This window comes from Micromys minutus (assembly GCF_963924665.1).
Source record: "Micromys minutus genome assembly, chromosome: 16".
Lineage (NCBI taxonomy): Eukaryota > Metazoa > Chordata > Mammalia > Rodentia > Muridae > Micromys > Micromys minutus.
Window position 1 is genome coordinate 5,073,311 of NC_137985.1, and position 144,179 is coordinate 5,217,489.

The following is a 144,179-nucleotide window of genomic DNA, read 5'->3' on the forward strand; positions in this document are numbered from 1 at the left end:
GCAAACAACAAACCACAGAAATCTCATCTCCAGTGAGATTTCTACCCCAGGGACAGAGCACAAGCCTCACAGTGATTTCACCCTTCAACAGCTGGCCTAGTTTAAGTGCTTCAAATTTGAAAGACAAAAATAAAAATAACATACGGACCCATGTTTGTTGCTTGCTTGTTTGCTCACTAAGAAAGTATCTCATTGTGTACCCCAGGATAGCCTAGAACCTACCTCAGCCTTCAACTGTGGTGATTAAAAGCATGAACCAGACTAGTTACATATTCACTAAGTAGTTCTGAAGAAAAACACCTTGAAGGCCCCTCTGAGCACTGTAACCATCCCAACGAATTCCTCCAAGCTTACTACACATGTGTGCATGGGCTTTCCTGCTGCCATTGAATACAAAGAAAAAAATAACATAATTTAGAGGTGTGTGTTTGTAAAAACCAGAAACAGACAAAAAGGGTTTTGTTTTTTTTTTTTTTTTGTCTTTCCTTCTGAAACCTTTCCTTCTGAAGGTTCAATAATTGGCTATGACATCACCCAGTGACAAAGTGAACGCTTAGTGAGCCTGCCATGCATGTCGCAAGCACAGAGTCTGGACATAAGCCCTGGTGTACTCAGCTCCCCATCCTACCTCACTCCCCACCTAAAACAAAAACCTACATTGAATCTGTTAAAATAAATTAGCAGTAGACTTGCAGGACAAAAGATAAAGAGATTTATCAAGATTTACCAAGGGCCTATGAGTATTAACCTGAAGCTTCCCAGGAAGGAATGGGGTTTGAAGGTCCCAGAGGGTGGTGGTCACACTCTGCTGGAGCATGAGGAAGGAAAGGAAATGTGCTCCTGTAGGAGTTGAGCCTCTCAGATAATGTAGATTAGAACTTATGGCATCAGGATGATCTTCAAACAAAGTCTAGGTACTCTCTTTTTAGACCTCAGTAAGACAGATATAGGACCTGGAGAAAGCCTGTTTGTACTGCTTTGATCTCCACTGAGGCAGATATCCTCTGAGATATGGGTCTCACCCACAGAATCACAGCTTTTCAAAGCAACTCCAGGTCTTCAACCATCTTAAAATATTCTAGAGAAGCACAAACTGTGGTTGTTATTTTGCCCCTCCCCACATTCCTTTGCAATTACTTTTTGGTAGAAAAATGGAGTACTAAAAGAAGGTTGGGGGAATGGCTCAGTGCTCAAGAACAATGGTCGCTCTTGCAAAAGACCCCAGTTGAGTTCCTAGCAACAAACATGGCAACTCACAGGGATCCTAACAGCCTCTTCTGGCCTCCATGGACACTTGCATGAACATGGTGCATGTACAAACATACATGTCTTTCTGGAGAACAAAACCATTAGGAAAGCTTAGGCATATATTTCTCTAAGACTGATTGTTATTTTAATTTAAAAATTAATTGCTCTTTGTTAAGAATGCACTCAGAAATGTTTTGCTGCATGGTGTAGTCCTGTCAAAAAGAGGTATTCTACTGGGGTGGTGTATTCTGCTATCTCAGCATTCAAGGAGTAGAGGCAGGACTGCCACAAAAAACAGCCTGTCTAGGTAGCAACCGCTACATAGTGAGACCCTAAAAAACAAAAAAAAAAGAAACTGAAGGGAAACAGGGGTTAAACTTCATGCAATACCTCCTTACTACATTTTTTAAAATATATCTTTGCAGTGCCAGGGATCAAACCTGGGGTCTTGCATATACTAGGCAAAAAGACCAATACTGAATTATATTTTAATCTTTTGATTTTTTTTTTTAAATCTTTTGAGTCTTGTTTTGTAATCCAGAGAGCCTCAAGTTCATATAGTCCTCCTGCCTTGGCCTCTCAAGCCCTGGATTGCAAGCACGCACCACCACATTTGGCCAGTGTGGTTTGGATTGTGATTTTGTGTTTTGCTATACTGGTTGTTGTTGGCATTTAGTCTATGTTTCATCCCACAATTATCTAGTAGCAGCCAGTGTGCCTGACTCACTATAAAAGGGCTGCTAGCCCCATCCTCTCTTCTGCTCTTGCTCCTTACCCCCTCTCTCTCTCCATTCCCCGGCCACCGGCCTCTACCCCTCCATTCTCTCTCTCTCTGCCTTTCTCCATCTCTACTCCCTCTACTCCCTTCCCCATGCTCTGAACAAACTCTACTGTAGATTATACAGTCCTGTCGAAGAGATGTCTCAGCATAAACCCACAGTCACCTCCTTCCCCCGCACCTGCACATCCACCAAACATATTTCTTCTCTCCTTTATTTTTATAAAACACAACAGTGGTAGTTGTGGTTAGGTTGGCTGTTTTGGTCCTGATGGGTCTAGGCTCGCTTCAGTCATCCGGCCTTTACTCTTCCTAAAGCAACTCTTTCTCTCCCCCTCTTCTGCCAAGACCTCCGGACATTAATGTTCCTTATGTTCAGAATAAATAGGGTCTCATTCTAGCTGTGATGGAGCTGTAATACTGAGCAGGGAGTTCTTTACTGCTCTATGGTTTGCATTTGAACAGCCTGTAATCCTGGCTCTGAACTGAGGAGGCTGGCTTTGAGTTCAAGTACAGCCAGGTCTATCTGGTAAGCCTGTTTCAAAAATCAAATAATTAATCTTTTTAATGTGAAGTTTTATCTGAGATGCAGGATGTAGCAGATGACTAAAGCATTTCTTTCTAAAGTTTCAGGAAAACTTTCACTCCAGAAAGACATTCTCCCCCTCCCCCACCCCTACCCCACCCTCAGAAAGTCACCTCCTTCTTGTAAGAGGAAAAACAGGCAGGCTCCTGTCCCCAGGTGGAAAGGTCTCAGCTTGCCTGTGGTGGAATTCAGAGCTCTCAGCCAGAAACTCCAGCCAAACCTGTCCTCTAACCCAGATTTGGGCAGGTTGAAACAGTGTTCTCTAAGAAAGGTGAAGTAAAACAGGATTGTCTGCACCTTGAAAGCAGCCAAGTCTGCCGTCTGTGGTGAAGAGAGGCCACTGCAAAGCAGTGCCTAGAGAAAAGGTTTCAAACTGAGTTTGTTACGATTCCCATTATTTTGCTTTTTTTAGAAACTGGCTCACGATTTAGTTCAGGATGTCCTGGAACTCTACCCTCCTGCCTCAGCCTCCTGAATGCTGGCCTCACAAGGCGAGCAAGCGTGGCCTGGCTTGAACGCCACTATAGAAAGCTGAAAGGTGGGGGTGCTTGAGTAGCAACAAGTCTACAGAAATTGCTTTTCATATCAGAGCATTATTGTCCTTATCAAGCAACAGAATGCTCTAGAACACAACACCATGGTGTTTTGCGTGTATGTCTGTCTGTGTAAGAGTGTCAGAGCTCTGGAACTGGAGTTACAGACATGTGAGCTATCATATAGGTGCTGGGAATTGAATTTGGCCCTCTGGAAGAGCTGCTAGTGCTCTTAACTATTAAGCCATCTGTCCAGTTCATGTGTAAAATTCTCATCCAAGGACAACTCAAAGTGTTCCTTTCGTTCAGAGTAAATAGTGTCTCACTTATCAATTGTCATTTAGCACATGCAAGCAAAGTGGGAAAGTAATTTCTGGAGATTGCCTAGTGATTAGAACTCCATCTTCTCTTGTAGAGAGCCTGGGTTCAGTCCCAAACATTCATACTGTGGCACATAACCACGAATATGCACCAATACACGAAAGCAAACATTTACACACACAAAATCAAAATAAAATTAATTAAGTCTTTTAAAACCAGGGAAATCACCGAATTTCTCCCCTTCTGTTTTGTTCACTCCCTCCAGGGCTACATGTGGTGCTCTGGTGTGGAGGGCAGGCAGTAAGAACTGACCCACCGGCCTGACCTTGGGGCCAGTGCTTCTCACATTACACTTCCCAGTCCTTTGAAGTCAGCACCTCCCAGTGCCTAGTTTTTGGCAAACTTGAAAGCTTCCATCTGTGAAGCCCTGGGCTCCCCCTTCTGCTCACGGTTACCTTTCACCTACTTTAAAAGAAACCACTCATTGTCTGAGAGGGGAATCCAATGTGTTCTCTCAAAAGTCACCTAGGAATCAGTGCAATGCTGCCTCAAAATGAACTAATTAATGGCCTGGGCAGAGACTGGGGGAACCATTTGCTAAGCATCAGCACATTTTCTCATGTATCTCCATTTGTGTATTAAAATAATGGCAGAAAGTGTACAGAGATATAAGAAGTTGCCCTGTAGCTTTTTAAAAACAGACTTAGCTTTCAGGCTTATGGACATTTCCCAGGCTTTCTGGATTGGAGAAGGCAAGAACTGTTTTAAATATCTCTTAAGGGCTTGAATTGTTGCTCAGTGAGACAGCTCTTGCTAATCATCACACACAAGACCCAGAGCCTGACTACCTCAGCACCACAAAAAAAAAAAAAAAAAAAAAAAAAAAAAAAAAAAAAAAAAATATATATATATATATATATATATATATATATATATATATATATATATATCAAATTATTTAAAATAATAACATGGAAATCCTGTTTTGTGCCAATCAGGAATACCATAGGTGATATGAGGAACACAGAAATCAGTGTGTTTTGCTTGAGAGACATACATCTCAGAGGGAGGATGATCCTAAATTTCCTGTCTTGAATAATTCCCATTCCTCCATCACTGAAGTCTGAGGACCATGGGTATGTATCACCATGCCTGGAGCTTTGCTCAATAAGAAGTGGAAATTGTATGCCTATGGCTGAAGTTCAAAGTGTCCACCCACATCTTGCGTGTTCGAGGACTCAGTCTAGATGGGATGGTGCTATTTTCTGAGGCTCTGGAACCTTCAGCAGTCAGAAGCAGACCCCTGGATTCCTGGCTTTGATGTTTATAGCTAAGTCCCACTTCCTGCTTGATCTTGATCTGCCCAGATGTGAGCAAGTGGCTTTGTCTCCTTGTTACCACAGCTCAGAGCCTCTTTCAACACTGCCTTCCTGGCAGTGACAGCCTGTGCGGTCAAACCACGAGGCCAGACACACCCTTCCTCCCATAAGTTGCTCATTGGCTTCTCTGCTGGACACACTTTCTGTAGCTGTGTCCTGCACACCTCTCCCTGGAGCCCCTGCCACTGAGGTTTTGCTCTCTGCCTGCAGTGCCTCTTTCCTTGAGAACATTCCATGAGGTTCCTGTTGCTCCTCATGAGTGAACTCAAATACCACCTCCTCATTTAGTAATTCCAGGTCTCCTAGTTAAATCAGCTTAGCTACTCCTTTGTCCTTGGGACTATAGACCCCTAAACATGCCTACAAATGGGTCCCTCACTGTAATTATAAATTCTCTGTAATTATCAATTTCTGTTTCTGTCTAGACTCTAGAGTGAGCTGCAAAGAATAGGAGAGGGAACTGTAATTGTTGTTGAAATTATTTTAAGAGAGGGTCTCACATATCCAGGCTGGCTTTTAATTCACTGTGTAGCTGAGGATTATCCTGAGGATATACCTCTGTTGTTCCAGCTTCCACCTCCCAAATGCTAGGCCTAGGCCACCAGACAGGACAGGGCAGGACAGGGTGTGAGTTTCTCATATAGATAATCCCAGAGATTAGTCGGCACTCCCAGCCACATTGAAAGTGCTTAGAAGGCCAAGGAACAAGTCTCTCTCTCTCTCTCTCTCTCCCTCTCTCTCTCTCTCTCTCTCTCTCTCTCTCTCTCTCTCTCTCTCTCTCTCTCTCTCTCTCTCTCTCTCTCTGGCTGTAGAAAGACTTCCAAAACAGTTCACACTTGGTTTTGGTCAGGAATCTCTCAGGAAATTCCACGTAAGGAATAAAGAAAATACTATGTGGAAGTATTTGAGTCAGTATGAAAACAAAACAGATCTTAAGTGAGTTGTGGATCAATGAGAGAGTGCTTAGAGGATGCTTGCTACCCAGACAGACAACCAGAGTTCAATACTTGGAAGGAACCCACATGGTGGAAGGCAAGAACTGAGTTCCTCAAGTTGCCCTCTGACCCCCACATGCTTGCCATGACACATGTCCCCACACACATATATGTGCACAAAATAAAAAGACACAATGTAATAAAAATAAAACCTTTTAAAAGACAAAAAACAAAACCAAACATAAAACTTGGGTCACAACCAAAACTGAGCTTCTAGCTGAAGGTAGAAGACAATTTCCCAAAAGGATGGAGAGACAACAGACTAACCTCATTAGATCAGTCTCAGGAAGAATGCTTTTTCAAACTTGTGGTTCCTAGATCATATGCTGTCACATAAAATCATCCAGACATGTGTGGGTTAGGTTTGAGAGCAGACATGATGCCATCAGCAGGAAGGTATGGGACAAAGAACTGACAGAGGTGGGCAAGACCTGTTCCCTGTGTATATCTCCAACAAGAAAACAGATAGGAATGTTTAAAGAATAAAGAAAGACATGGGTATTCTCCAGTAGGGTTTCAGGTACTAAGATGTACAGTGAGGATTTTGTTTTATGTGTCACTGGCCACTGCAGAGAGCAGATAAGATTAAGGTACAGGAAGGAGACAGAGGGCATGCCAAACAGCCCTACTGCCAGACAGACTTCCGGCATGCCCACATGCTGGGGCACATAGTGGGAGGAAGTCAGGTCCGATTGACCCTCACTTATTGTTTCTGTGAAAACACTGTTCAGGGCTCAAAGGCAATTTTCAATGAGATTTTTGGAGAATTGCCCATCTGTGCTTTGGGACAGGCTGTTCTGGGAGCTGGAGCCTGAAGCCTCTCAAATGCCAGTTTTAGTGAACGTCACTATGAAGATAAGCATATATTTTATTACCATATTATGTGTACAAGTGTGTTGCCTGAATATATGTCTGTGCACTACATGTATGCCTGGTGCTCAGGTAGGCCAGAAGAGGGCATCATGGTCTTGGAATTGGAATCACAGAGAGTTGTGAGCCACTATATGAGTGCTGGTAATCAAACCTAGGCTCTCTGGAGGAGCATTTCACTTTCCTGGACCAAATCTGCTATGTACGGCTACCAATTTGCTGCTCAGTAGGAAGGGAGACCGACTCTCATACTTTCTGCACTTGTCAACAGGTACAAAGCTCTCTCTGTTAGTAAATAACAAAAGGCTGGCTTAGGGGCTGAGTATGTGTTGGTAGAGTGCTTGCCAAGCATGCATGAAGTGCTGGGCTTGAGCCCCAACACTGAATAAACAGCATGGTGTCACACATGTGTAAGTTAAGTCTTACAATGGAGGACAAGAAGATGTCTAAGGTCATCCTTGCTTGGACAAAGCTGACTGAGGATATGTCAGTTGGTAGAGTATTTGTGTAGCACAAAACCCCACTGAGGCAGCATAAAACAGGCCTGGTGGTTCATGCTTAAAAGCCCAGCACTAAGGAGGTCGAGGCAGGAGGATTAGATGTTTGATGATATACTGGTGTGGTGGTTTAACTAAGTATGCCCCTCCCTCAAAAAAAAAAAAAAAAAAAAAAAAAAAACTCCCATAGGTTTGAATGCTTGGCCCACAGGGAGTGGCACTTTTCAGAAGTGAGGCCTTGTTAGAGGAAGTGTGTCACTGTAGGGCAGGCTTTGAGGTCTTCTATGCTCAAGTTATATGCAGTGTGGTCCACAATCTCCTTTCTCCAGCACCATGGCTGCCTGGATGCTGCCATGCTTCCCACCATGATGATAGTGGACTGAACCTCTGAAACTATAAGCCAGCCCCTATTAAAGAGTTGCCTTGGTCATGGTTTGCCTTTACAGCGGTAAAACTGAAACTGAGACAACTGGGCCACACGAGACTCTGTTATAAACACCAGCAGATGATAAATCACAGTGTTCTTGTATCTTTGGTCATCTCTCAGCCCAGTCACCGAATTCTTAAGGTTCAGACAAGTGGAAGTGGGTATGGAATTGGCAATCAGGTGTAAACCGGTACAAACCTGAAGGAAATGGATTTTACTGCCTTTGGGCTTTAAAAAAGTCATCATTGCACAAACAGTTTCAGAAGGAATATAATTATATCCAGTGCCTACAGTCAAAGGCTTCAGTGTTCTCTGGAAGCTAGATTTTGGCTTAACCTTAATGTAATTTACATTTACGAGGTTTTATCTACTGCTCTGTCCCAGGATCAGTCCCCACAGACATTTGACCTCAAGGCTAATGAGAGGGTTAAGTCACAGTACAACTGGACTGCACTGGCTTGGATAAGGACATGAATCACGGCACAGCAGCAGCCGGCCTAGCCAGGAGGTGTAGCAGATACCACTTGTGTGGTTAAGTAAAGTGAGAAACAGTAGGAAATCAATCCACACACTTCCATGAAAGTCACTTTGTTGGAAAAAGCACTTATTTGTGTCCACCTCCTTAAGCTCCAGTGGCGCCACAGGCAGGGGAATCAGCCTTCACTCAACGAGGGGATCGTCAGGGGGCTTTCAAGAGCCAAACATGACAGAGTGAAAACAAGGCACAATGAGGTGAAGCAGAAGGTGCTGGGAGAAGCTTAGAAAAGTGGGCTCTAAGGAGACTGCTGCCAAAGCTGACTGGGACAGTATGTCCAGGAAGGCCGTTAGCAATGGCACACTATTTACCAAAGCTATATAAGAAATGCACTAGTGAGAGGGGACCAGCCTCATGCCTATGGTTTGAATACGTCCCCTTCCAAAGTCAGGTGTTGCCAAAGTAGTAACAAAAGAAGTGGGACCTTTAAAGTCATGAGATCATTACAGCTCTCTCCTTGAGTGTGGGACTTCAGAAAAGGTTTCATGCCATTTTCAACTAGCTTGCCCTTTATCTTCCCTACAAGCGAGCCATGGCCTTGATTCCCCTCAGGAGGGTCACAGAATTGAACCGGCCTGCACTGCCTTGATTTTCTTTTCCACAGCCCTGAGAATCAGCGTCTGTTGTGGCCTGTGACTACATGTCCACTGTGGAAGCACTGAATGACAAGCTCCAGGGAGTTCAGTGATGGCTCTGATGCGGAGATGCCATTACAGAACAAGGGGTCTTCAAGGACTTGGGAGGTTAGACCCGGAAGCAACATGGTGGAGACGCCTGCCTAATAAGAAACTGAACTATGCTATTATTGTAATGACTGACAAGATCAGAAGGAACAGCCAGGGACACCCAAGCTGGGGACAGAAATACAGTCTCCCCAGGGGTAAAATATATGGACAGGCTAGAATAAACTACTAGAATAAACCCTGGCCCTGCAGTCCAAACAATCAATGTGAACAGAAAGAAAGTTGAAGATGATCATGGTGACAGTCCCAACTCCTTTTTAGAGTTTTGGATGAGTCAACTTTTAATCTTTCTTTCTTTCTTTTTAAAGATCAATTTATTGTATGTATATGAGTACACTGTCACTGTCTTCAGACACACCAGAAGAGGACATCGGATCCCATTACAGATGGTTGTGAGCCACCATGTGGTTGCTAAGAATTGAACTCAGGACCTCTGGAAGAGCAGTCAGTGCTCCTAACTGATGAGCCATCTCTCCAGTCCATTTTCCTTCCCTTTAGTGGTGTTTTGTCTAGATGTAAATCTGTCTACCACATAAGGGCATCCATACCCCTAGAACTAGAGTTACAGATTTTTTATAAGCCACCACTGTGGTGCTGGAAATCAAACCTGAGTCTAGCAGCCAGTGCTCTTAACCACTGAGCTATCTCTTCAGCCCTTGCATCAATTTTTCAACTTGGAGAACCCTGACTGATAGAGAGGATGAGTCCTCAAGAGGACTAGCCTTGACTAATACACATTAATGGCAGAGTAGTTGCCTTCATAGCAAGTTCTAGGCCAGCCTGGGCTACATGGAATTCTGTCTCTCAAAAGGGGTAAGGGGAAGGGAAAAGAAGAGATAACATGGGGGCAAGAGGGGACATTGACAGTGGCTGAGAGTACAAGATGTAAGTACACAGTGGAGGTGTTGGTCTCCAGAATGTGAACAATTCATGGTGAGGTTCCCCAGGAAAAAATGCAGGTATTAGGTGATTTTCGGTCAAGAGATTCTGCATTTTCTGTTCTGGTGGCTTCTGTTTATTAGTGAAAAAGGAATAAAAGTGACTAGCTAAGCACTCTTTGTTCTATGCTCTGAGGGTTACAGTGCCCCTGAGGCACTTGGAACAGAGCCATAACTTACTCCAGCATGACCCAGAGACCAAGACCCAAGATAACAACGGAGGTGAGAGAGCTGGAATGTGGGAAACTTAGTGAAGTTGAGCAGATCTGAGTCCCAGCACCTGGGCACCCCCTTGAGACAGATCCCTGGCCTGGAACATGTGTCACATGCCTCATGTTAGTCATGTAGTCCAAAAGAGAGGTCTCCATGTTAACAAGGTAGCTAGAGGCCCTGAGAGTTTAGCCAATGAGCTTCCCTTCCCAGACACTCCTCCCTGCAAAAGGTATTTAATCTCTGATTCACCCTGAGAAGTTAGCTTTCATTTTTCACAATGAACATTCAATGAACAATATAGATAGACATGGACTGCCTCTTTCATCCAGAACTGCAGTGGGGAGCACAGAGAAGGCCTTCACATACAAAGCCACAGTCCAAGTCTGCCACCAAGCTAAGGACAATCGCCAAAGAGCTAAACTGAAGCTCCAATCTCCCCCCCCTTGCCCTGGGCTAGATGCTGTCATCAGCATAGCCTCCCTCCCCACCCCCACCCTGACTCTGCAGGCAACTCAGCAATGCCCCATCAAGGGCCCATGACCTCCCTCCCCCGCAACACACACTTCATTCCCAACTTCTCTGTGCAGTTTTCTAATGGTGACTAGATGGCTGGGGGTCAGAGAATGCCAGCTTAAGCCTGCCCACTTGTTAGACTATGTGTATACACACACACACACACACCACTGGTGTTGGGCGCTTCCCTGAAGCCCAGCACCCAGCAGTGGTGGCTATGATAAAAGCAGTCAACCTCCCAGCTTTGCCTCTGCAGTGACTGGGCCTAGCACCTCAGCAGTGGGAGGAGGAGGGGGAGGGGAGGGGGGAGGAGAGAGGGGGGAAGGAGAAGGAGAGAGGGGGTGGGGGTCCCACATTAGTATTGTTCAGATTGGGATGAATTGTCTTAGTAATGTCAGCAGAATGGTAGGATACGGAGAGACCACCATATAAAAAAGGAAGAAGGTGTACAAAATATATGTTAAAAATATATGTGTATGTTATATATATAGATACATATCTATCTGTCTCTCTATATATGATTAGATATGAAGAGCAAGGCAATAAAGATAAGAATCAGTGTTTGGGCTTGGTAAATAGCATTGAGGAATAGCGGCAAGGGCCAACAAGATGGCTTGGTGGGTAAAGGGGTTTAGGGCCAACCCTGTCAACCTCAGTTCAACTCCTCTGTCCTCTGTGCAGTCCAATCTGTCCTCTGTGCAGAATAAATGTGTTTGTGCATGAACACACACATTCACACACACACACACACACACACACACACACCATATACACACACAGTTTTGTTTTGTTCTTGATACAGGGTCTTTCTATACAGCCCTGCCTATTTTCACTCTGTAGTGCAGGCTGTCCTTGAACTCACAGAGATCCACCTGCCCTTGCCTCCAAAGTGCTGGAGATTAAAATTTTGCACTTCCACACCCAGCCACACAGTTAAAAAAGAATAATATTACATTTATTGATTGGATTATGCATGGGTGCTTTCTCTGCATGTTTGTATGTACATTACCTGCATGCTTGGCACCTACAGTGGTTCTGATCCCCTGGAATTGGGGATACAGATGCTGTTAGACATTATGTGAATGCTGGAAATTGAACCTGAGTCTCTGTAAAAGGAAAAGAGCTCTTAACCCACTGAGCCATCTCTCCAGCCCCCCACAAAAAATATATAATGTAATTTAAAACTTAAAAAGTAAAAATGGTGGTATATAGGCACCACAGCAAATTCTAAAATTATTTTAGGCACTTTGAAATTGGAAACAGAACTCAGAACTGAGTCCCGGCAGGCCTGCATCCCTTGCTGTCCCTAGAACTCCAGTCCCTGCTGTCTACGTCATATACTTCTCAGATGAGAGCTGCGAGCCTATCTAGGTGATGGGATTGTGCGTAGCACACTGCGGACAATATTCCTAGGGACCTATACTGGTCCAGTAACCTATGGAGTTCTTCAGGGAGCAAAGAACTCTTCTTTACAAATGAAAAACCGTCCTCAGAGACCTGGGGATTAAATGGTGAGAGGTGATTTAAGTCAATTGTAATTTAAGCTGCTAACCCTCCTGTGAGCAACTTTAACCTATCTCCAAAATTAAATTCAACTCATTTCTACTGTATTGTCTTCTGCTAAGCAATTACTCTCAAATTGTAGCCTGTCCCCAAACCACCCTAATTATCTCAAATGGCCTAGCTGTTTTATTTTGCCTTTAAGTCTTTCTGAAGTTACATTCAGATACAAGTGGTATCTGGACTAGGGTCAGATGAAAGCTTGCCAGTGATGAAGGATCTGCTTCCAAACCATCCTATTTTTATACCTGCTGTGTCTATGCTCAAAGCTAGCCAAAGACCCCAGTTCCCTGCCACCTAGAACTCAGCATGGAACAGCTTCAAGCATCCACAGAGTACAGTCACTGACTTCCTCCAAGGCGGGTGAGGCAGAAGTTCTGCCTCCAAAGATCCAGTTCAGTTCTGAAATATCCTATGGGTCACATAGGTCAGCCCTGTTTACTTTAATTTAGGAGAAAATTATAGAAAGGCACGGGCACTGGAGGTGAGACTCCCTTGGAGGCCAGTCTAGGAATCTGCACCTACCTCACTCTGAAACTACTCTGTCTTCCTCCTTGTCTGTTTTAGAGCACTCCTTAAACCTACTGAGTCCTGAGGCTGGAGAGATGAGTCAGCTGTTAGGAACGCTTGCTGTTCTGTGGAGGACCTTGTCTGATTATACCCACACCATGGGGTACAGTGTTTGTATCTGGAGTCCCAGAGGGTCAAGCTTGCATACAGTACATGAATAGATACAATTTTAAAACAACTATTTGTCTCCACAATTCACATGTATTTTTGAATCTGAATGGCATTCTAAGTTCATATGTGATACTCAATCTCATATGCTGAAACTGTGGGAGTTAACTCCATGGTTTGAATCTAAATTGTCTTCAAGGGATCTCACAAGGAATCTCTTGGTGCCTGGTCCAGCTCAGGGAGGCTGTTTAGTCATGAGGACTCTAACCTCATCAATGTATCTAATCTTATCAAGTGATAATGGGGACTTTGGAAGGTCACTGGGGTGTGCACATCCTCTCAAATAACACAACCATATCTTCACAGAAAAATTTCTTTAAAAGGAAGAATGCAAGCTGCGTGGGATCCATGAGCAAAACAGAGGGCTGATCATATCCAGGGTATGGGGAAGTGTGAACTTGCTTAGTTTGCACTTTCACGGTGAGACTTTAGAGGGACTGCTGGCCTTTCCTGTCATCTATCAAGTCTCTACCAAGACCAGCCAAGTGATTTCCAAAAGTGTGACACAGTTACCAACTTCTTGGTTTCCAGATGTTTGGTTCTGCCTTTGACAACTGGGCTAATGTTAAAACTGATTCTGGCAACTACACCACTCTTTCTTTGAAAAACTTTCATTTCAATCCCTGGTACATCGGCCACATATTCAGTTAGCATAAGTGAGCTAAGCAGTTTGATCACTTGTGAGTAAATTAGTGAAATTATTATTTTTCCCCTTCATTCCACGACAAGATGTGCTTAGAAACCCAACAAAGTGAGCCAGCAAGATGACTGGAAATATCACAACTGCATGAGCATGTCAGTCTGGTTCTCAACAACCGTGTAAAAAGCTGGAGTTAACGGCATGTATCTGAAACGTCAGTGCTCAGGGGTGGGACAAAGGCTCATTAGCCAGGCAGCCTAGCCAAATCTGAGCTTCCGGCTCAGTGTGCACGCCTGTGCCATTGACCAATGGGTTTCAATGGGAACAAAAGTGTCATTAGTTATTACCTCATCCTGCAAACTGCTGTTTCAAAAGCATCATGTCAGGGTGCATCATTGAGACAAGAGCATGCTCACCTCACTTCTCACCTAACAGAACTCCAAGGGGAGTCATAACCCTAAGCTCACTTAGGGGCTTCTAGTCTCCCAAACCAGCCTGCAAGCCCAGGCCTGCAGCACTTCCTTCTGCAAGTCTGTTAACACTTTCCACAGCCTCCTAGCTTCCTGAGCCTAGGAACAGGACAAGCTGAATCGAGCAAGAAACAAGTCTACAGATGGGGCAGTTGAGGGAAGACAGCATAAAGATTTTTTTTTTTTATGTTGAGACTAAGGTTTGCTTTTGAATTTAACATCTTAAATTTAGAGAAGCCATTAAAGCCGAACTTAGTCCTCATTCTGGGGAAAAACTGACCATTGCATCAGTATCTGAGAATTTAAAATTATGTAGTCTCACCTCAAATTTTTCTATTTGTTATTGAGATGCTAGAGGAAGTCATGTGACCCTTAGGTGGCATGCTAATGGCTCACTGTTTTATTTAGTGTGGGAAAAAACATCACATTAAAAATGCCAGATTCTGGGCTATGCTTTTGTGATTTTATAAAGTAGGTGGTAGTCTTAGCAGCTGGATCAGGCCTTGCATTAAAAAAAAGCCTTCCTTAAAACCAGACTCTCTAAGACCCTCAGTACCCTCTTTCTTCAAGATAACAATCCATGAGCTGTAAGTATAGCCTGTGGTAAAGGATGCTTACCATGCTTATGTGCAAGGAGACTCACACACACACACACACACACACACACACACACACACACACACACACACAGAGTGGGTGGCTCCCGTTTGCATTCCCAGCAGGAACTGAAATTGTTATGTGTCTGATACAATGTGAGACCCTGTCCTAACAAAATCAAGCAAGCAAACCAAGATAAAGCTCTACTGCCCACAGGTTATCATTTACGTAGGCATTCGCTAACAATCAGGCCTTTTCCAATTTTACTGTCTTCTTGATTATTCATGGAAGGGCTTCTGTGCCAATCTGAGAGCAGATAAGGGCAGTTTGAGGCGCTCCCAAGAGTTCTCCCGACCCCAGCAATCCTGCATTTACTGTATTTCCCTTAGGTGCTTGTCTGCCTCCTCACAGACAGTAAGCCTGTGTAGTTATCTGGACCTTCGATCGTCATTTTTGGAAACAAACGGGCCCTTTGAGCTAGTAGTTGATTCTGGCAGTGTGGAGAGAAAAGAAACTAGCACTGGTAAGTGCCTGACAGGGCTATGCATAAAGACAAACTATTTCAGTCATCAGATTAGCCTCCTTCTATACGTGGGAAACGCAGTACTTTGCGCAAGGGACGCAAAAGCAGGATTAGAGAAGTCTTGGTCATTATTGTGCCTTTCCCACAGCCAGGAGGAGCCCTAACCTGCTGGCCAGACCGTTGGGCTCAGAGCGCGTGCAAATCCTTGCGCATGCGTAGTACACAAGATCCCTCCCTCGGTACTTAAGGATGCCCCGCCCATTTAGCGCTGAGCCGGAGAGCAGAGCCTCCAGCAGGAAAGATTGACACACAAGTCTGGCCCAGGCATACCGGAAATGCTATAGAAAACCAGGAAACTAGTCACAGTAACCAGGAGGCGTGGCAAACAGTCGCCCATAAATCCGAGCCTCACTGTTTCCTCTACAGATGCCAAGCTGGTAGGCTTAGGTGTTGGAAACGTCTCGAACTCTAGCTTCTCACTTATGGCAGAGAGAGAGAGGATGATTGTGTAACTCCAACCATCCACAGCAAGATATTTTTTTATTTTTATTTTTTGCTGGAATATTCCAGCTCCACAAGGCTCCACACAGCGATTCTGACTTAGAAGGTGCAGTGGGATTGAGAGACCGTGAGAGAGGGTGGAAAGGCCACGTCCCAGCTTCTGTAGCTCCTCAGTTCACTGCACCCAACTGCATGTTCTCCTTAAGGTTTCGGCAATCTGGTGCTACGGTCTGAGAATGCCTTCCTCCTGTGTAAATTGCAGTCCACCTGCCTTGTTCTTTCCATGGTCGGAAATGGACTACTATTCAGGGTTGGGAAATGCCTATCCTGTAGAGCAACCCCACAGCTAGCTAGAACTAGACCGTCCACTTGTTCATTCTGGACCCCAGGTCCTGGATACTTACTGCCTGCTCTGACAGAAGATACTGCACCTCCACCTCGGATAATCAGCTTACCACAGTTCAGCCTAACTTTTACACCATACACCACCCCTCACTCCCCCAAGCCCACTTCTAAGTTTGTAATATACATCTCATGCTAAAAACAAAAGAGTATATACTAAACAGCCACACAATCTACAATTGTCAGTTTGCCAACACAGAAATAATCACTGTAGAACAAGCTTACAAGTCTAATGAGTATAGTTATACAACAACGAGGCCACCAGGTCTTTTGGGTTTGTTTGTTGGTTGGTTGGTTGGTTGGTTTTTAAAGAATTATGTATATGAGTACACTGTAGCTGTCTTCAGACACACCAGAAAAGGGCATCAGATCCCATTACAAATGGTTGTGAGCCACCATGTGGTTGCTGGGAATTGAACTCAGAAGCTCTGGAAGAGCAGCAAGTGCTCTTAATCACTGGGCCACCTCTCCAATCCCCACCAGGTCTTTTATAAATGGGCTGTATGGGACTGGAGAGCACTTGCTGCTTTCATAGAGGTCTTGGGTCCCTTTCAGGTCCCAGCACTCACAGGGTGGCTCACAAACATCTGTAACCGAAGTTCCATGGGATCTGACCCCTGCAGGCACCACGGATACAAGATGTACACCTTCATACATACAGACAAAGCACTTTTATACATAAGTACATATTTTGGTTATGAATGGGTGGTACAAAGCAGTATATTAACATATATTAACAATTGGCCTCTCAGGCCTTTGTTTTTAGTTAAGCTAAACTGACCTTAAAATAGATTGTTTTGGGAGAAATGTAACACTTCCTCAAATAGAGTACAATTTATCTGTTGTCTATTCTAAATTGAGGCGTCTTGACCTTTCCTACCTCCAACCCCATTTGGCTGTGAAATTTTACCAAACACAGGTATTTGGTGTATAGATTAGGTATGCAAACCAAACATTTGCCAATTATAAATCAAAAAGATATTTACTTCCAGCAATGCTTTGGTATACATAGACTTTGCCACTAATTACAGATGAAACAAGTAGGTGCCCTTATAATGTGTTGGCTTATTTTTCCATAAAGAATCCACTTATAGAATGCAAATAGATCCATTATTATTGCCCTGTGCACAGCTCAAGTCCAAGTGGATAAAGGACCTCTACAGAAAACCAGATACACTCAAACTAAGAGAAGAGAAAGTGGGGAAGAGCTTTGAACACATCGGCACTGGGGAAACTTTTCTGAACAGAGCACCAATGGCTTATGCTCTAAGATCAAGAACCGACAAATGGGACCTCATGAAATTGCAAAGGACACTGTCAAAATGACAAAACGGCAACCAATAAAATGGGAAAAGATCTTTGCCAATCCTACATCCGATAGAGGGTTAATATCCAATATATACAAAGAACTCAAGAAGTTAAGACTCCAGAGAATTAGATAACCCTATTAAAAATGGGGTACAGAGCTAAATAAAGAATTCTCAACTGAGGAATACCAAATGGCTGAGAAGCACCTCAAGAAATGTTCAACATCCTTAGTCATCAGGGAAATGCAAATCAGAACATATCTGATATGTCACCTCACACCAGTCAGATTGGCCAAAATCAAAAACTGGGGTGACAGAAGATGCTGGCAAGGATGTGGAGAAAGAGGAACACTCCTCCATTGTTGGTGGGATGTAAGTTGGTACAACCACTCTTGAGATCAGTCTTGCAGTTCCTCAGAAAATTGGATATAGTACTACCTAAAGACCCAGCTATATCACTCCTGCCTATATACCCAAAAGATGCTCTAACATACAACAAGGGCACATGCTCCACTATATTCGTAGCAACCTTGTTTGTAATAGCCAGAAGCTGGAAAGAACCCAGATGTCCTTCAACAGAGGAATGGATACAGAAAATGTGGTACATTTACACAATGGAGTACTATTCAACTATTAAAAACAATGACTTTATGAAATACTTAGACAAATGGATGGGTCTAGAAAATATCACCCTGAGTGATATTTTCCAATCACAAAAAACACCCATGATATGCACTCACTGATAAATGGATATTAGGTCAAAAGCTCTGATTACCCATGATACAATTCACGGGCCACATGAAGCTCAAGAAGAAGGATGACCAAAGTGTGTGGATGCTTCAGTCCTTCTTAGAAGTGGGAACAAAAATATTCTCAGTAGGAAATATGAAGACAAAGTTTGGAGCAGAGACTGAAGGAAGGTCATCCAGAGACAGCTCCACCTGGGGATCTAGACCTTATGCAGCCACCAAACCCAGACACTATTGTGAATGCCAAAAGATACATGCTGACAGGAGCCTGATACAGCTGTCTCCTGAGAGGCTCTGCCAGAACATGACAAAAACAGAGGCTTGAAGACAACCATTCAACTGAGAACAGGGTCCTTAATGGAGGAGTTAGAGAAAGGACTGAAGGAACTGAAGGGGTTTGCTACCCCATAAGAACAACAATACCAACCAGCCAGAACTCTCAGGGATTAAACCACTATCCAAAGAGCACAAATGAACGAACCCACGGCTCCAGATGTACATGTAGCAGAGGATGGCCTTGTTGGGCATCCATGGGAGAAGAAGCCCCTGGTCTTGCCAAGGCTCGATGCCCCAGTGTAGGGGAATGTCAGGGAGGGGAGGGGGATGAGGTGGGTGGGTGAATACCCTCATAGAAGCAGGGGGTGGTGCTATGGGATAAGGAGTATGGAGGGGAATTCGGGAAAGGGGACAACATTTGAAATGTAAATAAAATATTTCCAATAAAAAAATAATCCACTTATAGAGAGCACTGCTAACATTTTTCTAAGTTGATCATATTTTAATTTTGTAGCTGTTAATCCTGAGAATGTTGTTTTGCAACAATACATAGTATAAAATGTTAGCAGTAAATTTAGGTCTATTTCAGAAATTGTTGGAAAATATGTCCTAGTCCCCAACAACAATTCATTGAATGGTTTTAAGGAACTCAAGTCAGCAGCTCAAACAGAAGGTTTTAAGATCAAATATTTAAACACTACAGAAGCTAAAAATATAATAACGTGATGATTAAATTCTGAAAAATGATGGTAAAAAAATATCCAAAGCCTCTGCAGTCTGTAGGAAACTAATGGTTCTGTAAAAGCAGATAAGTTTGTATGTACAGTAGAAATACTGCAGTTCAATTCATAGCCTGTGTTCATCTCCAGTCTAAGCCATCGTGTTTCAGGCCCATCACTAGAGGTTGTGACTGCCTCCCACAGTGCAAAGTGCTCTGCTTGCACACACACAAACACGACCACAGATAGAGCACAGGCAAACAACAGAAACACCTTGGGTTCATTACACATTTGATTTTGAATCTTTGGACCAAGAGAGTTTAGACAACTTTTACTGCTGTAAAGTTTTGGGCTGCTCTCATGTTCAGTCATGTAGGGAGCCTACACTTTAAATCTAACATTGAGTTCACTGTAGCTGTCTTCAGACACCAGAAGAGGGCATCGGATCCCATTACAGGTGTTTATGAGCCACCATGTGGTTGCTGGAAATTGAACTCAGGACCTTTGGAAGAGCAGCCCTAAGTTCATAACTGCTGAGCTATCTCTCCAGCCCAAACCTGCACTTTAAGGAGCTACATCTCTTTGGTGATCTGCTCCCTGGGTAGAGACAGTCCCTTTCTGATTAAGCCAGGTATGTGAAGTAGCTAATAGCAGGGAAACCACCTTCCCACCATGGGAGTTGTATTGTGGGTCATGGAGAACCACTTTAGAATGCAGTACAGACGTCAGCCTGAGAACAAGCAGGTTGCACTGTATTCGTCTGGTTTTCATCTAGATTGTGAGACAACAATCCTACTGCATTTCTGTCACCTCTCACTTTTTCCACAAATATGGAGACAGACCTGACTCAGAAAATAATCTGGTTAAGTGTTTGCATTCAATACAGAGGATAGTATTAATCATATGCCTTTATCTTTACCAGTGGGAGACTGAGGAGGGAATGAAACTTCAGCTTAACCTGGGCTACAGAGCAGGGCCCTCTCTGAAAAACAAACAAAAAGAGGAGGAAGAGGGAGCCGAAGAGGAGGCTCAAGGTTAAGAGCCCTTGGTGCTCTTGCAGAATACCGTGGTTCATTCCCACCCCAACCCCCCTCCAGAGAAAGAGATTGATTTTATCTTTATCAACTCTTTCCATGTTTCCTAAGCAAAGGAACTTGGAAACAGTTTTAACCGTCTGTTTTAACTGCTGTGAGTATGATTTTTCCTTTAAAAAAATTGTTCATGCTTAACATCATTTCTGATGTTAACTCAATTACAGGAACTTTACATTTTTTAACTTAAATACTCAAATTAGCGTGATGATACATGTCTGTAAATGCAGCACTTGGTAGAGCTGCGGTGGTGGAAGGATCTCTCTGAGTTTTAGAAGTTCCAGGCCAGCTAGGACTACATAATTAGACCCTGCCCACTCCTCCTTCAGAAAGGAAGGAAGGAAGGAAGGAAGGAAGGAAGGAAGGAAGGAAGGAAGGAAGGAAGGAAGGAAGGAAGGAAAAAGAAAACCTCAGATGAGTGCTGTCTCATTTCACCAAATACTTAGTTGGTTCTCCAAATAGCTAGTTCTCAGCTATCCGTATATCCAGCAATGGCTAGAGCAGGATTTCTGTTCGAAAGAGCCCAGTGTTTCTCAGAGATTTGTGAAACTGGTTCCTATCTGCCAGAAAGACTCCTGTTCCTTACCACTGACAGAGGGACATAGGCATAGCAAAGCCCATGCTGGTCCCCAGACTCCCTCCCAAGTACTTGTTATACTTTCAAAGTCTCAGCCATCTCAACCCTTCTCACTTCAGCTCCCTCTCTTTATCACAGGCCTTTCCCAGCCAGCACACAGCTGTGCTCAGGACCCCTCACCACTTCCTCTCTCATGGTCAGCCCATTCCTCCCCTCTGCACCAGGTCTATGCGTGCTGGTGCCTGACATGGCTAGAAGACAAGGTCAGATCTCTTGTAATTGGAGATAGAAATGGTTTTGAACCACCATGGGTGCCAGGAGCCTGGGTTGTCTTTGAGAGCAGTCCATTTTCTTAACCATGGAGCCACTTCTCCAGCCTCATACTTTGTCTGAAATATTATTTAAAGTTAGTTTAAGACACTGTACCTGATTGTATCAAAATTAGTCAACAACTGACTAAATAACCTTGAAGATAGCTAGCCAACATCTCTCTGACCTCCTCCTAAACCTACTATCCAAACTTCTAACTAAGCTTTCATCACCTTTTAAAGCTTACCTCCAGGAAGTGGAGAGATAGCTCAGCAGTTACCCACTTGACAATTCTTAAGTCCTTGTTAACACATTCTCAGGGGCTTCAGCGCCCTCTTTTGGCCTCTGTGGGCATTGCACACACATGGTATGGAGACATGTGCAGGGCAACCGTACAGATAGAAATGAAATAAAATTATTTATATGTGTGTATATACTCATACATGTGTGTGTAAATGTGTGGTGTGTGTGTATTTATATCAAACATATATATGCACTCACACACACACACCTCTCCAAAGACTGGCTCCTAGTGTAGGCTACACTTGAAGATCGACACAGGCATCAAACGCTCGTGAGTTCTTTACTCTTTCATAATTTGTCTACAATACCTAAGCGTTGTTTCAGAGACCCTTGGTTTTAGGTCACAGAGGTTTTCCTCTGAGTTCAGTTCCCAGCACCTACATCATGGGGCACAACTGTCTGTAACTTCAGGTGCAGGGGACACTCCAGCAGCTGCATGTAAACACCTCATACCAACATGCACCTACACACAATTTAAAAATAAAAATAAATCTTTAAAAATCAAAATACAGGTAGAAGATGAGGGGAAGGAGGAGAAAAAACCAGAAAGGAAGTGAAGGACTCCATCTGGAAAGCAGAGGTTGTGCTTCCCTCTTGGCCTGAACTAATGCTGGGTACAAGGTGCTGGTTTCTGAACCCCACAGACCACCAGCTGAGCAGAGACCTTACACGTCCTAGTGGGGAGCAGGAGGTGAGTGAGAGAAGCCTTGTGAAGTCAGCCATTCTCACTGATATACAAAGGTGGGGCAGCCTCCTTGTCCTGCCCCCATCACCTCTGCTAATTGAAGCTGAAATGCCAGGAATTCCTTGGGATAGTGTAAAAGAAATAACTCAAAGCTAGGGGTTGGGGGTAAGAATGTTGGAGGGTGGGAGAGCCTCAGTCCCTGGATTTTATTATCAGCTCTGTGGAGATGAGGCTTGGGAGCCCTGCCACCCCTCTGGCCTTGGATCTGGGAAGACTCTGGGTCATTAGATCACTTCCCTAGCCCAGCACAGAGTGAAGCTTATGTAAATAAAAATATGTGTCATGAGTGGAAAAAAAAATTTTGGAGTGGACTTTGAACTGACACCAAGATCTTGAGAAAGACTGGGAAGAACAACCCAGCTTCTACCCCAGTTCATTCTCAGGTGGGACGGAGCCCAAGATGCAGCGCTGGCAGAGGTCAGGCTGGAGGCAAGATGGGCATCACAAGGGATGGGCACCCAGTGTGGTCTAACCCACGGGACTGGCAGTACTTATTGTCTACCAGTTCCCTCCAAGCGACGTGAATTGTAGTGCTTCTGACTATTTGTCCTGTGAAACAAACAGCTCAGTGTGATGGCACTCAAAAGCCAAAGTCAGGATTGGGCATTCAAAGCCATCCTAGGCTATACAAAGATATATAAGACCACTTTTCAAACTCAAACCAACCACCACAACCACAAAAGATCCCAAACCACTATTATTTTAAACCAAGGCCTACATATAACTTCAGCTGTTGCCCAAAGTCCCCAGCTTGCCCAGACCTCCATCAAGTTCCCATTGTAAAGATTTACATTATGGGTGGAGGAGCTTGGTCTGACCAGGAGAGAAAGGGCCAACTGTCCCTTTGTGGAGACAGTGTGTCTGGAATGGGAAGCCTCATGGCAACCATGTTAAATCACATGACAATCTTGACATCTGCAGGCCAGAAGGTGGAAGATGAATGCTGTTTAACTTTTTTTTTTCTCTTTCTTTTTATGTACTCAAGATCCTTAAGCCCATAGGATGCCCCCCAACCCCTTCCTCCAAACACACATTCAGGGTGGCTCATCTCTGCTCCGGTGAAATTTTCTGGAAATGCCCTCAGAGATACACCTAAGCTGTATTTCTGTGGAGATGTGAAATCTCTTTAATCTGATAATTCCAATTCAACAGCTCAAGACTGCCAATATGAAAACTAACAGGGTAAGCCCTTTTCAGAGGACAAGGAGAGGAGTGTTAGTCTGGACTGACTCATTGCTGTTGTTCTTGTTGTCAAGATCTCTCTCAAAGCTTTTCCTTTGAAGAATATTTATAATGTATCCTTTCAGAATTTCATACAGGTATACAATGTATTTTGATAGTACCTATGTATTATCCCCCTTAGGCTTCCAGCAGACTCTAGCCATTGAGTCCTGGACTTTATGTCCATTTCTTGCACAAGATGTATCAGTGTGGAGCCATCCACTCCAGCAGTCAACCTACCAGTGGCCACACTGTCAAAGAGAAGAGGCTCTCCTGCACCCAGCAGCCAGCAGCTGCTAATAGCAGCTAGGTAATAGCTAGCTAAAGGCCTCAGGGCTGCTTTCTCATTTCATCTGCAGTTTTACTGGCTCCATCTTGTTCTGGTGTGTGTTCATGAGCACAACAGATGCATCACTTCCAAAGGACAGCATTTCGTGTCATTCCTTGCTGTCCACCCCACGTAGGTTCCTTCTGTCCCCACTTCCTGATGCTCCCTGAGCCTTGATGGGGTTATAATCGATGTTCCAGTTAGGACTCAGCAGTTAACAATACTTATTCACACCCTTTCCTAGTGTGACTCTGAACTACCCACCGCCAACCGTACTTACTATTATTATTATTTGCTTGGGTTCCCCCCTCCCCCCAGACAGGGTTTCTGTGTAGCTTTAGCAGTCCTGGAACTCACTTTGCAGATTAGGCTGGCCTTGAACCTCCAGAGATACCCCTGCCTCTGCCTCCCAAGAGCTGGAATTAAAGTCATATACCACCAAACCGGTCATTGCCAACTGTAAACAAGAAGCCTCTGACCATGGCTGAGTTAAATGAACATTTATAAACATAAACTTTTGAAGGTCATTTGGCAAGACCATTTAGCAAAATCCTAACCATAGGCTCTCCTGCCCAACACTTTGACCAGGTTACAGTATCAGACATGAATTCCTTCTGTGAAACTTGCCTCAAATCCTACCAGGAAGCAGTGAGTTACCTCCATAAGAACTGGGCTATTATCGTACCAGGAGGCAGGCACACATTACCTAGCAGACTGTCCCTGTAGCATGTATGTACAGGACTGAGTAAGGCCACTGAGAGTTTTCTCCCCCTCTAGCCTGCAGAGCACCTTCTGGCTCTGTGAAAACTAGCCACTAGAAAGGAAGTTGCCTGAACAGCTTGGATGATTTCTCTTTATGTCCTGAACAAAATGTGTGTGTGGTGTGTTCAGCACTGGGTCTTATCATCTAGTTATAGTGGGAAGCTAATAGCAATGGCCTGTGTCCTAGCAACTCCTGGGGTTCCCTGACCAATAACTGGTAGGAAGTATCCCATATGGCACTGAACTTTTAATAATCCGTGTCTTCTGGGACAGTACTGTCTTCACCTTTACCTCCATTCAAACCTTTAAAGAGATATGCTGTAATTAGTCTCCATAGGGCTCTCACACATCCTTAGTTTTGGTCAGCATCCCCCCCCACCCCAACCACCCCCTGCCACCCTTCTCCCTGCTTAAACCTTCAATCCTCAGCATTCCCTACTTCCTTCATGTTACATGTTTTCTAGTATTCCTTCCTTCCTATTGCATTTTTAAATTGAGTTACAACGTAAGTTTCCCAGCACCTGGGTACAATGGAGCACACTTAGAATTCTAGTGCTTGGAAGATGGAGGCACAAAGCACCAGTCATCCTTGGCTACACAAAGAACTCAGTACCAGCCTGCGCTACCTCAGACTGTCTCAAAATAAAAAGTTGTTAATTAATATCTTAAGATCTCTTTTCTTAAAATTACAGGCTGTGTCTGTGTGGATAGCATCAGGCCTGGGGACTGTTTTCATGGCTTTGGGAAACAGAAGTCTGGTCAGTAATTTTTAGCTCATCCCTCACCCCAGATTTGTCCAACACTGGCATCTCCACTCCAGGCCAAGATGTGGCCTCCCTCAGGAGCTTGTGGCTTGTTGATAACCCTCATGCTCCAATGGAGCCAGGACATAGAACTACATTACTCAACGGCGTGGATCACATCCTCTGTATACTTCAACTAGACCTGCATAGGGTGTGAGCAATTTATCGGAGTTCAAGATTAGGAAGGTGACTTGGGTAGTGACTTCAGGTTAGTCATCTGGCTGCTCCTGAACATATATTTACATCTCTCAAATCCAAGACAAGACTTAGTAAGGGCCTACTCTGGCATTGACACTCAGCATCTATACCAAGCAGCTCACTACAATTTTAGTTGTTGGGAATACCTTGTCCTCTTCTGGCCTCCACAGGCACCTTCATTTAGGTATATATAATATTATTAATAGTTTTAATTAAAAATAAGAAATTCCTAAGGCCTGCTGGGCATTGGTAGCATAGGCCTTTAACCCCAGCATTTGAGGCAGAGAGGCAGAGCCAGGTGGATTTATGAGTTCAAGGGCAGCCTAGTCTACACTCAAGCTCCAGGACAGTCTATGCTACACATAGAAAATCTGTGTCTCAATAGACAAACAGCAAAGCTCCAAAACCCGAATGTCCTGACTTATAGCCAGTGACCAGCTGTGGCTCTGAGTGAAGGTGTTTGTGGTCAGGCCCAAGGATTTAAGTTAGCCCCAGGACCCACATGATAGAAGAGGAATCAAAGTTGTCCTCCAGTGGCCACATATGCGCACACTCACATAGAACATATGTGTAAGATGAAAAGCTGGTCACCTACACATCACTGAGGCCCTCCTAGGAAGCAGCCTACTTTGGGTATCTATTGAAACTCTGCCCCAGGAGCTCAACTTTGTATGTATATACCTATGTAAAACAGAATGGGTGTGTATCAGGTGTCCTGTCCTGCTCTTCCTTCCTCCCTCTCTTTATGTAGCTCTTGAGGTAGTCTCTTACTGACCCAGGAAGCCCCAGTCCTCCCAGCCCTGTCCCCAAAGGCACTGGAGCTGTAATGTGTATGTATGTGGGTGCTCAGATTTGAACTGAGGTCTGAGCAAGTGCTGTAACCTGCTCAGCCCCTTCCTCAGCCCAAGTTTACATCAGTAGTAAGAATACTTAAATGCAAGTTGCTGAAGGAGAAATTATTTCAGTCAGGATTCCTAGGGGTGAGATCACTGGCTTTGCACAGCTGGTCTAAACAGCTCGTGCAGGTAGCAGTGAATGTCTGAGTGCTTGTTCTAGGGTCTGGCATGCTTCAGAAAGGAAATTCTCTTTCAGGTGGTCAGGTAGCCAGGCCGCCATTGTAATTCTGTGTAGGAAAGAGGTCTCAGTGGGTACAAGTTTGAGGGCCTGGCTTCAGATCCTCCTCACTCATGTAAGAGTTGAAGGTAAACGGATGTCTTTTGAGGAGGTAAAAGGCTGAGGGCTAAGCTCACCTCAAGTATGCATGGGCGTGGGGGCTATCTCTAGCACTAGTAAAAAAGAGCCGATATATGATCTGTGTTTTGGAGATAAGTCTCAATGTTGTCCGATGTGTTGCAGTTGTGAACTCTGGCAATCCCCCTGCCTCTGCCTCCTCCATAGCTGAGATTACAGGGCAGCACCAATGTGCTCCATTCTAATTCTCAACTCTGGAAACAGCTAAGCTCTTAAAATGCAAAACAGACATTGTCAAACATTTAAGGTGCATTCATTGTAACCTGATGGGAGGACGCCCTCTTCTGGCCTCTGTAGGCAACAGCACATAATCATGCAACATACATAAGGACACTGCCTGTGTCACATGACTCTAGTCAGCATGATGGTGCCAACTCTGGAGCCAGAGGAGAGTAGCTTCCATATTTACTCAGTGCCCAGTTTAGGACTTAGTAACAGTTGCTAGGGGTTCAGGAGGAGAGGCTGGCTGCCCTGGGAGATATGACCTAGTACCCGGGCCTGCTTTTCCCACATAGCCTCAGCTCTGAAGAAATGGAAGTGAGAAGGGTTGGTAAAGCACTTTTCACCCCCAGGGGCAGCAGTAGCGACTGTCAGGGCTGCCTTCTCCTGTGAGCCATTCCTGTCAACACAGCCAAAGTGCCCAGCCCCTGGCACTGCCGACAAGGGGCAGGGTATAAGAACAGGCTCATCTTTTGGTGCTGATTCTGAGATACAGAATCCCTATCCCTGTATTTTGTGCTAAAGGAGTGAATGTTATCTTCCTAAGTTGCTGTTGAGCAATGTGAAAAGCCTACTTTGCAATGTCTAAAAGGCCCGCATATCTGCCTGACCAACATACATACAAGAAAAAAATCAATCAAATCTATTTCTTACTCAAAGTATATCCAGGCTATACTTTTTTGTATTTATAAAAACAAGACTTTTAGAAATATAATTGTTTTGGAGATCATGTGACAGTGCTTTGGAAAAACTAAAGGGCGTGGCGAGACAGAGAGGGACAGAGTGCTTGAATAGTGTGCAGAAGCCTCAGCTCCATCTGCAGCACCATGGAAACAGTATGGTACCACACCTTGGTCATCCAACAGTATAAAAGACAGTGCCTTGGCCACCTGCTTCCCATGTGATGCTATATGGAGTCTTTAGGATAAGAACAAAGCAGACAGGGTTCTACATAGATGGTCACACTGACAGGATGAATGTGGACCGAGTGTACAGGACTTGACAAGAAGAGCATCTGCACTGGGATAGCTGGGAACACCATGCCTCTTATAAGTAAGTCTGCCAGTGACTACTACAAACTGCCTTGCGTTAAAGACACGGAGAAGCTGGGTGGTGGTGGCGCACACCTTTAACTAGCACTGCAGAGGCGGAGGCCAGCCTGGTCTACTGTTGGCAGAGTCAAAAGAATGGTACACAATGAACAATGTCTTGGAAACTGTGAGAGACCCCAGGGAAATAAGCAGCCTTTGGCCTCAGAGGAATTTTGTTCCCTGGATTGTTCTTGGGCACGATGTAATACCTCCAGTGACATTTATATTCAATTCATAAGACATGTTTAATCTTGTTGTCAGATCATAGCTAAAGAACTCAAATGGTCCGTGTACCCTGGATCTGATATGGCCTTCTGCCCTGCTTGCTCGCCTTCCTAGACATAGTTTATGGTATATGCCCGGCAACTGTGTTTTAATCAGTCAGTCCTAAGAAAGGACTGCTCTGTTAATAGTTAGTATGTGCTTACAGACACTCATGGTTTCCTGAACTCAAATGACCCTCCTTGGAGCATTGCTTTCTTTGTTTCATTTGTGTATAAAATTACACTGAAACGGAAGTAAAGTCATCTACACCATTAGACTGTAGTCTGCCCATTTTTTAAGGTCCTCAAATCCCAGATCTCAAAGACACCTATCTTCTGCACAGTCAGCAAAAGTTGATGGACTACAGCATGAGTTCCAGGACAGCCAGTGCTACAGACAGAAGCCAACCAAACCAAACCAACTTGGAGAATATTTTCTCAAAGAAGGAAGACCTCCTTATATCCATAATCTTTATAAAAAGAGTTGCCAAGATAAAATTCATCCCGCCCCCAGGTGCTCAAGCACCTCGAAGTTGTCACAGATACTGCCTTACCTTTTAAGTTTCAACACCGCATGGTACAGCTTCTGAAGTACTTGTGTTTGTACTGCACAATTTCATCATGAGCTTACAAAGCTACACCACACATGCCACAGTTGCCTCCTCATGACCTTTACTCCCCTTCTTTTTTAAGTCTCTTATGACACAGAACATTGCTTGTCTGGAGACCCCAACCTTTTCCCTTGTTCCCCCAGGGACTTAGAAGTCCTAACTGACAAGAACACAAATGTAAAAAAGTTGATACATTTTAAGATTATAAAAATTGGTTTATTGTAAAAGAAATTCAAGAATAACCAGTTAAATTCTTATCTGCATGCTACCCACTACAGCTAGGAAGCATTAAACACTGTTGGACACAAGAAAGACAACATGAGGCCGTGATTCAAATTCAGTGGGAGGAAAGGTGCTCAGGTCTCCCACAGTCAGCACGGAAGGTTTGATAAGGTTAGAGAGCACTGTCGGGCACCAGGGCTGCTGGACACTGAGGTATAACCAGGCACTTATGCCAAGGGAGAAGGAAGACGACACATCTTTGTAGGGAGGTTAGGCAGCTGGAAATTTGGGAACAATTTTGTTACTGAGAGCAAGGTGAGAGATAAAGTCTTTACGGAAGAGAAACAAGTTCATAAAAGCTGTTCTATCTTGGCCCTGCTCCCTCTCACCAGCCCATGCCTAGGTGCCTTCTCCCTCCCCACACTAAAGCTAGTCTGCCCACAGAAGATTCGGTTCTTTGTTCTGCAGCTTACTGGCAAATCACAGGCACTCAGCGTGCCTGTCATCTGCACACTCCCCACACTGTTGTGGATCATCCACCTGCTCAATTTTTAATTACAGTAGAATCTCATCTCTGTTCTAAAGTCAATGCATCCTCCGGTGGTCATTTCCCCAGACTTAATTCAAGGGTGAATCTTCAACTTGTTTCTAATTAAAAGCCTTAGAGTCAATGGCCTCAAATGACTGACCTATGAATCATATATAATACACTGATTGCATTTTTTGAGCACTGAATAAACCTTTCTACATCATACTTGTGCTGTACTAATCAAAGGGCCAAAATACTTAAGATTTCTATCTTCCTAAGCTGAGGGTTGTTTTTTTAATAGTAGCAGCTTTCGCTAGGGAAAATATTTGCTGTTGTTGTTCATCATGAACCCTTGAAAATAAGGGATTCTTCTAGAAGCACTCAAAGACCCTTAAATGATAGAGGTGCTAGCTGGTGCTACTACAATTCATAACCAACTATTACTTCATAGCTTATATGCAGAGTTAATTCATGTCTATTTTGTTCCTTTAAAAAATACTCTTTGGAAGCCATCATTACTCCTGGAGACACACACTCTAGTAATCTTTCTTCTTGTAAAAATAAAGCCATAATCATGCTTAGCACTAGCTCTTTGCTAAGTTCAACTACCCCCACACACTTACTAGTCTGATCACTTTACCAGCCAACCCATGACCTCACAGCATTCTACACACTACCCCAGGGTTCATTCAGCACAAACACGTGAGCAGGTTTCCTAAGAATGATCTTGTAGATGACAGCCAATCTAGCCTCAAAGTATCTGAGTGCATATCCAAAGCCGAGGCGGAGGCACAAGGAAGGCCTGCCTCTCCAAAGCTTAAAGCCCAGAGACTGTGCAACTGTTGGCTCCTGTCCTTGTCACCACAGTGCACAGAGGGCCATGGAGCTCCTCTTGGCTTTACCCACCAGAGCCCTTTCTACAGCACTGCCCTCCCACCCTCAAACACCTGCGGATTGCCACAACCAGAATTTAAACTGTGTGAAACATAAACTACTATGTTTACATGCCTATGCTCAAGGCTACCACTTAAAGAATAAACTGGAAAGAAAGGGAACGTCTATAAAATACATTCTGCTATCACACTACCACAGGAAGGGAACATCTATAAAGATACATTCTGCTATCACACTACCACAGACACTATAAGAGTGTGTACATATGTAGAGAGAAGAGAGCCAAGATTTAAATAGGATGTTAAAAAGCCAAGAAATAGATTCCCCCCTTCAAAAGAATGGTATTGTCTACCCCAAGCTACAGCTATAAACGACTTCGTTAATTTGCCTACATTCCACCAAAACCAACCACAAAGGGGGGGGGGGGGGGGGACCAACCAAAATACCCATAGGAAATATCCATTCAAGCCTAACCTAGAGTATGTGGTAATAATTAAAATATTTCTATGGAAACTGTCTCATGCCTCATAAGCTTCTAAGATAAAATCCAGGTCACTATGTGCCTAATGGTGTCACTAAAAGAAGAAACGGAAAGTCCGTCAGTCTTCGGCACGGGTCTTCTCCACCTCCGTGAGATCAGACAAAATGCTTCTGGCTTGTTGGACCCAGGGGCCAAAGGCAGCTGAAGAAACCACCTCTTGAACAAATGCTCTGAAGCATCCGAGTTCCCAGTTTGCATGTTCAGTTAAAAGGATGGGTGAGAAAACTACTGGACAAAAGGCACAGCATCCATTATCCAGCAGGCTACCCCACCCCCTACCCCCAGAGAACGTAGTTACTATAGCTAAGGAAACAACGGTTCTTGTTGTTTGTGGTTCTGGTTCTTTAGGGCCGACCGTGAAGAGGTCAGCAACCTAAGAGCAGCGATGGTGGAGAAGAGCGAATGAGGGATGATCCGTGCTGGGCACTGTTCATCTGTTTTCTGTGTCAGCCAGAGAATCACTCACTGGCTTATCTCAATTTCAGGCGGGCACATCTTAGGCTCTGTGGATCCTTCACAGACTCGGAGGGTGGCTCCCTGCAGCTCATAACCATGTGAGAAAGCTCTCTTTATCTAGCTTGGTGGCAGCCAGCACAGACTCCACATCCAAGATTTCGGAGCTCAGTGCTTCCTGCAGACTGGGCATCAGCTCCTCCCCTTCCATGCTCATCGCGTCTCCTTCCAGTGTGCCAAGGTCCACATTTGTCCCAGGGAGGGCTTCCAGGTAATCGGGGAAGCGGCTCTGCTGTGACGGCAGGGTGCTTTGGCTGATGGTGTCTCCTAGTTTTGGGGAGGGATGGACAAAATGATTTTTGAGAAGCATCAGAGCTGCCCCTGTGAGCCACGGGAAAGAGAAGTGTCTACACCATGTCTCACTTCCTCACCTCTTCACAGACATGCAATACAGACACAGACCTGTCTGCTCACTACCAAGTGCTAACGGACTGAAGGACTGGAATTCTACGCAGAGTGAGCAATGACAGCTACACCTTCTTTCTTTCTCTGAGAAATGCACCATTTCTAGGTCATTCCCATGTTAAGATGAAGCATCTTTTGTCTTAAGCTGTATCCTGGGACACTAACATTACCCACTGCAGACACGGTACTCTGAGTCATACATGCAATGGAGGAACAGCATTCCCAGGAGTCCTTGAAGACATGTGACCTCCCCAGACTTACCTGCCTAGAGAACTTTTACTTTATCTAATTAGCGATATTAGCACTCCTCTTAGGAGCTTGGCCAGAACTCAATTCAGAAAAACAAATAGCCTTTCTAAGTGCTACAAGGGAGCTGGAGAGGTGAGACATGAGAGTTGGTGAGAGGGACCAGGATGGGGCTAGGCATGAGGTGAGCCCAAGTGGCTCCTAAATGGGATTTCTGATCTAGGTGAGCTCAGAGGACGCAGGGAACAAGTTTTCACCTTCGTGTGTCAGATAAAGGCAGGCATGAAAGACTTCTGACACTCTGGAGAAAATGGGTCACTGTCCTGTGCTCTCCTCAGCCCCAAGGCAGAGAGGTTTTAGCTCCTCAATACTTGTTTAACTATTTCAACTATAAAGTCAGTGGGTTTTACTCTAAGCCCCCTCCTCCAAATATGGCTTCCTAGCCCTGTACCTTAAACAACTCAGCTGAACCTAAGGTATTCAGAGAAAAGATCAAAAGTGGGTCACAAAAAATATTCAAAATTAAAACAAGAGACTTCTGATAGGCCCAATTAACATTTTAAAACGAAAGACTCAAAAGATGGGCATGGTGGTGAATTTCTGAAATCTCAGCACGTGGAAGCCGGGCAGGAGTGTCATGAGGTCAGTGTGGGCTACACAGCAAAACCTTATCTCAAAAAGAAAGGAAAAACCAGTGTGTTAGGTTGTGCCTGAATCTCAGTACTCAAGAGCCTCTAAAGTTCCAGGCTAGCCTGTGCTAGCTACCATGTGACCCTGTTTAAGGAAGGACGAACACAGCTGATGACCTGCAGATGAACGAGGACCACTACTTGCCTGTGTCCATCTCATCCACACTGTTCAGGAAGTCATCCGGGGTCCGAGGGATGCTGTAGCTGCTCATGCTGAGGCCGCTGTCTGTGCTCTCGTCTCTGGAGTGATAGGTGCCACTGTAAAAACAAAGACACAGAAAAATTCAATCCATTTAGGGCAAAACTAAAAACGTGTTAAGCATGACCATGAGTCTAGAGAATCAGTGAACAGTCCTGGCCTTGCAGGGCCTCTTCAGAGCTCAACAGCCCCTGTCGTAGAATGGGACAGACACACTAATCCTAACTAAAGTGACAGCTGCTTAAGTCAGAGCTATCTGAAGGCTCTGAGCTTGGTAGCAACTGAGAGAAAAAAAGTGACAAGTCCAGGTAACTATTTTGAAGCGTGGGTTTGCCAAGGTCTCAAGTCCCCAGGCCGAGGGGTCAAAACTGCATTAGGCAAACCTGCATTAATTAGGCTTACTCAATTCTCAGCTGCTGAGGCACAAAATTTAAGCCACGGAAAGCCAAGCACAAATAAAGAGCCAGAATGACTTTTTGCCAAAGTCACTGAAAATAAAATTCCCACAACGAGCTCTTCTTGCTTCTGTTCAGGGAGGGGACGTACACACAGCAGAGAAGAGGCCCAGGACAGACGTGAAGGGAGCCAAGCAGAGAGCCTTCAGGAGAAACAGAAGCCAACATGCATTTTTATTTAAGGGTGAATGGGAAGTCTCAAGATTGATCCAAGAGCAGTACAAACAGCCTTGAAGCTTCCTAACGAGAATACCTTTCTATGGCTGACAACAATAGCTGCTATCAACTGGAAACCTGAATTCTACTAACACTAAAACAAACCAGCAAACCAGTAACCCCTGAGGGCAACTGCTACTCTTACTGGTTTCTGACCACAAATGTAGACTGATTCTCTCACATGATGGACATTTAAAGTGTTTGTCTAATGTGAGTACAACCTTCTCCCTAATGAACTGCCTGATGCGTTCAGCCCACCTGCTCTTTCAGCACTCTTACACGACAACTGCTCTTTTATGCCAATAAATCTGCAAAAGCCTCATACAAACCCAAGAGACACACACTTGCCTGAGATTGTTGGTATACAACACAGCCATGTATATTAGCTTAGGGTGTGTGTAAGCTTCTACCATGAATGGCAGGGACACTGTCCTACATAGGGGCACACAACAGACATCTGAGTCTGCTAAACAACTTTAGACCCCCAAAGAGTCCCAGAGAAGGCACAGAGGAACCCAGTGTGATACGGGGAGAGTTCTTACTGTTTTCTTGGGTAGGACTGCTCTCTACTAAATCCCAACTCATTAGTGCTGGCCCCTTATCCCTGAGCATCTAAGGACAACCCAACAGGCACCAAAGCAGCTTAGCGAACAAGGGGTTAAGAGATTTAAAAACTATAAACAGATATTCCATGGAACCTCACTCCCTCAGCAGCTGAGGGAGTGAAGAAGGGCTTTGAAGATGAAGAGGAAAGTCAGTAGCAAAGCTTCTTTGAGTGAGGCAGAGACAGGTGGGACATGGACCTCTAGGCAGTGCTGAGCTTAAAGCACAGGTGTGACTCAGTATCGAGCCACAGAGAAGACACCAAGAATCCTTTTAAAGAAAGAAAAACTGTCATCCAGGTGCATTTGGAATCTGGGTCCCAGGGGAATGTCAGGCTTCAGGAAGGTGAAGTAAGGACTTGCGTCTAAGGAGAGTCTGGATTGTAGGGCAAGGGACTGCTTGAAACAGAAAAGAACCTGGGAGCAGAGATGACAGCACAGGTGAGCAGAGGGTCTGTAATCTCTACTCCGCCATTTCAGAGATCCTTGGGCTTTAGCACAGAGCATGTCAGAGGTGTGAAGGGCCATCACCAGTTCCTGCCTACTGCTTCCCTGCTTTGGAGAACCCTGATTTTATCCTCAGATAAGCCTGCAACAAAACAGGAACTTGAGCAGCTCTGGAATTCTTCTGGGGGATTCTGGTGTGACCCTCAATTATCCATCCCCAGCTACAGCTAAGAGCTACAAGCTTGGTAAGTATACTTGACTTTAGATAGAAATTCAGTTGTTTCTTTCTCTCAGTGTATGTATTAAAGAAGACTTAATACCTTTTACTTTGATTTCAAGCAGGGCCTTAAGACACAGCAGGTTGTCTTGAACTTGCTACTTGGCAGCTGAACTGGAACTTGTGTGTCCGCCTCCCAAGTGCTGGGATCACAGTGTGAGTTAGCACCCAGGTCAGACCCAACCAGCCTTTCGTGCCCTTCGAAAACAAACCTACCTTACAGGCCAACTCTGAGTTTAACTTCTTTTGACAAAATCTCACTATGTAGCCCTGGCTTTCCTCAGACTCAGGATCAGCCCTGCTTCTCAGGCTCCTCGGTGCCGGGACTGAGGTGTGCCTGGCACAAGGAGATGATGGAAAATTCAACTGTTCAAAATGTTCTAATAAGATCAAATACGTTTTTGTTAAAATTAAAACATTTTCTAATTTAACTTCCAAGAATTGAAAACAGTCTTCCTAAGCCATGTTCTGAGCGTGAGGGTGGTGCTTTGTCTTTTGAGACAGGGTTTCTCCAGATGTCCTGAGCTCACCCCGTAGACCAGGCTGGCCTTCAGTTCACAGCTGCCTGTGTCTGCATCTGCCTCCTTCTGAGATTAAAAGCATGTGCCACTATCACCTAGCTTCCTAATCCTGTTTTAAAGTATGTTATAAATTAGGCATGATGGCTCATCCGAGTAATGCTAGCACCTTGAAGGCTAAGGCAGGAGGACCACTGATCCTGAGGCCAGCTTGGGCTAACAGAGAGACCCTAACTCAAAACAAGAACAAAAACCAAATAAATGAATGCAACAAGCAAAGGAACAAAGGGATGTTGCTTAAAAGCATCTTGGGGAGGAGGGACTCCATCACAGAGGATTCGATCTTTTTAAAAAGCAAAGTTCAGCAGATGCTTCATAACACAGCAGGGTAGGTTTAGTATTAATCATAAATGGTTGAAACCCAAGCTCTGTAAATTCACCGTGAAGAACCTGGAACTTACTGTTTAAAATAATGCCACTAACACTGTGTTTTAAAATTTGGGTGGAACACGGCACTCCCCTCTCTTCACTAACATCTTTAGGGGTAAGATGCTGTTTGCTTGCTTTTACAGAAAGGCATTCAGTCGATCCTTCAAGACTCTAATTTTTAGCATAGAGTTTGTGCAGGAGTGAGCATGCTGGGGCTTTGACCCAGATCCCTGCACAAGCCTCAACAGCTAGTCCTCTCCTACTGATGCAGCCCTTTAATCCTCAGCTTTGACTGTGCTTGGCATCTGTGGAGAGATAATTGACAGCTATGGGTTTTGGCCCACACAGATGTTCTACACAGCCATAAATCTCAAAGCGGAACAAAGCATGGGTTCTTTCCCTTGCTAGCATTCTCACCAACCTGTTAAGAAAGGGATCTGAACTATTGGTTGTCATTGTCCTCAATTCCTGAGACATCCCGGGAGAAGACACTGTGTTCGGAGTCCCTCCATCCTGCTCCAGTGTGGGCAACTGGCTTCTGAGAGCTAATTCCTTAAACAAACAAATGTAAAGAGAGTCAGTCTGCTGATTAACAAATTCATTGTTATATTTGAAAGAGATATAATGCCACCAAAGGGGTAAAGGGACACAAAAAGGTAAAACATTAACATTTATTTTAATACTTCCTAATTAGAATAACCAAATTCTTCTATGTATTTCAAGTGATTAGAAAGAAAGAAAACTGCAGATACTAACCCCAAACATGCATAATAACTATTCCATTTACTTTTCTTTACTTGCAAAGACCCCCAAATCTTCCCTTGGGACAGTCCGGGCTTTAAATGGTAATTCTTAGATTTCGTCATTACTCACCTGCTCTGAGGGTTTGGGCCAGCAGTGCAAACAGAATAGAAAGAACATGTGTGATTTGTTGTTAGATACCAACCCTCCAGCCCCAACCACTCATACCAAGCCTCACCATCTTAGGGACTTCCTCGCAGAACTAAATAGAGCTGTGTTCTCTCCTCGGGGGACGATGAGTCCAGGTTAACACTTCTTCAGGGATCAAACAGTGCTCAACAAAACCCTACCTGGAAATCTGCCACAGGCTGACAGGCCTTGGAGCTGCTTCAGACAGATGGACCGGGGTCCCTCACAAGCCTGTAAGTCATGGTCTTATCTCCTGAGCATTTGTCCCCCTCTTCCACTTACAACTCCTCTCTAAAGCATGCTGTCAGGCCTCTGCCATTCCGCAGACCCAAGTCACAGCTCCCTCCAGCCCCGAGCCAGTGACACCTCTTACTCTACACAGGCGCTGCTATGGCGGCTCCTCTCTAAACGCTTCTGATCCAGGCTTATTTATACTCTCTGGCTAACATCCTTTGCACTGGAGCTCCTTACTTACAGGTATACTGAGTATTCAGGTTTGTGAACTTGTGTGGGATGTTGGAGGGAAAGATCGCCTTAAATTTACGGTAAATTTGAACTAAAATTCAAAATTTTCTTCAATTAGGAATGGACAATAACAGTATTCATTGTAGCTGATCTTTTAAATCAGTATTTCCACAACACTCCTCAGCCATTAGCAGGATCAGACTAGTCCAAATTATTATCAAGAAAACCAATAACATATACTGTAAGGACCGAGAGAATGAAGAAAGGAAAGTTTGTGTGCTGCTAGGGTCCATCAGCACAAAACAAAGGAACACGAGAACTTGTTCAGAACAAGGTCAGAACAGAGAAGCTCCTGGGGAACACCCTGAGACACTGCATTCACAAGGTTCTGAGGCCCAGCAATGTGTAGATAAAGAAGTATACACACTCACAAAGGCACGGAAAGGAAAGGCAGGGGGAGACCAAGGAGAGAGCAAGAGGATGTTGTGTGGGAGGTACATATGAGGAAAGCACATGATGATAAACATGTATGAAATAATTATTAAACATTTCATCCTTAAATTTATTCTGTAGATGAGGCTGGCCTCGAACTCAGGGATTCGCCTGCTTCTGCCTCTCAAGTGCTGGGATTAAAGGCGTGCACTGCGCTGCCGCCACAAGAAATTATTGTGCACTCTGTACTTTCTCAGAAACCAGTTCTTGGATGACCTCACTTCCTATTTAACCCTTCACACTCCAGGCCCTTCCTGCTCTAGACTTTCCTGGTGGTGTGCTTGTGTGTGTGTGTGTGTGTGTGTGTGTGTGTGTGAGAGAGAGAGAGAGAGAGAGAGAGAGAGAGAGAGAGAGAGAGAGAGAGAGAGAGAGAGAGAGAGAAGTCTGCATCCATTGTTTTTTCATTTCAACAAGAAAACTGAGACTATCAGGCCCAGTCTTAATCTTAGATCTTCCAGCTATTTCTGTGGTCTCCTCCTGTTCTGCTCCAAGGCCAGCACTCCCTGCAGTGGTTCCACGGACACCCCCTTTCTGTCTGACAGAATTCTCTCGCTGACTACATCACCCTGAAAGGTGAGAACTGACTCTAATGGTAGGACATTCCTGCAGTTTCTCAGAAATATTTCCCATGGGGCTTCTTGCTAAAACATCTTTTTTCCTATTATCTAGGGCTCAAGGAAGGCAATGCTTTTCCCATGTAACTCCTACAACAATCCCAGGATTTTGCAGGCCATGACTTTAAAATCCTGAGCACATAGCAAGCTGGTGGTGCTGAGCACACTATATTAACCTATGTCCTATAAGGACAGAGTGAAGAAACTGTTTTATCGAATAAAATCATAGCAACACTGAATAATCCATAGCATTCTGAAACTGAACATGCCCAGGGTTCTGTGATGTGCTACAGAGGCATGCTAGGAAGGGGCCATTACCGCCTATATCCCAGCACCTCAAATTATCAAAGAGGCATATTTCTGTCTGCCTGGTTTTGAATTGTATTCAGTCAACAGCAGAGCCATAGCTGACAAACAGTTAATAGAAAAACTGCAGTGTGCTGAATTTTCTTAACAGTTCAACAATCTTTTGTCTTGGCTCTTAAGATTGTACTTTTCCAAGATTACTGCATGGGTTAAAACAGCCTCCTGTTGGTTATGGCAAACACTTTTAATTCAGCAGAGGCAGAGGGGAGCAGGCAGATCTTTGAGTTCCAGGACAGTCAGAGTTATACAGAGAAACTGTCTCAAAGTCTGTGTTTTTGCTGTTTTGAATTCTGTTGCTCTTCTGCTTTTATTGGTATTTCTTTTTATTTATTTTTATTTCATATGCACTGATGTTTTGCCGGTATGTTTGAGGATGTAGAACCCTCTAGAATTTAAGTTATAGACAGGGAAATCCGGGTTCTCTGTAGTTGCAGCCTGTGCTCCTAACTGCTGGGCCCCACCCCCCAGCAGATGCTGCAGACCCAGCAGTCTAGATTTACCATTGCTACCTGGCCTTGAGAGGATCAATAAAAACAGGTACAGTACCGTGGGCTAAGAGGCTGGCAAAGATTTGCAGGAAACCAGGACCCTGCACAGGTGATAAGCATTACACTCAAGGCAAAATTATCTGGCTGAATTCTGAGACTTGTATAAGAGAACTGAGTGCTGCCTTAGTTTTGAGAGTTCAAATTGAGACATCTGCTTCTTGTCCATTGATGCTTTGCTTTGACTGAGGCAGGGCCGTAACTTCTTGTTTTTCAGCCCCTGTGCACTCCCACCCCGACTTGTCTAGGAACTCACTCTGGAGACCAGGCTAGCCTAAAACTCTCCTGCCTCTTGAGTACTGGTATTAAAGGCATGTTCCAGCAACACCCGGGAGGTTGTACCTTAACAGCATGCACAGTTCTGTAGTGTGTTCTAGACACAGAACCAGCAGTTTTCTCCTGCTGCTGCTTTCACCCGTCCTCAGAAAGGAAGGCTCTGCCCTTCCCACCCTTCCCTTAACACAATCTAGTTAAGACAAGTTTTATGTGAACGAACAAACATGGTGTGTACCCTTTTATTTAGTGTACACAATCCCACAGCCGCATGTAGACCTAAGCCAGGTAGGGTGATGGTGCAGCACCTGGAAGGTTTAGGCAGAAGGATTTCCAGTCCTAAAGCCGGCCTGGGCTGTAAGAGCCTTGTTTCAACAAAAAGACACAAACCCTAGAACTAGTCTAAATTCCCTCCTCTCCTATGTCTGACTGTTGCCACTGTGTTTGTCTTTAATTTTTAAAAGATGACATCATTATTTAATATGGACAGACCAACTGCCTTCCTTTCTTTCCAGGCTGTACCAACGATTGAATCCAGTACCTCACACTTGCGGGCCAAGTACTCTGGGAAATGACATGGAAACCAGGCAAACACATTTTCCTTATGAACCACCATGGAATCCCTCTTGATCAGGCTGGGACCACTGACTTTACTCACAGGGCAGGACTCTAAACATGTCCCAGATTAGCTGAGATTTATAGGCTCACTGGGAAAAGCTACTGCATGTTTGAATTATTACAGAAGAAAATGCGCTAAAAATACTTGATTTAGAAAAAGTCAAATACTCTAGTAGAAGAACTATTTGACCTCTGACACAGGGCAGAAGACTGAACTAGCTTTGGCCAAACTTCTGACTTGCTTGCTTCCCCATTTTTGAATGACTTTCAAACTTTTCCAACTACCTTTGGGAAAAGAGAAGTTTGACCATCTTGTATTTTTAGCTCACTAGTCTAATTTTAGGCACTGTGTTCAAGATGAAATAATCCCAAGCTCCTTGGAGACAGCAATTTGCAACATCCAATGCTTCGGGTAAAATCGCTCCTGTAGACTGTCCAATTATGTTCCAGGCTTAAGTTGTGACAGCTATTCCTCACTGACCCAGTTACAGGACCATTACTGTGTTTCTGTGTCAGGGACCAAACTGGTGAGAAGCCACTGAAGCTACAGCCCAGCAACACTGGTTTCGATAGGACAGCTTACAGGGGATCCTTTGCAAGTCAGCTCTCAGTTCATGTTCATTCGTTTTCAATATCAGACTAGATACAGCATGGAGTGGATGTACCTCCAACCTTCCTTTCAGGTTCTGAGAGCTATCTAAAGCCTTCTCAAAGGAGCTGACAACATGTAGAATGTTTTCTGCTTATTAAGTGTGACTGTCACATGCCATTTATCTAAGTGCTTGCAATTTCACATAGTTGTTTACTGAAAGCACATGCACATAGATTAAGAGACAGGAAACTCTGCAGCAACCTTGGCTCCAAGAAGTTACCTCTGACACAAGGGACGGGGTGCATGTAACAGCTCTCACATCACACAGGTTGATTTATATAGGAAGAGAAACGGTTTTTAGATTCAATGAATGCCCAAGACATGATTAAGAGGTGAGTGGGGAGGAAGCCAGCTGTGCTCCAGGTCTGTAATCAGTAGTGGGGGGCTGAGGCAGAAGGACTGCTTCTAGTTCAAGGTCAGACTTAACCACAGAAAACATCAAAAAAAAAAAAAAAAAAAAAAAGTCAGGGAGACTGCATTATTTATGCAAAAACTCAGAGAAAGTGACCCCCTTACCCACATCATTTATGTGGAAAACATTCATAGAACAATCACTACTCCACCTTTTGACAATTTCTTAAAGCCAGCAACATGTTTAATTTACTGAATCCTATTTGCTGCATATGAAGATGCTGAGGGCAGTCAACCAAGGGCACAACCAAGTCAGTCTGTACTGTGTTTGGCAGTGCTGAGATATGCTACGAAACGAGTGCTTTTGGATACTGCATGGCACACAGGCACTGACAAGTTGACAATCCTGCTTAAGGAGGGTTACCTCTGAACTGGAAATCTAAGTGTAGGAAATGAATAAGCTGTCATTGCTCACGTTAGGAGTCTTAGCCAGAAGTGGTGGTGCAGTTTGTGACCCAAGTTCAAGCCAGTCTATTCTACACAGTGAGTTCAAGACCAACCCTGATTCAAAAACCAAACCAAGACAGACAGACCAGGGTCTTCTCAGCCTCATTTCCAACTCACCTCCAAGTCATAAAGTCTTCATCATTTCTAAAATAAGCACATTAAGTTGTGCTGTGTCTGACAGATTTCTAGAGTTTGGTCTTTTGAAACTCAGGACTCAGAGCAAAAACCAAACAAGAAAAAACCAGAAAGCTCTTTATGGTATCTTCCTCAGGAGGCAATTATAGCTAATAAAACAAAGCAGCCAACTGTTGGTGGTCTACAGGATATAAGGCTAACTTTGCAATACCTCTGTCTCACTATGGCGCTCTGGATGGCTTAGAACTCACTGTGTAGACTAGGCTGGCCCTAAACTACTGAGATTCAAGGCAAACCATCAGTTAAATAAATCTAGTGCTTCCAAGAGAAAAGAGATAATGTTGAAAAAAAGTATTAAAAGAATTGTAAATTATGATTTTTGGTTATCTGTCAACTTTATGAGTTGGGGGAAGTCAAGTTCTTTGCTATTACTAAATTTGTAAGAAAGAAATGTCTTTGGCAATCTTTTAAACATGGTTCTGAGCAGTGGTTTGATTTTGCTGGGCTTGATCAAAAATACAGAGCAGCTGAGCCTTTTTCTATCAAGTGTTAATATGTAGCTAGCCTGATTCTCCAACATGATCACTCAACCACAGAGTACCCCGAGGCACACTGAGCTGTGCTAGGAACGGGGAGACCTGTGACACAGCTGTGAAACGAGAACACTGTCACCTCTAGGAAGATTGAAACTGACTTTTGACCACTTAACTCTGAGCTAAGACATTTATATGATTGTCTTTTTCCAGGTATTTCAGCCATTCTGATGAGGACACTTTTAGGTGAGACCAGGCCTTAGAGCAAGCAGAAAGCCCTAACTGGTAGGAGAAAGGGACCAGCAAGGACCTCACCAGTGAAGAACCGTTTATCAAACAGAGGGGTTACTGACCACGAGGCATGAGCCAGGGAACCTTTTGGGCAGAAGAGGCCCCAGACACTCAAAACCCCATTTTTAGCAGAGAAAGAGAATAAAGTGTACCCAGAAAGTTAATTTCTTCAAAATGTGTCTTCTGGAAGACCTGTGACAGGGCTAAAGTGTGCAGGGCCTTGTGAGAGCCCTGTACTGGGTGGATGTTCACACACTCAGAGCAGGAACTTTGACACAGCTCTGGTTTCTTTTGGATTGTAAGCTCTTTATCAGGACAATTTCCCTGAATCCTATAAACACACTATATACATTATGATGACAAATTCCATATCTAGCTATGAAGATCTAAAACGCCTTGAAAAGTCTTTCTTCTGTCGATATGATTCACACCAAATGCCTGAGGTTTTTCATTAACCCATAGGGACATAAGTACATACATGCTACAGGATCCCAGAATAGAGATGGTTTGTTAGCATCATTAAAAGTGCTAAAAACATTTTTTGACTGTAGTTATTTAAAAATGCTGACAGTGCTTATCCAGCAACTCAGGAGAGAGATCTTGAAGCCTGCTAGGATCAAGGCCAGCCTGGTATAAGCAGCTACTTCCAAAACAGCCAAGCCTCTGTCTAAGTAGATAAGATCAATTCACACTGGTGAATATGTGGTGCCACAGCTATGAATGACACTCATATTTCTACTGGAGAAGTGAAAAACCAACAGTTATGACATTTGCACGAAATCTGCACAAAGTCTGCACACCTTAGGCCTTCCCATGTCTGCTTAGCTATGTGTGGCTGACTTGATTCTCTTGTGCCTTGTGGGAAGCCCCCTCAACCATCTTCCCTGAGGGTGTGATGCTTTAACTCCAGCACTTAGAAGTCAGAGACAAGGGAAGTTCTAGGACAGCCAGGGGTACCCAGAAAAACCCTGATAAACCAACGCACTCTGCCCCACCCCCAAACTAAACCCTTCTACACTGTGGCAAGGTGCTTCAGCAAGCTGAGTGATTGGACGCAGAGGACAGTCATGTCTCTTTGTGACCCTCTCCTGCCTGTCTTCCTCATGCACTCTCCCTCCACAAAGGAAGGCCAGATTGAGAATTCCTTTTCTCCAAGTTGAGTCAGAGCAAATAAAATCACTCTTCTTCAGAACAAACCATGAGATCCAGCAACATTACCTCTCCTCTTGCTCCATGCCCCATTGCCCAGAAGGGTGAGCTCACCCAGCCCTGCTGGGGTTCCCCTAGATTTGAGTCAACACTGTCTACTACTCGCTGAACTGCAGTGTCAAACTGCTACCATGTTTGAAGGTTTCTGGGTGACACAAAACACAAATTGGGAACTCTAGTGATCCGGCTTTTACAGAAGTAACAGCTGCACCCTCTATGATATGAGAAACGTCACTTTTCTCTCCAAATATAATGTCATGGAGAATATATGTAGGATGAGAGAGAAACACCCTGAGGCTTCACTGTCAGAATCCACCACAGTCAAATATACAGACTGATGCATATGGCTGATCACTGACTTGGGTGGGCCCTTGGCCAAGGGTCGTGAGACTGCAAGGCCATCCTGGCCTATATATGTGGTGAAAGGAATGGAAAATGTTTAATACCTCTGAACTCCTGATGCCTTTACTACACAAAGATTTTCTATTCAAGTGTGAAATGAAGACCTGAAGGCATCTATAGTCACTAGATTTCAGTTTCAGATATAATCAAGAAGAAGAGCTTCTGCATTTATTTCTGACTTACAGGACTTATGATCCAAATGCACATCTAGGGAGTTACCTTCATGGTGAGAATCACCAACAGAAACCACTACTTCAGAGAAACAGAAGGCTGTCGTCGTCTGTAAGATCCAGTGCTGCACAGGTTTACAGCCAGAGGTGGACAGTGTCCCTCACCTTGAGAATGACTGTGCTGTGCTCTAGTGTTTGCCCTCCCTTACTTGGCATTTCGGTTAAATGAAGGCCTTATGAGATAAAAAAAAGAGACTTCAGGCCAGGTGTAGTAGTGGACGACTTTAATCCCAGGACGTGGAAGCAGAGGCAGGCAGATCTGTGGGTTCAAGGCCGGCCTAATCCAAAAATTGGAAAAATAAAAGTTTATTTTCTTAATAAGGATGGTATCTGACTTTATCAGCAAGTAATTTCATTGGCCAACCTAACACAGCATGTGCTCCCTCTACTTAGCCCAGAGGAGCTACAAAAATTTTGGCTGCAGCAATAGGCAGGACAGCCATAGAGAAAACTGAAGCCAGCCTGGGTTGTAATATAGTGACATCCAAAAGAAAGAGAGGTGCTGGGGTGGGGCAAGGGAAGGAAGGGAGAAAGCTTTATGGCTACTTCTGCTCATCTAAGAGAGGCACACAGACTCTATTTAACTTCTAATTTCTTTAAGTCTAGAGGAGAAACAGCCTGGATCCACACTGGCACCTAGACTGTGGCTGCGCAGAGCTCGGACAGGAACAGCCACAGCAGTATCTGGTGCTTTTGTAGCCCGTGTGTCACCATGCCAAGCGGTTGAGTGGAAGCAGTTTTGACAATTATAATGCCCAACTTCAGAAGGGCTACTGAGAATAATATATTCATTAGGATTGCCAAAATCAGCCAGCAAGTATATAACCTACTTTCTTTGCTATGGCTCAATTTACTGATTTTTAAAAAACTTTTTAAAGAGAGTGAGAAAAGAAAATCTATTTACTTTAAGCTGCTTGAACATACATATTTGGAGGCTGGCAAAATGACCACTGAGACACACTGTGCATGAAGCAGAAAGTTCTGAGTCTCAAATGCCACACACGGAGATTCAGCACGGCAGTCAGTCGTCAGTCCCTGGAAAGTAACGCCAAGTGTCTTGGGAGAAAGATGACTCAAACATACCCATCCTGGCTCATCTCCAATGAGCACAGGGTCAGGAACACGGTGTCTCTCTTTCCTAATTTAGTTATCTTTTTCCCCAATGCTAAAACATCATGTAAGAGCCTACCTGACATTTTGGAGCATTTGGTGTGCTGGGACTGATATTCCGTATTGCCTAAGAGTAAAAAATAAGACGGGTAAAAATTACTTTAAGCCACATATTTTGGCTGTGTAGGCTGACTTATAAATTGTATCCAGACATCTCACCATAGCACAGAATTCCCAAGCTACCCAAGAAACAGCAGGCTAAGAAGGACAGGAGCCAGTGATGTCACCACAGGAACAGACTGCCCCTCACAGTCCAGCAGCACTGAGAATAGACAGCAAGACTTGGGCCAAGACAAAGGCAAATTTAGTAACAGTCAGGTAGGCTCTTTGTTTCTGTGTTAGATGTAGCAGGTAGAAATGATTTTCAATGTTTCAGTGATAAGACACAGCTGTGGATGGAAGACATTCACAGGAAGCCAGAGACCTTAGGATGTACTCAATTTATAGATTGCTAAACAAACAATTCTAAAATAAAATGCAGCCCATTAGCATCAGAACAGAGGAGGTCTGACCCTTCAACACTGGGCCAGACGACACAGAAGGCAGCAGAGAAAACAGGTCACCTCCAAAGGAGCAAGGCCACTCTGTCCAGGACCCACCACCCAAGAACAGCCAGAACACTTCTTTGGAAGGAAGAATCTTACAAGTAGCAGAATTGGCCCAAGAAACCCTGGATAAATGATGTAACAGAGTAACAGAGGTGCATGTCTAAAAATGAGCAGACAACATAAACTGAGTGAGTTTCTTATTAGGTAACAATCTTGATTTTGGCAGCCCACATGCATATGAAATTGCAATGTGATTGTACACCCACCAACCAGTCACATGGTGACAAGAGAATGAAGGCAATGAACCAGGCTTCACTACTGATCTCCTGTCAGTGCCACCTGTCCTTAGAGCTTTATAACTGGGAAGTGCCCTTCCTTCTGCACAGCGAGATGGAGCGAGAGGAGGAAACCAAGTTAGTGTGCTTTCCCTGTGCATCTTTTATAAATGTCTTTCAAAACGATTTTCTCACCGTCTGCTGGCACTAAGCTTGCCAGCGCACCTGGATCACAGGGACAAATTATTAACAAGCGCCAACAGGTTAAGTCAGAGTCTGTTTGAGGTTCCATGGCTGAAGTCAATCTATATTTACAGTCAATATTCTAGGAACAGAATTGTAATGTAAAACTAATTTTAAATATTCACAACAGCTCTGATTTTATAAAAAGGCAATTTAGGAAGTACAGAAACTATTTTTTGTTGGTAAACATCTTGGGGTGGGGTGAGGATAAAAAAGAAACTATTTTATAAGCAAAACTAAACTAGAGTCTCTGGGGAAAGGAGACTGTTTCCTGCGGCCTCTCCTTTTGTACACTCTTGACCACTGTACTACGGTTCCATTCATTCAAACACCTTTATACAAATTTGAAAAGATCTACTGTTTAACCAAAGACCAACTGTCTACTATCCTAATATCTTAAATAGTTGAAATAAGATAAAATAATTGGGTGGATGCTATCACCAAACTACATTTCAGACCCAAACTTGAGATCATTTCTTCTTCCTCAGCCTGATGACCAACAGTGTTTTCTGAAGAAACTGGTCTCAAATTCCTCACTGTCAGGACCTCCTGCCCCTCAATGTGAGAAAACACACCAGACACATCTAAGATATGGGATCTTATAAGCTTGGGGATAATCTGTATTATGTTTTAAATGAGATCCTTTGAATAACTGAAGCATTATTATTAAAGAAAATGTCACCTAGTATACTCTACAAATAATTCATTTAAGATAGAAGCTGTTTTTCTCCAAGGGCTGGTCCAGAGTTCTTCCACTTGTAAGGCTCTCAGAAACAATGTCTGCAGTCCACCTGCACCTGGGAAGAAGCATTTCTGCTCAACTGCAGTGACAACCACAGGTTCTTTCCTTTTGAAACAGGGTCTCATGTAGCTCCTGCTACTCTTCCCATTACAATGTAGCTCAGGCTGGTCTTGAGCTCCTGATCATTTTTCAATGGCCTCCCGAGTTCTGGACGAGAGGGAGAGGTGCGCACTCTGACAAATATAGCTCTTTATGATGTAGGACCATGAATTACAGAGCATGTGAACCAAGGCCAGCCGAGGAACTGGACAAAGGCAGGCAGACAGCCTACTTTCACCAAACCAGCAGCTGGCTGAAGCTAAAGTGAAGAAAACAGACTTGTGGAAGAGAAAGCCCAGAAGACAAAGGCTGCACTCTAACCTGTGGTCTCACCTGCCGAAATAATTCCTGCTGTTTCAACCGCAGTCTCTCCTTCTCCATCTGTAGCTGCTGCAGCTGAATCTGTTGCTGCTGGTTGGAACTGCCTCCACCCAGGACGCCTCCCTGTGGGCTCTGGGGAGCCAAGGGTGGGGGTTGCTTCACTGGAGCACTCTGAGTAATCCTCTGGTTCATGGCTAAAATGAAACAAAGACTGTCCTGAAAAATCTAGAAAGAGATAACTCAATCATGCAAGGGAATAGAGGGCCAGCTAGAAATCCTTAAGAAACTACTACAAATATGATGGCTGTGACCCATGGCTGCCATCACAACTGTTACAGAGCTCTAAGGCAAATGGAACTTGGGTAGCATCAGAGAACAACATTCAAAGTAGATGCCACCAAAGTGGCAAACTGTACAAATAGTGTTAAAGGGACTTGCCACCTAAGCCCTAACATGAGTTTAATCCGTGGAGGCCACATATAACAGAGAATTTGATAGCACACATCTGAAATCCCAGCAAAGACAGAAGCAGGAGAATCTCCCAGAGGCTGGCGGGTTGTACAATCCAGAATTCAGAGATCTTTCACACAGAACCTGCAGGGAGGCACATACAGCCAAGCCACAGTCATTAAAACAAAACTGGACAGACTTGCTACAAAAAATATGAATTGAACCATCAGCTCATCAAAGATCACTTTCTGAGGAAAACTCTAAATAACCAACCCTGACTACCAATGTATTTCCATAAAGGGAACATGCCACAGTGATAAGGAGCGTGCCCCTTCCAAGTGAACCTGTAAACAGTTTTGTTACTGTTCAGTTTGCTGTAGTTTCCTTGGCCTGGTTCTGTTCTGTTTGGTTTGAGGCAGAGTCACATCTTATAGCACAGGCTGGCCTGTCTCTCACTGAACTCCAGCTTACTCCCAGTCTGTGGTGAGCCTCCTGCCTCAGTTTCCCCAGTGCTGGGACTGCAGAAACAAAACACCACTCCCAGCCCTACTTGTTTTCACCAACTATGTTTTATAGTACCTTACTTAATCTATTATTACTGACAACAACAAAAATCTAGTGCAAAAACTTGGTCATTTTCTATATTTTTAATACATAAAATGCTTATGAGACATAGGTTCTGCTTTGATGCCTGTCAAATTTCATAATCCCAGAACTTCTCAAATAAAAGGTCATTTTTCTAGCATTATTCATCTATTATTTATTGAGTAGTTTTTAAGATTATTTTGTTTTGTGTTGTCTGCATGTATCAGTGTGCGACATGTTTCTTGTGCCTGTGGAGGCCAGGAAAGGGAACTGACCCCCTGGAACTGGAACTGCAGATGGTCCCGAGGCACAGTGTGGTTGCTAGGCATCACCCTTGGTCCTCTGGAGGAGCGACGGGCGCTCTTCCCCAAAGTCATCTATCTGGGCACTTGTACTCTTTCAGTTAATGACAACTAAAGACACTTTTCTTCCCCGTGAGTGTTTGCTCTTAGCCTCCACTCTTAAAAATAGTTTTTAAGGGCTGGAGAGTTGGCTCAGTGGTTAAGAGCATTGACTGCTCTTCCAGAGGTCCTAAGTTCAATTCCCAGCAACCACATGGTGGCTCACAACCATCTGTAATGAGATTTGATGCCCTCTTCTGGTGTCTGAAGATAGGCAAGCACCTTTGCCCACTTGGCATCTTGCTGTCCAAGGCCTGGGTTTTGACTATATACAGTACTTCTCAGACCAGTCCTCAGGTCATGCCCAGCTTCTGCTGTGGTATTTGACATAGTGGTACTCATGAAATGTAGAAATGTACTCCATGATCTCTTGGAGTGCCTGGAACATGCCATGCCTCAAAGGAGGAGGGATCCACAGGTTAACTTTGCCATCCATCTTTGTGCATCACAGAAAACCCTAGAAACGGTGAACAAACCTCTTGATCAAGTGGGAAAATGGGAGGAGAAGGAGCCTGTTTATAAAGGAGCCAGTGCTTACAAAGCACTCTTCCGAGGAGGGCAAGGGTGTGGCTTCTTCTATACAGCACATGGAGACAAACTGAAGACTCAGTGAGTTCAGCTGCTGTGCCCATCTGTCTTCTCCACTGATTCTAAGGCGGGAGGGGGGGAGGCGTACAAGCAACACAGAACCTGTCTGTCACCTGTTTACTGGAGCTTGTCAAATCTTCATTCAAGCTATTAGCTTCTTTCCTGTCCATGCCAAGAAAACACTTAACTTATAACAATTTAAATAATCGATTCTGTTTTTAAGGATTTTAAAAAAGATATCTATTTTGTCTCTATGTGCATACACCTGGCTGTAGGTGTGTACACCATGTGTTTACAGGGTATAAGAAGAATTATAATTCCTGGGACTGGAGTTAAAAAATTATGAGCCATCACAGTAAGTACTGGGAACTGAACTCCGTTTCTCTGGAAAGAGAAGTAAGTGCTTTTAACTGCTGAGCCAGTTCTGGAGGCCCCACATAGCCTTTTAAGAAGCGTTTTATAAGTCTAGAGTGATTTTGTTGTATGGGAGGTGAACAGGCTTTGAGGAAGGTTGGGGTAGTTGAATGTGCTTTGAGCCTCCTTCTCTGCTCCTGAGACAATATAGTAAACAAGACAACCAAGAACACATCACTGGGACACATCCCCACTGGATGGGAGATAAAGGGACCAAAAAAAAAAAAAAAAAAAAACCAAAAACAAAACAAAACAAAACAAAAAAACAACTTCAAAAACCAAAAAACCTAAACCAAGTGAAAACAGTGCTGGAGCCTAGGTGGGGACAGGGAAGACGGCCTGAGGTAGAAGCAGCAGGACAAGCCCAGACTTGTGTGACACTGAACAGTTAAATAACAGCATGTGAAGGCTCCAAGAAATCACAAATACCACAAGGCCTGCAGAGACAGCTCAGGGTTAAAAGCACTAGTTGTTCTTGCAGAGTGCCCAGGGTTTTTTCCCCACCATCCACAAGGTGGCCTAAAATCATCTATAATTCCAGTTCCAAGGGATACAAAACCTCTTTTTGACCTTAGGACACCAGGCACACAAGTAGTGCACACATATATTTGCAGGCAAAACAAGTACACACACATAAAATGAAAATGTCTTTTAATAAGGATGGCACACCCTGTTCTTCTACCAACAATCAGTTACATTAAAACCTACAAACTGGAAGTTAACTTTTAAAATATGACCTCCTTTATTAGTTCCTCAGTCGTGGAGTTTCTTGATGTTTGACTGCTCCACATTGAAAGGTAGACCTGTGGTCTATTAGACTACCCAACAAAATATAAAATTCAGAGATAAAAAGAAAGAACTAGTGTAGGTGATAAAGATTATTAAGTGAAAGCTATAACCCACATAGAAAATATAAGGGAAGTTTAAAAGATGGCTGAAAAGCTGAAAAAACCTTATACCTGAGACTAAAGGAGCAAAGGTAACGGCTACCTGGCAATGCCTAGAATCCCAACACTTGGGAGACAGAGACAAGAGGGTTGAACAATTGAGTCCTCTCTGTGATACACAGGGATGAGAACAAGATAACCAGATAAAAATCAGTTATCACTTAGAAAAAGACACAAGCACGGCTAATGTAGGAGATTATAGTCTGTGCTGCTCTTGAAGCCTTTTCCACAACAGTGAAAAAGGAAAATGGAAAATTGTTTTTCACACTTTAGAATAGGCTTAGCAAAATGAAGAAACACTGGGATGGATATATCACATCTCACCCTCAAGGGAGGAGCACTGAGGGTGCGGCTGGGGCCTGTGCCTCTGGTGGGGCCGACTTGGCAATCCCTGAAGATGCTGTTTATGTACTCCCGGGTGACCTGACTTAGCAAGAGTGAGAGCCAGACTAGAAAGTGATTATGAACCCCTCCCTCTGTGTGTGTGTGTGTGTGTGTGTGCGCGCGCGCGTGCATGTGCGTTTCTTGCTTCTAAGTGATGTCATGCTTTGCCTCCATACATCTTCAGGGCTACATATATATATGTAGATGGGGGCAGGGATCTTTTGTGTTGAGAAGGTGGGTAGTGAAGTGGTTTCTGAACTACAAAGCCCTTGCATTGACATGTGGCCTGGAGAGAAAATATTAGAAGTCTTGAGTTGTGAATACCACAACTCATTTTGAGTGGGGGACTTTAACAATGACATAGGACTATTCTCTGATTGGGTGACACTGAACTATTTTGTTTTAGTTTTTCTGTATGTTTACCAATGGAGTAACATAAGAAAAAAAAATAGAAAAGAAATCTGAAATCATTTTGTGGTTGGGAGAGCATGGCAAGGGTTTGGGGCGGGATCTAGGGTAGTCTACGCTATCCTCAATTCGATGTGCTCCCAAGGATGACCTTGAACTCCTGATTCTCCTGCACTGTCTCCCAAGTGCTGAAATTACAGGTGTGTAAACACCTGGTAGCCTGAGTTTGTAGTATGATTGTAATTGCCATGTCTTTCACGTGGTTGCATATGTAGCCCTTATGTAAGAAATTTTAAAAATTATCCTACTCTTTGAGAGTTAGAAAGATGGCTCAAAGTTGTAGGAGCACTTGGTGCTCTTGCAGAGACTCAGAGTGCCTGTCCAGGGAAATACAAATGCCATGTCCCCATTCAGCTTATGAGAGCATCTGTAGGCACATGGTGTACCAGTCAAGCATGCAGACACATATTAAAATGTTTAATTAAAAATACAGGCTGGAGAGATGGTTCAGTGGTTAAGAGCTCTTCCAGGTCCTGAGTTCAAATCCCAGCAACCACATGGTGACTCACAATCATATGTAATGAGATCTAATGCCCTCTTCTGGTGTGTCTGAAGACAGCTACAGTGTACTTATATATAATAAATAAATAAATAAATCTTTAAAAATATACTTTTCAACTCTTTCAGCATAAATGATAAATTTATTTTTTAAAAGACTTATTTTTGTTTTATGTGTGTATACATGTTATACTTGCAAGTGTATGTGTGTCCTACCTGTGTGTCTGGTACCCTCACAGATCAGAAGAGGTTGTTAGATTCCCTGGAACTGGAGTTATAGATGATTTCAGGCCACCTTGTGGATGCTGTTTTGTAAGAACAACCAGTGCTTTTATAAAATAAACAAGCTACATAAAACCTTGAGCTGTAAATGGGAGTCAGAAATTCACCCTCTGAACCGGCAACTCTGAAAGCAAGGACAAGTGGGAGGGCAGAGCTGCACTGCCAGCACTGTCCCCATTAGTTGGGGACATCGTTTCCAAGGTACCTTGACATGGGCTTGTCTGGAATCTGGTGCATAAACAAGGTGAGTCGGAACACTCTTTCATCATTAAAGGGGCTGCTCAGGGCCCTGTCATTATAACACTGTGACAAAGCTCAGAGGCTTCCACCAGCCAAAAGAGAACTTGAACATTCAAGTCAGGACTTACTGCAGGTCTGAAGATGTGGAGCCAGCTCACTATAAGCAATATATTCAAGATGTGTGTCAGACCAAAGAACCATTTTATTAAAACATTAGAGCCTATGTCTCATAAGCATTTCATGTATTAAAAAATATAGAGAATGACCAAGGTTTTGCACTAGATTTTTGTTGTTGGCAGTAATAATAGATTAAGTAAGGTACTATAAAACATAGTTGGTGAAAACAAGTAGGGCTGGGAGTGGTGTTTTGTTTCTGCAATCCCAGTACTGGGGAAACTGAGGCAGGAGGCTCACCACAGACTGGGAGTAAGCTGGAGTTCAGTGAGAGACAGGCCAGCCTGTGCTATAAGATGTGACTCTGCCTCAAACCAAACAGAATAGAACCAGGCCAAGGAAACTACAGCAAACTGAACAGTAACAAAACTGCATAGAAAAGCTAAAAATAAATACCCTTTGGTTCTTTACCACCAGCTTCTAGAACACCACCCTAGGCAGAAACCCTACTACAACAGTAATCTTCACTACTGATTGCTGCAGGCAAACTGAAACTGGATTGGTTAGTATGGGTCTTCAGAATTAAGCTACCGGATTCTTCAAAGACACCAGAAGAGGAAGAGATAGGACATCAAAAGCCCGGGCAGGATCAGCCCATGAGACTGAGGGGGAGTGTGCTCACTAGCAAGAGCTCACCTCACCCTTGCTGTCTGGACACAATGGACCCCAGTGCACTCACATGGCGTGCAGCAGGGACCTCACAAGCAGCAAAGAAGACACAATACACTTTGTTCCTGGGACACAGGGTGGAGCTGTGAGAAGCAGGCAAAGAAGCTCTCCAAATTTCTTCCCACCCATTCCCACCTCTAGTTTTAATCAACTCAAAAAAGGCAAAGAGAAAATGTCAAAAACAAAAAAATGTAAACAACCCCCCCACACACACACACCCTGCTAAAATCTTGTCTGAGCTACTGGCATGGCAAAGAGTAATTGCCCCAAACTGCACTTTAATCTTTCTTGTCAAACCAAACTACCCATGACTGTTGATAAGAGGGAGCCAGGGCTCTCCACAAGTCTCCTCAGATCTTGAGTTTTCAGACTTAAGGTAACTTTTAAGGAGCAAGAGGAGGACCACATGGTGGAAGAACTTGCTCCCCAAAGCTGTCCTCTGATCCAGTGTATAGGTCATACACAAGCATTCACTGGATAAAAATGTGATACAAGTTTAACTTTTAGGTTTATAAAATTTTAAAATCATAGACTATTATAAAGAATTACAGAGGTAGGAGTCAAGATCACTAATTTCTAGTAACTTCATCAAGTATAAATTTAAAGTCTGAATCTTTAGACAAACCATTACTTTACATTAAATCTTTTGGAAAAAAGTTTTTGTCTAATGCCTGTGGAAGAAATGACCTTCTAAAACTATGGAAGAAACAAATGTGTTTTTGTTAATTTTAAAGTCCAAAATTCCTATTATTATTATAACATCCCATGACATGATGTAAGGGGCTGAATTAGCTACAAAAATTGTAGTAAGTTGGCACAGTAATTAATTTGCCCATACTGGTGTTTCTCACCATGAAAACCTGTGGCACAGAACGGAACAGGACCCACATCAGGTGTAGATTGTGGTATATGCCTGAAAGTTCAGTTTTTTGAGGCCAGTCTGGGCTACACAGTGAGATCCTGCATCAAAGGCCTGGAGAGTGAAAAGGTAAATCAGGCCTTTAACTAATGCTATCAACACAGAGCTTGGTTGCCAACACTTAATACGCCACTCATCTAAGTGATGTAGTGATTTAGAAAAAAGAAAAAGAAGATAATTAAAGCAGCAACATCCCCAACATTGAGAGTCTCACTCCGTATTGATGTGGACCATGCTGCCGACTTACCTGCCTACCACCACTATATCCAACCAGGTTTTCCCATCCTTAAGTGACTGAAATACAGACAGCAAGTAACTCAATCCATTCTCCCCTCCAACCTTCAACCCCCCTCAACAACACAATTTGGAGGGAACAAAAATGAAAAAGAAGTCAACAAAGCAGAGTCTGTGTGATCCAAGTACACAGGAGGCTGAGGCAGAGGTAGTGTTCTGAGAATAAGAACATAGACAGACAAAGTCTAAAGACAAATTCTCTTAGCACCTTCTGCACTCTGGAGGAGATGGGCAGCAAACTGAGGTGGGATGGAGAGTGTGTTCTAACTGGCTGTCAGTTTTCTGTCCTCACCGTCACACTTCTTCCTTTGGAAATGATGTTGAGTCTAATTTGGGAGAAAGGGTCAGACAGTGGCAGGCACTCAGTGGGAAGGAGAGCACACGTAGCACTCATTAGCCTCACACTGGATTCCCCACTTGGGCTTGTCTCTGATTTCCCAGGAAGCACCGCTACAGTGCTTTCACCCACTGGGAACACACCCTGTCCTGTTTTTCACCTTATTATCCTTCACTGTGGGACACAGTTAATAACTAGTCCTGTCCTGAGCTGTTGACATGCTGTTGGTGACTTGGGACAGACTGGAGCACAAGTGCAGACATTCGAGGGGACCTGGAGTGGGGGGTCACAAAGGAAAATGACAAGCAGTAAATCTAAAGCCTGGGACCATCCTAGTCTGACCCAAATCTGCCACCCCTTTCCCTTTTCTTTCAGTCTACACCTATAAGCAACAACCAGCCCATCTTTAGCACAGTTTAACATTGATACAAATAGAACCCAAAACTTAAAAGGTTTGTGTACATGTGTGCACATGATAGGAACAGCTTCGAATCACAAACTACTAAGCTACAGTTACAGTGCTCTTAAGTCTTTGGGTCTTAAAACCACCAGCTTAGTGGTTGTTCATGTGCGCAGTCCTGGTACTGAGAGAGCTGAGCAGTCAGAGTGCCAGTGTTAGAGGCTGAATTGGATTAGTACATTGAGAGTTATGGTGAGCAATAGAGAAACCGCTCACCACAACTGATAACCTGCTTATGTACTAAGTAAAATGCCAAGCTCAGGTACTAAGCTGTTTGTATCTTTGAAACAATAAAATGGGGGTGTGGTGGCAATGTAACCAAACTGTGCCTGTCAACTTGAAAGAAGTCAGTTCCCTCCTACCATGTGGGTCCTGGGGACTCAACTCAGGTTACCAGGCAGATAGGCACCTTTAACAATGACAATCTTGCTGGCCCCTGAATTATTTGGATATTTATTTAATAATCTTGTGTATCAAAAAACTCATGTCAAGAAATGCTTAAGCTGAAGAACTGCTGGGAGATCACAGCAACTATTGTGCCATGGTGGTCTCACGTAGGCTGTAAACGTAGAAAGGCAGGTCTGGGACAGGCAACCCTCGCTAAAGATGCCAGTGTAGTCTGCTCTGTTCACCAGGCATTTGCCAGGACTGCCTCTGGAGATAGGGCTTATCTTTAGACGAAAGATTAACAGAGCCTGGCTCTTCTTCAAAGTAAATCCCAGCTGTGCCCAGACCAAAGCAGGTCACGTGGCCTCTGAAAGCCAGAGCTCTCTGCATACAGTTGCTGAGAATTAACTGCACACAAGGGTCCAGATACAAATATTTCTTTCCCTTTTCCTATACATAATATATCACACAGTGCACATTCATACATGTAAAAATAAAAAATTTAAAAATAATCAATTCATAAAAAATGACAAAAAATTAAGGGAAATGGTTAAATGCAAAGTAGGTATGAAGGTGCATACTTCTAACCCCAGCATTCAGGAGGCAAAATCAGAGATCCCTTTCAGAACAGCCTAGTCTACATAATCATTTCCAGGCAAGACCTTTCTGACACAAAACAAAAACACAAACACAGATTCCTCATGTCTGAACTAAAAGTACTATCTTTTTAGCCTAAAATAATAATTTAACATCAGCACAAAATACTATGAGACTTGTGTTCTCTAATGCAATTAGAAAGCAGGCAGCCTCTAAGTTCAACAACCAGCAGTAATACTGACAGAGACTCATCTTCCGCAAGCATATGCTAACCACACATAAAATATAAAGCTATAAGAAATATACACATATAACACAGGAGGCTGATGTCTGAAGCGGGTAATGAGTTACAGCTTATCCTCTATCCTAAAGACTGAAAGACAGCTTTCTGCCCTTTTGTGAGGTAGCTAAGACTAAGTTGTTGTCTCACTGTGGATCTGGAGAACAGAGAAACAAGCAAACGGCCCTGCATGGAAGCAACAGCGGACACCATGTGCTTGTGTTTGCATGGGCCCCGGTCAGAAACCAGAGGGACCAGCTTACATTTCTTTGGCAGAGATAAAACATAACCCACTAGAGCAACTGGGTTTCAAGGCAAGAGTGAACTCCAGCAGCTAACAGCTTGCTTCTCTCTGTTGTTACATCAGAGAAGCCACGCAGTTCCCCCTCCCCCCAGCTACACTCCAGCTCTGACTGCAAAGGTCTGGAACAGATTACAAACCGGGCCACAGAATAAAAGGCTTTGGCACATAGTCCAGCCTGTCTGGAATACACATACACAGTGGGCCCAAGAAGGGGAAGGAAGGGCAGGGAGGAGGGGACCTTTGTCAGTATCTCCATCACTTACGTGCATTGTGGGGGGGCTGGGGGTGTTTTCTTTTCCACCCCAAATACCCCATCTTTCTTTAAAAAACAAAACAAAACCCTGCTGTAGGGCATGATCACCATATGGAACTAAGCCTACAGCCAAGCTTTTCTTCACTGCTAATGCTTTTCCCTCTTAGCAAAAACAACAGCACATACCATGGACACACACATATACACACAGTTAAAAGTTACAGGGAGTGGCACAGCACTTCTCCCAAGCTCTCAAAGGGCAGATGAACTGAATCATCAAATGTGCTTTATAAGGAAATGTGGCCCCTATCATTCCAGCTGAACTAATACAGCATTTAAGGGATTTTCTACCTTCAAAGTCTAACAGAATCTGAAGCTGCAAACTGCTAGCTAGCATGTCTGTTACTTTCTTAACACCAAACCAGATATCCATCAAAATGGTGGTCTAGGCTACCCCCCACCTCTGATTTTCCTGGAGAAGAGAGTGAAGGGTTGGGGGCTTAACTGGCCAACAAAGCTGGTATCTGAGGTAACCCAAACTCCGCTTTATTGCTGTGTTGTCTGTTTCCAACCAAACAGATGACACTGGAGGAGTTCAGGCCCCAGGACTCTCTCCTGGGCTGTGTTTTGGTGGCACTTACAGAGTTAATTCTCCTTTCCAGTAAAAGTAAAGCCTGTGGCGTGGTCAGGTCAGCCCCTGGGAAGCTTCAAAGGCTCCGCACCATGTCTGACCCACTCATGATCCGCACATTGTTTCCATTAAGAAGCATCAGAGCCAAGATGAGCGCTCAAACTACATTATATGTTCCTTTTTAGAGTCATTTTCCATGCTTGAGAAAAACTTCAGAAAGCCAACAGATAAAAGGACAAGATGGCAGTGAGTGGGAACGGGGACCCTTATGAACACGAGCACATTTGGGAGGAGGGCTCTGTTTTGTTTTTCATTTCCTAAGTAAAAAGTGAAGGAAAGGACCTTAACGTAAAACTAGGTTAAAATCCCCACCAATTGTAAACTTTCTGTAGACCTGCTCTCACGCTCAGAGCTTCGTCTCCACCTTCAGCCCCAACGGCGCAGCACGCCAAGCGCCAGCATGCACATCTCTGGGGAAAACTGTCCCATTGTGTAGCACACGTGCTGGCCCGTTTCCAACCAGATCATCGTCGGAGTGAAGCAATGACTACGACCCTGAGCTTTACAGCTCACCACAGCCCAGGCTACATTCTCATGTTTAAAAATGAAATGTTTAAACAAACAACAACAAAAATCCAACAGGGATAGAAGTGGCTACCACAGGCAGTGCATATTCTGGGTCTTTTTTTTTTTTTAACGTATTCTTAAGTTTCCCCAGGTCCCACACTATCATCAAAATGACCACAAAGGTTCTTACCAAAACGAGGGTCAAGCCTTGGGTCCAGCCAGGACGTGGTCTTGTTCTTATGGTTGATGTAGTAAACTTCTCCATCCTGAGTCACGGCTTGCTCCCATCCATCAGGAAGAGGTCCTGCAACACAGAAAGCAGACTGTTTGGTTTTGATCTGGCGCACCTCAAAAAGCTGAGTGGTGCTCCTTTAAAAAAGAACAAACACAATCAGATATAAAGCAACACATTAAAACAGACTAAAGCCTTTGTTCAGAGAAAAGAAGGCAGGGCCACCTACCTAATTATTCTCCATGAAAAATAAACCATTAAATAGTAAAATTAACATCCCCAAAGACAACTTTAAATGGTCAGGTTACAAGACACTTTAGTGACACTGCCATGTTCCATTATTTATTCGAGTACCTTACACCAAGAAATCCAGAACGTAGATACAATTCTCTGCTAGCACACAGACTGCAGCTAAAACTGTAAGTTTGTTGGTAGGACGGAGAGGGCTTTGAACTGTGACACCTATTGTGAGGTAAACAGATTGTCCTATTTTCATAGAAGCAAGAAAGCTTCTGGAAAGTAACTGATGGAAAGAGCCCAGAACTAAAGTGATGGAAGAAACACCATCCACGAGACACAGAACAACCAGACCTTTAGCCCAGAAGGCAGCTCACTCCCACACAAACCCTAAGACACTGAGGGACTGGCATACACAGTGAATGCTTAGTGAGCCACAACTGGACAATCCCAAGAGACTTGCTCCCCTTTCTACCCGTCAGCTGTCAGTCAGAACCACCAGCCGGTGCTCAAAGTTTACCCTAAAGAATGCATTGATGTTCTCTTTAGCGCATCTGAGAACTCATCAGCCAAGGGGGAAGTAACAGGTAGTAACTGCTCATCTCCACTAAGTAATGACAGCCCTGTCACTTTAAAAACCACACAGTGCCTCCACCTTGTCCCTACACAGATGCACAATCAGGTGTGCCCAGAGTAGCCTGGAATTCAAGTGCACGTTTCCACTTCTGTTTTCTGGAGCTATGAATCTACTAGCCTCAAAGTTTGTTAGCATCCCTAGATTACAAGAAAGCTATCATTATTAATTTCACAAAGAGTGATAGACTTACAAGAACTAAATGCAAGTAAGTCAGGTACAGTCCCCACCCCACACACACCCTCTGACCCTGTCATCTCATTTATTCGGGGGACTAAGGCCACTTCACACAATTACCAACTCAGGGCCAGCACTGGCTTAGTGGAGCCATATCTACAAAACAATTTTAGAGGGTGAACAATATAAACCAGCGGTGAGAACTTGTGCAGTACATGTTAGACCCTGGGCTGGTTTCTAGTTCTGAAAACAAACACTAATTTAGAAAGTTTTCTATGAATATCAGGCTACCATTCAAAAACAGAGTGAAAACCTTGAAACAGGAATGAACAATGAGACTAACAAGTCAGTTATATCTTCTCTCTCCTTATCAATTAGTTTAAATAAATTAAATAGTGTCATTACCTTAAAAGACGATGCTAACAACACTATATCAGAATGTAACTTCGAAGACAGAAGACTGCTTTACCTATTTACCTGTGTCTTTCTCATTAGAACTAGAATGTTACACAGACATAGGCAATAGTAAGATGCTTTCCTTCCGAGGGAGTTCGAGAAAGATACAGCTCTGGATCACAACTACCTTTAGTAGTGGATTAAGGGGAAAAAGCAGATAAAGGAGGTCTAGGCTATAGCCCGAAGTCAAATGCTCACCCCGAACGTATGATGCTAGCCAAAAAATGTCCAAAATCGTCAGCCAGTCATATGCTGAAAGCTGAAAACACAGATCTGTCACTAATCAAAGCTGGGCTTCAGTAGGCTTGGTTGGAAGTGGAGTTTGGTGATTGTTCCCCCCCCCTTTTTATTTTGTTTTTGTTGTTGTTCTTGTTAATTTTGCTTGTTTCTAAGAAAAGGCCTCCATCACTGTCAAGCCAGGCCTTTGGGTGTTCAAAAGATGATGATGTTTTCAAAACTAGACGACCATGCTTCATCTTCATAGCAAAGTTGTTTGGGCAACATGATAAATACTGAAGTGGGGGTGGGGTGGAGTGGGGGATGGGAGTGGGGGTAGGGGGGAAGAATCCTTGCAAAAGATAAAAAAGATCAACATTTTAAATGAGATGTAAGAAGAGGTTTAAAAAAGTGAAATTAGAATAAGCAAGAAAAATAATTAAATTATTAAAATGAAAAACTACTTAGATTTATCCTTAGGAAAATAAGTCTTATATAGAATTCCCCAGTACTGTTTGATCTACAATTATCTACCAGAACAAATACTAACTTCTTAAAGTATTTTATCCTGGCAACAGTAGCTGCCTTAGAAAGTACTTCTAAAAGTAGCTCTAAAGTTTGGGCCAATTTCAAATAAATCCACCCTGGCTGTTGTCACTGCCCAGTGGGGACAGTCCTGCATTCTTTGCAAGCAACTACTAGCTCATTTAAAAACCTTACAACATAGACACAATTATCCACCACTTAACTGATGAATAAGCTAAGTCCATGCCTAAGTCAGAAAGTGGCACTCAAACCCAGCTGAACTCTCTAGAACACAGCACTTGACAAGCATCAGTCAAAGCTGCTCTGCTTGCTTTCAGCTTCCTCTTCCTGAAACTTGAAAACGTCTCAGACACTATGAGTTTTGTAGACCTCTTCCCTTTTAAAGCCTTGCACAAGTTAATACTCAGTCTCTCCCAACAACTATGTGCTGATTAACAACAGTTCATGTCTCCATATTCCAAATGGACAGAGAACATGCATGTAATTCTTTTGCCTCAATTTCTGAAAAATTTCTGTACAAGCTTAGATGTTTGAATCAAAAACAATTGTAAATATACTGATGAACCCACTTAAATGTCCAACGAATTATCAAGATCCTGCCCCACCCCCACGACTCCAAAATCTCAGGGAGGCCTAGAACTTGCTGGTGTGCCTTAACAGCTTTGTAGATCACAATGGCAGTGAGAGACAACCCATAAACACAGTCTGCAATCTCCGGTGGGACCCTGCTGCTTCCCATTGTCCTATACTCTGTGTTTACCTTCTACCCCGGCAAGCTCCTTAACCAGAAGGCTCCTTTGAGTATCTAGAGAATGGAGACTACACACCTAAAGGAAGAAAGCCGCACACAGAATGCTTACTGTTAGTTCTCTACAACAAATGACTCTGCTTCTGGAAAACCAACCACTCTTAATCACTGAGCCATCTCTCCAGCCAAGAGTTTAGTTGTGTGTGTGTGTGTGTGTGTGTGTGTCTTGGCCCCTCACAGGTATCCTGACATGTCTTCTGTCTGTTTTCTATCACTGTCAACGTTATGTCTCAGGTCTCAGCAGGTACCCTCACACTTAGTCTTTCAGAACCAAGCACTCTCTCTCCCACTCACCAGTTATATAGTCTGCCATCCTCCATGTTCCAAACAGTCCCTGACTTCCTGTTTGTTAAATGAACAAACTTAGATCATATGCCCTCTATTCAAAACCTCCAAGGATCCAAATGGCTTCCTTGCTAACTTCTGACTGGCTCCTCCAGTTGATGTCATTGTATTCCCAACACACAGCTCAATAACACTGAATAGGCCACAGTATCCTGCTTGGATTCTTTTCCCTTCCTCCAAATAGATGCATGGCTCCCTGAGTCTACCTAAGTCTCAGATACACAGATTGCAGTTACAGGAGCTCCCTCCAGCCCTGATCACTTAAACTTGTGTCATTTTAACTATAGGAAATATGATGTATCTGTCTATAACCTGGGTCTCCAAAGGTTGGCATGTAGGAAGGGCTTGAATAATGGCTGAGGGTAGGAATGAACCTTTGCTTCCCTTGGTGAGGACCCTAACCCTAACCCTTTCCCTGCAGACATCATACACTGCTTCCTGTGTTTGGCCTGCTGGCTCAGCAAGGATGACATCTGTGTAACCCTCCCTGTGGTGATTTTGTTACAGAAAAGGCAACATTTGCTGGTATTTGTTGGATCAATGATTTTGAAAGGGTAGTATCTAGTCTCAAGGGACAACAGTGACAACTGTCAAAACTCACCCATTTGTATCATGTTAGGGGACAAACTTCTTAGAATGCCAGAGACACCCAAAGAGGCTGGTACAGGCTACCCTTCAGATCTCACTGTTGGACCTCGGGCTCAGATTAAAACACCATGCACACAACAACCATGGCATCCTGCTGTGCCTGCACCAGCACTCCTTCCTTCACAAGTAACTCCCTATAAAGATGGCTTAGAAGTTTCAAGCACTGGCTATTTTTCCAGAGGACCTGGGTTGGGTTTCTAGCATCCAGATGGTGGCTCACAGCCATCTCTAACACCAATTCTGGGGACTGACGCCCTCTTCTGGCCTCCAAAGGTACCAGGTGTGCACATGATACTCAGACATACATGCAGATAAAACACATACTTTAGCTTTTTCCCCAATCTGCATCTAATTTATTTATGTATTCGAGTACACAGTTGCTGTCTTCAGACACACCAGAAGAGGGCATCAGATCCCATTACAGATGGTTGTGAGCCACCATGTGGTTGCTGGGAATTGAACTCAGGACCTCTGGAAGAGCAGCCAGTGCTCTTAACCACTGAGCCATCTCTGCAGCCCCTATACTTACTTTTAAAAAGGAAAGTGACTGAGTCCTAGTGGAATGGGCATGGGTCAAAAGGCTTGGAGCCATTTGAGAGCACAGACAATCTGAGACCACACCAACAAAGAAAAATGACTCCCTTCTCCAGCAGCCAACTGCCAATGGTTCCTTGGCTAGGGGCAAGTCCTCTTAAGCGCCTCCTCATACCCATGTAGGATGCAGACTAGCTTCATCTTCTGCAGGCCAGCACAGGCTGTGTGTGAGCTTGTGCATGTAAGTACCCACAGCACTCACAGCATGCTAACATTTCACAACACTCCTCCCATTGTTTTGGCTCTCACAGTCTTTCTGCTCCATCTTCCATGGTGTTCCCTGAGACAAAGAGGACATGGGTCTGTTATATATGTCCTATTTAGGGTCAAGCATTAAGTATCATATTTGAACTAATGGAACAGCTCAGTGATTTGGTAAGATCAGTTTTCTGAAAGTGCTCATTTATACTTCAAACTACTAAAGTAAGACAATCACCTTCCATTAATACCAAAGTGAAGTTTTATATATGTTTTTAGGGAGTCTGGCTACTGCTGCAGGATTTAATTCATCTCAATTACATGCCTTCCTGTCTATATATGGTAGTCACGATGCCATTTTTGAAAACTTAGCATCTTAATCTTTCACACAAATACTCCTTCCATGAGTCACAAAAGCCACTGGAGTGATAATGACAAGAAGGATTTAGAAATCAGTGGAAAGGACAAAAATAAAATCCTAGCACCCACGAAGGGAGGAAATAAAACAGGCATTTTATTTGGTCCTTAAATGTAAATAATTTAATGTCTTTTCACAAATTTTCCAAAACATCTACAAAAACACTGAAGAGTAAGTTTAACGTGGACATTCTAATCGCTGAACCCTAATATTTAATAACTGGCTTTCCTCAGGGGCTGGATAGCAGCAATTACCACAGTGACAGCTTCCCCTTGGGCTGGTAACAAAAGTTTCCATTTCTTTTATTTCTTTGGTGCAGAATTTAACCTAACAGTAACCACCAGTTTCTTAAATATAAGGAAAGTACTGGTAGTGTGCTCCCAGGTCAGACCATGGGAGCTTCAGTTTGTCTATTCCTTTTGGTTTAACTAAAAGCTTGGAAATGTCTTACCTGCAATAGTTAGATCTCAAAACAAATGAAAACCCTCCAACAAAAACCCTGGAACACAGGGAAGAGGGTCCAAAGTTCAAGTCTGGATTACAAAACCCTATCAAGGCTGGCTAGGCAGACATAAGAGTTCAGTTGAGTTCAGTTCCCAGGGGAATCCAATGCCCTCTTGGACCTCCAAGGGCTCCTGTGATCACACACACATACACTCAGACACACACAGTAAGCCAATAAGCAGAGATCTAAAAATCTTGATTAGGAAATGAAAAGGACAGCAGGATGGGTTAGTAAGTAAGGCCCTGCTGTCAAAACTAAAACCTGAGCTTGGTTTCCCAGGTCCTGCATGGTAAGAGAAAAAGGGTTCCATTAGTTGCACCCCTCTACCCCTTACTGAGGCACACCCCCTTACCAAGGCACCTCCCAGAGGCGCACCTCCCCCAAGCAGCCCCTCCCCAGGCAGCCCCCCCAGCACATCCCTTCTTTTGTAGAGGGGGGGAGGGAGTTATTAAAGCCACTCAAAAACAAAGTAATAATTGCTCAACACCAAGGAGAGGTCAAGAAGATTACAAGTTTGAGGCCAGCCTGGGGTAAAGTTGAACCCTCAGCAAAAAACTAACAAACAAAAAAATCAAACCAAACACAAAAAGGTTACTTATAAATTCAATTCAACACAACTACTCTGATAAGTACAAATGGTAAGAAAATTGGGTAATGTCAAAAGGTCCGATCCAGAGTTTGTGAGAAGCTCTGAGCAGAGTGAAGTAGGCCTTGTGCTGGTTAGCCTCAGGATTAACAAGCTTCAGGAGTTCTGGTACTGGAGACTGAGGCTATCTGCAAACTGACTGGCCATTTTATCTTTGGATGATTGACAGTTTCTATTTCAGCAAGTTTAAAAATCTTTATTTCCTTCATTAAGCTTGTTTGCATTTATAAACTGTGTGGGGGTAGGGGCAGAATGAGCTGGGGTAAGTGCTGGGGATAAAGTCTTGTGCAAGGCTCTCCAAGTACCATTGAGTTATACACCCAATCCTTGACCCACATTATTATGTAAGAACAGTGACTAGTTCTAAATTACTAACCAACCAAGGTGCATGGTTGAGTTTCCAGTTCAGCAGTTCAGTCTTTGCCTAGTTCAGACTAACTTAGATGAGATCTTGGGTTAGATCCATAAATAAATAGGTAAAATAAAATAAAACAAAACAGGCTGTTAAATAAAGCTACAGTTAACCCCCCCCCCCCCCCCCCCCCCGTACACAAGGTCTCGTGTAACCCATGATGGCATCTGGACTATGTGGCTGGGCTAATCTTAAAGCCTGACCTTCCTGACACCATTGGTTATACAGGCTGAACCCCACTTCTAAGGGTTACAGATTACCCATGTTTATGCTAATTCAATTTCCTGAAGCCAAGTCTCTTCTTTTGTAAAGACTATTTTTCCCATTTGAGCTTGTCATTTCTCAGATTACCTGAGCTGCCTTGTATGAAAAGAAAAACATAGCCATTTTACTTTAAAAAAAAAAAAAAAAAAAAAAAAACCTTTGTGAAAAGTTATTTGTGAGATGTCAGGAATAACTAGAAAACAAATTGGTTCCTTGTTGCACTGACTGTAGGCTTCATTCAAATATTATTCCTACTTGAGTTTTTGTTAATACAGTCTTGTTAGCATAATACTGTACTCATTAATACAGTATTATGATGTTGAAATTTTATCTAAAAATAATCAAAGGGAAAAGGTATCTGTATATGCAATACTGTACTGCCCATTAAAGTAGAAAATAAACTCACCACATGAATAAAAAGCTTGAGGCCTCGATCACAGAAAGCTTCAAAGATAAACACCATTTATCTCCGTCATGGTTGACAGATGTTTTAAATTACTTTAAATGAAGTAATACCCAGCTACCAAAATTACAAATAAGTTTATAAAAATATTGGGTCACAGTTACTTCATGTTTAAATGAATCTTTTTTTTATACCCTTTGTTTTTTGAGATAATGTAATTACATTACACCTCTAGATTGAAATCTTAACAGACCGTTACTCCCATCATCGTATGTGGGCTCAGGGTTGGCAGAGCTTACAGCTTCCTGGAGATGCAGCTCTGGGTGAGGGGTACGCACAAGCAGGGAATCGATAGCTCTTCTGATTACATTGTAATCTTAGCACCAGAGAGGACGGTCAAGGAGTTCAGAGCCAGCCTTGGCTTCATCTGTATAAGGTCATGAGCTCAATTCTCTATTGGGAGAAGACACAAACCTCCAGAGTAAACCATGCCACACACACCAGTGTCCTCAGCATTCGAAAGATGAAGCAGCACGGTCTCTAGCTAGGACATGTTCGTTCTGGAGACTTCCATATACAATGGGCCCCCACAACCCTCAACTTTTATATGCGTTTATTAAACCAACCATGTATAAAAATTTAAAACTGTATGTATAGATATTTTCTTGTTACTTTACCAGTAATCCAGCATAACCAACTACTGACATGGTCAAATCACATATATAGAGACCATTCATTGAAAGTATACAAGAAGATGCTACATTCTATAGGCAACCTGGACATTTCTGACTTGGTTTCCCTTGGATGGAAGTCTTGAAAACAATTGTGTGTGTGTGTGTGTGTGTGTGTGTGTGTGTGTGTGTGTGTGTGTGTGTAGGGAACACCAGGTCTCACTGTGTAGCCTAGCAGTCATCCTCCTGCCTCTGCTCTTACAGTGTTTACTGGCATGTGACATTACACAGATTCATTCTGATGTAGTTGGTGACTATGAATGAGTCTCTTTCTCACTCGCTGTACCATTTAACCAGAGTCCTCCTTAGAAGGACAGTGTAATTACTAGAACAGATCTTTGTTTAAGCATACCATAGCTTCTCCAGTGTCACCCTGTCCTCCTGTCACTAATCACATGGTTTAGAGACCAGGAGTGGGGTCTTAAGAGCTCACTAGCAAGTTCTGAATCCGACTTTTATCCTCTAAAAACTGCTGCTGTTACACCTCCAGTTCTAATGGTAACTGTGCCCAGATCCTTTCCTGTTAATCTCTCATGACCGTCAGTGGTACGCTGGAGGAAAAACTGCCGGCTCAGCAAGTAAAGTCTCCCAAGCTTGAGACTTGAGTGTCTTCTGCCTAGCCCTATGGCAGAAGAGAATCCAATCCCAAACCTTATGCTCTGACATACTCAAGCCCCTCCCTCATTCATATTAACAAACAACTAAAATATAATTTTTACTGACAGGCACGGTCACAAACACTTTTAATCTCAGCACTAGATTAGAGGCAGGTAGATCTTTGTGAGTTTGAGGCCAGCCTGGTGTACAAAGTTCTCGGTCAGCCAGTGCTACATGGAAAAACTTTGTTTTAAAAAAAAAAAACCCAAAAACCTCAAAACACCAAAAAAGGGAGGGTAAAGAACAAACAAAAGAATGGACTACTAAGATAAAAACAATGTTCTAAAAGGACACAGGCCACCTCATCTACCATAGTAAAAAAGTATCTGTTACTGACTTCTAAAAGCACACATTTACATGGTGTGAAATACTTAGAAGTACAACTTTGATTCGAAACCTGGTAAAGAAAAAAGTTACCAAAGTAAAATTACCAGTGAAAAATAACACCCCTATCATTTCACCTTTTAAACCTCAGGTGAAATCAAATAGCACATACGGAGCACAGATTCTGAGAGTGCCAAGTATGCTCCTACTTTGGGACCTTATTCTTCACCGAGTCTTAGCGTGGCTCAACCCCACATTCTGCCCTTACCTTCATTTTAAGCCATCACCTCTTAAATCTCGTTCTCAACTTGACCAAAGCAAGATCAAGGCTGGGGCAGGAGGAAGTCTCATATCCGCAAACCCTCCAGTCAACTCTGCTATCTGGCCACCGACTGTCAGAAGCTCCACAGTTAAGGAAGCCAGTAAGCACATCAAGATTTGTCACTGTTGTCTGCCACCACCAATGTGCAATCTACCAAGACTATGAAGGGGGAGGGGAATAAACCCAGTCCAGAAGAAGAAGCACTTCTTCCCATGTGTACCAAGGTGCTAATGAGCAGCTATGGCCCTGGACCCATCTAACTAAGAGAAAGGTCCCACTGTACCTGAGTAGGAAGGCAAAGAAGCTGCTTTTGCTTACTAACTGCCATTTAAGTCAAAAGCTTTCTGGGGCTTAAATGGTTAAGAGCCCCTACTGCTTTAGCAGAGAAACCAGGATGCATTCCCAGCACCCACATCTGTAACTGCAGTTTAAAGATGTGCCCTCCTGACCTCCATAAGCACCACCTATGTGCATGGCATGTCATACACACATGCAGGCAAACTTTATACGTTTCAACTAAAATCATTATTTAAAAATCAAATAAAAAGTCTCATACAGAAAAGAAATTTTAAACAAGTAAGAGCTTTAAACATATTGTACAACTTTAGGATTCCTTACTGTGTAGACAAGGAAAAACTTTAGTGACATAAATTGCCAATAATTCAATTTGTAAGCTCCTTTTTGTGACAAGGATAGACTTAGTTTGTGCTTTTGTTTTGTTCTGAGATAGTGTCTCACCGTAGCTCTGGCTGTTCTAGAAATCATTCTGTAGACCAGGCTGGCCTCAAACTCAGAGCTCTGCCTCTGCCTTCTCAGTGCTGGGATTAAAGGGTCACGGTTAACAATGCAGGCTAGGTCTAGAAGTAAGAGGGGTGCTGTTGTTTATGGCATTCAGTTTCATTATAGCTACTGCCAAGGTGATACAAATACCTGCCTTACGAAGAGTTTAAATATGGTAAGGTGGCAAACAAACCAGGCAGAGGCAGGGGAAACTGCAAGTCTGAGGCCAGTTTTGGCAGACCCCATCTCATAAACAAACAAATAAAAAGGAGTTCTGAATACCAAAGTTTGGATTCCAGCACCCGAGGCAGTCATGTGCTTTTCATCACATTACAAGAGGATGAGCCAAGTGCCATCATAGACCCCAGAGGAACACAGCAGCAACCAAACACAAACTCACAGGGTGGTAGAGGCAGGAGGAGCAGGGTTCTGGATCAGCCATCACTATGCCAGGAGTGCCTTGGGGGAGGTAGTGCTCATGGGTATTTGCTGCCATGCCTACTGACCTGAATTTGATCCCTGCATCTCACATGGTGGAAGGAGAGAACAGACTCCCTAAAGCTGTTCTCATATGCAAGTGTGTGCACACAACACACGCACACACACACACACACACACATAACAAACAAACAGATATGATCAAAACCCAAAAAGTAAAAATCACAAATAACTTATAAGCAACATGACTATGGGGAGCCAGAGCTTTACAGTTCTTCTCAGTTATTAGTCTTGCTGGTGGATTAATGAACCAGCTGCTGCACTACACACATTCCTTAGGATCACGCCAGCAGCTGGCACTGGGTAGAAAAGAAAACAGGATCCAAACAGCATTCATGTGGCTCTCCCAATAGGGTGGTGCTCACCTGAGGCAGAATTCATCAGAGCCTGGGGCACTGCTGGGCTGGCAGGCGCAGGAACGGTCAGTTGTGAGAGCATGGCCTTCCGGGGGTCCTGCCATGTTGTTGTCTGGTCGTTGTGACTGAGACAAAGCAGAGTGAAAGTCAGACCATCACCCCTAAGCAAAAGCCTCGTAAAGACAATGGCTGAATCCTCAGACTTTACCTTCCCACCCTGAATATAAACTGACTATTCTTGGACAAGTTACTGAATTACCAGCATACTTTTCCCCCTTTGGTATGTTATGTAGGTGTTCTCTCTTCCACAGTAAACTTCCCACTATCCCATTGAACAAGTCCTCCCCATCCCCCAAACCTTAGGAGAAGCTTGTAAGGCACACACCTCCTCAAAGCTGAACTCTGGACTTCAGATGGCACCAACAATCCCTTGCTTTCCTTGAGACAGTTGCCAAGAGCAGCCTTCTTCCTTGGGCATTGCCTCTGCCTGCTCAAGTCTTAGCCTGTACTTTACAGGGTCTGCATCTCATAGGAGCAGTTCAGGCATACTTTTATTCATTTACATTTTAAATCTAAGCTGTCCTTCTTAAGGGTACTGTTCCCCAATGTTCTACAAAGCACTTAATTTCAACTACTCTTTTAAAGATCAAGATGCCTCCTTTTAGAAGTCTCTAAGAAAAAGCCAGGCACATATGTATGTATGTATGTATGTATGTATGTATGTATGTATGTATGTATGTATGCATGCATGCATGCATGCATGCATGTTAAAACCCTAGCCATGGAGACAGGGGAAATGCCACACTAGCATGAAGCTCTGACCTCTGTACTTGAGGGATGGGGTCCGATGGACCCCTAGAGCTCAGTGGCCAGTCAGTCCAGCCAAGACAAGATCAGGACTCAGTGATGAGAAGGGAAGCAATAGAGGAAGGCAGTCAATGTCAACTCTGGCCTCCTCCATACATTTAAGAGTGCACATGTGAACATACACATGAACACACATTTACAAATACAGTGTACACACATAAAACTCAAAACCCCAAACAGCCCCAACAAAGACAATCTGGATTACAGGGGTATGTTTGGGCAACCTGCTTCACCTTCAGAAAAAATAAGTTTTATTTACTTCCCAGGGCTTTGAGAATCAACTGGAACTGTGGCTCCTATAAAAGGCTGTAGAGCCCTGCATGGTGGTGCACACTTTCAATCCCAGGATCTAGGAGGCCAAGAAAGGTGTATCTGTGAGCTCAAGGCCAACCTAGCTAACCTAGCAATAAGTACCAGAGTTTCCCAGTATCCATCAATCAGTCAGTTTAGGTCACAGATGACTGTTACTACAACAGCTCAGAATTCTATGTTGTTTTGGCCTCTGTGGGCATGTGCATACAGCCCCTCACACATTTAAAAACAAATCTTTTGTTAAAGAAAAAAGAATACGGTAGGTGTAAGAGACAGAGAGGTCTAGAGCCTTCAGATGGCTGTTACCTACCTGGTAGGTGATAAAGTGATACCACAGAGAGACAGTAAAAATGTTTTCAGGGGCTGGCGAGATGACTAAGAGATTAAGAGCACTGTCTGTTCTACCAAAGGTCCTGAGTTCAATTCCCAGCAACCACATGATGGTTCAGAACTACCTATGAGATCTGGTGGCCTCTTCTGGCATGTAGAAGTACATGTAGGCGAAAGAATGAATATGAATATATATATATATATCAAACAAACAAACCTAAAATAAAGTTTCTAGACCATTAATTCAACCTACACCAAGCTTAGAATTAAGAATGAGCTAGGAAACAAAACAAGCAAATACAGACATACTGTCTCCTCAGAGAGAATCCCAAATTACTAACTGTGGGAAACTCTGGACAAAGCTCTTGCTTACAACGTAACATGGTTAATTCGCAAATCAAGGCAAAGAATATGTACATACCAACCAGTGTGCCCAACAGTAACACTTAGTGCTCTTCAAAAATCTTGATTTTAGAGATGGTAAGACAGCTCAGGAGCTAAACACACTTGTCACGCAGGACTGACAGCCCAAATTCAATCCCACAACCTATGTAAATGTTGAAGGGCGGAAGAGTCTACCCTCAAGGGCTGGGCATAGTGGGAGTACTTAATCCCAGTACTTGGGAGGCAGAGGCAAGTAGATCTCTTGAGTTTGAGGCCAGCCTAATCTACACAGTGAGTTCTAGTTCAGAGCTATGTATATATCATTTCATCTTTAATTGTTGAAAAGCCCCCTAATATAGTCTGATAAAGAGATAGCTGAGATCACAGAGATGCAGGCTGCCCTAAACATAGTGCAGCTCCTCCCTCTTCCGTAGGAAGTCTCGAAAGTGACTTCCAGGTTAAATTAAACATATCGTCTGCGTGTTTTACCTGTTTGTATTCATCAAGTTATAGATTACAGTGTTACAGCGAATCTCACAATGGGGACAGCTGTCTGTCTTGGTAGCTGTGCAGGATAAAAATGGAGATTAGGCAGATGGAGAAGTAGGTAACATGAGACACACACATACAAGTTTTTAATAGAAAAGTGTGAAAATGTGCACTGAATTATTAGACCAGTGAATTGTCTAATAATTGAATTGAAAAATCAAGTGACTTGACTTTAAAGTTGACTTAGGGCTGATATGTTCGTGCACACCATTAGTCCCAGGACCTAGGAGGACCTGAGCCCCAGGCCAGCAAGAGATCTGCTGAAGGATACATAGGGAGACCCTGACTTTAGAAAAGCAAGGCTGTTCTTTAATTTGGATGTGAAGACTGCTTGGGGTTTGAGCGCTGGTCACTGTTGGGACTCAGAAGACTGTAGTGGCAGTGCTAGGAAGGTTTCCTGTGCCTTATCAAACCTATGCACTAACAGACACTAGGCATGACTGTGGCAGTCAGGTGCTAGAGGACACTCTTACCCAGGGAAACCTGAGCACTTTGCAAACTCTAGAACAATCATATACTGTCCAACCTAATCCTCCTATAGCTCTGGTTCTGAGACCATAGTTAATCCTTTCAAAAATCCACCAAACCTCTCAAAGGCTCAGAGAGACACATGGCATAATTCTTTGATAAGGATGATACAATGTATACACTTTTCTTCTATGGTAAGTTTTCAGTATTGTCAGAAATCCAAATCTGAGACCTGAGTTCCAAGTCCTGCACTGTAGTAAAGTACTCAAAAGTGTGTGGGCAGAAACCCTCATCTTCTGCCAAATAAATAGTTTTCCTCAAAATCAACACCATGTTTTCATCATGTTGCATTGAGTGATAGATGCCACATATCCCAAGTTCACAATTTGATTTTTCCCTCTTTTATGATACAGAAAATGACTGAAGTCAGCATGTTCTGGCTGAGAACAAAAGCCAGAATTCAAGATTCATAAGTCCCCAAAATAAAGATTCTATAGATCTTCCCTAACTGTTATTGCCAGGAAAAAGAACAAAATATAAAGCTGAAAGAAGAGTATACAAACACAAGCCAGTCCCCAAGAAGTCTAAAAACCTCAGGAAGTCAATCATTTGTGACACCCCAAAAAGTCTTCCCAGGGGTGGCAAGCATGGCGCGGGTGGTAGAGCAGGCTCCCCAGCACTCCTCAGAGTCCAGGCTCCCTACCAACCCCCAACCTTCTCACCCAAGCTCCAGCACACAGGAGGCTGAGGCTGGATGACTGTGATGACCCAAAAGTCAGCCTGGGCTACAATACTGATCCAGCCCAGCCAGGATCAAAATGAAACCCTGTTTCAAAAACCAAAGGAAGGAGGGAGGGAAGAAAAAAGAAAGGAAACAAGGTTGACCTCTAACGATTTTAAATATTTTCTTAAATCTACTTATAGACATGTTTTAACAACAGAAGAGCCAGATTAGGTGGTACATCTCAGCTTCACAAATGTACTGTAGCTGAATACACTGACAGTCCTGACCAAGTGGTATTTAAATGCAACTACAGTACGCCAGAAAAAAGTAGCTTCGTTTCAGAGATGAAAGGCAGCTATGACCTTTAATTTTATGTCTGTCAGCTAGGAAGGGGAGACTGTGAAGGTGAGAAGCCAGGGTGTTCAATTCAAACCCAGACTTCACCTTCCTTTGCTGGGACAGGAATTCAGCATAAGGCCCTAGACTCAGGACAGGAAGGAAGACAAGTTTGGACTGTTCATCCAAGCTCTGATCAGCTCTCTGTGGCCACCCACACCTGCTCAGTGAACCAGCTAACATCTCCTACAAATCAGGGCCTTTGTGTGTGCCGGCTCCCAAACCTACCTCAAGGGAAGCCATCTTACGAAAGAACTGGGACTACATCTACCAAGTATGTATGGCTACACTGACATTTTAGCTGCTGACAACACATGATTTCAGCCACCCAAATTGCTAAGACAGAGGAGTATATTAGTTTATAAGCATCCCCCAAATGGTAGAGGAGACAGTAAATAAATAGGAAAATGGCAGTTCACATGAACTCTGGCTGATGACACCACCCCCCAACAGAACCTAACAAAAGAATCTTAAGATAGTATCTTCTTTCTGGGTGTGGAGGTCAAAGCCTTTAATCCTAGCACTCCAGGGGTAGGGGCGAGGTCAGGGGGCGTATCTCTGTGAGTTACACAGAGGCCTGTTACACAGAAAAACAAAACAAACAAAAATGTTTTTTCTTTAAATTTTCAGAATTATGTGTGTGAGTGAGATGACTGGTTAGTTGCCGCAACAGAAACCCTAAGACACTAGGAATCCCTAACTTGGTAACTAAAGCAGCAGAGATGACTACAGCTATTCAAGTGCAGACCATGTAGTATGGTGCAATGTGACAATCCAGAGCATCTGACCATCTCATTTTATAGATGAGGAAGTTGAGTACTTGCCTGCAAAGGAACTATAACACACAGGTTACCTCACCCAGGGTAGCCCAGCTTCCCTCAGGTAACGCCCAGACTGGCTTCTCCAGCAACCAGAGTGCAATGTGGGTGGACACCGCTCTTCCAACAGCTGCTGCACTGGGTCACTGGGAGAAGCACCTGCAGCTCAGAAACAGCTCCCACAAAGACACTCACCAGGGTGTTAGTCACCTGTCAGTCACGTGACTGAAGGATCTTAGTAAAGACACCATGTGATCTTGACAAGGTAGAGTGGGACATCCCTCACAGGGGCAGGAGAGAGACTTTCCAGTTGAGGATTCCTCAGAGCTTTCTTAGTGCTTGGTATTGACTTTTAAATCCTGTTTCCCATCTGCTTTCTTAAATGAAGTAGGAAGAACCTAACAATTACACCAGGGCCTCTCTGCTTTGCTCCTGGACACAGGTGTGCTCAGTGACACCACCCGGCCTCAGGCGTGGATCATGAGCTTGTTGGGAGTTCGGAATTTTGCAGGCTAATCTTCTCTTGCTCCATGGATGATAAAAATGAGACTCATGGTAGCTGCTGCTCAACACATGACACTAGCAAGCAGGAAACACAGATGAGGCTCCCAATCCCCACTCATCAGCTTTGCGGTGACATGTTAATAATGGAGAAGTTGCAAGAGCAATGACTCTAGTCTACGTGGCTATTTTCCATATAATCCAGCCTGTCCTAATACAAAGTTTTTTGGTCTTTTTTTTTTTAAGAAAAAAAGAAGAAAGGAAGGAAGGAATACAGAGAGGGAGGAAGGGAAGGGAAGGGAAGGGAAGGGAAGGGAAGGAAGGAAGGAAGGAAGGAAGGAAGGAAGGAAGGAAGGAAGGAAAAGACCTTGAGTGGGAGTGCGGGAGCAGGGTAAAGATACTATTGGGAACTTCCTGAAGGTCTGCATCTTTCCAAACTCCTCACACAGAGGAAGATTCAAGAGCTCAAAGCTAGTGATGCAGCTCAGTAGCAGAGTGACAGCTTATAACATGTGACTTTCAGGGTTTCATCCCCAACACAAGAAAAGAGACCTGAGAGAGTTCCAACACCCTTTTCGATGCCCACTCTGAAGAACATGGAAACTACATGTCTCCCAAGGTCTGACCAAGTGCTAGCTCTGTGAACTGCAGAAATGAAAGCTGCTAATAGGCTTCCCAGTTCCTCAAGATAAAACTGAATATAAATTCAGCACACAACTGATCCAGCAATCCCATTCTAGATGCACCTCAAAGACGTGGGCTCTCACGCACTCATACTGAAAATGCAGCCTCCTGCCTCAGTGTGCATGAGAGCACACACACAAACATAAACAAGTACCAAAGCTAAGTTAAAAGCCACAACACAACCCAGCAGGTGGATCTCTGAGTTGGCAGGCAGAACCTGGTCTACAGATTGATCCAGGAATGCCAGGGCTGCACTGAGAAACCGTGTCTCAAGCAAACAAAAACCAAGCAAGGAAGCAAGCAAACAAAAAGCCATACAAAATTCTAAATTTCAAATCAGAGAAAATCATTGCTCTAAACAATTAAGAATAATGAGACTAACTGTTTGTACAAATATTTAGTATAAACATTAAATACTTATAAATCCATGTGTAAGATGATGTGAGAGTTCCTCTGTAGCAACTGCTGTCTTGAAACTCACAACATAGCCCAAGCTGATCTCACACTCATAGCAATCCTCCTGTCTCAACATCCTAAACACCAAGATTACAGGCATGAACCACTAAGCCTGGCAGGAGTGAAATGTGGGGTGAGAACTCTTTAGTATTAGTAAGTTACATAAAGAACCAACAGACACTGATATAGAGCCTTCATCTCTCCGGTGCTGTGTGCCATGAGTTCAAGACTAGTCTGGCCTACATACACAGAGAACCCTTCTGAAACTCTACCTCCCCTTACCCATCATCCATTCAGAACATAGCAAGAGCAACAAGCGTATCTGAGGCGCTGACCCACTGCTGGAGAAAGGCTATTCTTAGAAAACAGCAGGGGCTGGCTCAGTGGCAAGATTCTTGGTGTCACCTCAGATTTCAGATGTGAACTTCAGTTCCCAACTCCTGTGCGGAACAGCAAGGGGCTTTAGGAAGCCCCATCAATGTCAAACAGCAAGTAGGACTTCAAATCTAAATACAGGGATAGCCTGGGTAAATGGAGTGTGATGTTTCATGCCTGGAGTCACAGCTTTCAGGAGACTGAGGCAGGAGAATCACTGTGGATTTGAAACCAACCTGGGCTACAGAGTTAAATACTGCCAACAGCAACAACAATGAACACACTAATCTTTCTTTTAAATGAAAGTCCATGCTTAGAAACAGAGAGAGAGGCTGTATATGTGTCTTGGCCAAAGGTAGGATAAATGAATTATATTTCATAACACTGACACAAGTTTTTAAACACAGACTTACTCTAAAAACAGGGTCCGATTAATATCAGTCTTATTCAAAGTAAGCTGCTGGTCTCTAAATGTTTCTATTAAATAATTTTACTTTAAGCCAGGGTGGTGAACTAAAAATACAGGCAACATTGTTGCAGATGAGAGAGCCTATCAAGTGATTTCACGTAGACAGCGCACAAGCACAGGACTCAGACAGGGAGGCACCAGGCGATTAGCAACCCTTTACAAAAATAGATAAATAAGGTCGCAGCCCACAAGCTGTCATCCAGAATGCTGGGCTGTATTCCTGAAAGTAAAATATAGTCTGTACTCGAAGAGGCTCCAGAATAAAATCAAGTCAAACACTAGGAGACTGTTTAAAGTAATTCTAGAAACAGTGTCAGAATGCAAGTTTTCTTTCTGGAGAACTTTTTTCTCTACTTAAATTGACTCCTTTGCTAACACAGAAGACATTCCACATTAAGACCAGGATGAAACCTGATCTAATTCTATACACAAATTGAGAAAGGCTTGTAAAATGTTTATATGTGCAGCTAAAAATGTTAAGCTTAAAATATTTGCCTTTCAGACAAAGTCCACATGTAAATCACTGTTAGCTTTTTACAAAACGAAGTAATAAGGGACAGTTATATATCCTTACCATGACTGTGGTACTCTAGTGCACAATCATGTATCTGTATAAAATGATACAGGAAATCTAGCAGGAGCAGTTGAAGCATACGACGGGGAAAGGAGACGGGAAAGAAGGACTGCCTATCCTCGGCTGAGGTTTCTAAAACTGTCAGATGAGCCTCTGCCTACCTCTAGCTTGACCCTGTTTGATGACAGGAAAGAGTAGACACAAGGACTTGCTGTATTTCGAGAATTTCCCATTCATCCCACCACTAAGTCAATGCACACATCTGAATTACTAGGAAGCCTTTGAACAAGCAGTTATTTTTAAGGAAATGCTAGGTGTCTTGGCTTAGTTAATTTAGCAAGTGTTTATGATTACTTAAGAAGACAAAATGAGACCCATGAGATATAGAAGAGTTCTGCCCCACTCTATAAGAAGCTTTTCTAAAACAATCCCAAAACAAACATTTATTTATATGAATAAAGCCTTTAATGGCTGAAAACACCGCAGTATAGATGGACAGAAGCCGCTCATGCTTTCCATCGGACAGACTCACACAGGCGAACGGCAAAGCAGATCCTCTTTGTACAAGAGTACTGTGTGGTAACACACGACAACAATAATATACACACAGGCTGATCTGCCCGAGCAGGTATACCACATACAGCACACACATATCTACAGATACAAAGAGCCAGTACCCAACTTCTCAAGTAGTTTATTAGCCATGAGTGTATTAAATACCAGCATTTTCCCCATATATTTGAATCAACATGGCATTCACAATCTTCTAATGGGTTTAAACAATTCTAACTTGTATTTGACAATCAAAAGGCCCAAAAGTAAAATGACAAAGAGCACATCTGGCAGGCTGGACAGACAGACAGCATGTGACTGCACAGTTCTTCTCTCAGAAGGCTATCAAGTCCTTCAGGGTTATGGCTGCCTCAGCCCAGAGAAGACACCGATGAGAAACTTTCTTTCTTATAGTGTGATATAAAATTTCATTTTTAAAATTAATGTTTTTAGATTAGCAAAATGGCATTTTCTTTTCTTAAACAAGTGCAGGTCCTCTCCTTCCTCCTCTGCAACTTCCTCCACCCTGGCCACAAAGTAGCATTTTCTTTTGTGAGGTACTGGATCCCCTGGAACAGGAGCTACAGACGGTTGTAAGCTGACATATGGGTGCTGGGAATTGAACTCGGGTCCTCTGGAAGAGCAGCTAGTACTCTTAACCATCTCTCCTGCTCACAAAGTAGCATTTTCATACCTATCTTAGGACAGGTGATTATCAATGCTGTCTTAGAAGGTCAGCCCTCCCATGCATAGGTCCTGGTCAGGGTCAGCTCTCCTGTCCCCCCATTAATGTCGGCTACATTATAGTGGGGAGCTGCTTGCAATAAAGGCCCCTCCAATTGCCACTGCCCAGTTCTGTTTAAGACAGATGTATTTATACATTTAAAAAGGTGCACATGCGTTCAATTCCAGCACTAAGGAGGCAGAGACAGTTGGATCTCTGTAAGAATGGGCTCTTTTACAGTGTTATATCCAGGGCTATAAAGTAAGAAATTAATGGGGGATGGATATATATCTTACATACATACATACATACACACACACACACACAGAGAGAGAGACAGAGAGAGAAAGAGACAGAGAGGAGGGGGGGGATATATATCTGGAGACTAATTTTTTTTGCACTGACTCTCACCGCATTTAGAGTTGGTAAAGCTCAACATTATATACCTGATCCGTTAACTTTATAGAGGAAGCTAGTGCTCTGGGGCTAGGGGATCAAATACCCTCTCACATCATTAAACATCAATCCCAAGCTAGATGCCATACTATGTGCTGGACACACAACTGAAGATGCTTGTTTTGGTTGCCGATATTCCCTTTTATATTCTTGCTCTTTAACATTTTTCTTGACTATGTTTTTTTCCCTTTAAAGAATCAGATATTATTCCTGCATGGAGTATCTTTCAACTGTGCATGTCATCACTCTGGGTATGTGTGGTGGTTTGAATGTGCTTGGCCCAGGGAGGGGCACTATTAGGAGTTGCAGTCTTGTTGAAGTAGGTGTGGCCTTGTTGAAAGTGTGTGACTGTGGGGTAGGCTTTAAGACACTCCTAAGCATGTGGGAGCCAGTCTTCTCCTGTATGCCTTTGGATCAAAATGGAGAACTTTCGGCTCATCTAGCCCCAGATCTGCCTGGACACTGCCATGCTCCCAAATTGATAATGGACCAAACCGCTGAACCTATAAGCCAGCCCCAATTAAATGTTGCCCTTTACAGCAATAGAAACCCTAAATATGACAGTATCTGTTTCTGTGATTGAGTTCATCACTGTCTGAATAGTGGTTGGGTGAGTATTGACATTACACTTTTAGAAAAAAAACACAATAAAGTTCATTTATAGGTTTCCTACAAATTAAAATGAACAAAGTCATCATTCATATATACCAGTTTCTTTAAAAAAAAAAAAACACAAAATCAATTATGAGTAAGAATATTTGGCTATTTAATCAATTAACACACACATATAAATACACATATACATACATACATACATATATATGTATACATACATATATATTTTCCCCCAGGCAGAGTCTCTTTGTATAGCCCCAGCTAGTCTTAAATTCACTTTGTAGATCAGACTAGCCTTAAACTCATAAAAGATCTACCTGCCTCTGTCACCAAGGGCTGGAACTAATGTTGCACACCACCACCTCCAGATTTGTTTTTAGAGTAGTCCTATGTTCTAGAGCTAATCTAAGCTGGTGTAGCCTGAATGTGCACTTCATTATCTATGTATGACCTAATACTTTAAACATGACTTACAGTTTAAGAGAGAAAGCTTTAGTTAAATGGCCTTGCATTTTCTTCTAACTATATCTTTTGGCTGCTTGAGTTCTTTGTTTATATCAGCAGAAAGTTAAAATTATAGATAGTACGGAAACTAGTGCATAGATTGCTTTGTGCTGATCAGACAATACAGGTCACCGCTCACTTTACAGTAATGGATTTGCTGTTCAGAAGGTACCACCTGATCGCAGGGGAGACAGGTCTGATGAAGGTGTTGGGCATGGTGGCAAAGTCATCTAATCTTGGCACTCTGGAGACAGAGGCAGGTGGGTTTCTCAGTTTGAGGCCACCGTGATTGATAAAGTTCTAGAACATCCAGAACTACACAGAGAAACCCTGTTCCAAAACAACAAGAATAATAATATAATTTTGAAATATATAGTATATTGTTTAGACTTCAAAATTGTGCTGCTTATGTATTAAAAATTAAAGTACCATTTTGATTACTCTGAATATTTTCCAGCAGAAAGCTTGGCTATGTGAGGAAGGAATACACATGTGTGCTAGCAAATCTACAGCTGGAGCTGTCAGTGTCTTCATTGTGAACTCACAGGGAAAGAGACAACCATATAGTAAGATCGGAAGAATGACAGGTCACAGACACATCGGGGTCTAAGTTCTACCCCTAGACACCTGGATGAACCTGCTAAACTAATGAGCTTAACTCCTTCACTGCCAAATAACACTACATGGGCATCAACTTAAAATGAACATTCCACAGCTTCATGGGGTAGAACTTATATTAATAGATTAATTCAACTAAGAGATCAATTAAGATTAACTTGATTCAGTCAGAGTCTGTGCTGAGAATGCGAACTGCGTAAGACTTTGGAGTGGGCTTGGCAGGTGCCACACTCTATGGCACCAAAACTAAATTTCAGCTGAGCTGGTTGACTCCTAACCTTTCGATAAATGTACTTTTGGCATCAGGACCAGAAAGCAAGAAAGAAGGTGTTCATACAATTTTCACATACTGAAAGGCTCAGAGATAAGTTTCAAAAAGGTGTTCAAGAAGTTTCTTAGCAGAACTGAAGGATTAACTCTCAAACTTGAAGGCCACAAATTAAACCAGTACAGTGTAAGATGAATAAGTAGAATCTTCACCACCAGGAAGTTCATAAATCTGTAACTGTGGAGTGCTTCCAAGACAAGAGGCAGGATAGCGCACCAGATGCCAGTGGCTACTCAAGAACCACCCCCACCTTCCTCTCCAGAAAGTTGAACATTGCAGAGAACAGTTTCAGGAAAATCTTTTGTTTGGTTGGTTGGTTTTTTGTTTATTTTTTCAAGATAGGGTTTCTCTGTGTAACCGTTGCTGTTCTGGAACTCACTCCGTAGACCAAGCTGGCCTCAAACTCAGAAAGATCCACTTGTCTCTGCCTCCAGAGTACTGAATTAAAGGCATGCACCACCACTGCCCAGTAAGAAAAAGTAGGCTCCTCTTGAATTCATAAGAGGAAATCCAAGCCTAAGATACCTTAGTCAGTGAAGTGTTTGCCTTACAGGAAACAGAACATGAATCTGGATCCTCAGAACTCACATTAAAAGGTGTGTATGGTGGTGTGTGCCTGTAGTCCAGGCATTGATGAGATGGACGGCAAAGACAGGAGAGTCCTAATAGGCTTGAGTAGGCCTCTGGCCTCTAATGCTCCTGGACGCACTTACTGAACATTATATATATAACATATATATATATTATACACACATACTCATGCAGACTCACATATATTAATTTTTAAAAAATAGGATCTTATAGAAAAACAGCTCCACATCCTAGGGATACAAAAGTTAGTAAATAAGCACAAATATACATATGCTGTATGTCCCATTGCCAATTCCATTCTGAGTCCAGACACTAGATTCTTATGTATATACTTGTAGATCCTGCCTAGTCACATGAACACTCTGCAACATTGTTACTTAACAAAAGTACAGCACTGTAGCCTGTAGTCTAGTCACAAAACAGACCTATACTTCTGTGGAAATTCTAAACTTAGGGGGGTCTGGTAGTTTGAGTTTATAATCCCACTCATGAGGGAGACTGAGACCAAGTTCAAGGTTATCTTGGGAATCTGAAATCATGTCTCAAAATGAAAATACAGCCAAGGACAGAGTTTGGTTGACTGTCAAACACTCAGGAATTCCCAGGTACAATCTTGGCAGAGAAGGAATCACTGAATTCATGTAACAACTCAAGGAGCTATGCTGATTATTTGTAAGTCTCATAAAACTGATCAAAGAAGTAAATTAGAACCTTGGCATGGTGACACAGATCTGTAATTAATTCCAGATGGACCTTCAGAGGATGAGGGGACAGGAGATGAAAAACTGACAAGTCAAGGTCAGCCTGGAACCACATAACAAAACTATTTTAAAAACAAACACAAAACAGGTGTGGCAGTCCACACCTGTAATCCCAACACTACAGAGTAGGGAGAGGCTGCACCAATGCTCCCAATTCAAAACCAGCCTTGTCTACTTAGCGAGCTCATACCATCACAAAACAATCCGAAAGAAAGGGGGTGGGGGAACTAGAAAGATGGCTTAGAGGTTAGAAGCATTTGTTGCTCTTACAGAGAACTAAAGTTCTGTTCCCAGTACCCACACAATAGTTTACAGCCACCAGTTTCAGGGGATCTGAAGCCCTCTTATGATATTGTGGACACCAAGTATACATGCTAGCCATGTGGACTAAATATTCATACAAATACGGATTTTGAAATGAAAGAAAAACAACCTTGTTTCTATGATTGAATTTGTGCTGGTTTATAGTGAATGACTGGCCTAACAGATAAAAAGGGATTTCCAAGATTAACAGGGTTTGGGCCAAGGCTACACGGCAAGATCACCATCTACTCAGCTTCCATTTAAGAAATAAACTGACCCTGCGAGTAGGCAACATTGAGACAGGAGGATCTTGGGTTTCAAAACAGCCTGGGCAATACAATAAAGCTCTGCCTCAAAACTCAAATAAAGGGGTTGGGGTTTAACTCAGTAGAATACTTGCCTAACACCCCCAGCCTGGGTCCCAGATGTAACAGGAAGATCAGAAGTTCAAGGTCATGCTTAGGCTACACAGGGAGTTCAGAGCCAGCCTGGGATAGAGAATAAGAATGGGAGGAGGAGGCTAAGAAATGACAAAATTATTTTTTAAAAGCAGCAGTGGTAACCCTTGCCTGTAATCCTAGTACCTTGGAAATGGAGGCAGGAAGGCAATCAGAAGTTCAAAGCTAGCCTTAGCTACATGATGAGTTCAAGACTAGTCTCTGGGGAAAAAATACATTCATTAAGTAAATATTTCAGTTACCTTGTGTTGTTTGGATGTGAACTGTCCCCACAAGTTCACATATTTGAATGTAGGAAGGTTGTAGTACCTTTGATCTTGAGACCTAATCTGGGAGAGTTGAGGTTCTGGCTCTCTGCTTACTGGTTAGCTGAGGGATGAGTCAGTCACCTCATGCTCCTACTGCCAGGAGAGTAGCCACGCCCTTCCCCACTGTCCAACTGTGAACCCAATGAGAACCTCTTTCAGTCTCACAGCTGCTCCATAGTGCTTTCAGAAAGGTGTGTTAGCATCAAACCCACGACTCTGGAGAATAAGGACAATAATTACACTAGGGCCATAGGTATCAACCAGGATGCCACTGATCAAGATTCTAAAACTAATGAGCAAATCTAGGAGGTTATCTTTTTGCCTTTAGAGAGCTTGTAGCTAAGCCCACAGTGAAAACACCAAAGGTGTTGACATATGGTAGAGGTTCCATGGCCCCGAGTGTAGCGGGTGGTTATCCATCAAGCCCTTAACATGGCCTGTGGCATAAAGACCACAAGCTTATGAACCAAGCAGACCATAGAGCACACGAGTGCAAAGAAAAGCATTTAAAGGCTCAGGAAGAGGGCCTAAAATCTCCGCAGCTTGAGGCAGCAGTAGTAAGATTGCTGTCAGCCTAGACCAATCTGAGATCAACCTGGTCTTGAAAAACCAAGAGATGAGTAGGAAGAAACTGTTACCACATCAAAATGAGCTAACTAAGAAATGTGGTAAAAAGCCACCATGTGGTCTGAAGTAAACGGGGTTACCCTACTGTAGCTGTGTTCGAGAGTCTACGTGGGACTCCACACACCCTCATCCCTGAACCATACAGCCTATCCCCAAGCCCAGGTCTAAGTCTTTTAGAAAATCTCTCGTGACACACCTGTAAAATTCATAGAACTTGTGAGAGTTGGCTCTCTTCTACCATGTTTGACATCTAGGTGCCTTTACCAGGTAAACTGGCTTTACTGGCCCACAAGTTCTAAACTGAAGTCATCAGTACATGCTCCAAAGTGAAGCGCACAGAGGAGCATGAGAGCAAGCTTGTCCTCAAGCACGTGGTCTTAGTTTCCACCCGTAAGATTCAGTAACAAGTTTAACAGGAAAGCTCATGTCCTACCCCAGCAGAATCCAGAGGTACACAACACCCAGCTTCCTCATCTGGAGCCCAGCCAAGCTGCAGGATTTCAGAAACGCAGCTGATAGCAGTCTGAGCATGTGTAGAAGATAACAGAAACACCTGCATTGAACAGCTCTTCACCTCAGTTGTGGGGAATTTTTGTTTCATCTTATAAACACACAAAGTGGTGGATCATGCATTATCATCTGAGGGAGGCAGCGGTGGAGAGATCTCTTGAGTTTGAGACCAGTCTGGTCTATAGAGCAAGTTCCAGGTCAACCAGAGCTACAAAGAGAAACTGTGTCCAAAAAAACCAAAATGAACCCAACCACAAGAACCCGCAGAAGCACTGGGAGGTGCACCTGTCACTCACTACTGCTGATCTTTCCAGCAAGTCCTGGGAATGTCTACTTGGAAGTGCAGAGTAACAACGTTTCACCGCTGCCACACTCACAGTCACACCAGTCAATACTTCATCCTCACAGCTGGCCATTTCTCCCAGAGCATTTTCTGACAATAGCCGAGGTTCTGGGTGGCGTTCATCACCTGGATGGCATTCTCTCACAGAACAAAATGGAAATGAGATCAATTCAATTGACATGGTCAAAGTCAACTGTGATTCCTAAACTTCTAAGATGCTGTCTGAAAATGCCTCAGTGACCACAGTTTAATAAAAGGGGATTGATTGGGTGTGTGGGTGCAACACTAGTCTGAGAAGTAACAATGGTCCATTAAGACCGAACGTAAGCTACTTCCTTGAGTTAGCCATTAAAAAGCACTTGTGGGGTGGAATGGGAGTAAGAATTTGGTTGATAAAACAGTGCTTTTTCAAGCACAAGGACCTGGTTTGATCCCCAGAGCCCACAGAGAGAAAAGAAAGGTAGGTACCCAAGGGTGGGGAAGTTTAGACAGATGAGTGGGTCCCTCAGGCTTCCTAGCCAGCCAGCCAGTCTAATCCACTCAAAACAAAAAGGTGAACAGTTCCCAAAGAATGACCCCTCTGGTCTCTGCACACATATGTGCACCCCAAAAAAAGGAAGCATGTCCACCAGAGAAAGTAAGACACCAGGTATACAACTAATTAAACATGCAGCAGCACCTTTCCTGCCTCTAATATCCATGTACACTGGTGTGTGCACACAGATGCACACGGGCAAGTATTTGTAGTAGTTCACAAAGAGAAGTCACTTAAGAGACCCATTCATTCTTCCCTCATTTTTGAAATAAGCAGCAACTGTATACCAAGCACTGTCTTAGGATTCTGAGGAAGGGAGGGCACCTGTCACCTGTGTCCTCACGGCTGTTACCCAGCAGAAGTTAAATGAGCATGGTGTGGCAGGGTTGTATTTCCAGAACTTGGAAGGCAGAGATAGGAAAATTGCCCAGAGTTTGAGGCTAGGCTGAACCATACAGTGAGCTCAGGCCAGGCAGTTCTGGGGCAGGCCTTTCTGAAAACAAAATCAAACGGAAACCAAGGCCTGCTGCCAAACCCTGACAACCTGAGTTCCATCCCTGGTGCCAAGATAAGAAAAACCCCACCTCCTCCTACAGGTTGTCATGTGACCCAAACACATGGACACTACATAAATGTGACTTAGTAAACATAATAATAAAACCCCTACCAAGTCAAAGCAAAAGTTGAGATGTACATTTGTGTTCCCCAAAGGGGCCCGAGGCTGTGTTCTGTCACTGAGTATAGCCAAGAGCACGGATGAAGCCACTGATCAGTTCTAAAACACTGGTACCCAACCCAGTGTTCACTCCAGTCACGTTACCCAACGCCCCTAGAGAAAAGATGGGTAAGACTTTCACCTAGACAAACGGGCTAGTAGCAGGAAGAATACCTGGTCTTGGCCAGCCTCAGGGATTTGGTGCTGTGAGACCAAGAAGGCCAAGAAAACCGTGGTAAAGAGGACGGTGAGATAGCCCAGAGGTGAAGGCGCATTCACAGTAAACTCAGAAGGAAACCCCAAAGGGGATCAAGACACTCCTCGAACCCCCTCCATCCCCGATTTCTGGAGGGTTCACTTGTAATTGAGGCTAGCTTGTAGAACTTGGTATATAGTTCAGGTTGGCCTCAAACAGTAATCCTTCTGCCTCAGCTTCCTAAATGCTGGGATTACAAGCATATACTACCATGCCTGGCAAAAATAAGATCTTTGAGAGAGACAAAAATCAATTAAGCCATTAAAAGCCAAAGTTGAAGAGGTTGAGATTTGTAAGAAAATCAAAGATTAGGACAGAAGAAATTGTTCAGCAGTTAAGAGCACTGAACACATCCAGAGTAGCCAGAACCATGGTTCAATCCCCAGTACCCACACACACAGGGTAGCTGACAACTGTTTGTAGCTCCAGTTCCAGAAAACATGACAACTTTATACAGACACACATGTAGACACAATGCACATTAAAAAAAAAAAAAGTCAATCCTTAAAAGGAAGAAACCAACATAATCAAACAAAGAAAATCAAAGATCCTGACAGTGCAGGAACACAGGAGGATTCCTCTGGAAACTAGACACTTTCTGGCCTGAAGATGAAGAGTGTTGTAAAATCGGGAGGTGCCTCTCTTACACACGGAGGTGTCCAACCACGGTTTTCACAGGGAGTTTTAACAAGTACAGACCTGGACTCTTCATGATAGGCAACAAAAGCTAGAGTTCCTGAGGGTTGGGGGAAAGTAGCTTTATCTTCTCAGGAAAACTAGAAACTACAGTGAGACAGAATATAGCCTTCAAAATTCCACAACCCAAACCAATGACTAGAAGTTAAGAGTCTCACTCACCGTCTGTGAATCTGTGCAGTTTTCTTGGCAGATTTCTGGACAGTGAGCAAGAGAGTAACCAAATCAAGGGAGGGAATTAGAGTCCAACTAAGTAAGCAGTGTCCAGCAGTGACAGCCCACAACCAGCCCCTAGGACTTTAAAGCCACAAACTGAAGTAACCCAGATTAGGAACAAAGAACTCCTGGGAATCATCCAATGAGGTAGGGAGAAAGCAACAATTCTAAAGAAAATATAAAAGTCGTTTGGAGGCTGGGGGGAAATCACAGCATATCTGCTATAGGAAAACATCAAATAAATAGTCCTAACGATGTTAAAAAATAAATACATAAATAAAATATCTAGCAATTTATTTCAGGAAGGCAAAGGAAGGGGGTAAGGAAAGCTAAGCAGAAGAACAGCATATTTTAGGAAGTTTATAAGGGCCTGCTGACATTGGTCCTATCAGTGAGTGATGTGGCTGCCACCCAACTCTCAACGGAAAAAGCCAGGTGTGGAGCTGGCAAGGGGCTAGAGTCCTGGAGTTCCAGTCATCAAGAAACAGAGCCTGCCTTGAGGATGCTGACACACACAGCCACACCCGCCCCATCAAATCAACCCTAGGTTTACAAGAGGGGAAAACACCTAAAAAGCTCCAAGTATTCACCTTTCGAGAATGCAAACCAAAGGAGGGCTGCTGCTTTTTCAGCTGACAGAAAAGGACTGAGGTCCTTCAAATCAAATTCTGAACTATTGGTTTATAAATAAAACTACAGGAAACAAGCTTCTTCAAAGTACTGCCATCAGTAGGCCCAGGTCCTCACTCACTCCTTTTCTCCACTCTGACTCTTCCCAAGATGTGTCACCTGTTACTAACAGCAATACACTTTGGTTTTACCACAAGGTCTGCCTATCTAGCTTCCCACGTGGTAAAGGAAGAGAACCAATTCCTGAATGGTCTGACCTCTATATACACCACAAGAATATATGTGTACACAGACACACACACAGACACACAACTGTGAAATCAGTTCCATGAAGGAGAAAGGCAAGTGAGGGGCAGTGTCATGAATGCAAAACGACTACAATTTGTTTTTCTTTACAAAAGCCCATCTCCTTTCGCCTGCTCTTTGACAGCTGCCTGGGCTATCTGTCCTCATCAAAGGCAGCTCCATAGGAGCCTGGAGAAGTGGAGTCTGTCAAAACAACACTCCAAACTGTGCATGTGACAAACACTGGTAATCAGTGATAGGAGGGTTAGCTAGAGTTCAAGGTCATCATGGATGCTTAGAGGGTAAAGGAGGCTACCCTGGGGTACTCACAAGGACTTAACAGTACAAGCACACAGCACCGCTTCCCAAATAAATATACTGGATCACACAACTCAGAGCCTAAAACAAAGAAAAACCAGAGCTAACCTCTACCCCAGAGCCTTAAGGTAGACTACATGATAGAACAGGGTCTAATTTACATTCTTTCTCTAACTACAATTAAAAATATTTCTTTGTATTACTAAAGGGAACTGACTTCGGGGTTTCACAAAGGTTTTGTTTAATATTGTTTTAACAACTACAGCTAGTGTGGTGGTCCATACCTTTAATCCCAGTATTCGAGAGGCAGAGACAGAGTGATAGATCTCTGAGTTTGAAGCCAGCCTGTTCTACAGAGTGAATTCCAGGACAGCCAGAGCTACATAGTGAGACTCTATCTTACACAACCACACACATACACACACACAAAATAAAACAAACTGTTCAACTAATGAATCACCACCACTCCTGAAGCAGGTATAGTTTGTGTTGGTATGCAGCTAAGCTAAAATATTGAGTAACTCCCAAAACATCTGAGAAAAATAACCCTTTGAAATGATGAGATGATGGGGGCTGGAGAGATGGCTCAGTGGTTAGGAGCACTGGCTGCTCTTCCAGAGGCCCTGAGTTCAATTCCCAGCAACCATATGGTCGCTCACAACCATCTGTAATGGGATCTGATGCCCTCTTCTGGTGTCTGAGGACAGCTACAGTGTACATATGTACTCATATACACAAATAAATCTTTAAAAAAGAAAAAAATGATGAAATGAGATACTCTAGTTAATAATGTTTACATACTTAAAAAAAAGCCATTCAAAACCACAATCCATTTAATGTATCCTCTTTCTATCTCATATATAAAATATAATATATAACACACACACACACACACACACACACACACACACACACACACACACACACACACACACACACGGGATCTCCATGCAGCCTGGCCCCAAACTCAGACATTATTCACCTGTTTCTGCTAGGTACACTACCATAGACGGTTCCTATCTTTTTTTCCAAATTGACCATTACTCTGTATTCATGACAAATGAGAGGCAGTGAGGGACACAATCCAGGGCACATGTGGAAATCAGACAAACATGGGGAGATGCTTCTCCTCCTACCGTAGGATCTAGGGATGGAAGCCAGATCATTCACTAGATTGAGGAACATGGGTTTTATCCGCCAAACCACCTCACTGGCTTTATCTGTGGCCTCACCACTCTGCGCCCAGAAGGCTGCAGAACCCAAGGGCCTTTATGCTTGCTGTATCAGAAGTACATTCCTATCCCCAAAATACTTAAACTTCCAACAAAACACAGCCCAAAGAACTCTGAATATCAAAGACTAAAAACACTAGAACTAGCTGTATTCATCAGAAAATGACAAGTAAACACACACATATGTTTTAAACATTATTAAAACAATGTATATCTACAAATGTACTAAATCACTGGATCATACCTGGCACATCAAATTCTGTCACCTACATGGTACACAGTTTACACTAAGTTCTTTGTACTTGGCAATGGTTACAAGGTATCAGATTCAATAAAATAAACTGAAAAGTAGAAGTACCCCTCCTAACCACAGATATTATAGAATCTAATTCAGGAAGTTATTCAGCAGCTTATAAAAGAAATAGGAAGTTGTTGACCAACTACTTGAAGAACTATTTCCTGCAGGAAAACCTGTACAAGAGCTGAGCTATAAAGAGAATTGATTCTTTTAAAATAAAAACTCAAGGTACTGTGGTGAAATTAGTTTCAAACAGTAAGTCAGTAAATTCAGCAGCAAAGAAGTAACATCTACAAAGACTGAGCCTTTTAAGCACAGCATAATGTCCAGAGTCTGGGTTCCTGTCGGAATAAAGGTGCCTGTAGACCCACCCCTACCATTTGCTAATATAAAGTCCAAGTCTGAAGATCTCACTACCCTAGGGCGAGCTCTAACAGCAATTGCAGCAATTAGACGGCTGGCCTTGAAACTGGAGGATGGGCCAACTAACTTCCCAGCGCATTCATCTACAGTCACAAGGCAACACTTCTCCCATACCCTCAAGTCACATCATCTTGCCAGCTTGGACCTTTGGGGTTGGAATTATTCCTGCCAGTATAAATCTCAAAAATGACATACTTTATAACATAAAAGTTAGTTCCAATAAGTATCTAAAAAATGAATGAAAGGGTTAGTTTTCATGGCTGGAGTGATTTAGTTCAGAGGTGATTTAGACCTTTATCCCACAGCTGGCTAGGCATCCTTTTGAAAATGTCATTACAACTACTGCACACACATGAGTGTGAATATGGACACAACACAGCTCTGAATATGGAATGTCTGAGGACAATATGCAGGAGTCAGTTCCTTTCATCACATGGAACCTTCCAAGAACCTCAAACAAAAGCCAAGTGAAGAGAACAATCCTAAAAACTAAGATAGCTACATGGCACCAAAACCTGATACGGCTTCTAACCAGTCAGTGAAGATGTTAATGTCATGCATCAGTTTGGTGCCCAACAGCTCCTTATGGCAAACTACACATTGTAAGGAAAAGATGTCGGGGCACCAATGAAAGGAAGAGTCACTGAAAGGAAAAGTCACAGGGCACCACTGCTGTGAAAAGATGACGATCTGAGTCACAGCACCAATGTTAGGGGAAGGATGAAGAGAGTGGGGGCATATGGCCCATGGAGGTGCGGTGAGGCCTGGGGGCAAGGGAGATGCCTCTGGGTGGTCCATGTTGGGAATCCCTTCCCCCTGAGGGACCAGCCACACAAGGGTATAGTAGAATAGAGTTTATTCAGGTCATGGGAGAGTTAAGAGAGTGGTGGAGGCAGAGAGAGAGAGAGAAAGAGAGAGAGAGAGAGAAGTAGAGGAGTAGAGGCTGGCCACGAGCACGTGGGGGGGGGGGGAAGGGAAGAGGAGGGGTAGCGGTGGAAGAGCAAGGCTGCCAGAGCACAAGAGCAAGAGAGAGAGGAGGGGTCAAGCAGCTCCTTTTATAGTGTCAGGTCACTGGGCCGAGCATACCTGGCCACTGCTGGGTAATTGAGGGGTGGGGTATACCTGGCTGTTGCTAGGTAACTGAGGGGTGGGGTCTACAGAATCCCAACACACACACACACCAGTGAAACCAACCAGGAGAGAAAAGGTTCTGTTTCACATCTCTTCTCCGAACTGCAGATTGTTCATAAAGCAGTTTATTCTTCAGAAACTACCAAAAACTAGACTTCATCGTCTACTCGAGGCTTCCACATGATCTTTATCGGACCCAGTGACTCAGCTCACCTGCTGTAAGGTCATCCCTCAGGCCAAAGCCACCTACTTCAGAGCACAGTGTGAAAAGCCTCTACAGAACTAAGGCCCATTTATCACAGAAACAGCTCTGCCTTCCACTGGCAACCTCGGAAACATGTTTCTTCATTTCCAGCTAGTGTTTGTTTCCTAAGGAAAGCTCTCCGGTCTCTGACCTAGTTTACCTTCTTTCCAGCCCCCTGGGAAGGAGTGGGGAGATGGAGCCAGTACACAAACCCTTCCTTGAAGCAATTACTTTTTATGGAAAAAATCATTCAGTTTTTAAAAGCAAGAAATCTATAATGAGGTTTATTTCAGCTCCAAAAAAGGACCACTCACTCAAATAATGAAAATGCAGATGTCACCAAACAAGCAATTTTAAGAAAACACAAAAGAGTAAAAACAGCATAAATGATGCTCTTTAACCTTGTGCTCACAGCCGCAGCCGCAACTGAAGGCTGCAGGCTATTGAGCTGTTAAAGTCTCCCCAGGTCAGCATGGGACACAGCAGGGAGGCGCTCAGCAAGTCTAAGCCTTTCTTTTCTCCCTAACAACCAGGTTTGTTTCCCCTCCCTTCCCCTTCAGCACAAGTCTCTCACAGCCAGCCCCTCTTCCAAGTCATTTACTTTGGACTGCTACTTAAAGGAGGACTGATCTGGCTCCTGTGGATGAGTTTGCCAGGCTTGTTAGTACTTTCCAGTCTCAGGCCCTTTATTGTTCTCCTTGAAACCTGACCCTTTGAAAAGAGTACCAGGATTTCGGAAAAAGTTTGTTTTGTTTTGTTTTTTTAAAAGACAAAGTTACAGGGGGGGAAATGGCAACAAAACAAAAAAAAAAAACCCAGGGTGGTGGGGTCCCTTTCCAAGTTCCAGATCAAATTCCTTCCAGTGTCCTTCTGAAGTATCTATCGCAAGTCTGACTCCTTACATTACAAAGTAGTAAGTAAAATGGAGCACCCTGTAGAAGCCTTTAAGCCCAGCACTGGGGGGAGGGGGGTGCAGAGACAGGACTATCTGAGTTGGAGACTACCCTGATCTACAGAGCAAGTTCCAGCACAGCCAGGGCTGCACAAAGAAACCTGCCTAGAAAACCACAATAAACACAAAGTAGCAACCCATTCAAGACAATCAACTGAAAATAAGAGATTCAGGCAGGGGCTGGAGGGAGGGGTGTCAAACACAAAACAATGTTGTCACTGGTGTCCTAAGATCTAATGAAACCCATCACATTTCCGGTGGATTGTCAGACAAATCTGAATCAAAATGAGCAGTTCTCTTCACTATCTCAACCCAGTTACCCAAGGCAAAGAACAATACAGCAATCTGCAGCCTGAGACAGTTTGTACACTCTTAATTCAAATAAGCTCGAGAAAATTAGTTTTCCTTCCAATGCCAAAATTACAGGGGATAAAATTTCATTTTATCTTTTTCAGATGAATGTAATTTTACCATTTTGTTGAGGAGAGAAAGGATGGGTGGGAGGCGACGTGGCAAAGCAGTGGCAGTGCTTACATCTTCCCAGAGCACATGCTGCTTGTGAAAACAAAGTTGTGCCACCGCATGATTGGAGGCCAAACCTCACAACTAATGTTTTCTTCACATTTTGAGGGGAAAATTTGTTAAATGACATCAAAATACTGCTAAACTATTTGTTTTCTCACAAATGAGTACTGTAAAGCCATCTCTTCCCAGGTCCTACACTTCCTTCCCTACCATTCATTTATTCTGAAAGAATGCACAATATCCTGGCTTGAAGACCACGACCCCCCACTCACACACACTTGCACAGACACAGACCACAGACATGGGGTGGGATACAACAAAGATAATATAACACATATCTATGCCAGGTTTAGTATTTAAAAAGTCATATTTTCTCATGGCATTTTTTTCTGTTTTGTGCCAGGCTAATTAACAAATCTGGTAGGTAAACTCAAAATGAGATCCCATTTGGCCACAAAAGTTTGCAAAAAGGCTCTGAACCATAAATAAATAAGGCTTTCAAGATATGACCAACCCAAAAGAGGATGCCTGTGTGAGTATGTGTGCGTACAGATAGGAAGGTGGATAGATAGAAAGAGAATGAGCAAGCTAGGGGTGCAGCTCGATGGTAAAGTATGCTGATTTACCATTTATAGGCTGACTTCCATCTTTAGCAACAGCAAAGTAAGAAATAACTGAAAAAGACAGTACATGAATAAAGTCATTCCTACATTGCACCTCCCAGAACTATGTTCACTTACTTTAAGAAGTACCTCTGACCAGAAGATGTCTTGGCCATCTCCCAGCCTGCTGGCAGTGGTACATCATCAGGGATCTCAAAGGAAGACTGTCGCAGATGCTGAGCTGCAGGGGTAGTGGCTGGGCCAGAGACAACACCGCTGGCCGTGAGTGTCCCAGGAGAGACTCCCAGCTGCAGGGAAGCTGGAGAAGAGTGAGCTCGCACGTGCTGTGGAGTCAGGGCCCCAGCAGTGCCTGCATCAGTGCTGGCCTGTGAGGAAGCAAATGAAAATTGACACATTAGAGACAGTAGCACTTACCCCTAACTTCCAATGTCATGGCAACTGAATAGCTAAGTATCAAATCCAAACTTAATGTTCAGTTTCTGACAGGTGTCCAAGTGACCACTTTTTAAAAAAAGATTTATTTATTTTATGTATGGTACTACATTGTCACTATCTTCAGACACACCAGAAGAGGGCATTAGATCCCCTTAGAGATGGCTATGAAGCACCAAGTGGTTGCTGGGAATTGAACTCTGGACCTCTGGAAAAGCAGTCAGTGCTCTTAACACTGAGCCATCTCTCTAGCCCCAAATTTTAAGTTGCCAAAATTTAATATGCATTATAAATGTTACTTTACTGATGAACAGCTCATCTGAATGAATGTCAACCTCCTAGAGTATGAAAACAAGTACTATGTATAACAGCCTTATTTAGTGGTAGAGAATGATGCTTACCCCAACCAAAATAAAGTAAATCAGTACTTTTTCCAAGCAATGTGGTTGCTTTTCCAGGTTCTAGAAAACCTGGGGATGACTGTGCACTTTTTCTGTTTTAAATATCCAATGCTCCCTCATCTGTCACCTTTTTTGACTGTGAACAAATGTGATCAATAAGTCAACTATTATAAATTATTCAAGGTTTAATGAATTCAAAGATTCAGAACTGTACCACTGCTAAATAAAAGCTCCCCAAAGGGAATAGGCTAACCCTTTTTGTGCCTAGAGGGTAAAAACTTTACCAATTCAGCTATAATTTGTAGATTCACACACATATAACAGGGGGAGGGAGAAAGGAAAAATCTGTAAAGACCCCAATGATTTGAATTTGGGTCCAACCAGACCAGTGTTAGGCAGGTATCAGGAGTGAACTGGTTTGTAAATTAGCCTTTCCAAGCCAGAGGAGGACATAGGGATATAAAAATTCTCAGGCAGGGACCTACATATGATCATTTACAAACTCAGATACACACTATCCATAATCTAATTCTTCTATTGGAATCAGGGTTTATCAAAACGGTTGTTTTTTTAAGTTCATGTTGATAAGGAAATTGAAAGACCCTGCAGTCATTTAAAGCCACCATTTTTTAGTTTCCAGATAAATTTTAGGAAATGATTAGCACACAAAAAAGGTAAATTTCTTGACACACAGCTCTTTTTAAACGCTAGAGAAGGTAAAAGTACCTACGAACGGCCCAGTGGAAGCCAGTATTACAAGTACACTTTCTCGGGTTCATTCCTTCTGACTTCTAAGAGCTACAAAATGGAGCGTTCAATCTGTGTATTCCTTCATAGTTTCCCCAGCCGTTTCTCGACTGCATGCCAACATACATTTAGTTCAGTGAGTACAGAACCCCACTGGTGTGGAGAGGCAATCAAAATAGTATCTAGGTCTACAGTTGTTACAAAATAAGAGTTTATTTAGGCTAGCAGCTAAATAACTTTTCCTTCCTCCTTAAGTAGGTTTTCTGTAGGGAGGTTAATGAAGATTTTCGAAGCTCCAAAAACCCTATTCTACAGCAGGCCTGACTAGGAGAGGGGCTGGACTGGGGAGGGCAACTCTTCCTTCCACTCAAATTACAGCCCGAGTGGGCTAACAACATGGCAGTGTTTGGGAAACCAATTAAGTTTTGGGCAAAGTTCCTATGCTGGTTTAGCCTAAAGCAAGTTTAAAAAAAAAATTAAGTAATTAAAAGAAGGGAGGGTGGTGGACGGAGGACACTAAAGAAATCTACCAGGACCTATCGGAATGTTAATACTTGGAAACAGTTTCACTTCTGTGTTGGATCCAGTTGGGAAAATAACCAGGCGTCGTGGATGTGGATAAGCAGCCATGTTCACATCCGCAGTCAGTTAAAAAGCAATGGCGAGCCTGGAATTAGTCATTGCTTCCCAAACATTACCTTTAATCACAGTTGAGCCAGGCAGAACTCGGCCTATGAGTCAACCTGCAACGCGCTATCAAAGGCCGGCGCAGAAACCTCTGCACCGTGAGCGCAACTCCTGCGCAACACACAGACGTGGCTCATTTAAAAGCTTTCGGGCCCAACAGTAAATAATAGGTTACGTTTAGGAAAGGGACACGTGAGCCCACCGAGTGTGAGAGGATTCCGCCCGCGAGAGTTCCAGGGCACTGCGGAGGCGAGCAGGGGGCAAGGGAGCTCGGCCAATTCTCAGGATCGCCCGGGCTGGGGAGCCCGGACCCTGCACCCCGACCGCGCCTGGGCCGCAAGAGCAGAAAAGCTTTCGGGAGCGGGAGGGGGAGGGGACAGGGAGAAGGAACCAGAAACTCAATGGGCCGGCTCAACCCCCACCCCTCACCGACTCGGGAAAACAAGAGGGTAGTAATCGCGGCTCCACGGGAGAGTCCCATGGCGCGGGAAGGGGAGACCCGGTACCCCCGGGCTGGGGTCCCGCCCGAGACGCCGGCCTCCCTCCCCCTCCCCCCCGTCGGAGCGAAGGTGCGGAGCGGAGGCGCGCGCATTGTGCAGCGCCCCGCGGCCGCCAACTCCGCGAAAACAACCCCAGCCCCGCACCCCCACGCGGCCCCGGGGCCCCGCGGTGCCCTTACCTGTCGCGAGTGGGACTTGGGCTCAGGCGGCTTGAAGAAGGAGTCGGGCAGCTTGCGAAGCCGCATGGGCACGGTCTGCGGCACGTTGGCCGTCTTGGGGTTCATGACGGCGTTGAAGAGCGCCTCCAGGTCGGTTTCCGAGTCCCCGCGGACATGCACGACCTGGTGGCCGGCCGGGGGTGCGGGCGGGGCCGCGGGGGTCCCGGCCGGAGACACGGACGACGGCGCGGGGCCTTGCGGGGCCGGCTGGGGCGGCGGCTGTTGCGCGGGCTCCATGGCTGCGGCCTCGTTCGACGCTCGGGGCGCTGCGCTCAGGTTCGGGAGGCTGCGTCCCGCGCCCGCATCGCCCTGCACTCCTTGCCCGAGGCCGCCTCCCCTGCCCTCCGCGAGCTCCTTCCTTCCTCCCTTTCTGTGCCCCGGCCGCGGCGGCGTCCCAACAGAGACAGAAACTTTGGCTCCAGACGCCCAAACTAAAAGTTCCGAGGAGCGCCCGCCCGCGCGCCTCGCGGGCTCCGCCTCCTCGTCGCTCTTCCTTCCTCTGCGCGCCCGCCCGCACGGAATCCGCGGCCGCGGCCCCCGGGGAAACTTTCCCTGCGCGTTGCTACATTCCTGCAGACTCCCGGGCACACGTGACCCGGAGGCGACCGCGCTGCGTGCGCACCCACCGGCCGGCCCCGAGCGGCGCGTCCGCGGGCACGGACCCTGCGGGACCCGCGCGCAACGCCAGGGCCGGCAGAAGTCCGGAGAGTCGGCTGGGTAGGCTGGCTGCAAAGGCGACGCTGTCCACCCGCACTGATTTAATCCGGTCCGCGTTTTAACATCGATTCCTTTTACCACCGAGTTTGAAGAAGAAACAACAGAACACTTGAGGGCGGGTGCAAATGATTACAAAGTGAAGCTTGGAGACCAGGAGTTGCACTCAGAGACTCAGAGTACCTCACAAAACGAAACGTTTACGGTTTTAAGTTTTGTTTTAAACAGGCTTAACTCTGTAACCAAGGATAGCCTCCAACTCCGAACAGTCTTTGTGCTCACGACAGCTAGGACTCCAAGCCAGGGCCTCTACTAGCCGTTTTTGTAGGTTCATGGTTCTCTCTCGTTCTCTGTCTCTGTCTCTGTCTCTCTGTCTGTCTGTCTGTCTGTCTGTCTCTCTCTCTCTCTCTCTCTCTCTCTCTCTCTCTCTCTCTCTCTCTCTGTCTGTCTCTCTCTCTCTCTCTCTCTCTCTCTCTCTGTCTCTCTGTCTCTCTCCTTTCCTTGCTTCCTAATTATATTATGTATCAGTGAGAGCACACTTGCAGTTTGTGGGATCTGTTTTCTTCCTTGTGGGTCGCAGAAATCGAACTCCGGAGCCATCTCACGTGACTACCCTGTTTTATTATTTTTGCAGCATGTTCTTAGGTAGTACAGGCTGTCCTCCAACTTACTACATTACTGAGGCAGACTTTAAATGTCTGCCCCCACTACCTCAACCTATAAAGGGCTCATATTACAAATGTGGTCCAACTTGCTCAGCAAACCATTTTTTTAAAAGTGAAAATCAAGTCAATTTTTTAACACCAAAACTTGACATTTCACTGGCAATTTCAACTCTGAAGTCACTGTTTAACTTGAAGAAGCATGTTGGTTTTTCCTCTTGTACTTGGTACAAGGGTAGACAATGGGAAAGAGAATAAGAAATGAACCTTAATGGAGGTCAACCTAGCCCCCGATTCTCTGTGTCAGTCTTCAATCAGGAGCCTATCTGGAATCAAACAATAATAAATATCTGTTCCTTTTTCTTTTTTTAATTTTTAAAAAAGTTTTATTTATTTTTATGAATACACTGTAGCTGTCTTCATGCACACCAGAAGAGGGCATCAGATCCCATCACAGATGGTTGTGAACCACCATGTGGTTGCTGGAAATTGAACTCGGGACCTCTGGAAGAGCAGCCAGTGCTCTTAACCACTGAGCCATCTCTCCAGCCCCTGTTCTTGTTTCATAAACTAGTTATTTTGTATTGGGTGTTTTGCCTAAGTATGTCTTTGTCTTGGTCCCACAGAGGCCTAAAGAGGGTGTTAGATTCCGTGGGACTGGAGTACAGCTGATTGTGAGCAGCCACGTGATTGCAGGGATTCGAACCTGGGTCCTTTTAGGAACAAGTACTTTTCGTGTTAGCCATCTCTTCAACTCCTTGTTGAAGTCAGGCTACCAAAAAAAAGTAGTTTTATTGAGATATAACTCACATAACTATAGCTTTCCACTTAAGTGGTTTGGTGCTTTTTGAGTGTATTCCCAGAGTTGTGCAACACTGATTTTAAACACACAAATTTCTTCTCCAGAAATCTGGTTCCTTGTTTTAATGATTTTTGTCTGCAGTGTGAGTGAAACTGGTATAAATAGGATTAAGCACAGAAAGGACCCTCCAGCAAAAAGATAATCTCTTTCTCTAGTCAAGACATGCCCGAAAGAATTCTGAGCAGCAATCTCTTGCTTTGTGTGGTAAAGCTGGGTGGGCTAGCTTCAGACAGTAAGATTTGAATTAACTATTTAAGAGCCCCAGTTTCCTGTCCTAAAGAGGAAGAAGGGTAAATGTCCCCCTTTCCAGGATTGGTTCACACCCCCACCAAGCTTTAAGAGCATTTAACCACAATCTTGTGGGCTCTGGAGCTTCAGAGTTTGGAGTACAGGTCTCAGTTTCCCACACAGGATCTGTGTGATAGTGAGCAAGCTACTTCCTGCTGGTTAGCTCTGTAATTACATCCTCCTCATGTCTCATGCTGTTGAGACATTATGTGAGTCAATAGACGTAAAGTACTTGGCCCGGTTTGTGGCACCAGGTGAGGTCTTAGCAGCTGTCAGCCATTATCACCGCCCAGTGTTTACTTCACTGGTGGTGGCCAAGCCTGTTGGGCCACAGCCCTAACAGCACTCCCTCCTTCTGGAACTCAAAACCTAATCCACAAACAAAACCATTGGGCAAAATATCTGCAGTAAAATGTTGAAATGGCAAGCAGTGCTGGTGCTTGCCTTTAATACTTGCCCTCCGGAGACAGAGGCGGGTGGATCTCTGAGTTCCAGGTCAGCCTGCTCTACATGGTGAATTACAAGCCAGCTAGGGGCTACACAGACTCAGTTTAAAAAAAAAAAAAAAGCCGAACTGAAATTTCACCTAAAGGTGGTAGGCAGGTCGGAGAATTGCCATAACATCTAGACTGGGGTGAGCAACATAGGATGCCGTCTCAAGTGGGCATGGGGGTATGGGGGAAGCAGAGGGTCCAAAGTTTAAGGCCAGTCTCATTGACATAGTAAGTTTAAAAGCAACTGGGACTATATGAGATTCTGTCTTGAAATAGTAAAACTTATACCTGAAAAGAAACTTCTAGAACAAAAGTGACTAACGACAGGTTGCAATGGAAGTTGTCCCTTAACTACAGCTTTACTACAGTGGACACTGTAATTAATGGGCTTGTGTGCTTTGGTCAATGTTGTTTCACCAGCCTTTAAAGTGAGAACACATTAGCTGTGATAACTGGACCAAGACTGTGTCCCTTACCATTTGTCTTAGGGTTTCCATTGCTGTAAACAGACACCATAACCAAAGCAACTCTTATAAAGTTATGACAACATTTAGCTGGGGCTGGCTTACAGATTCAGAGGTTCAGTCCATTTTCATGGCAGGAAGCATGGCAGCATCCAGGCAAACATGGCATTGGAGGAACTCGAATTTCTATATCTTCATCCAAAGGAAGCCAGGAGCAGACTGTGTCATGGGCAGATGGGAGGAGGGCCTTGAAGCTCACCTCCACAGTGACACACTTCCTCAAACAAGGTCACACCCCCTTATAGTGCCTCTCCTTGGGCCAAGCACATATAAACTACATCATTCTTTCTCACAGTTCAGTCAGAAGTTAGTGATGAGGACAAATGGGTATTCTTTTGTCCCCTTGCTTGACCCCCCCCCCCTTTGAGTTATTATTTTAAGCCTCTTTGAGGCTGAAAAGTACCTTTTCTTTGTGGTTTCCTGAGATAAGATCTCAAGCTCTAGTCCAGAATGGTCTTGAACTCACAGTCTTCCTGCCTCAGCTTCCTGTTTCCTGTTTAAAGCATGTGCCACCATGCCCCACTTGGGAGACATTTTTGTACATTGACCCTCCATTGGGGGCTGGAGGCATGGTGAGGGGTTAAAAGCATTGGGTGTGCTTCCAGGGGCTGGGGTTTGATTCCCAAAACTCTAGCTACATCACAGCTCACAACTCCTGTAACTCCAGTTCCAAGAGAACGGATACCATTTTTGCATCTCTTCAGTCACTAGGTAGGTACATGGTACACAGACGTAGACTCAGGCAAAACATTCAGACACATAAACAAATAATAGAACACTTAAAAAATATCTACCACTATCCTAGAATATCATCAGTGTCTGAAGGTCACTAACTTTACAATCAGGTACAGTAGACCTTCCCCTTCACTCCACTTTAAGGCTCCAACCCATCCATGGCTGTTCAGAACATTCCAGTTCAGAATGGAACTGTGTCAGCCTCTCCTCTTGACAACCAATTGGCAGCATGGTTTCAGTATTGACATCTCATTGGTCATGACCTTCTCTCCTAAGCAATACTCCATCCTCCTCCTGCTTCATTTGAATGGCCTCCCAGAATTAATTCAGGTTGTAGAACTCCATCCCCAGTATATTAGAGCTGCTCCCACTGGGAAGTTGTGATAATCCTCCTGCTTCTCCCTTTTGAGTGTTGCAGTGATTTCAGTTCAGCTCTTTCCCTCCATGCATCACCTTGCCTGGCATATGCTGCCTAGCCTCCTACTGATTGAAAGCGTCAACCAAACATTTGGTACGTGGTTGCCGAGGCTGGATACTACCGTTCCAGAAGTAGGACTGCACTATGCAATCTTCATGAAGTCATTCACTGTAGAACTTTAAATTCTGTCCCATCATCAGATGGCACTATGTATGGTTCATTATGAATCAGTCTTAGAAGAACATTCTCTAACTGACTGGCACAATATTTTGTGTATGGATTTATCATGTGTTAAAGGCATTAAACTGTACATATTTAGGAACCGAGCTCATGAGGATAATCCTAGTCCTTGGGGGGCTGAAGCAGGAGGATTTCAGCAAGTGCAAGGTTAGTCTGGGCTACCTAATTAGTGCTTCATCTCAAACAAATAAACACTGCTAAAATAAATAAACAACCAAGAATGGTAGTGCCTGTCTAATTCCCCATAGGAGTCTGACTCAGAAGGATGGCCGCAAGTTAGAGCCCAGCCTGGTAAATGAATCCCGGCCATCTGGGACTACATAGGAAAAGTCAAAAGTAGGTAGTGGTACAGCAAGCACATCTTAATCTCAACACTAGGGAGGTAGGCAGAGGCAAACTGATTTCTGAGTTCAAGGCCACGTTGGTCTACAGAGTGAGTTTCAGGACAGTCAGAGCTACACAGAGAAACTGTCTTGAGAGAAGAAAAAAAAGTAACCATTTGGAATGTCCAAGGTTTGGTAACCCTTTCTTACAGTGCTGGCATGCCTAAATACACCAGAAAGAAAAAAGTGACCAGATCTTCTCCAGTCTCTTAGAATTTTGTCAATATCCCAGGTTGTGGGGCAACTAAAGGAATCCCCATAATTGGGTTGGTTGGTCCCCCCACATCTATGATGTCGAATCATTTTCCTGGTGTCTATACGTAGCTCCTGCTCACACCTTTATTACACTTATGCTTTACCTTTTTTCTCTAAAACTGGCTTCATGCACACCTGCACTGAGACACAAGGCCACCCTGAGTCCATCTGCCTTGAACCTGCAGGACCTCCTGCAGCCAGGGCAGGGTCCAGAGCACCACAGCTGGTGCTGGGAAAGCCTCTCAGGAAACAGCCATATCAGGCATCTATCGGTGTGCACTTCTTGGCATCCACAATATTGTCTGGGTTTGGTGAGTATATATGGGATGGTTGGGGGAGGGCAGTCTTTGGATGGACTTTACTTCAGTCTCTGCTCCAAACTTTGTCTCTATATTTCCTCCTGTGAGTATTTTATTACCACTTTGAAGAAGGACTGAAGCATCTCCTGTCTGGTCTTCCAACTTCTTGAGCTTCATGTGGTCTGTGAATTGTATCTTGGGTACTCCCAGATTTTGGGATAATATCTACTTATCAGTGAGTGCATACTATGAGTGTTCTTTTGTGATTAGGTTACCTCACTCAGGATGACATATTCTGGTTCCATCAATTTGCCTAATATTTCAAGAAGTAATTGTTTTTAATGACTGAGTAAATGTGTAAATCTATTGTGTAAATGTACCACATTTTCTGTATCTATTCCTCTGTTGAAGGACATCTGGGTTCTTTCCAGCTTCTGGCTATTACAAACAAGGCTGCTATGAACATAGTGGAGCATGTGTCTCTATTATACATTCGAACATCTTTTGAGTTTGTGCCCAAGAGTGGTTTGGCTGAGTCCTCAGGTAGTATGATGTCCAATTTTCTGAGGAACCACCAAACAGATTTCCAGAATGGTTGTACCAGCTTGCAATCCCACCAACAATGGAAGAGAGTTCCTTTTCTCCACATTCTCTACAGCATCTGCTGTCACCTGAGGTTTTGATCTTAACCATTCTGACTAGTGTAAGGTAAAAATCTCAGGGTTGTTTTGATTTGCATTTCCCTGATAACTAAGGATGTTGAGCATTTCTTTAGGTGCTTCTCAGCAATTTGATATTTTTCAGTTGAGAATTTTTATCTAGCTCTGTCCCCCATTTTTTAAAAATAGGGTTATTTGATTCTCTAGAGTCTAACTTCTTGAGTTCTTTGTATATATTGGATATTAGCCCTCTATGAGATGTAGGATGGGTAAAGATCTTTTTTCCAATCTGTTGGTTGCCATTTTGTCTTATTGATACTCTCCTTTGCTTTATAGGAGCTTTGCACTTTTATGAAGTCCCATTTGTCGATTATTGATCTTAGACCATAAACCACTGGTATCCTGACCAGGAAAATTTCCCCAGTGCCCATGTGTTCGAGGCTCTTCCCCACTTTCTCTTCCATTAGTTTCAGTGTATCAGGTTTTATGTGGTGGTCCTTGATCCACTTGGACTTCATCTTCATACAGGGTGATAAGAAAGGATCTATTTGCATTTTTCTGCATGCTGACCTCCAGGTGAGCCAGCACCATTTGTTGAAGGGGCTGTCCTTTTTCCAATAAATGTTTTTAACTCCTTTGTCAAAGATCAAATGACCATAGGTGTGTGGATTCATTTCTGGGTCTTCAGTTCTATTCCATTGATCTACCTGCCTGTCTCTGTACCAATACCATACAGTTCTTATTACTATTGCTCTGTAATACAGTTTGAGGTTGGGGATCGTGATTTCCACAGAAGTTCTTTTATTGTTAAGAATAGATTTTGCTATCCTAGGTATTTTATTATTCCAGATGAATTTGCAAATTGTTCTTTACAACTCTATGAAGAATTGATTTGGAATTTTGATGGGATTGCATTGAATCTGTAGATTGCTTTTGTCAAAATGGACATTTTTACAATGTTGATCCTTCCAATCCATGAGCATGGGAGATCTTTCCATTTTCTGAGATCTTCAATTTTCTTCCTCAGAGATTTGAAGTTCTTGTCATACAGATCCTTCACTTGCTTAGTTAGGGTCACAGCAAGGTATTTCATATTGTTTGTGACTATTGTGAAGGGTATCTTTTCCCTAATTTGTTTCTCAGCATGTTTATCCTATGAGTAGAGGAAGGCTACTGATTTGTTTGAGTTAATTTTATATCCAGGTACTTTGCTGAAGTTGTTTATCAGCTGTAAAAGTTCTCTGGTAGAATTTTTGGGGTCACTTAAGTATACTATCATGTAATCTGCAAATTGTAATATTTTTACTTCTTCCTTCCTAATTTGTATCCCTTTGATTTCCTTTTGCTGTCTAATTGCTCTGGCCACACTTCCAGTACTATGTTGAATATGTAGGGGGAGAATGGGCAGCCATGTCTGGTCCCTGATTTTAGTGGGACTGCTTCAAATTTCTCACCATTTAGTTTGATGTTGGCTATTGGTTTGCTGTGTATTGATTTTATTATGTTGAGGTATGGGCCTTGAATTCCTGCCCTTTCCAAGACTTTTAACATTTAGGGGTGTTGAATTTTGTCAAATGTTTTTTCAGCATCTAGTAAGATGATCATGTTTTTTTTTTCTTTGAGTTTGTTTATATGGTGGATTAGGTAGATGGATTTCCTTATATAAAACCATCCCTGCATCCCCGAGATGAAGCCTACTTGATCATGGTGAATGATTGTTTTGATGTGTTCTTGGATTCGGTTTGCAAGGATTTTTGTTGAGTATTTTTGCATCAATGTTCATAAGTGAGAATGGTCTGAAGTTCTCTTTCCTTGTAGGGTCTTTGTGTGGTTTATGTATAAGTATAATTGTGGCTTCATAGAACAAATTGAGTAGTGTTCTTTCTGTTTATATTTTAGGAAATAGTTTGAAGATTATTGGTATTAGGTTGTCAATAAATGTCTGATAGAATTTTGTACTAAATCTCTCTGGCCTTGGCCTTTTTTTGGTTGGGAGACTTTTGATGACTGATTCTATTTCTCTAGGAGTTATGGTACTGTTTAGATGGTGTATCTAATCCTGGTTTAACTTTGGTACCTGGTATCTGTCTAGAAAATTATCCATATTCTCCAGATTTTCAAGTTTTGTTGAGTAAAGGTTTTTATATTAGGATCTGATGAGTTTTTTAATTTTCTCTGTTTCTGTTGTTATGTCTCCCTTTTCATTTTGATTTTGTTAATTTGGATACTTTCCCTGTGCCCTCTGGTTAGTCTGGATAGGGGTTTATGTATCTTCCTGATTTTTTCAAAGAACAAGCTCCTTGTTTTCCTGTTTCATTGTATAGTCCTTTTTGTTTCTACTTGGTTGATTTTGGCCATGAGCTTGATTGTTTCCTGTCTTCTTCTACTCATAGAAGAAGGTTATTTGACTGGGTGTTATTTGATTTTTTTTTCTAGAGCTTTCAGGTGTGCTGTTTCACTGCTAGTATATGCTCTCTCCAGCTTTGTTTTGAAGGTACTTTTCCTCTTAGCATTGCTTTCATCATGTCCTATAAGTTTGGGTATGTTGTACCCTCATTTTCATTAAATTCTAAAAAGTCTTTTATTTCTTTATTTCTTCCTTGACCAAGTTATCATTGAGTAGAGCATTGTTCAGCTTCCATGCGTATATGGGCTTTACGTTGTTTGTGCTGTAATTGAAGAACAGCCTTAGTCCATAGTGATCTGATAAGATACATGGTAGTATTTCAATCTTCTTGTATCTGTGGAGGCCTGTTTTGTGACTGATTAGATGGTCAGTTTTGGAGAAGGTACCATGAGGTGCTGAGAAAAAGGTATATTATTTTGTTTTAGAATGAAATGTTTTATAGATATCTGTCAAATTCATGTGGTTCATAACTTTTGTTAGTTTCATTGTGTTTCAGTTCAGATTCTGTTTCTATGATCTGCCCATTGAAGAGAATGGGGTGTTGAAGTCTCCCTATTATTGTGTGTGGTGTAATGTATGCTTTGAGCTTTAGAAAAGTTTCTTTTACAAATGTGGGTGCCCTTGCATTTGGAGCAATGATGTTCAGAACTCAGAGTTCATCTTGGTAGATTTTTCCTTTGATGAGTATGAAGTGTCCTTCCTAATTTGTTTTATAACCTAATTTGTCAATTTTGTTCGATATTAGAATGGCTACTCCACTTTGTTTCTTTGGACCATTTGCTTGAAAAATTGTTTTCCACTCTTACTCTGAGATAGTGTCTGTCTTGTTACTGAGGTGTGTTTCCTGTATGCTGCATAATCTTGGGTTTTGTTTACCCATCAAGCCTGTTAATCTATTGTCCCGCGCAACCGTCTCGCCTGCAAGAACGACACGGCACACGAAATAGGATCCTTCTGCGGTAAACTTTAATACTCTCAAGAACCAGCACTTGCTACACGTGACGAAGAAGACGAAGAAGACCAAGAAGACGAACAAGACGAACAAGACGACGAGACCAACGAGACGGCCCGAACTATCTAGCCCGTCCCCTTATAAAGGGATCAGTCCTTGCTTTGGACGCAGAGCCCCCTGATTGGTTGAAACTCATCAGGCCCTATGACGCCACAGGAGAGGCAGAGCTCAAGGAGTGGAAAGTTACCCAGCACGTGCGCACATGACTTGTTTACTGCTAACTCCAGCCGGATGTCAGCGCCATCTTGTAATGGAGAATGTGCAGGCAGCGCCCCACAATCTATGTCTTTTTATTGGGGGATTGAGTCCATTGATGTTAAGATATAAGAAATAGTGATTTTTGTTTCCTGTTATTCTTGTTGTTAGAGGAGGAATTATGTTTGTGTGAGTATCTTCTTTTGGGCTTTTTGCAAGATTATTATTTTTTTGCTTTTCCTAGAGTGTAGTTTCCTTCCTCGTGTTGGGAGTTTTCTATCTGTTATCCTTTGTAGGGCTGGATTTGTGGAAAGATATTGTGTAAATTTGGTTTTGCTATGGAATGTCTTGGTTTCTCCATTTTTGTTAATTGGGAGTTTTCCTGGGTATAGTTGCCTGGGCTGGTATTTGTATTCTCTTAGGGTTTAAATGACATCTGTCCAGGATCTTCTAGCTTTCATGGTCTCTGTTGAAAAGTGTGGTGTAATTCTGATAGGTCTGCCTTTTTTGTTTCTTTTCCCTTACTATTTTTAATATTTCTTTTTGTGTGTGTACATTTGGTGTTTTGACAATTATGTGATGGGAAGAATTTCTTTTCTGGTCCAGTCTATTTGGAGTTCTGTAGGCTTCTTGTACGTTCATGAACATCTCTTTTTTTTAGGTTAGGGAAGTTTTCTTCTATAATTTTATTGGAGATATTTACTGGTCCTTCAATTGGGGATCTTGGCTCTCTTCTATGCCTATTAGTCTTAGGTTTGGTCTTCTCATCGTGTCTTGGATTTCCTGAATGTTTTGAGTTAGGAGTTTTTTTGTGTTTTGCATTTTCTTTGATTCTTGTATCACTATTGTAACTTCTGCCTGAGATTCTCTCTTCCTTCTCTTGTATTCTGATGGTGATGCTTTCTTCTATGACTCCTTTTTCCTAGGTTTTCTATCTCTAAAGTTGTCTCCCTTTTTGATTTTTTTATTGTTTCTATTTTCATTTTTAGATCCTGGAAATTTTTGTTTATTTTCTTCTCCCTTTTGGTAGTGTTCTCCTATATTTCTTTAAGGGAGTTATTCATGTCCTTCCTCAAGTCCTCTATCATCATCATGAGATAGGATTTAAATTGAATCTTGCTTTTCAGGTGTGATGGGGTATCCAGGACTTGCTGTAGTCAGAAAACTGGGTTCTGATGATGACAAGTAGCCTTGGTTTCTGTTGCTTATGTTCTTGCACTTGCCTCTCTCCATCTGGTTATCTCTAGTGCTACCTGCCCTAGTTGTCTCTGACTGGAGCCTGTCTTACTTATGATCCTGATTTTGTCAGAACTCCTCAAAGTCCAGGTGTTTCTATGATTCTGGGATCCTGAGTGTGTCAGAGCGCCTGAGGTTCAAGCTGCCTCTGAGTGTGTGACCCTGATGTCCCTGATTGTGTCAAAGCGCCAGTGCTTCTGGGTGTGTCCAGTCTCCTGGGAGTTGAGCTTTTTCTGTGATCCTGTGATCCCGGACCTATTAGCACACTTGTGTTCTTGTGATCCTGGGCATTAGAGCACCTGGGTGACAGGCTTCCTCTCTGTGTTAGGCTTCCTCTAGGTGTTGTGGGGATGGGTGAGGTACCAGCACTCAGGGTCTGCTCAGGGCTCAAGTTTAGACCAGAAGGGACCCAGACCACTGGCTGGGCAGGGTTTCTTGAAGCCCGGGATTCCAGGGGACCCAGTTACTCCAGGTATTGGAACAGATGTTGTGTCCTCCTCACCAATGATCCTGGGCATGTTAGCGTACCTGGATGATGGGCTTCCTCTGGATATTGTCCAGGTTATTCTTAAGAGCAGCAATTCCTCTAAACCTTGGAATCAGTTCTCCAGCTTTGTATTCATGGTTTTGATCTTAGTTAAGGCATCTCTTTGCAGACCAGGGAACCTCCTTTGCAGTAGCACTATCCCTGTCATGTGCCTTGACCTCTCTAGTACTGAGACTACATGTGTTATATACCTCTCCAAAATATTATTCATACATATGTGGACCGTAGCTAGAACATAGTAGGCAATGATAAAGATCCATGGGATGAATGCTAGGTTTTTTTGTTTTGTTTTTGTTTTGTTTTGTTTGTGACAGGGTTTCTCTGTGTAATCTTGGCTGTCCTAGAACTCACTCTATAATCTCGGCTGATCTCAAACTACCAGAGATCTACCTGCCTCCCGAGTACAAGATTTTGTTTGTTTGTTTTGAGATAGAGGCTCACTCTATAGGTCAGACTTGCCTGGAACTCACACCTCTCAAGTGTGAGGATTATAGGTGTGTCCCTCCACACCCAGCTGTATTAGCTTGTAACATTTAGTGGTGATTAGGTAAGAGAATTTAGGATATCTTATTCCTAACAAGAAGCCCCCAACCATCTTTTAGGTTTTGCAAATCTGTTTTGAAAAGCGTGATGGACCAAAGCTCAATGAGCATGGCTTAGAACAATGCCCATGGGCCTATGAATCAGAGCATAAAGGCCAGAAAATAAAGAAAAAGGGAGGGTTCAGCTGAGGGATTTCCCCTATCTAACCACAACTTCCTCCCACAGATCCCACTTCCGTGTCCTCAGAGCCCCGTCACCTCAGAACTCACCCATTTTGCTAACTCTTTCACTTTTGGGCCACACTGGATTCTGTCTCACTCTATTTCTTGTTTTACAGTGCTGGGACTGAACCCAGGCCCTTATATACTCCAGACAAGCACTAGCATGGGCTGTAGTGCCAGCCCTGATTTTAAAATTTTAATTAGATTTATTTATTTTATGTTGTGTCCAAGCAGACAGGCAAGAACTGTAGGATGGGTGTGGAGGGCACAGGACAACTTGCAATGGTCTCCTAACACTGTTAGGGTCCTGGGGTCAGTCTTATCAGCAAGCACCTTTCACCACAGAGCTCTCCTGTTATTGCTGGGGTTTGTTCTCTGTTATTTTTATTTGGAGACAGGAATTCATGTGTCCCATGCTGGCCTGAAGATCAGTACATAGCTGCATATGACCTTGAATTCATGATTCTCCGGCTTACTCTCCTCTTTTTCCTAAGAATCACTGCCGAAGGCGCTCCATCCCCAGCCTGCTTTCTTTTTTCTAAGTATTCTTCACTGTTTTTAACTCATGATAGCCAGACAGCCAGTAGTTGGTATAAATTTAAAGCAGGTCAATCTGGAGCATTGACAGCTCCAAGCATCTCTCCAGTCTCTGGACTTTCTTTAGCTGATTGGTGTGAGAGTAATCTTTGCCTGGTACCACTTTATGATGCAATCATGCCACCCAGTCAGTCATCTGACAGTGGCTATATACCGCCCAGGTCAGCACCGCAGCTCTGGCTTCAGTGAGGAGGTCCCTAGGAAGCTGCTTTCCCATATGCACAGAGTCCTGAACAAGGTGCCAGTGTCGGGCACCCTGGCAGGTACCCATGAGCTTCCCAAGCCTCCTGTATCTATGCCTGTATCTTCACTTTTGCTCATGGGAACTACAAATTCCAGCGTTTCCCTGCCTTCCCTATGTCTCTATCTAATGTCCAAATTATAATTCCGAGACCTTCTTCCTTAAGTAGCATCTGGGATTTTTGAAAAATGTTTTGAAGTGCCAGAGTACCATTCCTATGGCACTGGCCATATCTGCTGTCACATGGCCAGTTGTCTGAACCTTGACAACCTTTCCACCCCACACTGCACAACTAAATACAGGTTCTGGCAGTTAAAACTTCAGCAAACACTTCAGGGATAACTAGAGGAGCTGAGCAGAGAGCTTAAGATATGCATGCAGACAATGGCTGGCTTGAGGGCTGATAAGCCCTGCACAGGGGCTTTGTCTTTGCACCCCTGCTCCTGAAGGACCCCTGCCTCATTCCACATTTTCAACAAGTTCACTCTAATGGGCAACTTCTCTTCTCGGGTATATAAGCAGACAAGGCAGCTGCTGTGGCACCACACACCTGGTACCCTGCACCCTGAAGGCAGCAGGAAGAGGAAGGCAGCTGTTCCAGGTGTAGGCCAGCTTGGTCTATGCAATGAATCCCAAGCTACTGTGAGACCCTTCCTCAAACAAACCCTCAACATATAAAACAAACAAATTAATATAAAACACAATAACTAGGCACAGGCCCTGTTTTCTTTTTTCAGGCCCTGTTTTTATGAGGTAAATATTAAACAAATTAGTGCATTAAAATAGTTTAGTCCAAATGTACAAAAAGGTGGCAGGGCCTAGAGAGAGGGCTCAGCAGGTAAGAGCTCTTACTCCTCCTGCAGAGGTTCCAGATTCAGTTCTCAGTACCCACATGGCAGTGGCTCCACCTGTGGGTGTCCGACACCTCTTCTGGCCTCTTTGGGCATTAGGCGTGCACAGGGTACTCAGAAACAAAGCAGGCTTAAACACATTTTAAAAAATGACAATAGCTGTTGGGCATCCAAGTTCACTGAGGAGCTTACATCCTCTGGGCCCAGAGAGAGATGCAGCAATATTCCTTTTGCTTACATGCTAGTCTATGTAACAGTAATCTGTACAAATATAATTCTGACCCCAAGGAAGTCGCAGATAATTTGCTTTTCAGGTTTTTTGTTTTCTTTTGCTTTTTTTATTTGAATTTCCCTGATTGAGCATAAGTGTGGCTTTAAACTATATACTTGGCAACATTGTACACTTGAGATACATTTTAATTTTCATAATTTATGAAGGGATATTATTATTCCTTCCATTTTACAGAAAAGGCAGCTAAAGAAAGAAAGGTTACATAGTTCCCTCAGGGTCACAGAGTAAAAAATCATACAAATCATAAAATGTAAGAACTAGACAGTTATTAGTGACCTATAACTGTAACCCCAAGGGTCATCCTTGGCTACATATCAGGTTGGAGGACAGATTGACCTACCTGAGACCCTGTGCTGACAACTGCCTCACACGCACAGAACGCTGGCTTCCGGTGTTAGCAACGCCTACCATGTACCCACAGTATGTGTGTCACTACTTTGTATCAGTTAAAAACTGGGTGGCAGAGTTTTAATTTTGTTATATAATAAGAATTTACAATTGTTTTAAAATTACTTTTAAAATTTATGTATTTTCATTCTATATGCACTGGTGTTCTGTCAGCTCTCTGGAAGTAGAGTTACAGATAGTTGTGAGCTGCCTTGTGGGAACTGAACATGAGTCCTCTAGAAGAGCAATCAGTGCACTGAATCACACCGCTTCTGTAGCCCCAAGAATTTATAATTATTTTTAACTGAGGATTTTAAGTGAAAAAATGAAGCAAAAGAATTCTATGTTTTTCTTATCTGTAGAGAGATAAACCCTTTTACTTTTCAAGACAGGGTTTCTCTGTGTAGCCCTGGCTGTCCTAGAACTTGTTCTGTAGACCAGGCCTTGAAACTCAGAACCGATGCTGCCTCCTGAATACTGCAATTCTTAACATTATGCCGGCGAGACGTTAACCTTTTTGCAATGATAGAAATGTAATTACATGAACTGAAGTCAAAAAGTCATATTAACTCACATTGATGACTGGTGGAGATATTTAATGTTTCAATTCTAATCCAGAATCAATTAACTTCCCAAACAGTATACACAGAGCCAGGCCTGGTGGTAGGTTGTGTTACAACACTCAAGAGGTAGAGAGGCAAGAGAATCAGGAGTTCAAGACAAGCCTCAGCTACATATGGAATTCAAGGCTCACCTATCCTAGAGTATATAAGACACTTCCTCAAAAAGCTAAAAACAAGTTTTTAAAAAAGGAATGTGTCTGCTTCTTAATAGAACAAACATGAATGTGTGACTTTCTACTTTGTACAGGATCTATCTGTGTGTCCAGCATGAGTGTGCCGGACAAATTTAGAGAAAGGTACTTTGGTGTTTGCTCTTGTCAGCACAAAATGGGCCTTTTACAGTTGCCTTCAGTTGGTCTGCAAAGAGCCCATCTATGTACCCATTAGGGCTGACACAGAAGCACGATGAACTAAGGAACAGCATTAACAGAGGCTTAAACAATACTAAGCCATTTCCCCTACACCATAGCAATGGTACAGGACATTCACGTGACGCTTGATGGGATCCACAATGAAATATGAGAACGTCTGCTCATGCTCTTTAGGTGAAGGGTAGCACACACCAATAGAGTCCTGAAAAGAGAAATTGTAATTATTTAGTATTTAACAACATTGAAGTCTTTGACCATCATACATATTTCTGCCCAAGTATCATAAAGCATAGCCAGGTATAATGGCACACAGCTTTAATCCCAGCCCTTTGGAGGCAGGAGGACTCAATTTGAGGCCAGTCTGGAGTACAGGGCAAGATTTCTGTCTCAATACACAAAGAAAAATCATTAAACATACCTAAAAATGTTAGATAATAAGCTGGCAATAAGCCACCAATAGTATTATTAATAGTACAGATGTATTACACATATGTATTCCAACTGTAACTCTTGCTCCTAAGAAATGTATAGTCCAGTCATAGTATTTTAAAATTTAGATAGTAAATTCCATGGTATTTTTGCTGTTTTGTTGTGCTGGCCTCAAACTCCTGGCAATAGTACCCTAGTGCTGGACTACAGGTGTGAGCCACCGTGTATGACTTGCTTCTTTTCTTATTTAGGGGTGTGTGTGTGTTAAGATAGTGTTTCATTACTTAGTCCAGGCTAGACTAGAGCTCCACAGCCTTCTGCCTCGGTCCCCTGAGTGCTAGGACTCTAAGCACATACAATTTCTGAATCTGTCAGTCTGAGAGAAGCACTTTATGGACTAATGAGACACTTGGTGAGTCCACGTGCCTGCCACATGTGCAGTTTGGTTGTCATCAAATTGATCCAAACCTACACTGTTTTTGGGAAGAGTATCTCTCTTAAGGGATCACATCCATTAGAATTGTGTGTGGGTAGTCTACGGGGCATTATCTTCATTAATAATGGATGTAGAAGGAACCTAGCCCACTGTGGGTAGTGCCAACCCTGGGCAGGCGATCTGGATCATATAAGAAAGCAGGCTGAACAAGCCATGAGGTGAGGTAGTAAGTGGTACTTTCCCATAGAATCTGTTTTAGTTCTGCCTCGGCTTCCCTCAGCAGGGCACTGGATCTGTAAGGCAAAGAGTCCTTTCCTCCCCTAAGATGGTTCAGATCCATGCTTCATCACAGCAGCAGAGAGCAAATGAGCTTAGCAGGTCATGCCAGGGGAGTGGTGGGTATTGCTGTGGGACCTGACCATGTTGTTTGGGAAGGACTGTGGAAAGAGTTTGGAACTATGTCTGGGAAAAGCCCTTAGGGATCAAAGTGGGGTGGGCTATTATTCTCTTGGAGCTTGAAGAAAAAACTGAGAAAAGCACTAGGTAGCATTCCTCCAGAGTCTCTGCTTCTCTCTTCCTGAGGGCAGGCCCCTGGCCTAACCCCCCGAAGCTGAACTCTGTCACATTTGATTTTCATAAGTACTTAGCACCATCAAAACAAACATACACAAAACAGTGGACAGCATAAGCCACAAGGATAGCAACTGTATTTGTAATGAGTAATTAACAAGCTCAATATACTCACGTAGGCTTTTACTTTAAAGACAGAAGAGGTAATTTGTATTTCCTTGGTTCGAGGATGTTTCCGAACACTAAGATGGAGAAAAAGACACATTTAAAATATGTTAAGCCTGGGGGCTAGAGAGAGCTAAGCGTTTAGAGAACCCACCATTCTGGCAGAGGACCTGGGTTCTGCTCCCAGAGTCCATATCAGGAGGCTCAGAACCTCCTGTAAATCCAGCTCCAGGGGATACAATACCCTCTTCTGATCTCACTGGACTTGTGCATGCATACACATACAAATAAATCATAAAAATAAGATGTCATCAGTTCACCTGCTCTTTTTATGAATTGTTCTTACTCTTTAGGTCTTTAAAATTTTTAACACACAAAGATGTAAATGAGGGCAATGTGGGAATACATCTAAAATACATTACACACATTTATAATGTTAAATTGTCTTTATGAAACCCATTATTATATAACTAAGAGATGCTAACAGAACCTCTTAAAAATGTAGAGGAACTTGCAGATTAGACCACAAGGGGTGTCTATGGGAAAGAGTATTTCTGCAGTGTTTAAGTTCCAGAGTTATTTGTTTCAAATATCTCAGTGAACCCTTCTCCACTCAACATGGCAGTGAGACATTCCACAGGCTAATGAGAGAGTGGGGCATGGAGGCTGCAGAGATGAAGACCTCCGTCTCCTGGGTTTAAAAACTACAAGTGGGCAGAACACACTAGACTATTGGTGTCTGTTCTCTCCTCCTTTCCATGGACTTCCAGAAATGGAGCTCAGTTTGTTTGGCTAGTGCAGCCAGAGCTTTACTTGTGAAGCCATATTGCTGTCTCTGTTTCCTTGACCTGTCCTGGAATCAGAATGTAGACCGTGTTAGCCTAGCACCTGAAATGTGCCTCCTGTCTGCCTCTTCAGGGCTGCAATTCATAATCTTGAAATTATGTTTTTTAAAAGATTGCTTTATATACGTGTATAAATGTTTGCTTCTATGCATGTATGTATACCACACATATGTAGTGCTCAAAGAAACCAGAAGAGTTACAGGTGTTCTAAGCTACCCTGTGGGTTCTGGGACCAAGCTGGGGTCCTTTGGAACAGCAGCACTCTCTTAAGTGCTGAGCCATCTCTCCAGGCTCAAGTTTATAGTTTACTCTTGAACTGAGCTTCAAAAAGTAAGGAAGGGGGGATGAAGGGAGGGTGGGAGACAGGGAGGGTGTGCCTAGTTGAATACTAAAATTAACTGCATATCTTTGGCATTAATTTGGAAGGGTAAAGATTATGTCTAAGTGAAAATTCTTCTACTTCTTTAGAATAAAGGTTTTACCCCCACACTCTTCCTTTGTGATCTCTCCCATTTCTTCAGTATTCAAGGGAGGGCTGCATGGAGGGAGAGGGATGCAATGTGGCAGTTGCTAGCACAGGATTGCATGGGACAGAGTGAGTGACGGGTCTGAATGAGAAAAGGACAAGAATGAAAAAGTTAGGAAAGTCTGGGGAGCTGGGCACTGCAGTGATACCAGCATTTGGGTTGCTGATGCAGAGGACTGCCTGGACTACAGAGTAAGTCCTCAGCAGTCTGAGTTACAGTGTAAGACTGTCTCACAGGACAAGACAAACCAATCCACACAAGGATTTGGATAAGAATCCTAAAGCCAGGGCTGCTGCCTCAATGGTAGAATGCCTGCCTATGAACCAACATCCTGAGTTCAATACCAGCACTGGGAAGAAAAGAATCATCCCACAAAAAAATAAACAAAAGCAAAAACAAGCCATACTTTAAAAGTCCTTGGTTCCAGAAGCCAGATGGAAGCTGCAGAGAGGCTTGTACAGTTGCTAATATGAACAAGAATGACACTAGGTGGTTCCACCCGCTTATAATTAAATTCCACAGTGAACATTACCTCACCAGGTCCTTATAGATCAGCTTTGCTGTGTCCAGATAGGGCTTTAGCACATCTTCATATTGACAAAGGGACCCTCCGAGGCAGAGATGCTTAAAAAGACAGAACAGGAATTCTTCCCTTTCCACTGGGCTGAAGACTTCATATTTTTCAGAGTCTTCCATGAGCAAAATCTAAGATTAAAAAAAAAATCATCTTAGTAAAATGTAAAGTATTGAATTTATGGTTATGATTTTAAGCTTTGGAACTTTAAACATATACTTAAAATGAATACTTTAAATCTAGTGCACTTTGTGTACTGGGGATCACACAGGGAGCCGTGTTTCTGACAGTGCACAGCCCACCATTTAACTACACTCCCAGTGCAACAATCATGGCCATGGTGTGTGTAGTGGTGCACTTCATAAGCCTAGTGTTAGAGGGTGGAAACAGGATCAGAGGGTCAAGGCCATCTTAAACTACTAGTTTAATAGGCACGTGCCACCGTGCCCTCTTCATGAAGGGCTAAGGATCAAGCACGAGGCATTGTGCATTCTTCAGCTCCAGGAAAGCTGATGCTGCCTTCCGATGAAATCAAGGACTCTGCAACTGTGCTATGTCCCAAGCTCCAGTTCTAGTTTAGTTTAGTTGGTTTTGTTCTTTGAGACAGGTCTCACTATATAGCCCAGAATAGCCTGTAAGTATGTAGGCCAGACTGGCTTTGAACTCCTGATCCTTAGCCTACACCTCCTAAGAGCTAGGATTACAGGCATGTGCCTGCCACTATAACCAATCTTCCATATATATTCTTAATATTCATTTGATTTAAAGACTCCTACAGAAAACAATAGCTACTCACTAAACCAGTCAGAATCTCTCTACCTGTGAATTATAGACACACTGAGCCAGATGGCTGTTGAGGGGAATTATCTTACAAACGTCTAGTGTTAGCCGGGTCAGTAACATCTGACTGACAGATACATATTGCTCAGGACACACACTGAGAAGAAACATCAGCACTCCCCATACTGACTAGCTAGAGGTGCCTAAGAGTTTTACTCAGACTTTGGGTTTTGATATATACATTTCCTTCAATAAATTTCTACAGTGAAATTTTAAAATTCTTTACTTACTTTTCTGAGTTCATCTGAAATGAGAAACGGATCACAGAAAGAATCTAGGCACTTGACAATGTGTCCACTTTCTCGTACAATATTTTCATCATATAACCGTTGGAAAAATGACATTGAAAGTTGTGTGCATGGAACATTTATAGCTTCAATTTTTTTCACTTCAGTTCCTGAAAGAAGATATTTTGTAAAGAACAAAGATGCAAAAGTGAATTTAGTGATTTTAGTTATTTCTAACCCTTTTAAAGAGGACTTATTATATTTGTGTATATATGTAGTGTGTGTGTGTGCAGTGCCCGTGGAGGTCAGAAGGCAGCATCAGATCCCCTGGAGCTGGACTGACAAGTGGTTAGGAGCCACATGACTCGGATTCGAATTCCAGTCTTCTGGTTTTCTCTTTGTTTTGTTTTTGAGTCAAAGTCTTGGTATGTAGCCTTGGTTGTCCTAGAACTATGTAGACGTGGCTGGTCTCAAATTCACAGAGAGTTGCCTTTCATTGAGAACTGAGATTACAGATGTGTGCCACCATGCCTAGCTCCGGTCCCCATCTTTAGTTATTTCTAACATCAACCATTATGTACAGAGTCTAAGAAGTAACCAAATGGGACATGTACTCAATGGCTCAGTGGTCAAAAGTGTTGCACAAAGTCACGTGTTTAGTTCCCGACTACCATGGAAAGACAAAACCCATCTCCAAGGTACTTTCTGTGACAAATGCACACAGATATACAGACACACTATTACTACTACCAACACACTTTAAACTGAAACAAATTCTAGGGATCAGTGGTTCAGAGCACTTGCTGCTCTTCCAGAGGGCCACTGTTTAGATCCACCCACCTGCATCAGATGCTCACAACACCTATAACCCTAACTTCAAGGAGCCTTCAGTAGGCTCTCCACACTAACACACAGATATAAAATTTGGAGACATGGCTTCTCTGTGTAATCCTGGCTGTTCTAGAACTCCCTCAACATTAACAGGCCAGGCTGGCCTTAAACTCTGAGATCTGACTGCCTCTGCTTCTCTTGTGTGGGATTAAAGGTGTCTGCCATTCTTTGCCCTGCAAGGGGCTAGAGAATAAATTTTAAAACACACACACACACACACACACACACACACACACACACACACACACACACAAAACTTTAGAGGCAATCTTAACATTCAGAATGGTTAACACAGGAGGATTGCCACAAGTCTGAAGATGGGGTGGGCAGCATAATAAGTTCTAAGTCAGTATGGGCTTTAGGGTGACAGCCTGGGCTACAGGGTGAGCTCCAGGCTAGCCTGGGCTTCAAAGTGAAATCCTGTCTCCAACAGGTGGGTGTGGGTGAGGTAGGGTTAGTCTGGTGAAATAGATGTCTCCATGGTTTACAGTATGTACTGCTCTTGTAAAGGACCTGAGTTCAGTTCCCAGCATCCACAATGCATGGGTCACAGACCTGTAACTCCAGCTCCCAGAAGACCTGCCACCTCTAACCTCCATAGACAGCTATACTCAAACCCACACACCCACACAGACATGCACACAATGAAAACTAAAATAAATCTAAGATACCCTACCCCTACTCTAAACCAAGACAAAGCACTAAGGCTTGGCACAATGGGTCAGTGGATAAAGGTGTTTTCTACCAATTCTGATGACCTAAGTTTAATCTGTTGGACCCACACAATAAAAGAACAGAACCAACTCCTAAAAATTACCCTAGGGCATGTGTGCATATACACCAATGTTGATAACAAAAAGCTGAGCATTATGGTGGCTTCTATCCACAATTCTATCACTTGAAGCAAAGGCAGGATAGGTAAACATAGCAAGTTCCAACTAGGGCTGCACAGTGAGAAAACAAAACATCAAAATCAAAACAATAATTTAATTAATTATCATCTGTGAAATCTTTGAGGATGCCTTGAAATGTTTTCTCCTCATTACCAAGTCTCCTTCACACTCCTGACAGTGTGTATGCCACAAAAGTTTTCCAGGCCAAGGTGAACCTTAGAGCAGTTCTGACCAAGTCACGGCATGCCCCAGGAAAGTGTGGAATAACCGCCCTGGGCTCTGCCGCCCATCTCCCTGGCTCCTCCCTCCCTGCCTTCCAGTCCCCAGGCTGCATTTATTCCTTGAATCTTTTAAAAATAGAATTTTCACCAGCATGGTGATACACACCTTTAATCCTAGCACAAGCAAGCAGAGGCAGATGGATCTTTACGATTTCAAGGGCAGCCAGGTTATACAGAAAAACACCTCTCAAAACAAAACAAAGATCTTTCTGTTAGTACAAATTAAGTTATACAGCCATAAAGATGAATACAAATATTTTTATCATCATCTCAATCAATGTAACCCCCTTTTTAACCCACACAGAGTCTTATATAAAATGATATTCTTTTGTCTTCTGACACCCTGTTGTTTTTTAAGGGGTGCAGGCTGTGGGATTGGAACCCAGGATCCAACACATGCTGAGGTCCACCTACAGGCCCACTGCTGTATCACTAGCCTGAGAAATGCCAAGGTTTAAAAGTAACCCTGGCAATTGTTTGGCTATCAACCAGGTCATGTTGGAACCTGTCATTGCAGGTTATAATTCTAGACATGGGACCAGGAAAGATGCCTGAAGCCAGGGACTGTGTGCTTCAGTGACTTCATAAGCTGTGCAGCAGAGAGAAGGGCGTGCTGTTTCTGAGGCCCAACCCTCTTAGGAGCAGATAAAGTAAAAAGTCTACAGACTATGATGGAATAGGTCTGGGCAATTCTAAAAGACCAAAGGGTCTGGCAGGTCCATGGCACTGGCAGATGGACACAGGGAGAAGCGGTGACATGTGCAGCTGTTCCTGTTGAACAGCCAGTCTTTGTAAACCAGGCTGGCCTTGAATTGGCAATAACTTGTAACCTGCATCTGCCACACCTCCAAACCCCACCATAAAGGGTCTACCGGTGTGCTCCCCAACCTGGTTAGCATGTCATTTTAGTAAGTCTGATCCAGACTTTAAGGTGTGCAAGAGCAACTGCCATGGACTGGCGCATTCTACCGTTCACAGGACCTAGCCCAGCGTAACTGCATTCTGGGCAGGGGCTGCTGGGTAGTACCGAGAACACATGAAGTGAGGGCAATACAATTTAGTCAATAGGATTTTGTCCCTAATTCCTAAATTTAGTTTCCTCACATGGAAAGTACGACTTACCCTATCTCAAAAGATCCCAAACTTAACCTCATTAAGGTTCAAAGTTCTGTCTAAATTGGATACAAGTAAGATAAAGGTAGAGTTTACTCTGAGGCAGTATCCCTTTCTGTATGTAAATCTGCTAAATCAAATATGTGCTTCTAAAATACACTGGTGGGCCAGGCAGTGATGGTGCAAGCCTTTAATCACAGCATTTAGGAGGTGGGGCAGGCGGAGCTCTGCCCCTCAGGCCAGCCTGGTCTACTGCGTGAAAAATCCAAGATAAAATAAAATAAAATACAGTGATGGAATGAACATGGGACAGCCATTTCCACTCCAAGCCAGAAAGATGGAGACTAGGGACTGGATGACAGTTTCCCAGCAAGCCTGAGAGGATACAGATTCCTTGCTCTCTTAGGCTCAAGGATAATTCACTTTAGTTTTATTTTATGCCTTCTGGGCCTACTTGGAGTGTTCTCACAGCTCCCTGGTTGGAGGAGAGTGCTTCCCGCACACGGTAAATCTGATTCCTAAGGGTTTCTAGGGGTTAACCTGCCCCCAAGCTCTGCATGGGTGGCCCTTTGATTTTAAGATTAGAGGCTATCTAGTCTGGGAAGATGACCTGATTCACCTTTTGAAAAAATTATCTTTTTAAAATTATGTGAGGTGTGTCAAGTGTGTGCAGGTGCATTCAGAGGTCAGTGGTGTTGGAGTCCCTGAATGTGAATAGCCTAATAGGGTGGCGGGAACCGAACTGAGGTCCTCTGGAAGATCAATACAAGCTCTTAGTTGCTGAGCCCTCTCTCCAGCTCTGAACCACCTTCTGGATCTTTCTTTCTTTCTTTCTTCTTCTTCTTTTTTTTTTTTTTTTTTTTTTTTTTTTAATGAGCAGTTCACATTGAAATCGGAGTTCTATAGCCCAGCCCTGAGGCGATAAGAGCTCTCTAGTTCATGCCAGCAGCACCATTGCTGATACTATCCTATATCTATTTCTGGTTTCTGCTAAAATGACTGATTAAATCTGTAAGTCACACCCTGATCCCTTCATCAGATGGTTTCCTGCCATATCTTGGTGTTCTCTTCAGAATAAGGTTTCTTGTTTTTTCCACAATTTATCAAAGCTAAAACCTTCACAAGCTTCCTCTTCAGTCCCTTCTTGCTTAACAATGTCTCCTTCTGGGGCTGGAGACATATCTTGGTTGGTAGAGTACCTTTTAGCATGCATGAAACTCCTGGTTCAGTTCCCAACAGTGCATAAGATGGATGTGGTGGTAGAGGCCTGAAATCCCAGCACTCCAGATGCTGAGCATTGCTTTGAGTTCAAAGTTAAAGGTGGACTGCACACAGTTACAAACAGCCTGGTCTCTGGAGTAAGACCCTGTCTCAGAGAAACATAAAAAGCTGATTTGTTGTTGTTCTTGTTGTTTATAAAGACTTCAAATGAAAAATGAGGGGAGGATGCCAATCTACTAGAAATATAACAGCAACAAAAAATGAGAGGAGAGGAAGGAAGACAGGCTGCTGAAGAGCACTGGGAACATACAAGAAATCCCTCTTGAAAATAAGACGACTGGGCTGGAAAGACTGCTTCATGATTAAGAACACTTCCTGCTCTTCTAGATCTCAGCACCCAGCCGGGTAGTTCAGTGCTTGTAAACGTGGCTTCAGGGCATCCAACACCCTTCTCTGGTCTCTATAGGCTCCTGCATGCATGTGCACATCCACACACGTAGACATAAATAGAAATTCCCATCTTAAAAAACAGACCCAAGTGGAGTGTTTCTAATTTTAGAGTTGTAGTTATTACCCGTGAGGCACACGTACTTCAGAAGCTCTCTTTGTGCAGGGTTTCACTCCCAACTTAGAATAAGATCTGGTAAAATGTCTCGGAGGAAAACGGACCTAATAAGTACAGAGTTTGACCCAAGAACCTGCACGGTGGACTGAGAACCAATTCCTACAAACTGTTCTCTGACCTCCACAGACATAGCATGAATATATGTGATTTTGCAGTTCAACAGCAGGGAGGTGGGGAGAATGTTAAGAGCAGGAGGATGGAGCCATATGCTGAGCCACAACAGGCCTGCTGCACTCACTAACCCACAGCAGCTGTGGCTAATCTGCAGAAGACCAAGCTAGCCTAAATTCCAATGGGATGGGAGAGCTAACAAGGACCCATCCCTGACTGAGGAGTTACTGGCAGTCCGGGGGAGTGGGGTGGGAAGATCTTTCTTTTGGGGTGTGACCTCTGGTAATTCACCCATACTCTGAGTGATGCCCCACACCTATGCACAAGTGAACAGCACTGCTGAGCCTGGAACATTCACTGGAAGAAAGTTGGAGGTGGGAGTGGGAGGTGGGAAGTGTTGGGGGGGAATCCAGAGGAGATGGAGGGGACCATAGGGGGGAGTTATGGTTAATGCCCATTACATCATTATATACATGTATGAAATTCTCATAGAATATATTTTTAGAAAAATAAAATCATGAAAAAACTTAGGAGCAGGCAGGCAGCACTGCTCTGTGGACCACTCCGTGCTTAAAGGATTGGCCGACGTTTCTGTGCACGCTCCCTAGCTCTGATTATTTGCTCTTGAAAAATCCAAGTTGGCAAATACCTGAGTTTAGAAACTGAGCTTAACTTTGTACTAGTCTGCAGATCACACTGTACCAGCTTTCTGCTCTGTAAATTTGGCAGCAGTCCTTGGCCAAAAGCAATAAAATCCGACCTGCTTAGTCTAACAGAAACCTTTTTGTAACTTTGTTCTTGACTAATACCCTAAAAACCTTATTTGTGTGAAGGCTTCTTAGAGTTCCATGAAGACACAGGTTAGACATTTAACAAAAGGCTTTCTCCTAAACAAAACATCTAATTTCTAAGCAACTGGCATTTACTTGTGCACAAATTGGTATTACATATTTTTTTTCTAATTGGAATGATGTAACCTGTTGTGTGGCTGAGACTTCAACCTTAAATTTAAAATGTGATATTCAGGTTGGCTTTCAAAACAGTCTTTAGGAGAGATGGCTCAATTGGTAAAAGTGCTGGCCAGGCAAGTCAGTTTGGGAGAGTGGATTTCTGAAAGCACTCCTCTGATCTCTGCATCTCCATAGAACATGCAGACACATGTGTGGTGCACACACACACACTTTTTAAAAATAAAATTTCCCAGGACTGTTTTAGTGTCTTATCATCATCTAGAGAAAGGTCCCCCTTTAAGAAGTCATTTCTCTATGATTTGTTATTACTCTAAAAAAATTCCAGGGCAGCCAATTAATGTGAAAATCCCATGAGAGCTGCAGCTGTGCTCTGCTCAGGCCTTCCCATCACTGGGTACTGTCCTCTGGGTGGACGTGAGCATCTCCTTCACCATGTTCTCACTTCTATGGAAAACCTGGAACGAACTATTAGTCTTTCTTCCCTAACTGGTCCAGGAGCTTTGGTGACAGGCATGTGTCTGTGTCCATGTGGGAAAGTGCACACAAGCACTGTGCGGGCTGTAGGGCCTGGAGCCCCTGAGCTGGAGTCACAGGCACAAGGAAGTGAGCTCAGGTCCTCTGGAGGACACTATGTCTTTCAACTGCTCAACCATCTTTCCTTCCTTCCATTCTTCCTCTATTTGCCATGTATCAGAGGATGGCCTTAAACTTCTGCTCCTGCTCCTCTGTCTCCCCAGTGTTGGGATCAGAGGTTCAAGTGCACCTGACTGTATGTGAAGCTGGAGATGGAACCCAGACCTCTAGTGTCATTCAGCAAGTGCCCACTTAATGCTATCTTTCCTCTTACTCATGCCAATGTGACTTGCCTTTAGCAGAATATTTAGTATAAAATATATGATGCATAATTTTCTAAACTGCTGAGAGAAAATTGTTCTGACGTGTTATTCCAGGATAATAGCAAGAGACTCCCAGGACAGATGCAGGGGAGGCCTGACACAGCTGGTCACACATTATCATAATGTCACAATTTGTACTTTAGTGACACAAATCACTAGTGATAATTGCTGAGGCAAAATTTTATTAAAATAGTAACTTAGAAATTAAAATATAAATTTTTTTTTTTTACCTAATGTGGTCCACTGTCCAGAAGAATCTGAGAGTAACTGCAAATTTGGAATAACATTTGGGTCTTTGAAAAAAGCCTAAAATACAAATTACAAGGGAGCAAGTTAGAACAAAACTGATAAAACACTATTTGATACAAAGTAAGAAGAAAAGCTCTGCTTTCCTTACTGCATTTTTAAAAAGGCATTAGACATAAAACTCAGGGCCTTGTCTGCACTGAACAGCTGCTGTACCACTGAGCTACATCCTCCCCCGTTTGCTATGTAGCCCAAGGTTTCCCTCAAAATCTTAATCCTCTGGCTTCAGCACTGTGTGCTAGGAGCACAAGCATGAGCCCCGAACCCAGGCTCACCTCATTCACACCTGTAACTCACTACACACCCAGCGATAACCTTGCACTCTGGGGCTCCTACTTTTGTCTCTGAAGTGTCGGGTTAAAATGTGTAGCATCACACTGGCTAGAAGAACTTTAAATCAATAAAAAGGTTACTGAATTTTATTTTTTAAAGAAAGAAATGAAACCAAGGGACAGTGAGATGGTTCAGAAGATAAAGCAGCACAAGCCTTCAGACCCGAGTCTAATCCAGGCTCTGTGGAGTAGAAGAAAAGAACTGATTCTCAAAGATGCCTTTCAGTTTCCACATGTTCACACACACACACACACACACACACACACACACACACGGGGGGGGGCAGACAGAAACAGAAAATACTAGACTTTTTTAATTAAAAGAAATTAAGTCAAGTACATAGGAAGACACGTGCTTACAGTCTTCAGAAGGGGATGGAGAGTATACAGCCTGCTTGTTTCAAACACTGGGTGTCCTTTTAGTCCTGTTTAGAGGTCATAAACAGAAGTAGACGGACTGACTTGTAGCAATTGACTCAGAGCCAATTGAAATGTTTTTTTTTAAAAAATAGATTTTATTATAAAACCTTATTTTTATTTGTTTAGTGTTTTTGGCCAGCATGCTTAAATGTGCCTCAGGTATGGAGACCAGAAGAGAACATTGTAACCTCTGGAACTGGGGAGTTACAGGTAGGTGGTTGTGAGCCACTATGTGGGTACTGGGAACCGAATTTGGGTCCTATGCAGTAATAGCAAGTGCTCTTAATGCTGAGACATCTTTCCACCCTCCCAAAATAGTTTTACAAAGGCCTTGTCTTAGTCAGGGTTTCTATTCCTGCATAAACATCATGACCAAGCAGCAAGTTGGGGAGGAAAGGGTTTATTCAGCTTACACTTCCACATGGTGTTTACCACTAAAGGAAGTCAGGACTGGAACTCAAGCAGGTCAAGAAGCAGGAGCTGATGCAGAGGCCATGGAGGGATATTACTTACTGGCTTGCTTCCCCTGGCTTGCTCAGCTTGCTTTGTTATAGAACCCAGGTCTACCAGCCCAGGGATGGCTCCACCCACAAAGGGCTGGGCCCTCCCCTCACTTCATCACTAGTTGAGAAAATGCCTTACAGCTGGATCTCATGGAGGCATTTCCTCAACTGAGGCTCCTTTCTCTGTGATAACTCCAGCTTGTGTCAAGTTGACACAAAACCAGCCAGTACAGGCCCCTTATTAAATCAAAGCAAGGTTTCTTTTTAAATGGAAATTAAACTATATCCCTAAAAACATATTTGAAAACCGAAAGAACAGAAGGAGTCTATATACATGTATACAGTTTTGTTGATTTGTTACAGAATTGACATCAAGGCATCTGCAGGGGCTTCCTAAATGTCAACTTTAGTAAAATGATGTACTCTTCAAAAATATTAGCTGACTCATAAACTAATTTGCAGTAACAAAGATACTGATGTCAAAATGCACGCAAAGATTCCTATCAGCCCTCTCTTCCTTAAGGGATTATGAGCCAGGATTCCCTCATTCCAGTCTGCCAGGGTTGATGGGATGCAGCCTCGGGCCAAAGTTCTGCTCCTAAGATGACACAGGAGCCTATACAGGCCTCTAAGCAAAGTTCTGCAAAATAAAAGGTTTTCACTGTTTACATGGAAAACTCATTATCTGGATACCAGGGTGAGGCTCTGAGCCCTACCTGTTGATCTGACGGTGCTCTCTTGAGACCCCAGAGGAACATTACAGCCAATGAGCTAGAAGACAGCCACCTGCAGGCACCCTGCCGCTGAACATGCCTTACAATAAACTTAATTTGTGAGATTTACTCTCCCGTCTTTTATGTGTTTAGTAAAGTCAGCTACTCTAGTCATCCTTGTCAGAACCCTGGGATTCACCCAGGGCTTCATCTCTTTCTCCTTTCAGCATCTCATCAGTCCTTAAGCTTCCCTCCTAAGTACTTCTCTGAGACATCTTCAGGGTTAGTGGGAAATGAGGACTTCAGCAAGCACCCATGTGGAGTAACCCTAAAAATAGCTCCAAGAGCTGAAATTATAGGCTGTCACCATGCGTGGACCCCCAGTAGTTTAAATATGAATCTTACTTTATTTGTTTTTGAGCTAGCCTGGGCCAAAAATTATCTTGAACAGATCTACTTGCTCCATCCTTCCCAGTGCTGGGATGATAGGTATACTACCATGCCTGGTGTATGCAGTGCTGAGATGGGCCTCCATGCTGAACCGGTACTCTACCAATTCAGCTGCATCCCTAGCCCCAGAGGAACTTTAAAATGAGAAAGAAATGCTGGAAAATGTAGAAAGAAATCTGTTGAGTTTTGGGGATGAATATTGAGCCCACTGAAGAACTCTAAGGAAGGAATGTATACCTTCTGTCACGTTGCACCAGCTGACCCTTCCCTCTGCTAAAACTGTGTGTGCCTTAGAATCTTGGATGAGAGCTCATCTTGATAACTTCCAAGTGGGACAAAGAAAGCATTTAAAAAGTACTTATGGAATCAACAGGTATATTAAATGTTATATATGGAAACAACAAAAAGTATCAAAGAAAAAAACTGGTTGTGGTGGCACACACCTTTAGTCCCAGCAGTTGGGCAGGCCTATCTCTGTGAGTTTGAGGCTAGCCAGTGCCACATAGTGAAACTATGCCTCAAAAATAAATAGAAATAAAAAAAATGTAGCATTTCAAAATTCTGATCTTAAAAATTAGTATAGGGTCAGTACTAGTAAATTATCAAAATCTAACAAAGACTAACTAAGACATGCCATTAACAGTAACATGGCATTAAAATCCTACCACAGGTAAAGGGGCATGGACTGAGATTGCTCTTTGTTATGGCAAACAGATTAGAAAATGTAACTCAAAATTCACATCCTTTCTTCAACCTCAAAGTGTGCTCAGAAAGAAGGTCATTGCAGATGTTAATGTTATTCTCGTGTATGTGACCTGATTCAGTATGATGGGTGCCTTTAGAAGAGACAAGGAGTCATGACAAGGGACTACAGGAAGCTGGGCAGCTGGAGCAAGTATGTGAGCCTCACTTCTGCAGGTTTCATGAGAGTGAACCACTCCTGTTGTGGATTGTTTGCCTGCTCTGTTCACTCACCGCAGCGGGTAAGATGACTGATGTTATTTGCTGGCATTTTGGTGAGGGCCTAAGACATTTTTCAGAGATAGAAATCTCTGGCTATTGAGGAAAACTATATTACTGGCACACAGTGGGTCTTCAGAAAGCGTAATGATGAACAGACTGCATGCCAACTATAAAGTCAATGCTCAGTGGTGGATAGCAAGGAATGAAGGTCACTTCACAAACCTGAACATTTTACCTGTTGTTGGGTAGGAGGCAAAACTGAAAACGATGGGGCTTAGTTTTAAGATGCACATCAAAAACTCATACCTTTGAATGACCTTTGCCTTCTTTAAAGAATTTCCTTCTAGCTAAAGGCATTTTCAAACAGACCATTGCTTAAAACCTTTGGGAGGAAGTTCTGTTTGGGCACTGCTGTTAGAGCTTGTTGGTGAATGCGATTTTCAAGTATTTGGAATTAAGCGTAATGAAGTCAGGGGTAAAGCCGGGTAATAGTATTTAAAAACAAGATGTGCTTGTTAAAAAACAAAACAAAACAACAACAACAAAAAATCCGTTACAATTTTCAGTCAAAATCAGTAACACATGCCTGTATTTCAGCACTGGGGATACTGAAGCAAGATAACTAATATAGGTTCAAGGCCTCATGAATTATAGATTTGTAAAGTAATCTAAGGCAGAATCCCGAAGGTAGGTAAGATAGTGGCAAGGTGGTCATGGTGGCACTTGAGTGGCAGAGGAAGATAGTTCCAGTGAATGCCAGACTAGTCTGGTCCACAGAATGAGACGCTGTCTCAAAAAGTCCCCTAAGAAACAAAACAAAAGAAAACCCAACTTGCGCTTTTTATTACTCCCAATCTCTAAGAACACGTCATGGAGTGTTCCCAAGAACATCAAAAGAGACCCCCCCCCCCATACCAACCATGACAAAATCATCCTTTTGGTAGGGCTGGAACGTCTGGTCGAAGCCGAACGCCTGCGCCTGGATTCTGCCCAGCATGGACCTGGCAGAGGGGGAAGAGTCAGTGGGCCCTGGCCCGGGTTGAGAGAGAGAGCAGAGCCAAGTCCCCGATGGACACCAACACGAAGAACCGCAGCCCACCCACCCGAGCCCGCCGCAGGACCACTTCCGCCCCTCGGCCCTCACCACTGGCGGAGCCGACTGGTGATCTCCCGGGCGCTCAGGGACGAGAAGGTTCTCTGAGGCAGGAATCTGAAGTAGTAGCCGCCTTTATCCGGCTGCTCTCCAGCCGCCATCCTGCTTATGGCCACCGGAAAGAAAAAAAAAAAAAAAAAAAAGCAGTACTCGTTGCCATAGCGACACAGCAGTAGGAGACGCACTACGTTCCGGGGGCGGGGCGCCGCTCCGGGGGCGGGGCCGGGAAGAGAAGTGGGCCCCTTGGTTCAGCCCGCATGCGCCATGGCTCTCAGGTACCCTGCCTTGTCACTGAGGACTTTTAACTTAGCCTGGCTGTTAGGAAATGGAGGGAGGTTGGCAGTCTGTGTTCTCAGGAATTCTTAGTAGTGGACACCGGCCAGTGACCTAATATCAAAACCTAGAGTCGCAACTGACAATTCTCTAAGCATAAAAACACTTTGCACAAAGCAAAGGTCTAATTAAGCCGGTTTGATTTGAAAGACAAAAGGAAAATATTCTGTTTGTCTAACTCTTTTTCTATTGGAGTTACATCTCTAGGCTAAAATAAGCAGGTTCCTTCCAGCAGAACACAACTCACCAACCAATGTGGGATGAATTGACTTCAACACCACCTGTTGAAAATCGCATTTAGGGGTCAATTTTTAGTTTTTGCCTAGGAGCTGCTATATGATTTAAGTGGAAGGATTTTATTTTTTTTACCTCTACTAACTTCATTTGCTTCCACTTGAACCTTGAAAACCAAGAGGTCAAATAGAAGGGGGCGGGGACAGAAGGAGACGCTCCCTCCTCCCCCTCAACTTGCTTCCATGAAGGTGCTCTCTCTCCCAATCTCCCTCTCTACCTCAGTGCCTTGGCTGGTTGATGATGATATTCTTCCCATGAGGTTGTAAACCGTTCAGCTCCTTCAGTCATTTCTCTAGCTCTTTCATTGGGGTCCCCCTGTTCAGTCTGATGGTTAGCTGCAAGCATCATCATCTGTATCTGTATGACTCTGGCAGCGCTATTAAGGAGACATCATATCTGGTTCCTGCTAGTAAACACTGTCATCACAGTAGTGTTTGGATTTGACAGCTGCATATGGGGTGGTTCTCCAGGTGAGGCAGTCTCTGTATGATCTTTTCTCCAATCCCTGCTCCTCTATTTGACCTTGTATTTCCTCCCCTGAGTGTTTTGTTCTCCCTTCTAAGAAGGACTGAGGCATCCAAATTCTGGTCTTCCTCCTTTTTGAGCTTCATAAGTTCTGTGGAAGATTTCTTGGGTATTTGAGCTTTTGGGCTAGTATCTGCTTATAAGTGAGAACATACCATGAGTGCTCTTTTGTAACTGGGTTACCTCACTCAGGATGATAGCTTCAAGTTCTGTCTATTTATCTAGGAATTTCATGAACTCGTTGTTTTTAAGAGCTGAGTAGTACTCCATTTAGTATACATACCAACATTTCTATACCTATTCCTCTGTTGAAGGACATCTGGGTTCCTTCCAGATTCTAGCTATTATAAATAAGGCTGCTATGAACATGGTTGAGCATGTGTCCTTGTTAGATGTTGGAGCATCTTTTGGGTATATGCCCAAAAGTTAGTATAGCTGGGTCCTCAGGTAGTACTATGTAATTTTCTGAGAAACTGCCAGTCAGATTTCTAGAGTGGTTGTACCAGTTTACAATCCCACCAAAGTGGAGGAGTGTGTTCCTCTTTCTCCACATCCTTGCCAGCATCTGCTGTCACCTGAGTTTTTCACCTTAGCCATTCTGACTGGTGTGAGGTGGAATCTCAGAGTTGTTTTGATTTGCATTTCCATGATGACTAGGGGTGTTGAGCATTTCTTTAGGTGCTTTTCAGCAATAGGATTATTTTATTTTGTAGAGTCTAACTTCTTGAGTTCTTTGTATAAACTAGATATTAGCCCTCTTTCAGATGTAGGATTGGTAAAGATCCTTTCCCAATCTGTTGGCTGCCATTTGTCTTTTTGACAGTGTTCTTTGCCTTACAGAAGCTTTGCAATTTCATGAGGTCTCATTTGTCAATTCTTGATCTTAGAGCATAAACTATTGGTGTTCTGTTCAGGAAATCTTCCCCTGTGCCTATGCGTTCTAAACTCTTCCCCACTTTCTCTTCTAATAATTTCAGTGTACCTGGATTTATGTGGAGGCCTTTGATCCACTTGTACTTGAGCTTTGTACAAGGAGATAAGAAACGGTCTATTTTCATTCTTCTGCATGCTGACTGCCAGCTGAACAACACCATTTGTTGAAGAGCTGTCCTTTTTCCATAGAATGTTTTTAGCTTCTTTGTAAAAGATCAAGTGACCATAGTTGTGTGGGTTCATTTCTGGGTCTTCAATTCTATTCCATTGATCTACCCGCCTGTCTCTGTACCAATACCAGGCAGTTTTTATCACAATGAATCGGCAATACAGCTTAAGGTCGGGAATGGTGATTTGCCTGGAAGTTTTTGTATTGTTGAGAATGTTTTTTGCTATCCTGGGTTTTTTTATTATGCCAAATGAATTTGCAAATTGCATTTTCTCTGACTGTTGTGTTGATGATTTCTATGGTGTCTTTTGCTCCTGAGATTTTCTCTTCTATCTCTTGTATTCTGTTGGTGATGCTTGTATCTATGACTCCCTTTTTCTTTCCTATGTTTTCTACCTTCAGGGTTATCTCTTTTTGTGATTTCTTCATTGTTTCTGTTTTTAGTTCCTTCACTTGGTTGTTTGTACTTTCCTGTAGCTCTTTAAGTGATTTTTGTGTTTTCTCTTTAAGGGCTTCAACTTGTTTGCATGTGTTCTCCTGGCTTTCCTGCACTTCTTTAAGTATGTTATTTATGTGCTTCTCAAAGATACCCATCATCATCATGAAGTATGATTTTAAGTCTAAATCATGTTTTTCTGGTGAGTTGGGAGATCCACTCTTTGCAGTGGTGGGAGAACTGGGTTCTGATGTGTCCAGGTTGTCTTGGTTTCCATTTCTAGAGTCTTTTGCTTGCCATTTTGTTATCTGTGATGCTAGGTGATCTTGTCTCATGATGGAGCTATTCTCTCTTGTGGGTCTGTGGGACTGTGGTCTTCAGAAGGAGATTGTTACAGGGTATTTTTCTCTCTGGGTAGGCTGTGAGTTTCTATGGCAGTGCCCAGTCCTGATGGAGCTGGACCGGGTCTGGCCTTAGGCTGGAAGTGTGCACTCCCAGGCAGCACTGCCACCTGTTCCCTGAGAGTTCTGGGTGGCCTCTTGCGCCGGGGACAGTGGGTACAAGAAGTTGACTCACTCTCCACTTAGGATGAAGAGCCCTCCTGCAGTCCTTCCGAGCACCTAGCGACCTGTAGGCAGAAGCCCAGCATTTTCTTAATTAAGGTTTTCTCATCTCAGATGATTTTAGTTTGTGTTAAGTTGACATAAAATTATCCAGCACAGTTGACTCCTTGTCAGCTTGACACAGGAGCACATCATCAGTAAGCCACAGTCTTTTCTTTCTTATTCATTCTCAAAATCTCACATTAAAAATAAAAAAACTTTAAAATCCAACAGTTCTTACAAATTTAAACACATTAAAATGAATCCCCTTTAAATAGCCAACGTCTTTTAAAATTCAAAGTCTTTAAAAATTCTACCTCAGCTGTGGGATCCTGTAAAATCAAAAATAAATACTTTACTGTGGAGAGCAGGTGTGGCGGCAGTCCAAAGATGGTGCTTGGGACTCCAGCCTAGTCTTGTGACTAGCACCTGACTTCCTCCTCCCCCCCACCCCAAGATTAGCCACTCCCACCGTGCGAGCTGCGCAGGCTCACCCATGACTGGAGATCAGGTCAGATGGTGCAGACCTATGAACTGCAGCCACGCAACATGGACTGAGGAGGAGGTGGAGTTGAGAGAGGATAAAAGGGACTTGGGGGTGGGGAGGGGGAAAAGAGAAACAGAAGGAGAGAAGGGGACAGAAAGATTTTCACTGGCATGCTGTAAGGTTCCTGAATAAACCACTTTTAGAAGAACGTTGTGTCGTTGCTCCTTTTCTGCTGGTCGGAGACGGTAGCGACATTTTACTTCCAGAGGGAAGAATCAGGGAACAGTCACATCAAATCAAATCAAAACCATACTCCAAAGGTGTAAATAACTCATCATTCAATTTCTGGGATTCACTGGCCATCTTCTGAGCTCCTCCAGGGGCTTGGGTCATTTCTTCGGCTCCTCTGTGTGGATCACACACACTTGTCCTCTGACTCTACTCCACTGTGCCTGCTGCTCTTGCTCCTCATATTATTGAACCAATCTTTCCAAAATGCTGGGGTCCACTGGAACTGGGCTGCACCTTCACCAATAGCCTCTCTCATAGGTATTCTTCATAGAACCACGCTTCAATTTCTCTGCATGAGCCCTTCAATCTTGGGTCTTCAGCAGCTACTGAGACTGCACTTTTACCAGTGGCTTGTCTTGGTCTTTCACAGTGCCAAGCCTCAGCTGATTTTCATGACCTCTTCATCCCTTCAAAATACATACTACCTGAGTGACTCTTACATCACCATGTTCAGCTGCCAGCATGAGCACACATAGTTTCTGTGTGCTTTCAGGAAACACTTTACAAATTTCACCTCAGCAACAATGGCCACTTCTTAATCGCTGCAAATTTCTTAGCTCTAGCTGACCAGCATCCAACATCCCAGCAAAGCAAAAGTGTCACTTTGTTAATCACAGTTGATTCTTTCAGTCCTAGCTAACCAGAACCAAAGATCTTAATTTAAAATAATAAATAGACCTGATAGTCTTCAAAATTTCATCTGAAATTTCACAAGTTAGGCCTGTTAGTGTACAGGCCACCCAGTTCTTTCTCTCTCTCTCTCTCTCTCTCTCTCTCTCTCTCTCTCTCTCTCTCTCTCTCGTGTGTGTGTGTGTGTGTGTGTGTGTATGTGTCTCTCCCCTCATGCCTCTGCCTCTATCTCCCCAACCCCAGGTTCTCACTTCTCTCCCCCTCCCCTAATTACTCAGGAATATACCTTGGTACAGCATAGGCTTACCAAAGATACTCCCAGCACACACACACACACACACACACACACATTATCATAACAAGACCTCCACCTCCATCTTCTGTCTTGCCCTCAATATGTCTTATCTTTCAAGCCTCTACAGAAGAACTCACCAAGCACTAAACATTCAAACCCCCTTTCTTTTGCATAAAGTTCTAAGCTCTTACACAATCTTCTTCAAAGCAATATGGTCAGGTCTGTTGTAGCAAAACCCTACTTCTGGCACTAACTTGTCTTAGTTAGGGTTTCTATAACTGCAATGAGTTATCATGACCAAAAAGCAAGCTGGTGAGGAAAGGGTTTATTTGACTTACATTCCTATATCACTATTCTGTAAGAAAGGAAGTCAGGACAGGAACTCAATCAGAGCAAGGACCTGGGGCAGAAGCTGATATAAAAGCTGTGGAAGGGTGCTGCTTCCTGGCTTGTTTTGGTCTGCTTTCTTATAAAATTGAGGACTATCAGTCCAGGGATGGCACCACCCACAGAGGGCTGGGCCCTTCTCCATCAATCCCTAATTAAGAAAATGCCAGGTTTTCCAGAAGCATTTTCTCAGTTGAGGTTTCCTCCTCCCAGACACTTAAGTTGACACAAAACTCACCAGCCTATAAACTACAGAAGGGAGAGGAGAGATGTGTCTCTGTTTTAGGAGCCCTTTTAAAAAGCAGCCTTCAATGGAAAGGGGGCTAGTCATGGCTTGGAGAGGAAAAGGTGAAGCATTTCAGAAATGTGCTGCTATGTTTCCCTTCTCTGTTTTGTGTGTGTGTGTGTGTGTGTGTGTGTGTGTTTGGAAGGGAGAGGGTGTTTTGAAACAGGGTCTTGCTGGTCTTGCTAGACATAGTGTGCACCACCATGCCCAGACTAGTCTTGAATTCACAATATAACTCAGGCTAGCATCAGATTTGGGATAGTTCTTTTGCTTTAGCCTTTCTTGTCTTGACCTCTCATATTCCTGGGATTGTCAGCATGAATCACAATGCCTGGCTCCTTTTCTGCCTTTATATGAGCTTTTGGGGGTGGCACTGTGTCAGACAGTATTTTGCAAAGAGAATTAATTATCTTTTAGAAAATGCTGTTTTAAAATTCCAGAACTTGTGAGGTGAAGGCAGGGGGAATCAGAAGTTCAAGGTTGAACTTCTTAGAGAGAATTGGAGGCCAGCTCCAAGTCACAACACCTTACCTTAAAAAAGGTGAGAATAAAATAAGTTTGATCTTTGATTTTCAAGAAATATCTTTAAATAAATAAGTCTATATATGTTTAACTTAAAAAATACATTTACTTTTAATAAATTGTAGTTTTATGTTTTATTTTATGTGCATATATGTATGTATGTATGTATGTATGTATGTATGTTTGTATTGAGACTCATTGTATAGATCTGGCTTGGAGCTTGCTCTGTAGACCAGGCTGACCTCAAACTCTCAGAGATCTCCCCACCTCTCTCTCTCTGGAGTGCTGGGATTAACAGCATGCACTACCATGTCCAGCTAAGTTGTATATTTTTATAGGTAAAAAATATCCCACAGTATTTGCGTGATGTGTGTGTATGTGTATGCCACCGCATGCATATGGAAGTCAGAGGAGAACTTTATGGAGTCAGCTCTCTCCTTCCACCTTTACAGTTCAGAGACTAAACTCAGGTGTTCAGTCCTTTACCCTGAGACATCTCATGGCCCCAACTTTAAAATTTTTCACATTAAATCTGTAGGTAATGCATTAAGCATAAACTTACTTTATAGGCTGTGTAGTCAAATCGATGATTTTAGGGTTTAGTAGATCTGCCTGCCTTTCTACCTGACTGACTTCAGAGCTGGTGATGCAACAGGCTCTAAGGTTGTTTCCCCATGAGAGCGTGTGTGTGTGGTGTATATAGGTCATGTGTGTATGTGTAATGTGGTGTATATGGGTCATATGTGTGTGTGTTGTAAATGTCATGTATGTATGTGTGTGTGGTGTATATACATCGTGTAGGGGTGTGGGGGTGTTGTATATGTCATTTGTGTACGTGTAGTATGTGTGTTGTATATGTGTCATGTGTGTGTGTGGCTTGTATGTGTGAGATGTATATGTGTCATATGTGTGTGTGTGTGTTCACATGATTTCTGACAGAGCTTGCTGTCTGCTGCAGTATGAGCTGAGCACTGACATTACTGCCCATTAGACTTAGTTGGTGCAGCCCCACTAGTTCACGGTGGATGCATTTGTGGATAAAAGTCAGGGCTGACTGCTTTCAGTTTCTGGAAGACAAATTTCCTGGGAGGAGTTAGGGCCCCAGGATGATGTAAACAAGTAGAGGCTGGCTGAAACCTGTCTCTTCCTTGACAGGAATGCTGGCTGGCTTTCCTGTCATTTCAGACTCTTCAGGGCCGTCAATCAGGGTGGCTCAACCTCCTAATGTCTGTGCATAACAGCTTACAGTGGCCTTCAGTTGGTTTCTATAAAAATTAGATTTAATTTCAGAATCCCAGCTTTTGTTTTTTTACATTTGTTTAAACATAGTTTACAAAATGATATAAAACAAGGTGCCCAATATCCTTTGTATATAAATGTCCAGTACTTTGGAGGGGGCTGGGCCAGGTAATGTGTGGCTAAGGCAGGGCAAGGGACTATTGTTCCAGATGCAGGTGAGGATTAAAGGCGCACATCAAGAGTTCTGGCCCTACTGAAACTGGTGGGTAGCTTAAGGCTTGAATTAGAGAGACAGGTGGGAGGAAAAGAGGAAGGGGGAGATACTGACTGTGCACATGAGATAACTTTGGGAATCAGTGGTGGGAGGAAAAGAGGAAGGGGAGATACTGACTGTGCACATGAGATAACTTTGGGAATCAGTTCTCACCTTTCCTCATACGGGACTCAAAATCTGGTCATCAGGCAGCAAGTGCCATTACCTGCTGAGGCATCTTGCCAGTCGGGTGACTTTCCTCTTTCCACAGGCTAGTCATTGACTCAGGTATGGGGCTGAGGATGTTTGAATTCCTGATTCTTTACCTACACCCTGAGTCCTGCAGTTAAGGGAACAGGCCTGCTTGCTAGGTTTTACATGGTATTAGAGACCATGCTAGGTCACCAGCCTACCAGCTAAGTACTCACTAAACCACATGCCATCACCAGCACATGGTTTGTTTAGACTTTTTTGGGGTGTGGGGGGCTCATGTGTCTCAGGTTGGCCTTGAGCTCATATTTAGCCGAGGCAGTCATTAAGCTCCTGATCTTCCTGCTCTGCTTAAAGGTTAGGGTTACAGACATGGGCCATTATGCCCAATGAAAAATAACTCTTGATTGTTAGCTTTTCAATAGGGATAAACTTGGAGTCTGTGACTGACTCAGAAACTCTTTGTTAGTACCCAGAAGGAAGGAAACCAGCTTGCTTCTTGCTGCTAACAATACCTCAGCTAATACTCAAAAATCAGTGCTTTGCTCAGCCATCACCAGAGACACTTCCACCTTCTGACCATAGAATACTCAGCTTTAAGTGAGATCTCTCCACTAAATCCCTCCCCTCAGAGCTCAGGGAACCCTGTGGAAGAAGAGGCAGAGTGTAAGAGCCCGAAAGGATGGAAGACACCAAGAAAACAAGGCCCTCTGAATCAACAGGATCAATACACATAGGAACTCACAGAGACTGAGTGAGGTAGCATGCTCAGGGCGCGCATGAGTCTGCATCAGATGAGGTCCTTGAGCTGAAAGAAGTAGACACATGCTCCCATCCCCAACCCAGAAGCTATTTCCAACGGATAACCACTTGCAAATGGAAATTTAGTTTCCTTCAATGGAGTCTTACTGGAGAAACAAACTACACTTAAGGGTAGACTACATGTCCTGCAGTGGATGTCAACAGAAAATGAATTCAATGGCGTCTTGGGAGACTCCTTGTCACATCTGGACTCTTCCTTTTCCAAAAATTAAAAAAAAAAATCTATCCTATCCTATCTCTCTATCTACCTATCTATCTACCTATCTATCTATCTATCTATCTATCTATCTATCTATCTATCTACCTATCTATCGATCTTTCCTTCTTAAAAAATATCTTTTTACCCTATAGTTCCTTTGCGCCCCCCTATATATATATAGATATTTTTTTCTAGTTTAGTGTTTTAGTTTATGGGATTCCTGAGTGTGTGAACAAGTGAGGCTCTTTTTCTGCGCCTTCTCTTGGACTTTTCCCCTCTGTTTGTTTAGTCTAATTCTTATGTGTTAGTTTTGTTTTATCATATCATATTCCCATGAAAGTCTGTTTTTTTTTTTCTGGTGAGATACAGAAAAGGATCCAGTTGAGAGAGAGGAGGAGATGGAAGACATAAAGGGAGGGAATCGTGATCAGAATGTATTATGTGAAGAGAAAAAAATCTATTTTCTTTTTAAAAATTATTTTATTGGATATTCTCTGTATTTATATCTCAAATGTTATCCCCCCCAAAAAATCTATTTTCAATAAAAGAAAAAAAAATACCTCTGACAAAAAGAAAACGATGATTTGGGCTCAAGTCTTGATGGGTGCAAATTAAGAGCAAGCAGTTCCATGGCTTTGGACGGTTGATGAGGCCAGTGGCAGAGCAAGCTATTCACCACCCAGTCTAGGAAGCAAAAAGCAGGAGACCTGGGCTCTACAACCCACACCGAAGGCAGGCCTACCAGAGCCTATGTACTTCTCATTGAACCCCACCTCAGAGGTTTTCAACTGTGTCAACTCTGGGACTGAGCCATTAAACATGTAGAGGGAGAGAATCAAAGCCAGACCAATGAGAATCAGCTGGCTCACAATGTTTGGCTTAGTGGAATTTCTTGTTTGTTTGTTTTGTTGATTTTATTTTGTTTTGTTTTTGTTTTTGGACAAGATCTCAGGTAACCCAGGCTGGCCTTAAATTTCTTGTATAACTGAGGGTGACCATGATTGCTGATCTTCTTGCCTCTGTCTCCTGAGTACTGGAATTACAAGTTCATACAACTGAGCACTCCACCAGCTGGGCTACTTCGCCAGCCCTGTTGTTAGTTAAAGCCCCATCTTGTTAACAGTGACAAACTGCCTAAGCACACACCTCTCCATCCTTTAAAATGCCAGGTGTTGTTTTCTTCTTTGGAACTGTGACCATCTCACCAATGCTCAGGCGGTGACTGTTCCCCAGGGCCTCCTGTGTGTGATATTTATCTAGTTTTCCAGTCAGAGGAGCAGCTGCTTTCAGGCCACAGGTGAGCCTTTCCATTTGTGTTGCAATGTCAGGCCACAGCAAGGCAGGCTGGAAGAAGCCAACCAGATGAGTCTCTTTGTAGATCCCAGATAACAAATTCTTGACATTGAAAAATAGTTATATATATATTTTTTTTTTCCAAAAAGGGAAGGGCTTTTGCTGGTATGTTTGAACAATTGTTGTGTTTTGAAATAAAATATTCAGAAAGAGAGCCAGGTCAGACTCAGGACCAGCCCACAGATGGCTTAGCACCCAGAAGAGCCTCACAAGTGCTCTTCCACCTGAGCCCACAGTGAGCCTGCTACACACTCCCACTGGCTGTCCAGGGAGGGAACACAAGGAACTCTTGGGCTCAGGTAGTGTGGTGCTCTCTGGGAACTGGTCCGTTCTAGCAGAAAGAGAGAGAGCAAGGTAACCACCATCAAGACTCAGGACCTACCCGCAGATGGCTGAGCACGAAGAAGAGTCTGACAAGCACACTCCCGTCCAAGTCCACAGAGACAGAACCAATTCACTACAGAACTCACTGCCTGCCCCCCAAAACCAGAACACCCAAAATCAATCTCCCTCCTGAGCTCATGGGCCCACAGACCCACAGGAGAGACAAGCTCCAGTCAGACAACAAAATCACCTAACATCACAGATAACAAGATGGCAAGAGGAAAGCATAAGAACTCAAGCAATGGAAAGCAAAATATCCTGGCAACATCAGAATCCAGTTCTCCCATCACAGTAAGTAGTGGATTTCCTAACACATCAGAAAAACAAGATATGGACTTAAAATACTTCATGATGATGATGAAGGTCCTTGTGAATAACTCCTTTAAGCAATTACAAGAGAACCAGGAGAACACACATAAAGAAGTAGAAGCCCTTAAAGAAGAAACAGAAAAATCATGTAAAGAGCTACAGGAAAACACAAACAAACAGATGAAGGAATTCAGAATGGAAATAGAAACAATAAAGAAATCACACGAAGGGACAACCCTGGAGATAGAAAACCTAGGAAAGAAATCAGGAGTCATAGATGCAAATGCCACCAAAAAAATCTTGCAAAAATCTAAAAGAAGAAAAGTACACAAATATAATTTTACTTCTAACAACAAAAATAACAGGAAACAACAATCACTATTCCTTAATATGTCTTAACATTAATGGACTCAATTCCCAGTGAAAAGACATAGACCATCAGATTGGATACATAAACAGGACCCAGCATTTTGTTGCATACAGGAAACACATCTCAGTGACAAAGACAGACTAAGGCTGGTCTTTAATAACAACAAAAACAACAAAAAGCCCACATATACATGGAAGCTGAACAATGCGCTACTCAATGATAACATGGTCAAGAAACAAATAGAAAAAAATTAAGAATTTTTTAGAATTTAATGAAAATGTAGGTACAACATACCCAATCTTATGGGATGCAATGAAAGCAGTGCTAGAGGGGAAAGGAGCAGATACACCCAAGAGAAGTAGACAGCAGAAAATAATCAAACTCAGAGCAGCAATCAACCAAGTAGAAACAAAAGAACTATACAAAGAATCAACAAAACCAAGAGCTGGTATTTGAGAAAATAAACAAGATTGATAAACCCTTAACCAGATTAACTAGAGGGCACACACAGAGAGAGTGAGTATCCAAATTAACAAAATCAGAACTGAAAGGGGAGACATAACAACAGAAACTGAGGAAATTCAAGAAATCACCAGATCCTACTACAAAAGCCTATACTCAATAAAACTGGAAAATCTAGAGGAAATGGACAAATTTCTAGACAAATACTAGATACCAAAGTTAAATCAGGATCAGAAAACCATCTAAACAGTCCCATAACAGCTAAAGAAATAGAAGCAGTCATCAAAAGCCTCCCAGGAAAAAGAAGCCCAGAACCAGATGGGTTCAGTGCAGAATTCAGACTTTCATAGAATACCTAATACCAACACACTCCAAACTATTCCACAAAGTAGAAACAGAAGGAACACTACCCAACTTGTTCTTGGAAGCCACAATTACATTCATACCTAAACCACACAGAGACCATACCAAAAAAAAAAAAAAAAAAAAACAACTCAGCAGCTTGAGAGATGGCTCAGTGGTTAAGAGCACTGACTTCTCTTCCAGAGGTCCTGAGTTTAAATCCCAGATATCACATGGTGGCTCACAACCATCTGTAATGGGATCCCGTGCCCTCTTCTGGTGTGTCTGAAGATAGACACAGTGTACTTACATATAATAAATGAATAAATGTTAACAAAAAAATTTTAAAAAGGTGTGATCCTAACTAAGCAAGTGAAAGATCTGTATGACAAGAACTTCAAATCTTTGAAGAAGGAAATTGAAGAAGACCTCAGAAGATGGAAAGATCTCCCATGCTTATGGATTGGAAGAATCAACCTAGTAAAAATGGCCACCTTGCCTAAGGCAATCTACAGATTCAATGCAAGCCCCATCAAAATTCCAACCCAATTCTTCATAGAGTTGTAAAGTTGTTATTGCAGATTCATCTGGAATGACAAAAGACTTAGGATAGCGAAATCTATTCTCATCAATAAAAGAACTTCTGGGGGAATCATCATCCCTGACCTTAAGCTTTATTACAAATCAATTGTGATAAAACCTGCTTGGTACAGAGACAGGCAGGTATATCAGTGGAACAGAACTGGAGACCCAGAAATGAAACCACACACCTATGGTCACTTGATTTTTGACAAAGGAGCAAAACACATCCAATGGAAAAAGGACAGTCTCTTCAAAAAATGGTGCTGGTTCAACTCGTAGTCAGCATGCAGAAGAATGCAAATCAATCTTTTCATATCTCCTGGTACCAAGCTCAAGTACAAGTGGATCGAAGACCTCCACATAAAATCAGGTACACTGAAACTATTATATGAGAAAGTGGGGAAGAGCACATAGGCTCAGGGGAAATTTTCCTAAACAGAACACCAATAGCTTATGCTCTAAGATTAAGAATCAACAAATGGGACCTCATGAAATTGCAAAGTTCCTGTAAGACTAAGGACACTGTCAAAAAAAAAAAAAAAAAAAAAAAAAAAAAAAAAAAAAAAAAAAAAAAAAAACTGTAGCCAAAGGAGTGGGAAAGGATGTTTACCAATCCTATATCTGATAGAGGCCTAATATCCAATATATACCAAGAACTGAAGAAGTTAGACTCCAGAGAATCAAAGAATTTTATTAAAAAAATGGGGTACAGAGCTAAACAAAGA

General features: G+C 43.3%; 2 protein-coding genes across 3 annotated transcripts; both read right to left on the reverse strand.

Moving 5' to 3' along the window:
- Nucleotides 1–29,030: 29,030 nt before the first annotated feature.
- On the reverse strand, nucleotides 29,031–98,803 carry YAP1 (Yes1 associated transcriptional regulator). 2 transcript variants are annotated; one of them, XM_080929741.1, is made up of 9 exons: nucleotides 98,190–98,803; nucleotides 95,361–95,608; nucleotides 70,569–70,684; nucleotides 59,343–59,456; nucleotides 48,036–48,217; nucleotides 45,815–45,862; nucleotides 36,434–36,564; nucleotides 33,015–33,127; nucleotides 29,031–31,796 (listed from the first exon to the last, which is right to left on the reverse strand). In XM_080929741.1, the coding sequence occupies exons 1-9, from the start codon at nucleotides 98,463–98,465 to the stop codon at nucleotides 31,561–31,563; spliced, it is 1,464 nt and encodes a 487-aa protein (XP_080785867.1). In that variant the 5' UTR covers nucleotides 98,466–98,803; the 3' UTR covers nucleotides 29,031–31,560. The 2 variants fall into 2 exon arrangements, with proteins under 2 accessions (XP_080785867.1, XP_080785868.1); XM_080929742.1 differs by lacking the exon at nucleotides 45,815–45,862.
- A 15,554-nt stretch (nucleotides 98,804–114,357) lies between these two features.
- On the reverse strand, nucleotides 114,358–130,840 carry CFAP300 (cilia and flagella associated protein 300; the record flags this gene model as incomplete). The annotated part of the gene is made up of 7 exons (XM_080929840.1): nucleotides 114,358–114,486; nucleotides 115,895–115,961; nucleotides 117,789–117,961; nucleotides 118,901–119,067; nucleotides 126,130–126,205; nucleotides 130,506–130,587; nucleotides 130,731–130,840. 7 exons carry the CDS (start codon nucleotides 130,838–130,840, stop codon nucleotides 114,358–114,360), a joined length of 804 nt encoding a protein of 267 aa, XP_080785966.1.
- Nucleotides 130,841–144,179: the final 13,339 nt, after the last annotated feature.

Coding starts and splice junctions, on each gene's coding strand:
- YAP1 (XM_080929741.1), bottom strand. CDS start 98,465: ATGGAGCCCGCGCAACAGCCGCCGCCCCAGCCGGCCCCGCAAGGCCCC. Junction 45,863..48,035: donor AGCAGGAATTATTTCGGCAG/GTGAGACCACAG, acceptor TTTTACTCTTAG/GCAATACGGAATATCAGTCC. Junction 33,128..36,433: donor TCAGATCCCTTTCTTAACAG/GTTGGTGAGAAT, acceptor TTGTTTTTACAG/TGGCACCTATCACTCCAGAG.